A 121,896-nucleotide genomic window follows, 5' to 3' on the forward strand; every position below is an offset into this window, starting at 1 on the left:
ATCCTGTCTTTCCCTTTTCCTCCTTACTTCATCTCAACATATCCCACAACTCTCAAGCCACTCCATACATCAAATGATGTGAGTTACAGCTCATGAATGTTTAAATAAAATGTCTAGTTTCAAAAGCTGTTACTGGAATATTTCTGGATTTGAGCTCCCTGCAGTGAGACCCTAGGTCAGTGTTTTTCAAACTTGACAACTTTAAGATGTGTGGACTTCATCTCCCAAAATTCCCCAGCCAGCATGAGAAACACTGCACTAGGTCAAGTCTGGTACTCCAAGAAAGACTTCCTGGGGTCCACAGGTGGTAGACATAGATGGGAAATTACATATATTGTGTGATGATGTCATGACATGCATGACATCACATTCCCCTTTATTCTTCTCCCCATGGACAGTCATGCACCCACTTTACAGGATACGCATGTCCCAAAATCTTTGTTGGCTCTTAGAGTGATACTCTCTAATGGAGAAGAAGAAAAGGGGGAAACGGTAGAGAATTTATTATTTGGAATCTTACAAATGATATCTTTATAACCCCCAAAATATCCCACTTTTTTTTCTGTGGAGGACTTACCTGTCTTTTTGAGCCCTGTCTGCCCTGTAAGAAAAGCACATACATGTAAATTCTCTGTTACTTTTCCCTTCTTGTAAATAATAAGCAGATCATCTCACGGTTTGGAAGAGGGTCACACAAAAGCCAGCTTCGCACAACACACTTAACCAGGTCAGTAATAATTCCAGCAGCTGCATTTTTACTCTGTGCTACACTTAGCTAACCAACATTCACTTTGGTTGGGTCTTTGTAGTTTAGTGTGCTGTGCAATCTAGCCCATTTAGTTAATGTATGGCTCAGTATACAGTGTAAACACAGAAAATGAGCTCATTCACTAACTAAGGAAGCACGCTATGGGTACAAGGCAGCGATAAATGTTCCTGTGCTTGGCAATTGCTGCTTAGCAAATCTGGCCAATCAAATGATTATATACAGGGTTTATTTTTAAGGTCTACTCAGTTTTCTGACAAGGTGGTTGGAGTGGCTTACAAAATGTGAGATCACCAGAGAACAGGTGGGCAACTGGTGGCATTCCAGATATGGAACTATGGCTGTCATCACCCTCTAACACATGGCCAGTAATGAGGATAATGAGAGATTGTATCTAAGATACTTTGGGAAGTATTTTTATTACAGTGATGGGTGCATTATTGGAAAACGAGAAAGGCCAGGTTGGGGAACAATCATCCTGGAGAAGGTCTATGTGGTTGCTAAGAGTCGATACCAATTTTAATGGCACATAATCAGTCAATCAGTCAATCAATCAATCAATCAATCAATCAATCAATCAATCAATCAATCAATGTGCTTATATTTAGTGGTAGTACAACATCTATTGTATTCATTTTTCAGGTACTGTATACCATGAATAGGCTTATGCTTAAATGACATATTTGAATGCCATTCTATTTAGTCCTGCTCAGATGTTCAGGTCCCAAAAGAATTTACTATGAAAGTGCTCACGGTTACTTCTGTCTCTTGCCTTTCGCCCCCAAATTCAGGATGACTGCATCGACAGCTTGGATGAATACATGAGAAAAACCTTCATGCACACCACTGTAAGTGTGGGGGCTTCTACATAAGCAAACCCCTGCCCTAATTTTTTCTCATAAAGAAGTTGTATTGAATCTATACTTGGAAGCTTTACAGCTATTCCACACAGCTAAATTTCACATGATTTTTATGCCAATACTTCCACGCTAAAAGAAAATAATCACAAATGATTAATTGGCTTGGAAGAAAAATAGAAACACTGCTTTTGTCATACACCATATCAGCATCAAACCACTTAGTCCCTGCTTTTTCTGACACCAAAAGCACCGTAGCCCAACCCTGCCAAAAGAAATTAATTTCTTATGAAGTAGCGCAACTTCAGCTTTGTCGTTTAAGCAGCAGACAAAGGATATTGGTGATGAGTGATGGGTGTGGTGAGCAAAATATGACCTCATGGTTGTCACATTGGGAAGACTTTGATGCATCTCCCCCCCCCCCCCCAAAAAAAGTTCTCAGTTAGCTCTTTGCCTAGAGAAGTATCTCAAATCTACAGTCTGGGCCAGTCTGAAGGAGCCGTTTCTTGGGAGTGTCTTACCTTTCCCTCAGCTCTTTGTTGCCCACCCTATGATGAAGTGTAAAGAAAAGAATTGGGAGGGGGAAAGAAAGAAAGGGAAAAAGATAGGGATGGGGGGAGAGAAAGATAGGTCTGGAGCATCTTGGGTGGTGATTGTTGCTGTTGTTATTGTTTCCTTTTCACTATCTACACTAAGTCAGTAGTAGCTCGATGGAGCACCATGGGACTATGAAGATACAGTGGTACCTCGGGATACGAACGCCTCTACTAACGAACATTTCGGGTTACGACCAGCTTCAGCAGGAAAAATTTACCTCGGGTTACGAACTCATCTCAACTTATGAACCAGATCTGTGGCCATTTTCCCTGCTGCCACGCGGTCGTGGCTTCCTGTGGGTGAGGTCGCGGTAGCAAGGAGACGTTCGGTGAGGCTTGTGGTGTGTTTTGCGGTGTTTTGCGAAGGTTTTTGGTGTGCGTGTTAGCATGGCTCCAAAGAAAATGCAGAGCAGGCTTGGCGGGAGTAAGGCTCTGAAGACAAAATTGCCTCGGGTTGCGACCAAATTCGGGCGGAGGGCGGCACGGATTAACCGTATTTACATTGAACCCTATGGGGAAATTTGCCTCGGGTTGCGACCAAATTCGGAGGGCGGAACGGATTAACCGTATTTACATTGAACCTTATGGGAAACTTTACCTCGAGACTAACTCGAGTTGTAACCAGAGTCACAGAACGGATTAAGTTTGTATCCCGAGGTACCACTGTACTTCTTTTCCATGTGGTTTTTTGTGTTGAGACCTTTGGATAATCAGACAAGGGTTGCCTTCAAAGGGGGATGGGATCATTATAACAAATTGCAGCTAATAGGGCTCAGGAATAGACCAAATCATTAAAAAAAAAAACAAACAGGGCTAGCCCTGCTATTAAACAGAGTGAAAAATCTGCCATCAGAAGATACAGTTGCTTGTAAAAAGAAGTGCTTGTTTGGGATACGCCTAGGATACTGCAGTTTATTAAAATAAAACAATGGGCCCTTGAGAGCCATACATACTGATAACAGGAATACCATGACATTACCAGATTAGTTAAAGCCATAAGGCACGCTGAATGAAAATGGCTTCCTTTTTACCATTTAATCCTCAATTTGAGGTGGAACAAGTTTTTTTAAAAAAATCTCTTTTCACTTAACAATTATAAGGCTCCATTCCCCAGATTCTACATTTTCTCTGGCTGACCATTAAAACTAATCTTTTTTCTTTCCAGTGTTCTTTGACATTCACACACCCATAATATGCAAAGAGAAACCTGAAGATTAGAGCTTGTACTAAATTCCTGCATGAACTGATAAGGACGTTGCTCAGAAAAGACAATCTTTAAGAGACGTGTCAGTTGAGGATAAAGCTCTTTGGGAAATACAGTGGTACCTCGGTTCACGAACTTAATTTGTTCCGCGACTCTGGTCGCGACCCAAATTGGTCGCGACCCAAATCAAATTTTCCCATAAGGTTCAATGTAATTACGGTTAATCCGTTCTGAACCATATGTATTTTTTTTTTTAAACCACAAAAATATGACACAAAGTACAGTACGAAGAGAGAGAACGCTAACCTTGCTCGACGCAACTTCTGGCGTGGAGGACAGGAAGGCGGGTGGGGAGGCGGTTATTGTTTGGAGGGAGAGTCCCCCTCCCTACAGGAAGCCGCTACCACGTGTCACGGGAGGGAAAATGGCCGCGGATCCTGTTCGTCACCCGATCCGGCGTTCGCGAACGGAAGCAAAATTTTGCGAACGGTGCTGTTCGTGACCTGAATTGGTCGTGAACAGAAGCGTTCGTGACCCGAGGTACCATTGTATTGTCCTACATGATTTTCATATGTGAATGTGAATTTCACATGTGAAACTAGGCTCACATTATTTATCTAACCAAATCAATGAAAAACCTGCCAGCATCACTGGTGGAAAACCACCAAGCTGGATAGTTTCCATCTTGTTTAGATCATTATCTAAACAATTTTGATTAGATTAAAATCAATTTGATTAGATTTTTTTTCAGTTTGATTAGATTTTTTGATTAGATCAAGATTAATCATGAGCGTATCTCAGTGCTGTGTACATAACTTCTAACCAGTGGATGTTTTAGCCTGCTGTGTTTACTGTGAGTCAATCCCTAAACTGGAAACAAAAAGGAACAGTTCTACTTTGACATGATAACACCCATGACTTCTCAAACCATGCCATCAATACCATCTTATTATTATATCCTATACATTATTCATTATATATTATTATATTGTATTATTATAAAAAAAGAGGGTGGCTATAGTTACATATACAAAAAATAACAGAGAAGACATAAAGGAAATGAGAAAGATCAAATGCATATTGACTCACCCCCTGGCCACCACCTCTTCTGCCACCACCGAAGTTCTGCAAGGAGGAGGAAAAAAGTCATCCTGGATTATGGATTCCTTTGTAACTATGTTGTGGCAGTTCATGTTTTTGGCATACGTGTGGGCCATCTCTAGCCCACTGTAGATTGTACAAATCAAATGAGGGGCCACAGAGGGTATTATTTCATTTTATTTTATTTTAATGTAATTTGATTTATTCAATTTAGATACCACCCAACTCCAACAATGAAACTGACAACATAAAACAGAGTACAATAATTACAAGAGAATAAAAGATGTGAAAGGCATGACATGACCCCAGTAGGTAAAGCCATGCCAAGCATAGAAGCAGAGGGCATCAAAGAATTGGTACATCAAATCTATTATTTAAAGAAACAGCTACTTTCAAATAATCCAACACCTCCAGCACACCCCAACCTACTCTAAAGAAGAAATAGAAGAAATCAGTTCTACTCTAACTATACCGACACTGACATCTTCGATATCATATATCAATTTCACACACACACAAACACACACACGTATATATATTTCGTTCCCCAGAGAGGAACATGCCTTTATTTGACAAAATGGAGTGATGAGGCAAAAAAGACACACATGAATTAATATCATGTGTATCAACTGGCAGCTATGGTTAGGAGGGTCTTGCTATAAATTCATCTTCTGTGCCGATTGTGCCCTTTCCTCAACCACAAACTCCTTCAGACAGTCACTCACAGCCTGGTCACCTCAGAATAGAAGTATTGCAATGTGCTCTGCTTGCGGCTACCCTTGAAGATGACCTGGAAGCTGAAGCTGCGTCAAAATGAAGTGGCATAAGCAGTAATGGGAACATCTAATTATGGCCATGTCTCATCGTTAATCAACATGCATTGACTGCCAGTTGGCTTCCAGGTGCAATTCAAGGTGCTCATTCTCACCTATAAAGTCCATTTGTCGAATGGCCTAATTACCATGGGACTGACTGTCCCCAGTTGCTTTCAGGTAGTCCAGACAAGAAGCCGGTACAAGATCAGTAACTCTATTTTTATTAGAAGGTTATGTTACCAGAATCTTGCATGTCTGAAAATATTCCTCCCATCCCTTACTTTTACTCTTCTGAAAACTACAGTAGGTCCCTCCTGAGACGCTTTCTCCACCACCACCAGCCCACCTTCAGGCTCAGATTTCATTCATCAGACTGTTGTTTAGATTGTGCCTCTTCCTCCTCTGTCCAAAGGTCAATCTCCCATACCATTATAGGAAGGCCCTTCTACAGGTTCATCTTGTGTGCCAACTGTGCCCTTTCCTCAACTGCCAAGTCCTTCAGACACTCACTCACAGCCTGGTCACCTCAGAATACAAGTATTGCAACGGGCTCTACATGGGACTGTCCTCGAACAGCATCTAGAAGCTACTGCTGGTTAAAATGCAGTGGCATAAACAGTACCAGGAACGTCTAATTATGGCCGTGTGTCATCACTGCTACACAACCTGCAATGACTGCCAGTTGGCTTCCAGGTGCAATTCAAGCTGCTGGTCATCACCTATGAAGCCCGTACATTTTATGGCCTCCTTATCAATGGGACTGACTGACCCAGTTGTTTGGGCAGAGTGGGCACGCACCAGGTCCCCTCAATTAAATAATGTCATCTTCTCGAAATGAGGAACCATGGCTTCTCTATCGCCGCGCCCGCTCTCTAGAGATACATACGGCGCCCATTGTGCTGGGGTTAGTGTGTCTGTGGACACACTGTTGTGTTTGTTTTGTTATTGTCATGATTTGTTTCATGTCTTTAGCTCTCTTAATTGTACCATTGGATAATGTAAATGATCCTTTTTGGAATGGGTGTCCATAACCCACCTCAGTAATACCATATATCGTTGTGGATAAGCTGGGAATTTTAGGCTTCAGAATAGACCAAAAGAATTGAGTTCAGCTTATCTTTCAATGGACTTATTCACCAGTGTATATGGTAATACTTTTTTAACCTACCTGTATACGCTCCTGGATAATTCCATCTGCAGATAAGCTGACTCTCAATTTTTAATGCAAATCCAATGAAAAATACGCCACCTTCAGTTAACCCAACTGTGAAATTTAAAATATACAAAAATGTTGGCTTATCTATACGGGGCCCAGTTTTCATGGTATTTTGCTTAAGAATTGAAGGTCAGCTTATCTGGGGATGGGCTTATCTGCAAGTATATAAAGCAATAATAATAACAAGAACAACAACTTAATGCTACTGGATTCTACCAGAAAATACTGGGAAGGTCCCTGAGAAATACAGTCTATTATAAAAAAAATAGGGGTCTTGAAATCCACAAGAGATAGGATTGCAAAGGGTATGACGTACGAAAATGACCCAAGAAACCTATGCTCGCCCGAGTCAAGAAGGCGCATCTGCCAGTCCTGAGGATGCAAAACCGACGACGCACAGGCCATGGGATCCCCCATAAAACCTGCAATGCCCTACTTGTTGACACAACTCACCATGACTCAGATGACATCATCAGGTGCATGTCACCCCGTCCCCCTGGGACATCCATGGCTGAGATCCAAATCCACCCCCCTGGTTGCTCAGTCCCCAGGGAGAATCTTCACCCTGTTTGGTTGCTGGATCTATTTTGAAGGGGTCAGCTACTTCAAAGGAATGGTAAAACAGCCCAAATGTTTTGGCCCTCCCTGCTGTGATTATGCTCTGGGGCCCCTGGAGATGATCTTGCAGTAGGAGGAAGAAAGGTAAAAGGGATGCTTCTTTAGATGCAAGAAGAATATTAAAGAAAGAATTGGCAGAAGTTATGCAAACATACTAACCATCATTCCAGCACCGCCACCGCCACTGCCAGTCAAGCCCTAAAAGGGAAACAAAAATTAAAAGTTCAACTCTGACGTGATCACATCCATGATGTCCCCAACTATGCCATCACTATCATCTTCTGTATCTCCTATAGGAATTTCTTCATTGTCCAGAGGGGAAACGAGCTCTTTCACACAACACAGAGTGATAGGGGACAAAAAGGTGCAGTTGTGTTAAGCTGTTCTGAGAGGTTTCTTTCCCTTTCTCTTTTCAATATCCTTCCACATTCACACAACCACAATGTGCATAGAGAAATACACTTGCACTGAATTTATGCCTTAATGCATATGTCGGTTCCTGAGAAGAGAGGACCTTTCACAGCCATCGCTCTTGGGTTAAAGCTCTTTTAAGAACCTTGCATGATGTGATCACATTTCATAAGTGAACTTGGGTTCACTTTAGTTGTCTAGCCAAGTCAAGGAAAAGCTTACAAATGCATGTACACAACCTCCTCAACTTGGAGAGTTTTCATTTTGATTGCTTTTTCTTTAATTGTTCTATGGATTACTGTGTTGGGTGAATGCGAGCTATTTGATCTACTCAGCATTTATTATATTATGGAAACCGCAGGAAGGCGGCTAAACTAACAGTCAGAACAAGTGTGCTGCACGCGCTCTATAAAACTGAGTAGGTGACTAAGTTACTAAGATAAAGACTGTTACTTTATTTAATATTTTGGAAAATGTCCAGGTGAAATGAACCTTGGAAAAGGAGGTGAGGAAATCCATCTTAACAGCAAACTTGCATCTGATGGGAAGGCCATGCGAACCATCAAGAACAGTCCCAAACATTCAAGACACAAACAACCAGCAGAGAAAAAACTGTCCACAGGCCCCCTCCTCTATACCACAAGTCCCCTCCTCATTATGGGAGAATTGAGAAAAGGTCTTCCTCATGCATATACAAAAGGAAGTGGGATTGTGTTAGGGGTCAGTTTCTCTGAACACAGCAACAGCATTTTGTTTGGTATGGGACTTAGCAAGCCGTGAGAATCCAGCAGTGAGCAAGGACTTCCTTCCCACGTTATACCTGGGAGATCCCCGTCATGGAAAGCTGCTTTCTGATTCAGTTTCACTTAGACTCTCTCTCTCTCCTCTGACTCCTCTGCCTCTACCTCTACCTCCTTCTACTCCAAGTAATTGAGATCATGAAAAAAGAGTTATGCCTGTAGATACAGGTTTGTCTGCCCATCAAGATCTGCTCCACATGATTTTCTGTGCAGCTATATGAAGCCACCTGGCCTCCGAAATCCCCGGCAGGAATCTCATACCCTCTTCTAGTTTCTAACAGAATTTCAGCTCAAATTCAGATCCTTTCCCTAGTCAGAAAAAGATCCCAAAGGGACTTGGACCATCCTGAGTCCTAATGCCTGTCTTCATACAGACCTCAGGCTATGGCAATAGTGGAATTCCCATGGGGGAAAGGAGGAAATAATAATGATCTGAAGATCCCCAGGGGATATGACTGCAAATCGAATGACGGGAGAAAGTGAGGTGCAACACTTTGCTACACCAAGTATCTTGAAAGCCTGACTGGGGGTTCCCCTCCCTCCGATTTACTCTCTGGTGACTTAGGGAGGAATCAGTCTTAGCTTCTTTCTCAAGTTTTCTCTGTTTCCTGGGCTTAAAGCACATTGGCCCAACCAGCCTCTCTGCCTAGCTTCTCAATGGTCATGTCCATGGCGTCTACAGAGTCCTCATTGAAACATTGAAACATTGAAAACATCCAAACTCCTGCTGGAATTGCTCCTGGAATAGGTGGAGATGCCCTGGGAAGTGAGTCTGAAGAGCGTGGCTGTGGATACATATACAAGCAATAGGAGAGAAGACATGAAGCAAGAGAGAGACGTGAAATGCATATTGACTTACCCCCAACATGCCCAACATTCCACCGCCTAAGTTCTGCAAGAAAGGGGAAAAAAAGTCAACCTGGATTATGGATTCCTTTCACATTATGCTGTGGCAGTTCATGCTTTCAGCACATGCACGGGCCACACCTGGGCCACTGAAGGTTATAAAAATCAATAGGGGGTCTTTGAGGGCCACAAGGGATATTATTTTATTTTAATTTATTCAATTCAGACATCAGCAAACTCCAACAATGAAACCAGCAACATAAAACAGAGCACAATAATTACAAGAGAGTAAAAGATGGGAAAGGCAAGGAATGACCACAGTAGGTAAAGCCATGCCAACCACTGGAAATAGAGGACCTCAAGGATCTGATATGGCAAGTCTGTTATTTAAAGAAACAGCTAATTTGAATAATCTAGCACCTCCCAACCTACTCTAAAAGGGGAAGAGAAGGAATCACTTCTGCTTTGTTACGATAACCATCACTAACTGTAACTATACCACCACTGCCATCTTCAACCCCATATACCAATTTCTGCTAAATCTTTCATTCCCCAGGAAGGAAATGTCCCTTTCTTTTGACAACATGGAGAGATAAGGCTAAAAACATACCCTTGAATTAATGTGATGCATATCAGGTGGCCGCTATAGCCAAGATCTGTTGAACCTTTGAGGTAGTCCAGACAAGAAGCCGATACAGCAATACTAACTCTATCTTTATTACAAGTTTATGTTACCAGAATCTTGCAAGTCTGAAAATGTTCCTCCCATCCCTTACTTTTACTGTTCTGAAAACTAGGGTGAGTCCCTCCTGAGATGCTTTCTCCACCACCACCACCACCACCCCACCTTGAGGCTCAGATTTCATTCATCAGAGAGTTGTCTAGATTGTGCCTCGCCCTCCTCTGACCCAAGGTCAATCTCCCATACCATTATGGGAAGGCCCTTCTACAGGTTCATCTTGTGTGCCAACTGTGCCCTTTCCTCAACTGCCAAGTCCTTCAGACACTCACTCACAGCCTGGTCACCTCAGAATACAAGTATTGCAACGGGCTCTACATGGGGCTGTCTTTGAACACCATCTAGAAGCTACTGCTAGTTAAAATGCAGTGGCATAAACAGTATCAGGAACGTCTAATTATGGCCGTATGTCATCACTCCTACACAACGTGCACTGACTGCCAGTTGGCTTCCAGGTGCAATTCAAGCTGCTGGTCATCACCTATGAAGCCCGGACATTTTATGGCCTCCTTATCAATGGGACTGCCTGACCCAGTTGTTTGGGCAGAGTGGGTGCGCTCCAGGTCCCCTCAATTAAATGATGTCATCTTCTCAGAATGAGGAACCATGGCTTCTCTGTCGCCGCCCCCGCCCTCTAGAGATACATACGGCGCCCACTGTGCTGGGGTTGGTGTGTCTGTGGAGACACTGTCGTGTTTCTTTTGTTATTGTCATGATTTGTTTCATGTCTTTAGCTCTCTTAATTGTATCTTTGGACATTGTAAATGATCCTTTTTGGAATGGGTGTTCATAACCCATTTCAATAACACCATATATCGTTGTGGATAAGCTGGGAATTTCAGGCTTCAGAATAGACCAAAAGAATTTAGTTCAGCTTATCTTTAGATGGACTTATTCACAAGTGTATACGGTAATACTTTTTTAACCTACCTGTATACGCTCCTGGATAAATCCATCTGCAGATAAGCTGACTCTCAAATTTTTAATCCAAATCCAATGAAAAATACGCCACCTTCAGTTAACCCAATTGTGAAATTTAAAATATACAAATATCTGCTTATCTGTGGGGAGCCCAGTTTTCATGGTATTTTGCTTAAGAATTCAAGGGTCACCTTATCTGGGGATGGGCTTATTCGCAAGTATATAAAGCAGTAATAATAACAAGAACAACAACTTAATGCTACTGGATTCTACCAGAAAATACTGGGAAGGTCCCTGTGAAATACAGACTATTATAAAAGAATAGGGGTCTAGAAATCCACAAGAGATAGGATTGCAAATGGTACGACATATGAAAATGACCCAAGAAACCTATGCTCGCCCGAGTCAAGAAGGCGCATGTGCAAGTACTGAGGATGGAAAACCGACGACGCATAGGCCATGGGATCCTCCATAAAGCCTGCAATGCCCTACTTGTTGACGCAACTCACCATAACTCAGATGACGTCATCATGCGCATGTCATCCCTTCCCCACAGGGATATCCATGGCTGAGATCCAAATCCACCCCCCTTGTTGCTCTGTCCCCAGGGAGAATCTTCACCCTATTTGCCTGCTGGATCTATTTTGAAGGAGTCAGCTACTTCAAAGGAATGGAAAAACAGCCCAAATGTTTTGCCCCTGCCTGCTGTGATTATGCTCTGGGGCCCCTGGAGATGATCTTGCATTAGGAGGAAGAAAGGTAAAATGGGTGCTTCTTTAGATGCAAGAAGAATATTACAGAAAGAATTGGCAGATGTTATACAAAAGTACTAACCATCATTCCAGCACCGCCACCGCCACCGCCGCCGCCACCAGCACCGCCAAACAAGCCCTAAAAGGGAAACAAAAATTAAAAGTTCTACTCTGACGTGATCACACCCATGATGTCCCCAACCATGCCATCACTATCATCTTCAATATCTCCTATAGGAATTCCTTCATCGTCCAGAGGGGAAACGAGCTCTTTCACACAACACGGAGTGATAGGGGACAAAAAGGCACAGTTGGGTTAAGCTGTTCTGAGAGGTTTCTTTCCCTTTCTCTTTTCAATATCCTTCCACATTCACACTACCACAATGTGCATAGAGAAATACGTTTGCACTGAATTTACGCCTTAATGCATATGTCGGTTCCTGAAAAGAGAGGACCTTTAACAGACATAGCTCTTGGGTTAAAGCTCTTTCAAGAACCTTGCATGATGTGATCACATTTCATAAGTGAACGTGGGTTCACTTTAGTTATCTAGCCAAGTCAAGGAAAAGCTTACCAAATGTATGTACACAACGTCCTCAACTTCGAGAGTTTTCATCTGATTGCTTTTTCCTTAATTGTTCTATGGATTACTGTGTTGGGTGAATGCGAGCTATTTGATCTGCTCAGCATTTATTATATTATGGAAACTGCAGGAAGGCGGCTAAACTAACAGCTAGAAGTGTGCTGCACGCGCTCTATAAAACTGAGTAGGTGACTAAGTTACTAAGATAAAGACTCTTACTTTATTTAATATTTTGGAAAATGTCCAGGTGAAATGAACCTTGGAAAAGGAGGTAAGGAAATCCATGGGAAGGCCATGAGAATCATGTAGAACAGTCCCAAACATTCAAGACACAAACAACCAACAGAGAAAAAATTGTCCACAGGCCTCCTCCTCTATAGCAAAAGGGTCCCTTGGGAGGATTCAGAAAAGGTCTTACTCACACATATACAAAATGAAGTGGGATTGTGTTAGGGGTCAGTTTCTCTGAACACAGCAACAGCATTTTGTTTGGTATGGGACTTAGCAAGCTGTGAGAATCCAGCAGTGAGCAAGGACTTCCTTCCCACGTTATACCTGGGAGATCCCCATCATGGAAAGCTGCTTTCTGATTCAGTTTCGCTTAGACTCTCTCTCTCTCCTCTGACTCGTCTGCCTCTACCTCCTTCTACTCCAAGTAATTGAGATCATGAAAAAAGAGTTATGCTTGTATATACAGGTTTGTCTGTTCATCAAGATCTCCACATGATTTTCTGTGCAGCTATATGAAGCCACCTGGCCTCTGAAATCCCCGGCAGGAATCTCATGCCCTCTTCTAGTTTCTAACAGAATTTCAGCTCAAATTCAGATCCTTTCCCTAGTCAGAAAAAGATCCCAAAGGGACTTGGACCATCCTGAGTCCTAATGCCTGTCTTCATACAGACCTCAGGCTATGGCAATAGTGGAATTCCCGTGGGGGAAAGGAGGAAATAATAATGATCTGAAGATCCCCAGGGGATATGACTGCAAATGGAATGATGGGAGAAAGTGAGGTGCAACGCTTTGCTACACCAAGTATCTTCAAAGCCTGACTGGGGGTTCCCCTCCCTCCGACTTACTCTCTAGTGACTTAGGGAGGAATCAGTCTTAGCTTCTTTCTCAGGTTTTCTCTGTTTCCTGGGCTTAAAGCACATTGGCCCAACCAGCCTCTCTGCCTAGCTTCTCAATGGTCATGTCCATGGTGCTCTACAGAGTCCTCATTGAAACATTGAAAGCATCCAAACTCCTGCTGGTATTGCTCCTGGAATCGGTGGAGATGCCTTGGGAAGTGAGTCTGAAGAGGGTGGCTGTGGATACATATACAAGGAATAGGAGAGAAGACATGAAGCAAATGAGAGATGTTAAATGCATATCGACTTACCCCCAACATTCCACCTGCTTTGCCACCGCCTAAGTTCTGCAAGAAGGGGGGGGAAAAAGTCAACTTGGATTATGGATTCCTTTCGAATTATGCTGTGGCAGTTCATGCTTTCAGCACATGCATGGGCCACACCTGGGCCACTGAAGATTATAAAAATCAATAGGAGGTCTTTGAGGGCCACAGAGGATATTATTTTATTTTAATTTATGCAATTCGGACATCAGCAAACTCCAACAATGAAACCAGCAACGTAAAACATAGCACAATAATTACAAGAGAGTAAAAGATGGGAAAGGCAAGGAATGACCACAGTAGGTAAAGCCATGCCAACCACTGGAAATAGAGGACCTCAAGGATCTGATATGGCAAGTCTATTATTTAAAGTAACAGCCACTTTTGAATAATCTAGCACCTCCCAACCTACTCTAAAAGGGAAAGAGAAGGAATCACTTCTGCTTTGTTACGATAACCATCACTAACTGTAACTATACCACCACTGCCATCTTCAAACCCATATACAAATTTCAGCTAAATCTTTCATTCCCCAGGTAGGAAATGTCCCTTTCTTTTGACAACATGGAGAGATAAGGCTAAAAACATACCCTTGAATTAATGTGATGCATATCAGGTGGCTGCTATAGCCAAGATCTGTTGGACCTTTGAGGTAGTCCAGACAAGAAGCCGATACAGCAATACTAACTCTATCTTTATTACAAGGTTATGTTACCAGAATCTTGCAAGTCTGAAAATGTTCCTCCCATCCCTTACTTTTACTGTTCTGAAAACTAGGGTGAGTCCCTCCTGAGATGCTTTCTCCACCCCCACCACCCCACCTTCAGGCTCAGATTTCATTCATCAGAGGATTGTCTAGATTGTGCCTCGCCCTCCTCTGTCCCAAGGTCAATCTCCCATACCATTATGGGAAGGCCCTTCTACAGGTTCATCTTGTGTGCCAACTGTGCCCTTTCCTCAACTGCCAAGTCCTTCAGACACTCACTCACAGCCTGGTCACCTCAGAATACAAGTATTGCAACGGGCTCTACATGGGACTGTCCTTGAACAGCATCTAGAAGCTACTGTTAGTTAAAATGCAGTGGCATAAACAGTACCAGGAACGTCTAATTATGGCCGTGTGTCATCACTGCTACACAACCTGCACTGACTGCCAGTTGGCTTCCAGGTGCAATTCAAGCTGCTGGTCATCACCTATGAAGCCTCTACGTTTTATGGCCTCCTTATCAATGGGACTGCCTGACCCAGTTGTTTGGGCAGAGTGGGTGCGCTCCAGGTCCCCTCAATTAAATGATGTCATCTTCTCAGAATGAGGAACCATGGCTTCTCTGTCGCCGCCCCCGCCCTCTAGAGATACATACGGCGCCCACTGTGCTGGGGTTGGTGTGTCTGTGGAGACACTGTCGTGTTTCTTTTGTTATTGTCATGATTTGTTTCATGTCTTTAGCTCTCTTAATTGTATCTTTGGATATTGTAAATGATCCTTTTTGGAATGGGTGTTCATAACCCATTTCAATAATACCATATATCGTTGTGGATAAGCTGGGAATTTCAGGCTTCAGAATAGACCAAAAGAATTTAGTTCAGCTTATCTTTGTTGTTGTTGTTTTTTAGTTGTTAAGTCGTGTCCGACTCTTCATGAGCCCATGAATAATATTGTGCCAGGCCTTCCTGTCCTTCAGTGCCTCCCTGAGTTTGCTCAGTTTCATGCTCATTGCTTCAGTGATGCTATCTAACCATCTCATCCTCTGCCGTCCTCTTCTCGTTTTGCCTTCAATCTTTCCCAGCATCAGGGTCTTCTCCAAAGACTCCTCTCTTCGCATTAGGTGACCAAAGTATCTGAGCTTGAGCTTCATTATCAATCCTTCCAATGAGCAATCAGGGTTGATTTCCTTTAAGATTGACTGGTTTGACCTCCTAGCAGTCCAGGGGACTCTCAAGAGTCTTCTCCAGCACCACAGTTCAAAGGCATCAATTCTTCGGCGCTCAGCCTTCTTTATGGTCCAGCTCTCACAGCCATACATTACTACCGGAAAAACCATAGCTTTGACTATGGGGATTTTTGTCGGGAAGGTGACGTCTCTGCTTTTTAATATGCTATCTAGGCTTGCCATAGCTTTCCTCCCAAGGAGCAAGCGTCTTTTAATTTCATGGCTGCAGTCTCCGTCTGCGGTGATCTTGGAGCCCAAATAAATGAAGTCTGTTACTGCTTCCATTTCTACCCCTTCTATTTGCCAGGAATTGATGGGTCCAGATGCCATGATCTTAGTTTTTTTAATGTTGAGTTTCAAGCCAGCTTTCGCACTCTCCTCTTTCACCCTCATCAAGAGGCTCTTTAGTTCTTCTTCACTTTCTGCCATTAGGGTGGTATCATCTGCATATCTGAGGTTGTTGATGATTCTCCCTGCAATCTTAATTCTGGCTTGTGATTCTTCCAGCCTGGCATTTCTCATGATGTACTCTGCATATAGGTTAAATAAGCAGGGTGACAGTATACAGATGGACTTATTCACAAGTGTATACGGTAATACTTTTTAACCTACCTGTATACGCTCCTGAATAATTCCATCTGCAGATAAGCTGACTCTCAAATTTTTAATGCAAATCCAATGAAAAATACACCACCTTCAGTTAAGCCAATTGTGAAATTTAAAATATACAAATATCAGCTTATCTGTGGGGGCCCCAGTTTTCATGGTATGTTGCTTAAGAATTCAAGGGTCAGCTTATCTGGGGATGGGCTGATCCGCAAGTATATAAAGCAGTAATAATAACAAGAACAACAACTTAATGCTACTGGAGTCTACCAGAAAATATTGGGAAGGACCCTGTGAAATACAGTCTATTATAAACAAAATAGGGGTCTTGAAATCCACAAGAAATAGGATTGCAAATGGTACGATGTATGAAATGACCCAAGAAACCTATGCTCTTCCAAGTCAAGAAGGCACATCTGCAAGTCCTGAGGATGCAAAACCGACAATGCACAGGACATGGGATCCTCCATAAAGCCTGCAATGCCCTACTTGTTGACACAACTTAACCCTTGTCACCCCTTCCCCCTGGGACATCCATGGCTGAGATCCAAATCCACCCCCCTTGTTCCTCAATCCCCAGGAAGAATCTTCACCCTGTTTGGCTGCTGGATCTATTTTGAAGGGGTCAGCTACTTTAAAGGAATGGGAAAACAGCCCAAATGTTTTGGCCCTGCCTGCTGTGATTATGCTCTGGGGACCCTGGAGATGATCTTGCATTAGGAGGAAGAAAGGTAAAAGGGGTTCTTCTTTAGATTCAATAAGAATATTAAAGAAAGAATTGGCAGGTGTTATACAAAAATACTAACCATCATTCCAGCACCGCCACCGCCACCGCCACCACCACCACGATTCATGGCCTAAATGGGAAACAAAAATTAAAAGTTCTACTCTGATGTGATCACACCCATGATGTCTCCAAACATGCGATCACTATCATCTTCAGTATCTCCTATAGGAATTTCTTCATTGTCCAGAGGGGAAAAGAGCTCTTTCACACAACACAGAGTGATAGGGGCCAAAAAGGCGCAGTTGGGTTAAGCTGTTCGGAGAGGTTTCTTTCCCTTTCTCTTTTCAATATCCTTCCACATTCACACAACCACAATGTGCATAGAGAAATACGCTTGCAGTGAATTTACACCTTAATGCATATGTCGGTTCCTGAAAAGAGAGGACCTTTAACAGACATAGCTCTTGGGTTAAAGCTCTTTTAAGAACCTTGCATGATGTGATCACATTTCATAAGTGAACTTGGGTTCACTTTAGTTATCTAGCCAAGTCAAGGAAAAGCTTACCAAATGCATGTACACAACGTCCTCAACTTGGAGAGTTTTCATCTGATTGCTTTTTCCTTAATTGTTCTATGGATTACTGTGTTGGGTGAATACGAGCTATTTGATCTGCTCAGCATTTATTATATTATGGAAACCGCAGGAAGGCGGCTAAACTAACAGTCAGAACAAGTGTGCTGCACGCGCTCTATAAAACTGAGTGGGTGACTAAGTTACTAAGATAAAGACTGTTACTTTATTTAATATTTTGGAAAATGTCCAGGTGAAATGAACCTTGGAAAAGGAGGTGAGGAAATCCATGGGAACGCCATGCGAATCATGTAGAACAGTCCCAAACATTCAAGACACAAACAACCAGCAGAGAAAAAACTGTCCACAGGCCCACTCCTCTATAGCAAAAGGGTCCCTTGGGAGGATTCAGAAAAGGTCCTCCTCACGCATATACAAAAGGAAGTGGGATTGTGTTAGGGGTCAGTTTCCTCTGAACACAGCAACAGCATTTTGTTTGGTATGGGACTGAGCAAGCTGTGAGAATCCAGCAGTGAGAAAGGACTTCCCTCCCAAATTATACCAGGGACATCCCCGTCATGGAAAGCTGCTTTCTGATTCAGTTTCGCTTAGACTCTCTCCCTCTCCTCTGACTCCTCTGCCTCTACCTCTACCTCCTTCTACTCCAAGTAATTGAGATCATGAAAAAAGAGTTATGCTTGTAGATACAGGTTTGTCTGCCCATCAAGATCTGCTCCACATGATTTTCTGTGCAGCTATATGAAGCCACCTGGCCTCCGAAATCCCCGGCAGGAATCTCATGCCCTCTTCTAGTTTCTAACAGAATTTCAGCTCAAATTCAGATCCTTTCCCTAGTCAGAAAAAGATCCCAAAGGGACTTGGATCATCCTGAGTCCTAATGCCTGTCTTCATACAGACCTCATGCTATGGCAATAGTGGAATTCCTGTGGAAGAAAGGAGGAAATAATAATGATCTGAAGATCCCCAGGGGATATGACTGCAAATGGAATGATGGGAGAAAGTGAGGTGCAATGCTTTGCTACACCAAGTATCTTGAAAGCCTGACTGGGGGTTCCCCTCCCTCCGACTTACTCTCTAGTGACTTAGGGAGGAATCAGTCTTAGCTTCTTTCTCAAGTTTTCTCTGTTTCCTGGGCTTAAAGCACGTTGGCCCAACCAGCCTCTCTGCCTAGCTTCTCAAAGGTCATGTCCATGGCGCTCTACAGAATCCTCATTGAAACATTGAAACATTGAAAGCATCCAAACTCCTGCTGGAATTGCTCCTGGAATAGGTGGAGATGCCCTGAGAAGTGCGTCTGAAGAGGGTGGCTGTGGTTAAATAGACAAGGAGTAAGAGAGAAGACATGAAGCAAATGAGAGACGTTAAATGCATGTCGACTTACCCCCAACGTGCCTGACTTTCCACCACCTGGTTTGCCACCACCGAAATTCTGCAAGAAGGGGGGGGGGAAACTCAGCCTCGATTATGGATTCCTTTCACATTATGCTGTGGCAGTTCATGCTTTCAGCACATGCATGGGCCACACATGGGCACTGAAGGTTATAAAAATCAATACGGGGTCTTTGAGGGGCACAAGGGATATCATTTTATTTTAATTTATTCAATTCAGACATCAGCAAACTCCAACAATGAAACCAGCAACATAAAACAGAGCACAATAATTACAAGAGAGTAAAAGATGGGAAAGGCATGGCATGACCACCGTAGGTAAAGCCATGCCAACCACTGGAAATAGAGGACCTCAAGGATCTGATATGGCAAGTCTGTTATTTAAAGAAACAGCTAATTTGAATAATCTAGCACCTCCCAACCTAATCTAAAAGGGAAAGAGAAGGAATCACTTCTGCTTTGTTACGATAACCATCACTAACTGTAACTATACCACCACTTCCAACTTCGACCCCATATACCAATTTCAGCTAAATCTTTCATTCCCCAGGAAGGAAATGTCCCTTTCTTTTGACAACATGGAGAGATAAGGCTAAAAACATACCCTTGAATTAATATGATGCATATCAGGTGGACGCTATAGCCAAGATCTGTTGGACCTTTGAGGTAGTCCAGAAAAGAAGCTGATACAGCAATACTAACTCTATCTTTATTACAAGGTTATGTTACCAGAATCTTGCAAGTCTGAAAATGTTCCTCCCATCCCTTACTTTTACACTTCTCAAAATTAGGGTGGGTGCCTCCTGAGACGCTTTCTCCACCACCACCACCCCACCTTCAGGCTCAGATTTCATTCATCAGATGGTTGTCTAGATTGTGCCTCGCCCTCCTCTGTCCCAAGGTCAATCTCCCATACCATTATAGGAAGGCCCTTCTACAGGTTCATCTTGTGTGCCAACTGTGCCCTTTCCTCAACTGCCAAGTCCTTCAGACACTCACTCACAGCCTGGTCACCTCAGAATACAAGTATTGCAACAGGCTCTACATGGGGCTGTCTTTGAACACCATCTAGAAGCTAGTGCTAGTTAAAATGCAGTGGCATAAACAGTACCAGGAACGTCTAATTATGGCCGTGTGTCATCACTGCTACACAACTTGCACTGACTGCCAGTTGGCTTCCAGGTGCAATTCAAGCTGCTGGTCATCACCTATGAAGCCCCGACATTTTATGGCCTCCTTATCAATGGGACTGACTGACCCAGTTGTTTGGGCAGAGTGGGCACGCACCAGGTCCCCTCAATTAAATAATGTCATCTTCTCAGAATGAGGAACCATGGCTTCTCTATCGCCGCGCCCGCCCTCTAGAGATACATACAGCGCCCATTGTGCTGGAGTTAGTGTGTCTGTGGAGACACTGTCGTGTTTCTTTTGTTATTGTCATGATTTGTTTCATGTCTTTAGCTCTCTTAATTGTACCATTGGATAATGTAAATGATCCTTTTTGGAATAGGTGTCCATAACCCATTTCAATAATAACATATATCATTGTGGATAAGTTGGGAATTTCAGGCTTCAAAATAGACCAAAAGAATTGAGCTGAGCTTATCTTTAGATGGACTTATTCACAAGTGTATACGCTAATAATTTTTAACCTACCTGTATAGACTCCTGAATATTTCCAGCTGCAGATAAGCTGACTCTCAAATTTTTAATGCAAATACAATGAACAATACGCCACCTTCAGTTAACCCAATTGTGAAATTTAAAATATACAAAAATGTTGGCTTATCTGTAGGGGGCCCAGTTTTCATGGTATTTTGCTTAAGAATTTAAGGGTCAGCTTATCTGGGGATGGGCTTATCCGCAAGTACATACAGCAATATAATAACAAGAACAACAACTTAATGCTACTGGATTCTACCGGAAAATACTGGGAAGGTCCCTGTGAAATACAGCCTATTATACAAAAATAGGAGTCTTGAAATCCACAAGAGATAGGATTGCAAAGGGTATGACATATGAAAATGACCCAAGAAACCTATGCTCGCCCGAGTCAAGAAGGTGCATCTGCCAGTCCTCAGGATGCAAAACCGACGACGCATAGGCCATGGGATCCTCCATAAAGCTGGCAATGCCCTACTTGTTGATGCAACTCACCTTAACTCAGATGACGTCATTATGCGCATGTCATCCCTTCCCCACAGGGACATCCATGGCTGAGATCCAAATCCACCCCCCTTGTTGCTCTGTCCCCAGGGAGAATCTTCACCCTATTTGGCTGCTGGATCTATTTTGAAGGGGTCAGCTACTTCAAAGGAATGTGAAAACAGCAAAATGTTTTGGCCCTGCCTGCTGTCTTTATGTTCTGGGGCCTCTGGAGATGATCTTGCAGTAGGAGGAAGAAAGGTGAAAGGGGTGCTTCTTTAGATGCAAGAAGAATATTAAAGAAAGAATTGGCAGACGTTATCCAAATATACTAACCATCGTTCCAGTACCGCCACCGCCATCGCCACCACCAGCGCCAGTCAAGCCCTAAAAGGGAAACAAAAATTAAAAGTTCTACTCTGACGTGATCACATCCATGATGTCTCCAAATATGCCATCACTATCATCTTCAGTATCTCCTATAGGAATTTCTTCATTGTCCAGAGGGGAAACGAGCTCTTTCACACAACACGGAGTGATAGGGGCCAAAAAGGCGCAGTTGGGTTAAGCTGTTCGGAGAGGTTTCTTTCCCTTTCTCTTTTCAATATCCTTCCACATTCACACAACCACAATGTGCATAGAGAAATACACTTGCACTGAATTTATGCCTTAATGCATATGTCGGTTCCTGAGAAGAGAGGACCTTTCACAGCCATCGCTCTTGGGTTAAAGCTCTTTCAAGAACCTCGCATGATGTGATCACATTTCATAAGTGAACTTGGGTTCACTTTAGTTATCTAGCCAAGTCAAGGAAAAGCTTACAAATGCATGTACACAACCTCCTAAACTTGGAGAGTTTTCATTTTGATTGCTTTTTCTTTAATTGTTCTATGGATTACTGTGTTGGGTGAATGCGAGCTATTTGATCTGCTCAGCATTTATTACATTATGGAAACTTCAGGAAGGCGGCTAAACTAACAGCTAGAAGAAGTGTCCTGCACGCGCTCTAAAAAACTGAGTAGGTGAATAAGTTACTAAGATAAAGACTCTTACTTTATTTAATATTTTGGAAAATGTCCAGGTGAAATGAACCTTGGAAAAGGAGGTGAGGAAATCCATCTTACCAGCAAAATTGCATCTGATGAGAAGGCCATGCGAACCATGAAGAACAGTCCCAAACATTCAAGACACAAACAACCAGTAGAGAAAAAACTGTCCACAGGCCTCCTCCTCTATAGCAAAAGGGTCCCTTGGGAGGATTCAGAAAAGGTCTTCCTCACATATATACAAAAGGAAGTGGGATTGTGTTAGGGGTCAGTTTCCTCTGAACACAGCAACAGCATTTTGTTTGGTATGGGACTTAGCAAGCCGTGAGAATCCAGCAGTGAGCAAGGACTTCCTTCCCACGTGATACTTGCGACATCCCCGTCATGGAAAGCTGCTTTCTGACTCAGTTTCGCTTAGACTCTCTCTCTCCTCTGACTCCTCTGCTTCTACCTCCTTCTACTCCAAGTAACTGAGATCATGAAAAAAGAGTTATGCTTGTATATACAGGTTTGTTTGTCCATCAAGATCTCCTCCACATGATTTTCTCTGCAGCTGTATGAAGCGACCTCGCCTCCGAAATCCCTGGCAGGAATCTCATGCCCTCTTCTAGTTTCTAACAGAATTTCAGCTCAAATTCAGATCATTTCCCTAGTCAGAAGAAGATCCCAAAGGGACTTGGACCATCCTGAGTCCTAATGCCTGTCTTCATACAGACCTCAGGCTATGGCAATAGTGGAATTCCCATGGGGGAAAGAAGGAAATAATAATGATCTGAAGATCCCCAGGGGATATGACTGCAAATGGAATGATGGGAGAAAGTGAGGTGCAACACTTTGCTACACCAAGTATCTTGAAAGCCTGACTGGGGGTTCCCCTCCCTCCGACTTACTCTCTAGTGACTTAGGGAGGAATCAGTCTTAGCTTCTTTCTCAAGTTTTCTCTGTTTCCTGGGCTTAAAGCACATTGGCCCAACCAGCCTCTCTGCCTAGCTTCTCAATGGTCATGTCCATGGTGCTCTACAGAGTCCTCATTGAAACATGGAAACATTGAAAACATCCAAACTCCTGCTGGAATTGCTTCTGGAATAGGTGGAGATGCCCTGGGAAGTGAGTCTGAAGAGCGTGGCTGTGGATATATATACAAGGAATAGGAGAGAAGACATGAAGCAAGAGAGAGACGTGAAATGCATATTGACTTACCCCCAACATGCCCAACATTCCACCGCCTAAGTTCTGCAAGAAAGGGGAAAAAAAGTCAACCTGGATTATGGATTCCTTTCACATTATGCTGTGGCAGTTCATGCTTTCAGCACATGCACGGGCCACACCTGGGGCCCTGAAAGTTATAAAAATCAATAGGGAGTCTTTGAGGGGCACAAGGGATATTATTTTATTTTAATTTATTCAATTCAGACATCAGCCAACTCCAACAATGAAATCAGCAACATAAAACAGAGCACAATAATTACAAGAGAATAAAAGATGGGAAAGGCATGGCATGACCACAGTAGGTAAAGCCATGCCAACCATTGGAAATAGAGGACTTCAAGGAAATGATATGGCAAGTCTATTATTTAAAGAAACAGCCACTTTTGAATAATCTAGCACCTCCCAACCTACTCTAAAAGGGAAAGAGAAGGAATCACTTCTGCTTTGTTACGATAACCATCACTAACTGTAACTATACCACCACTGCCATCTTCAACCCCATATACCAATTTCAGCTAAATCTTTCATTCCCCAGGAAGGAAATGTCCCTTTCTTTTGACAACATGGAGAGATAGGGCTAAAAACATACCCTTGAATTAATGTGATGCATATCAGGTAGCCGCTATAGCCAAGATCTGTTGGACTGTTGAGGTAGTCCAGACGAGAAGCCGATACAGGAATACTAACTCTATATTTATTACAAGGTTATGTTACCAGAATCTTGCAAGTCTGAAAATGTTCCTCCCATCCCTTACTTTTACTCTTCTCAAAATTAGGGTGGGTGCCTCCTGAGACGCTTTCTCCACCACCACCACCCCACCTTCAGGCTCAGATTTCATTCATCAGATGGTTGTCTAGATTGTGCCTCGCCCTCCTCTGTCCCAAGGTCAATCTCCCATACCATTATAGGAAGGCCCTTCTACAGGTTCATCTTGTGTGCCAACTGTGCCCTTTCCTCAACTGCCAAGTCCTTCAGACACTCACTCACAGCCTGGTCACCTCAGAATACAAGTATTGCAACGGGCTCTACATGGGGCTGTCTTTGAACACCATCTAGAAGCTACTGCTAGTTAAAATGCAGTGGCATAAACAGTACCAGGAACGTCTAATTATGGCCGTGTGTCATCACTGCTACACAACCTGCACTGACTGCCAGTTGGCTTCCAGGTGCAATTCAAGCTGCTGGTCATCACCTATGAAGCCCCGACATTTTATGACCTCCTTATCAATGGGACTGCCTGACCCAGTTGTTTGGGCAGAGTGGGTGCGCTCCAGGTCCCCTCAATTAAATGATGTCATCTGCTCAGACTGAGGAACCATGACTTCTCTATCGCCGCGCCCGCCCTCTAGAGATACATACGGCGCCCACTGTGCTGGGGTTGGTGTGTCTGTGGAGACACTGTCGTGTTTCTTTTGTTATTGTCATGATTTGTTTCATGTCTTTAGCTCTCTTAATTGTATCTTTGGATATTGTAAATGATCCTTTTTGGAATGGGTGTCCATAACCCATTTCAATAACACCATATATCGTTGTGGATAAGCTGGGAATTTCAGGCTTCAGAATAGACCAAAAGAATTTAGTTCAGCTTATCTTTAGATGGACTTATTCACAAGTGTATACGGTAATACTTTTTAACCTACCTGTATACATGCCTGGATAATTCCATCTGCAGATAAGCTGACTCTCAAATTTTTAATGCAAATCCAATGAAAAATACACCACCTTCAGTTAAGCCAATTGTGAAATTTAAAATAAAGAAAAATGTTGGCTTATCTGTAGGGGCCCAGTTTTCATGGTATTTTGCTTAAGAATTCAAGGGTCAGCTTATCTGGGGATGGCCTTAGCCGCAAGTATATAAAGCAGTAATAATAACAAGAACAACAACTTAATGCTACTGGATTCTACCAGAAAATACTGGGAAGGTCCCTGTGAAATACAGTCTATTATATAAAAAAAAGGAGTCTTGAAATCCACAAGAGATAGGATTGCAAATGGTACGACGTATGAAAACGACTGTAGGGGTCCCCTACAAGAAACCTATGCTCTCCCGAGTCAAGAAGGCGCATGTGCAAGTACTGAGGATGCAAAACCGACAACGCACAGGCCATGGGATCCTCCATAGAGCCTGCAATGCCCTACTTGTTGACACAACTCACCATGACTCAGATGACATCATTATCCGCATGTCATCCCTTCCCCACAGGAATATCCATGGCTGAGATCCAAATCCACCCCCCTTGTTGCTCTGTCCCCAGGGAGAATCTTCACCCTATTTGGCTGCTGGATCTATTTTGAAGGGGTCAGCTACTTCAACGGAATGGAAAAACAGCCCAAATGTTTTGGTCCTGCCTGCTGTCTTTATGTCTGGGGCCCCTGGAGATGATCTTGCAGTAGGAGGAAGAAAGGTAAAAGGGGTGCTTCTTTATATGCAAGAAGAATATTAAAGAAAGAATTGGCAGGTGTTGTACAAAAATACTAACCATCAGTCCAGCACCGCCACCGCCACCGCCACCGCCACCGCCACCGCCACCGCGATTCATGGCCTAAATGGGAAACAAAAATTAAAAGTTCTACTCTGACGTGATCACATCCATGATGTCCCCAACCATGCCATCACTATCATCTTCAATATCTCCTATAGGAATTCCTTCATCGTCCAGAGGGGAAACGAGCTCTTTCACACAACACGGAGTGATAGGGGACAAAAAGGCGCAGTTGGGTTAAGGTGTTCTGAGAGGTTTCTTTCCTTTTCTCTTTTCAGTATCCTTCCACATTCACACAACCACAATGTGCATAGAGAAATATGCTTGCACTGAATTTACGCCTTAATGCATATGTCGGTTCCTGAGAAGGGAGGACCTTTCACAGCCATCGCTCTTGGGGTTAAAGCTCTTTCAAGAACCTCGCATGATGTGATCACATTTCATAAATGAACTTGGGTTTACTTTAGTTATCTAGCCAAGTCAAGGAAAAGCTTACCAAATGCATGTATACAACGTCCTCAACTTGGAGAGTTTTCATCTGATTGCTTTTTCCTTAATTGGATTACTATGAATTACTATGTTGCATGAATGCGAGCTATTTGATCTGCTCAGCATTTATTATATTATGGAAACTGCAGGAAGGCGGCTAAACTAACAGTCAGAACAAGTGTGCTGCACGCGCTCTATAAAGCTGAGTAGGTGACTAAGTTGCTACGATAAAGACTGTTACTTTATTTAATATTTTGGAAAATGTCCAGGTGAAATGAACCTTGGAAAAGGAGGTGAGGAAATCCATCTTACCAGCAAAATTGCATCTGATGGGAAGGCCATGCAAACCATGTAGAATCGTCACAAACATTCAAGACACAAACAACCAGCAGAGAAAAAACTGTCCACAGGCCCACTCCTCTATACCACAGGTCCCCTCCTCATTATGGGAAAATTGAGAAAAGGTCGTCCTCACGCATATACAAAAGGAAGTGGGATTGTGTTAGGGGTCAGTTTCCTCTGAACACAGCAACAGCATTTTGTTTGGTATGGGACTTAGCAAGCCGTGAGAATCCAGCAGTGAGCAAGGACTTCCTTCCCACGTGATACTTGCGACATCCCCGTCATGGAAAGCTGCTTTCTGATTCAGTTTCGCTTAGACTCTCTCCCTCTCCTCTGACTCCTCTGCCTCTACCTCCTTCTACTCCAAGTAATTGAGATCATGAAAAAAGAGTTATGCTTGTAGATACAGGTTTGTCTGCCCATCAAGATCTGCTCCACATGATTTTCTGTGCAGCTATATGAAGCCACCTGGCCTCCGAAATCCCCGGCAGGAATCTCATGCCCTCTTCTAGTTTCTAACAGAATTTCAGCTCAAATTCAGATCATTTCCCTAGTCAGAAGAAGATCCCAAAGGGACTTGGACCATCCTGAGTCCTAATGCCTGTCTTCATACAGACCTCAGGCTATGGCAATAGTGGAATTCCCATGGGGGAAAGGAGGAAATAATAATGATCTGAAGATCCCCAGGGGATATGACTGCAAATGGAATGATGGGAGAAAGTGAGGTGCAACACTTTGCTACACCAAGTATCTTGAAAGCCTGACTGGGGGTTCCCCTCCCTCCGACTTACTCTCTAGTGACTTAGGGAGGAATCAGTCTTAGCTTCTTTCTCAAGTTTTCTCTGTTTCCTGGGCTTAAAGCACGTTGGCCCAACCAGCCTCTCTGCCTAGCTTCTCAAAGGTCATGTCCATGGCGCTCTACAGAGTCCTCATTGAAACATTGAAAGCATCCAAACTCCTGCTGGTATTGCTCCTGGAATAGGTGGAGATGCCTTGGGAAGTTTGTCTGAATAGGGTGGCTGTGGTTACATATACATGGAGTAAGAGAGAAGACATGAAGCAACTGAGAGACGTGAAATGCATATCGACTTACCCCCAACATGCCCAACATTCCACCTGCTTTGGCACCACCTAATGTCTGCAAGAAGGGGCAAAGAAAGTCAGCCTGGATTATGGATTCCTTTCGAATTATGCTGTGGCAGTTCATGCTTTCAGCACATGCGCGGGGCACACCTGGGCCACTGAAGGTTATAAAAATCAATAGGGGGCCTTTGAGGGCCACAGAGGATATTATTTTATTTTAACTTATTCAATTCAGACATCACCTAACTCCAACATAAAAGAGAGTACAATAATTACTAGAGAATAAAAGATTTGAAAGCCATGACTTGACCAAAGCAGGTAAAGTCATGCTAACCTCTAGAAATAGAGAACATCAAGGAACTGATACAGCAAATCTATTATTTGAAGAAAGAGCTACTTTCAGATAATCCATCACCCCTACCATCCCCCAACCTATAAAGAAGAACCAGAAGAAATCAGTTCTCCTCTGATACAATATCCATCACTATTTATAATTATACCATTGCTGCAATGTTTAATATCGATTTCATCTATATCTTTCTTCCCTAGTTAGGAAACATCCCTTTCTTTTGACAACACAACTCATCATGACATCATCATGCACATGTCATCCCTTTCCCACAGGGACATCCAAATCTGCCCCCACTTGTTGCTCAGTCCCTAGGGGGAATCTTTACCCCTATTTGGCTGCTGGATCTATTTTGAAGGGGTCAGCTACTTCAAAGGAACAGAAAAACAGCCCAAATATTTTTGGGCTGCCTCCTGTCTTTATGCTCTGGGAACTCTGGAGATGCTTTTGCTGTAGGAGGAAGAAAGGTAAAAGGGGTGCTTGTTCAGATGCAAGGAGAACGTTCAAGAAAGAAATGGCAGAAGTTCTACAAAAGCTACATACCCCTTTTCCACCTCCACCGCTGAATATACTCTAAAAGGGAAACAAAAGATACCTTCATTACTACAGTCTGGCAGTGTATGCTGTCAGTGTTTGTGTGGGTCAGACCTGGACTACTGCAGTTTGTTCAAATCAAGAGTGGGCCCCTGAGGGCTACAGAGGGTATTAATATCAATGGCATGCCATGACCAGAGTAGGTAACGCCACAGCAGCTGCTACAAATAGGCAACGTCAAGGAACAGACGCAGCAAGCCTATGGGCAGTATCTAAATTTGAAATGTAAATAAAAAATAAAATAAAAATGGCTACTTTCCAATAATCCAGGAGCCCAACATTCCCCAGCCTATTCTACAAGGGAAACTGAAGGAATCAGTGCTACTCTGATATGATAACACACACAACTTCTGTGACAATGCCATCATTGCCATCCTCACTATTATATATTTATAGTTATAATTATATTTATATTTCATCCCTGAGATAGGAAACATGACTTTCTTATCACAACATGGAGTGATCAAGGCCCAAAAGATGTACATTAATTAAGATTGTTCTGCAATTTTTTGTTTGTTTTTATGAGCAAAGGGTTTGGGGGACTTTTCTTTCAAAAAGACACTTTATTAGGCAACTCTTGTAAAGAGTTGGTTTCTTTATATATTCTTTAGTTAATTAATTCCTTTAAAAGACTGATATGGCCAACCATCTTAAGGCACACGACTCTGGATGGCTCACAGTAGTGGCAAAAAACCAAAACACCAAAAAAGCAAGAAAAGCAAAAAGCAAGAAAAACTGGGGCCACCACTACCCAGACCACACCACCATCTTCAGGCTCCAACCTCACCCTATCCCAGTGCTCAGGGGAGAACAAGGTCTGCACAGCCTTCCAGAAGGTTAAAAAGGCAGATCCCAGGAGGCCTGCTGGATCCCGGGGGAAAGGTGTTCCACAGGGAAGGGGCTGCTACAGAAAAGGAACTAGGTCCCACTAGATAGGTGTTTTTCAAACCTGGCAACTTTAAAAAGTATGGACTTCAACTCCCAGAATTCCCCAGCCAGCCATTCTGGGAGTTGAAGTCCATAGATCTGGAGCTGAATTGAGAAATTCTGAGAGTTGAAGTCCACAGATCTTCCCCAGCCACAGATGCTGGCTGGGGAATTCAGGGAGTTGAAGTCCATACAGGTTAAAGTTGCTGAGGTTGAGAAACACTAGACTAGATGGCAACATTTAAGGGAAGGGACCTTAAAACATACTACTTTAGCCAATCTGGTGGAATGGGCAGATACCCTCAGGGAAAGAATAAACATTTATGGAGTTTCCTGACCTCCTCTTTTAAGTCTTCTAAGCCACAAGGAAGACCTGTGAAGCTAGAATCTTTTGAATTCTGACGATAGTTATAATTATGCCCTCCTTTAAATATTCCCAAGAGCATATAGTTTCCTGCAGGAATTGTTCCTGAAATGTCTGGAGATCCTTTGGGGGGAGTGAATCTCAAGAGGGCTCACATCTAAGAAGGATAACATAGAAGTCATAGAAGAAATGAGAGAAGGTAAGTGCATATTAACTTACCATCAGTTGACCCAATCCTTTGCCGCCAGAATATTTCATACAAATAGGCAATATCTTTTTTCCGAGTGGCTACAAGGAAGGAGAAAAACTATTATCCTCTTTTATGGATTCCTTCATAACCATGTTGTGCCAGTGCATGATATAAATAAACACTTGTGTGATCTTCCCTGGGCCACTGCACTCCATGAAAATAAAATGGTGGGCCCTTGAGAGCCATGGAGGACATTGATGTGAATGGCCTCACATCACCAGAGAAGGTAAAGCCACATCAACCCTCTGAGGTAGGCAAGGTCAAGGAAAGGCACAGCAGGGAATCCAGGAATACTACTATATTGTTGTTGGGTATATTAGCATAATCTTGAAAGCCCATCCAAAGCCTTCATTACTGCTTTCCAAGTACTACAAAGTCAAAGTCAGATTTCCAAAACACATCCTGATAAAATTAGTCCTGGGAATGGAAGTGAGGAAATACATGTTACCAGCAAAACTGCATCTGACAGAGAGACGATTTGAGCCTCATAGTTGAGTGAAAAAGAGAAAAGCCACAAGCAGGAAAAAGGAACTTTGTAGGGACCCTCCCCATGCAAAAGTGTTCCTTGGGGACAGTTCCAAAAACTAAGTTTCTCTCTTTGCTACTCAGTCCCCAGGGGTAGCATTGCTCCAATTTGGGAGTCAGTATTTTTTAAAAGGTAAAGTAGGTACTTTAATCTGCTTTATAAAGGAAAGTTGAAACAAATGAAATGTTTTGGCTGGTGTGGGTCTTCCGGGCTGTGTGGCCGTGGTCTTGAAGTTTTGTTTCCTAACATTTCGCCAGCACAGAGAGAACTGCTCCTGTCTGTGCTCCTGCACTCTGAAGATGCCGGTCACAGGTGCTGGCGAAACGTTAGGAAACAAAACTTCAAGACCACGGCCACACAGCCCGGAAGACCCACACCAGCCATCGTATGCCGGCTGGGAAAGCCTTCGAAATGTTTTGGCCCTGCCTGCTCTGTTTATGCTCTGGAGACTCTAGAGAAGCTTTCTGGGAGGGGTAGAATCACAAAAGGGATGTTTGATTGCATGTAAGAAGAGTATTACTCAAAGAAAGGACAGAATATGAACCAAAAACTACTTACTATTACGTCGGTAAGACTACATTGTCCCTTCATTATATTCTGCAAGGGAAACAAAAGGTATTACTTTTATTTGGAAAAGATATTGCACGTGATTTCTCTAACCAAGCTATCACTACCATCTTTGATCTCATGTATGTGAATTACTTCATTCTCCAGATGGGACACATGCATTTCTTATCAGAACAGAGACTGATAGGCCAAAAAGGCACACATGAATGACCGAAGTTCTGAAACACTTGGTTTCATTCTCTTTTCAATATTCTTCCACTTTCACACAAGCAAAATCTGCACAGAGAATCCAGCAGAAGAATGCTTGATTGAATTTCTGCATCAAAAGATAAGTTGCTTGCTGACAAAAGAGGTCCATTAATAGAAAGGGCAGTTGGGGTTCAAGCGGTTTGGGAACATGGCATTAAACCTCTACATTCCATATGTGATCCTAGGACAAGAGAATGACAAACCTAGCAAGCATTGGCACAACTTCCTAACCTTGGATAGTTTTAGATTTTTTTTTTCAGTTTACTGTATTGTGCAAATGCAGACTGTATGATCACCTTAGTATTAGATATATTATGCAAACTCCAGAAATGTCGTTATATTCATAGCCAGGATAAGAGGTTTGCATGAATTCTGTACCACACTAGGTGTAGACTAAGTAGCTGAGGGAAAGATTTAGGCTTCATTATACATTTTGGATCATTTGACAAATCCGTCTTTCTCACTTCCATAACCTTTCCTGTTAAAATAGACCCTGGAAAAGGAGATGAGGAAATATACCTTACCAACAAAACTGCATCTGATGAATAAACCATTTGGACCATGCAAATAGTCACACCAATAAGGAACAGAAATTACAAGGAGAGAGAAAAAATGTGCAGGGCCCTCTTCCCCAGTGCAAAGTTGTTCCTTGGGGACAGTTCTGAAAAGGCCTTCTACACGTACAACCAAATGAAGTGGTTTTGGGTTTGGGACCAGTGTTGTTGGATCACAGTAGTTGCATTGTATACATATATGATTTTGGAAGTTATGTGGACCCTGTAGTGAATAAGGAGTTTCTTTGCACAATAAGACAAAGACATCCCTATCATGCAACCAGAGTGAATTATTTAAAAAATGGGGGTCTTGATGATCCCCAGGGAATGCAATTGCAAATGGAATGATGTGACAAAATGTGATGCAGCTCTGTGTTACGCCAAATCAAGGTGGACTGTCAGCAACTCAGGATGAGGTAAAGGTGATGCACATCTTCTTATTTACTTCAGGCAACTGCATTTCAACAGTATCTGCTAAGATGCTACTGGGGGAACCAGAGTGTAAAAATGGGGGTCTTGATGATCCACAGAAGATATCATTTGCAAATGGTATGATGTGATAAAATGTAGTGTAGTGCTGTGGAAGGCTTGCCTTTATGAGCAGTCCCGTGGCAGAGACCTAGGGCCCTGCCTTTGCTATTCTGTCTCCAGGAAAACATCACCCCAATCTGGCAATGGGTGTTTCTTTAAGGGATAAAGTGGGTGCTTTAAATTGTTTCAAAAAGGAAAGCAACTCAGGATGAGGTAAAGGTGATGCACATCTTCTTATGATGAAGCAGGTGAAATGTTTTGGCCCTGCCTGCTCTGTTTATGCTCTGGGGAGTCTGGAGATGCTTTCGGGAGGGGTAGAATCACAAAAGGGGTGTTTCATTGCTTGCAAGAAGAATATTACTCAAAGAAAAGGCAGAAGATGAAGAAAGAGCTACTTACCGCCATTTTTTTAAAATCGTTTTCATCCAAAGCACACTACAAAGGAAACAAGCACGTCAACTTCTACTCTGACACAATGACACCCAGGACCTCTCTATCCGTGCCATCACTGCCATCTTAGATATCAAATACATGAGGTGTTGTTTTCCTCCAGTTAGGAAACACCTATTTCTTATCCCAACAGGGAGTACTAAGGCCAAAATACAAATCTGAATTAACAGTGTTCTGAGGCTTTTTTATTTTTCTTTCTCTTTTCAATGTTCTTCCACATTCACATAACCGCAATAGGCATTGAGAAACCTGAAGAATAACAGTTGTACCCGATGCATCAACCAATAAGATGACTGCTTAGAAAAGAGGAGCTGTAACAGACTTGGCACCTGGCGGTCAATGGTCTTTTGATACCTGAACCTAGATTCACATTAGTTATACACCTATTCACACAAGCCCTCCTTATGATGGAATGTTGTTTTTCTATTTCTCTTCACATAGCCCCCTCTGCCTCTTCCTCCTCCAAGTACACTCAAATGTGAAATATACTTGTTTTGGAATATGCAGATTTGCATCTCGACCCATTTGTGCTCTACTTGAGGAAAACAGGCTACTGAAAGCCCACAGTAGCATCTCATTTCCTCTTCCAACTGCTACAAGAACCTCAGCTCAGATTCAGAGTATTTGCTGCTCAGAAAAAAGGTCCAAAAAAGGTTTAGGCCATCCTGAGTCCGAAAGCCCTTATTTTACCACTCAACCCCCCCCCCCACCCTCTAAAGTTTGGGGATGGGTGGGGGTGTGCAATATTTTTTTTAAGAATGAGATGAGTATCACAGCTTTCATCATGCAACAAGATAACTATCCCCCTAAATATATAACCTGGGTGTGTCTCCGCTCTGTATATAGCTGCTAACTTAGGGTGGGGTAGGGTAGAATCACAAAAGGGCGGCTTGACTGCACGCAAGAAGAATATTTCACAAGGAAAGGGCAGAAGATGGGCAAGGAGCTACTTACCATTAGTTCTATTATTCCTTTCTCCCCCAACATATCCTACAATGGAAACAACGAATATCAGCTCTGTTCTCACATGAATACATGACTTCTCTAACTGTGCCATCACTGCCATCTCATATATCCTAAAAATGAATTCCTTCATTCTTCCGATAGGAAACACGCCTTTCTTATCCCAGCAGGGAGTGATTTGGGGCCAAAAAAGACAAATGTGAATTAATATTATTCAGAGAGGTTTTTTTTTCTTTCTCTTTCCCATATTCTTCCCCATTCACACAACCGCAATATGCACAGAGAAACCTGAATCAAAATGCTTGCATTGAATTTATGCAGGAACACAACAGAGGGTTTCAGAGAGAAGAGGTCCTTTAATACAGGGCTCCTCAACCTCAGCAACTTTAAGATGGGTGGACTTCAACTCCCAGAATTCCCCATGCTGGCTGGGGAATTCTGGGAGTTGAAGTTCACCCATCTTAAAGTTGCTGAAGTTCAGGAACTCTGCTTTAATAGACATGTCCCTTGGGGTTAAAGCTCTTCAGGGAATATAGCACTACCTGTCTCAATTTCATATGTGAACCTAGATTCACTCTAGTTATCTAACCAAGTCAATAAAAAACCTGGCAGCTGCATTGGCCCAACTTCCCAAACATGGATAGTTTTAATCTTGGTTAGATTTTTATAGTTTGTTGTGTGGTTTACTGAGTTGGGTGAAGGCAGGCTATTTCATCATTTTACCATTTAATGTGTTATGCAAACCACCGAAAGAGGGTTAAATCGGTAGCCAGGATATGTGCATTGCATGAGCTTGATAACACTAAGTACCTAACTAAATTACCTTGAGAAAGACTTTGACTTCATGAAATGTTTTAGATTGTTTGAAAAATCTCTCTTTTTGGGTTTGTAAACATGTCTCAATAAAATGAACCCTGGAAAAGGTGGTAAGGAAATCCATCTTACCAGCAAAATTGCATCTGACGCAGAGAATATTAGATGACTCACAACCATTAGGGACAGAAACTACCACTAAAACAGTGTTTCTCAACCTCAGCAACTTTAAGAGGTGTGGACTTCAATTCCCAGAATTCCCTTTGTTGGCTGGGGAATTCTAGGAGTTGAAGTCCACACCTCTTAAAGTTGCTGAGGTTGAGAAACACTGATCTAGAGGAAAATGCTCTCCATAGGCCCCCTCTTCTACACAAAAAGTGTCCCTTGGGAAAGTTCCAAAATGGCTTTGCTAACACATACAACAAAAGTGAGTGTGTTTAAGCTAGAACTCAGTGTAATCTGAACACAGCAGCTACATCTTGTTAATTGCAGGATTTGGCAAGTTCTGTGAACCAAGCAGTGTATAAGGACTTCCTTTGCCCAGTATGCCTAAGACACCTCTATTCAGCTTCACCTAGCCCCCCCCCCCACCGCCTTCTTCTTCTTCTCCTCCTTCTACTTCTTCTTCCTCCTCCTCCTCTATCTGAAATGAGGAGAGTCACTGATGAATATACAGACTTGAGTGTCTGCTGACATCTCCTCTATGTGATTTTCAGGACAGTTGTATGAAGCAAACTGGTCTCTGAAATCCCACCATAGAATCTTATTTCCTCCTCAAATTCCTACAAGAATGTCAGCCTTTTCTGATTAGCTATTTATCTGCTAGGCAGAAAAAGCTCCAAAAGTGATTTATGCCATCCTGAGCCTTAAGTCCTTTTTGTCCCATTCAACCCACCAATGGGGAAAAAACTCCCAACTGGGAGAGGACGGATGGAGGGCAAGATTATTTTAAGTGGTGGACTGGGTTTTGTAAACTTCAGTTTTAAACAAGACAACCACCTCATCCCAACTTTACCCCAAGTGTATGTTAGTGCTCTGCATGCAACTCCTAATTTGTGGGATGTGGGTAATAGGATGTTGGATTGCAAGGCAGTCTCTCAATTAGAGCAGTCTCTCTCCCTGTACAGCAAAGCATAGTTATGCTTCATGAAAATTGGGGCTTTGGTTGTACTTGTGGCATCCTGGCCAAGACATTCCCAGATATTCTGGAAGTATCCTTACAATTATCAGGGAATGCTGAATGTGTACCGTTGGACTAAGGCTGGCCCACCTCTTCCCTATCTTACTAAACGGCATATGACAGCTCTGATTGAGCAAAGCCATAGGGGCAGCAGAGTGGCATTGATCAATTGAGCAGGAAAGATGAAGGCATAGATTTAATGAAAAATGCAAGGACAAACACCTATGTCAGAATCAATGCACTGTTGTTTTGTGAGCATATATGGAATTAAGAATCCATAGGTGGGTGATAGTTCTTTGCTCTCTTCCAACAAATGGTGATCATGAAAGAACTAGATAAGGATCGGTGGAAAAATTAACATGATCCAGGGGGGAAAAACTTATTCTACCTGTTGATATGAATGGAGAAAACAGCATCAATCTTTCTTATGCGTGTCTTGATATTTATTTCATGCTACTGCATTATATCAGTCAATAGTAGGAAAAGCAGTCTATTATAAAAGATAGAGGACAAGATGGCAAATGGTATGATGTGAGAGAATGAGGTTCCATCCTGTGCTACATCAAGTCAAGCAGGGGCCTCCGCAACTCATGATGATGCAAAAATGATGACATGCATGCCTTGATATCATCACATAAAGGCCACAAGTACCTACTTGCTCACACCACTCACAACTGCAGCATGACATCATCTTGCACATGTGATCACTTGCCCCTTTTCCACACAGGGACATCTATGTCAGAGATCAAAATCTTTCTCTTTGGTACTCAGCCCCCAGAGGAAACTTCACTCCAATACTCCAATTTAGCTGGTGGGGGGGGGGGGTTGGTTTTTTTTGAAGGGGTTGGTTGCTTTAAGCTGCTTAAAAAACAAATGTACAAACAGGTCAAATGTTTTCATCCTATTTGCTGGGTTTATGCTCTCAGGACCCTGGAGATGCTTTTAGTGCTGAGTGAAGAAAAATAAAAGGGGTGCTTGTTCAGATGCAAGAAGAATAGTAAAGAAAGAAATGGAAGAAGATAAATCAAAGCTACTTACTATTAATCCACCAATAGGACCTTCACCGACAAATATTTTCTACAAAGGAAACGAAGGAGATCAGTTCTTTTCTGATAAGATAACCATCCCTATATCATCACAGCCATCTTCGATATCATATATCGATTTCATTTATATCTTTTATTCTCCAGATAAGAACTGTGCCTTTCTTATCACAAATGTAGTGATAGAGCCTAAAAGCCCACATGAATTAATAGCATCCTGAGACATTTTGTTGTGGTTATTATTGTGAGCAGAGTTTTTGTGACTTCTTCTTAAAAAGACGTGCAGCTCTTCTAAAAGTTTCCTGACCTCCTCTTCTAAGCCCCAGGGAAGACCCGTGAAGCCAGAATCTTTCGAATTCCAACAATAGTCAAAATGATGCCCTCCTTTAAATGTTCCCAAGAGCGTATAGTTTCCTGCAGGAATTGTTCCTGAAATGTCTGGAGATCCTTTGGGGGGGGTGAGTCTCAAGAGGGCTTACATCTAAGAAAGGTAACATAGGAGACATAGAAGAATTGAGAGAACAAGTGTGTATGTACTTACCATCAAATCATATAACGGTCTACCACCATTAACATTCTTAAGAACAGAAACCATCTTAGGCATGAGGCCCTACAAGGAAGGAGAAAAAACATTGTTCTTTTTTGTGGATTCCTTCATAACCACATTGTGTCAGTGCATGATATAAACACTTGTGTGAGTCTTGCCTGGGCCACTGCTCTCCATGAAAATAAAATGGTGGGCCCTTGAGGGCCATGGAGGATATTGATGTGAATGGCCTCACATCACCAGAGAAGGTAAAGCCACATCAACCCTTTGAGGTAGGCAAGGTCAAGGAAAGACACAGCAGGGAATCCAGGAATGTTACTATATTGTTGTTGGATATCTTACCGGAATCTTGAGAATCCATCCAAGCCTTCATTACTCCCTTTTAAGGACAACAAAGTCAAGCCGGGGCTAGTCTGACTCCCATTCTCATCTGTCCTACTTACCCAGGGCTGAACAATCATTTTCTTCTCCTTCCCCCTTTCCAAGCCCAGAGCTGAACTTCTCTACAAGCCATATGCCAAGCCAAATACGAAAACCCTCTCCAGTCCTTAACTGGAGGGGCAATTTGGACCTCACAGTTGAGCTAAAACCATTTGGCATTTGCAGAGAGAAAAACACAAGCAGAGAAAAGAAACTTTCTAGGGACCTTCCCCATGTCAAATGTTTCCCTTGGGGACAGTTCCAAAGGACCTTGACCACACATATAATAAGACGAAATGAGTTTGGGTTAGGAGTCAGGGTTATATGGTCATAACAGCTATAATTTATTAGTCCACCCAGAGGATTTAGTAAGCCATGCAAACCTAACAGTGAATAAGGACTCTCTTTGCTCAATATGCCTAAGACATCCCTGTCATGGCAAGCTGCTTTCTGATTCAGCTTCATGTAGCGCTCCTGCTCCTCCTCCAACTTTTCCTCCTCCTTCTCCTGCCCTACTAAGTTGTTCCAGGGACTCAAATGTAGGGAGAAAGAGAAAGTGGGCAATGACAAAAAATTGATCCTAGGGAAGAATGGACTGGAAGATGCAACCTGATCTCAACTCTGAAATCAGACAAAAAATGATGACCGCAACCAGAGTTAAGAAAGTTAACTGACAAAACTCTCCACTTGTGCTTGAGCCACAAACCTGGTGGTATATGAAATAGGAACTGAAGTTACACATGACAGGACGCAGCTGACATATAAGAAAGGTAAAGCTGTTCAGGATGTGATCAGAAGACTTCCATTTGGACATCTGCTGAGCACTCCTGCCTTCCCCAACCCCTGTACATCACCTGGCCAGTTTGATAGTGGTGCAAAGACAATAGAGACTCTCCATGTGTCCTCTGTTCCTTGAATATTTTCTTACTTCTTAAAATCCTGTACCCCTCTATCTCCATTAAAAGTGTATGAGTGTATCCTCTAATAAATTCCCGGTCCTACCAACCAAGGCACCTGCCAGAAAGATTCAGCCATGAGTGCAAGGGGAGTATAAGACACATGTACCTCAGCGGGGTACTGAAAGTGAAAGTGAATGAATGAATGAACTATAAGTGGAGGTGACATTCTAACAAATTAACTTCTAAAATGAAAAGAGAATTGTTGTTGAATGTACAGTTTGGTTTATCCACTTATACTTCCTCCATATGATTTCCTGTGTGGCTATATAAAGAAAACTGACATCTTATTTCCTCCTTTAACACCTGTAAGAATATCAGCTCAGATTCAGATCATTTACTAGTCAGAAAAAGATCCCAAAGGGACTTAAGTTATCCTCAGTCCGAAGGTCCTTGTTCTATCATTCAACCCATCAATGGAAAAAAAATCTTCCTAGTACAAGATGGGGGTGGGGTGAGAGGGGGGAGGTTTGGGCAAAATTTCTGTGAGAGGTGAAATGGGCATCTTAAACTTCACCTTAAATCAAGGTAACCCCTTCTCCATAAGTATCCTGGAGGAAAATAATAATAATAACAACAACACCATCAGCATTGACAAAATCACCATCAGTCAATTGCAAAAGGCAGCTTTACTTGGAACAGCTTATATCCTGCGATGATACCTTAAACACCATCAAGCAACATCTGCCTATCCCAGGTCCTTGGGAAGGACTCAATAGGTGGACAAAAATGCCAAATCCAGTCTAAACATCTGGCTGACTGTGTGACCAACAGTAATAATAATATATTAAACTTATGTGCTGCCTGACACCCAGAGTCTCTGGTGGTTAGTATGAATTCATTGGGTATCTCAGGGCTCTGTATGTCTGTCCCAGTTTATGGGGTGTGGGTAATAGGATGGTGGATTGCAAGATAGTCTCTAGATTAAAGATCCTGGGTTGTACATATACACCCTCTGGACTTCTTGGTGCTCTCTGAGCTTGGTTGTTTGCTTGCTGACATTTCATTACCCTACCAAGTAACATTATCAGTACAAGGCTGGACCGATACACAAATGTACACCCACTCTGTCACAATTTCAGCTGACCCACAGGAGATACAATTGCAAACAGCAGGATGTGACAAAAAGAGATGCTGCCTTGAGCTACACCAAATCAAGCAGAGTCGACAGCAAATCATGGTGAGGCAAAAATGATGACATGCATGACATGATCTCACAAAAAAGCTGAAATTACTTTCTTGCATCACAACAGCTGCAGGATGACATCGTGATTCATAAGTCCTTGCTTGCCCCCCGCCCTTCCCCACAGGGAATCACTTGGCAGAATTATAAAGCCCTTCCTTTGCTATTCAGTCACCCAGGAGACTCTTTATACCAGGTGTCCCCAAACTTTTCAGCTCATGGACACCTTCATGAAGTTTGAGATTGTTCACTGACCCCCAAACATTTATTAAATACAGTATATATAATTTAATAAGCACTACAGGTAGTCCTCAGGTTACAACCATTCATTCAGCAACCATTCAGTGCTGTTACAACAATGCTGAATAAGAGGAACTTACAATGGCTTCTCGGCCCTCACAGCGTCCCACAGTCACATGATTGTGATTTCCAGTATTCCTTCCTGGCTTCCCACAAGCAAAGTCAAGGTAGTCGGAAGTTGCAACCACGTGAGGTCCTCGCTTAACAACAGCAACCAGGACTGCCGGAACTGCTGTTGCTAAGTGACATGATCACGTGATCTCGTGCTTTATGACCATGTAGCTTAGCAGCAGAGTTCCCGGTCCCAATTGCCGTTGTAATCCGAGGACTAATTGTACTTTAAGTAATAGTACTACAAATAAAAACAACAACAACAGCAATAATGAATAGTCCCATCAACCCTTCCCCACTTTGGGGAGCCTGAGTGGTGAGGGTTTTCTTAAGGAGTAAAGCTCCTTTAAAAGGGAATGTCAAAACTGGCCCACTATTTTAGCTTTGCCTTCTTTCTGGATGACCTGGGGACAATGGAGAGGTTGCTGGGGGTGGATGAACAAAGAGATACTTACCATAAGAGCAGCAGGATCATTCTCCTCACCTAAACAATCCTGCAAGGGAAACAAAAGATGTTTTTTCAGTTCTGACATGACATCACGTATGACTTCTCGAATCCAGGTTCTGCTGCATAAGATGGGCAACTATATAAATCTTTTAAATAAATATTAAATAAATAAAATAAAATATAAATAAAATATAAATAAAATATAAATAAAATATAAATAAAATATAAATAAATAAATAAATAAATAAATAAATAAATAAATAAATAAATAAATAAAATAGCCATGCCATCATTACCATCTCTGATCTCACGTATGTGAATTACTTCATTCTCCAGATGGGACACATGCATTTCTTATCAGAACAGAGACTGATAGGCCAAAAAGGCACACATGAATGACCGAAGTTCTGAAACACTTAGTTTCATTCTCTTTTCAATATTCTTCCACTTTCACACAAGCAAAATCTGCACAGAGAATCCAGCAGAAGAATGCTTGATTGAATTTCTGCATCAAAAGATAAGTTGCTTGCTGACAAAAGAGGTCCATTAATAGAAAGGGCAGTTGGGGTTCAAGCGGTTTGGGAACATGGCATTAAACCTCCTCATTCCATATGTGATCCTAGGACAAGAGAATGACAAACCTAGCAAGCATTGGCACAACTTCCTAACCTTGGATAGTTTTAATCTCGGTTAGATTTTTTTTTTCAGTTTAATGTATTGTGGAAATGCAGACTGTATGATCACCTTAGTATTAGATATATTATGCAAACTCCAGAAATGTCGTTATATTCATAGCCAGGGTAAGAGGTTTGCACGAATTCTGTACCACACTAGGTGTAGACTAAGTAGCTGAGAGAAAGATGTAGGCTTCATTATACATTTTGGATCATTTGACAAATCCTTCTTTCTGGCTTCCACAACATTTCCTGTAAAAATAGACCCTGGAAAAGGCGATGAGGAAATACACCTTACCAACAAAACTGCATCTAATGAATAAACCATTTGGACCATGCAAATGAGTCACACCAATAAGGATCAGAAATTACAAGGAGAGAAAAAAATTGTGCAGGGCCCTCTTCCCCAGTGCAAAATTGTTCCTTGGGGACAGTTCTGAAAAGGCCTTCTACACGTACAACCAAATGAAGCAATTGGGGAACCAGAGTGTATGGGGGTCATACTGGGGGAACCAGAGTGTAAAAATGGGGGTCTTGATGATCCACAGAGGATACTATGGCATGATGTGATAAAATGTAGTGTAGTCCTGTGCTCCCACAAGTAAAGCTGGATCATCAGGGGCTTATGATGATGCAGAAATGATGATACACATGGCATGATATCACAAAAAAGCTGCAATGATCTACTTGCGTCTCAACAGGTGACACAAATCCCAATAAGTGTAGGATGACAACATCATGGACATGTCATGTCTTGGCTCTATTTCCCACAGGCCCGCCCGTGGCAGAGACCTAGGGCCCTGCCTTTGCTATTCTGTCCCCAAGGAAACATCACTCCAATCTGGCAATGGGTGTTTCTTTAAGGGACAAAGTGGGTGCTTTAAATTGTTTCAAAAAGGAAAGGTGAAGCAGGTGAAATGTTTTGGCCCTGCCTGCTCTGTTTATGCTCTGGGGAGTCTGGAGATGCTTTCGGGAGGGGTAGAATCACAAAAGGGGTGTTTCATTGCTTGCAAGAAGAATATTACTCAAAGAAAAGGCAGAAGATGAAGAAAGAGCTACATACCATTATTTGTTCAACATCACTTCCATCCAAGGAACCCTACAAAGGAAACAAGCACGTCAACTTCTACTCTGACACAATGACACCCAGGACCTCTCTATCCGTGCCATCACTGCCATCTTAGATATCAAATACATGAGGTGTTGTTTTCCTCCAGTTAGGAAACACCTATTTCTTATCCTAACAGGGAGTACTAAGGCCAAAATACAAATCTGAATTAACAGTGTTCTGAGGCTTGTGGTACCTCGGGATACGAACGCCTCTACTAACGAACATTTCGGGTTACGACCAGCTTCGGCAGGAAAATTTTACCTCAGGATCCGAACTTGCCTCTACTTACGAACCGGATCCACAGCCATTTTCCCTGCTGCCACGCGGTCGCGGCTTCCTGTGGGCGAGGTCGCGGTAGCAAGGAGACGTTCAGTGAGGCTTGTGGTGTGTTTTGCGGTGTTTTGCGAAGGTTTTTGGTGTGCATGTTAGCATGGCTCCAAAGAAAATGCAGAGCAGGTTTGGCAGGAGTCAGGCTCTGAAGAGAAAATTGCCTCGGGTTGCGACCAAATTCAGGCGGAGGGCGGAACGGATTAACCGGATTTACATTGAACCCTATGGGGAAATTCGCCTTGGGTTGCGACCAAATTCGGAGGGCGGAATGGATTAACCGGATTTACATTGAACCCTATGGGAAACTTTACCTCGACTTGAGACCAACTCGAGTTGCAACCAGAGTCACGGAATGGATTAAGTTCGTATCCCGAGGTACCATTGTACTTGAGGAAAACAGGCTACTGAAAGCCCACAGTAGCGTCTCATTTCCTCTTCCAACTGCTACAAGAACCTCAGCTCAGATTCAGAGTATTTGCTGCTCAGAAAAAAGGTCCAAAAAAGGTTTAGGCCATCCTGAGTCCGAAAGCCCTTATTTTACCACTCAACCCACCCCCACCCTCTAAAATTTGGGGATGGGCGGGGGTGTGCAATATTTTTTTTTAAGAATGAGATGAGTATCACAGCTTTCATCATGCAACAAGATAACTATCCCCCTAAATATATAACCTGGGTGTGTTTCCCCTCTGTATATAACTGCTAACTTAGGGTGGGGTAGGGTAGAATCACAAAAGGGTGGCTTGATTGCATGCAAGAAGAATATTTCACAAGGAAAGGGCAGAAGATGGGCAAAGAGTTACTTACCATTAGTTCCTCTACACCGTCTGGACCCAGTGCATTCTACAATGGAAACAGAGAATATCAGCTCTATTCCCACATGAGAACATACATGACTAGGGTTGAGGGGAAGATGGACTCTCAAAAGGATGCTTAATCGCGTCAGAAGACTATTACACAAGGACAGAGCAGAAGATAAACCAAGAGCTACTTACCATAATTTTGTCCATCATTCCATCACCATTTCCCTGCAAAGGAAATGAAGGGTATCAGTTCTGTCCTCACATGATAACATTTATGACTTCTCTAACTGTTCCATCACTAGATAGCACAAATATGAATAGCCGCATTCTCCAAATGAGAAACAGGTATTTCTTACCACAAGAGGGAGTGATAGGGCCAAAAAATCCCAAACATGAATAAATTGTGTTCTGAGATCTTTTTAGCTTTCCTTCCTCTTTTCTATATTCATTCCACATTTGCACAATCACAATATGCGTAGAGAAACCTGAGGGATTCAGGACACCCAGGACCTCTCTATATATGCCATCACTACCAACTTAGATATCATATACATGAATTGCTGCTTTCCTCCAGTTAGGAAACACATATTTATTATCACAACAGGGAGTGCTAAGGCCAAAAAACAAATCTGAATTAACAGTGTTCTGGGACTTCTTTCTCTTTTCTTTCTCTTTTCAATGTTCTTCCACATTTGCACCACCACAATATGCATTGAGAAACCTGAGGAATTCAAGACACTCAGGACCTCTCTACTCATGCTAATGTTCTTCCACATTCAAGTAACTACAATATGCATGGAGAAACCTGAGGAATAACAGTGGTACCCAATGCATCAACAGATAAGATGATTGCTTAGAAAAGAGGAGGTTTAATAGACATGGCACTTGAGGGTCAAAGGTTTTTTTTAGGAACATTACACTACATGTCCACATTTCATATGTGAACCTAGATTCACATTAGTTATCTAACCATGTCAACAAAAATCTGGCAGCTGCATTAGTACAGCATCTTAAATTTGGACAGTTTTAACCTTGATTAGATTTGTGTGTGTGTGTGTGTGGCGGCTTACTACATTGTGTGAATGTAGACTGTTTGGTCAGCTTAGCACTTAATATTATTCAAACCACAGAACATGTGTTAAACTGTAACTAAGCTAAGTGTGTTGCATGAATTCTTTAAAACACTAACTACTGTCTATGAAACTGAAATACTTTGCCTAGATTTGCCCAACGTATCCAACCAAGTCAATAAAAAACCTGCCACCTGTATTGTCATAACATCCCAAATTGGAGAGTTCAAATCTTGGTGATAGATAGATAGATAGATAGATAGATAGATAGATAGATAGATAGATAGATAGATAGATAGATAGATAGATAGATTAGTTTGTGGTTTTTCAATGCAGGGTACTTGGTCAACTTAGCAATTAATATATTATGCCAACTCCAAAAGACAGGTTAAATTAGTAACCAGGATAACTGTATTGCATGAACTTTGTACAACAATAACTAGTTTACTAAGTAACTGAAAGAAAGTCTTTGGCTTCATTAAATATTTTGGATCATTTGAAAAACCTGTTTCTGAGTTTCTACAATGTGTCTTGATAAGATATACCCTTGAAAAAGAGGTGAAAAATCAGTATAATTGTGCTTGATGGAGGAAACTTCTGTACCATGAGATGAATCATCCCCTTGCATGAAAATGCAAGGGCTAAAATTTATGGTAGAAACTATGAACTGGTGTTTTGTGAGTGTGTATGGAATTAGGAATCCATAGGTTGGGGATAGTTATTTGTTACTCTGCAGCAAATGGTGATCATGGAAGAACCAGATACTGAGTTTTAAAAGACTGGAAGTCTTATATGGAGTTTTTGCTGAAAGAAGAAAAGACTGAACTGATCATTTTTGAATTTGGGGATTAAAAAGGGATTTGGGGATTAGAAAAGAGGGAAGGGAAAGAGTAAGATGGCAATTACTTGATAGAAAGAAAGGCGGAAATAAAAATGTTTTCTTTCTTTTATTCACTTCTTTCTTCTTTTCCATCTTTTTTCTTTTTCTTATTTTTCTTTTCATTTTCTATGGTTTTATTGTGTTGTAAAATTCTAATAAAATATAATACATATTAGTTTTAAAAAGAGATATGAGTTATAGGAAAATAAATGTCATCCAGGAAAAAGAATTCTGCCTTTTGGCATGAATAGGGTTACAGTTAGGGTTACAATATTATTCTCTCCTATACCTTACATTTCTTATATCTTATCTTTCCTTCATGTAACCTGGAGAGATGCTGCTTAGGGAAACCCAATCTATTATAAAGTATAGGGGGTCTTGAGGTCCACGGAGGATACAACAGCAGGATGATGTTGTCATGCACATATCATCGTATGCCGGGAGGGGTCAAGAAAGTCAAAGATGGCAACAGAATCGAAGCCTCATGCGCTGTAGGACTTTTGAAAACTTAATAGGAAATGTTCCTGTTGCAGAATTACCAATGGAGTGACAAGATATGCTAAAATTTCAAAGACAACAATGATTTCAACAATGTTCTTGCAGTACTTTTTCCTGCCATAACTGAAAAATAATGAATAAGAGTTTAATGGGACTGAAGCAGTATTTGCCACCATGGAAGCACTCTTCCTAAACCAGAACCAAGAGAAGAAAAGTGAGGAGGGGTCCATATGATGGGAGAGAGCTCTCTAGTGCTGACAGTTATTTTATTTCTTTTTTATCTTGGCTCTAATCCAAACATTCCTGGGGTTGTTCCAGTTCTGGACACCAACCAGGGCCATGCTGAGATGACCTGTTCATTCTCCCTCAGCACCCTTGGTTGGAGAAGAGTTGCCCTGTCCTCCATCTCTCCTCCCCTTTCCTGATTTGGCAAACGGAATTGCATCCCACCAAGACTATTTCTGCATCTCAAAATTCTCAGGAAGATGCTATCTACATGTACCACCAGCTGAGGAACAAAACCATAGAGGAACCTCTTGCAGACTATTCTGAGTTGGGTGATTTATATCACCCAACGAGATACCACTGTGAGCTCTTTTTGCAGAAAAAGTGGCATATACCTTGCCCCAAAGGGGAAAACAATCAGAACATCCAGCATGACGTAACTTACTTACCATGGACTCGGTATCATCTTCAGCATCATCTTCGTTATCCTGAAAAGAAAAGAAAAAAAAACTTCCTTATGATTATACCGACTTTTCTGTCTGAAACGAGATACCGCTGTGAGCTCTTTTTGGAGAAAAAGTGGCATATACGTATCCCCAAATGGGAAAAAAGTTAGTACATTCAGCATGACTTAACTGACTTACCATGTAGTCACCAGCATTTTCATTGTTATTCTGAAAAGAAAAAAAGAAAAATTCCTTATTATTGCATCTTAGATATGCAGTTTCTGATTACTGGTTTTCCTGTAGCCATCTGTCCATTTGCAAAATAAAGAGAAAGTACACCATCAGCATGAGGAGGAGAAGGAAGAAGACACAAGAACTTTCACATACATATGCACATTTTAGAAATACAGTAATTATTTTCACTAAAAAGGAAAATGCAATAGATTTCCGCATAGGAAGAAAGTACATGATTTATGTGCTTGGTCTCTTTCAGATTGACTCAAGGGCAACTTCAAGGTTCCCTTCCTTCTTCTTAAAATATGCCAGGAATGGAAAACCCTTCTGACACAAGATCTTGCAAATAATGGATCTAAAGCAATGGAAACTATACCCAGCGACAAGGGAGATGCCTTCATTCAGACATGGCTTGGCCCAAAAATGCCTCTTCAGGCATAAGACATCTAATACTGCTGTGTTCCTTGTGATACCATGTTGATTAGAATGGACATTTCCATCTCTGCTTCAATCCACCAAGATTGATAAACACCTCAGGAACCTGGCACTGATTTGGATTTGGGTCTGGCCTTGGAAATAAGCCTGGTTGGCCAATCACTAATGCCCATGACCAAGCAGAGGGGTCATCCAGGGCTTCTGCACCTCACTCCTCCTTTTTCTTGTTTCCCCCCCATGTGGACTCTTCATCTCCTGTGACCAATGTCTACATGCATTGACATATTAATTATGCATGTGTCAAACAGATATCAAGACAAAGATGGACAGAATATCTCTCTCCTTCTCCACTAACTTGAGATTTCTCTTTTCCATGCAGGTGAAATGATCCGCATATTATGGGCCAGATATCAAGGAAAACTAAGGTAACTCTTTCCTTCCCTAAAGTCCCTTTCAGTTTCTTTGTTTTAAAAAAATGGGCCAAACCATTTAAATTCTTCTAGTAGAGTAGATGGATACTAACTACATCAAGCGCACTGGGGAAAGTGAATCTGGTAGCTACTGAGAAATTGCTGTGTCCTACTCCTACCACCGACTATGCCGATCAGAGTCCACTGCAGAATAGAAACCATAAGAAGGCATTTGGCCTCCCCCAATACTGCAGCCCTTCTTCTAATACAAGGTTTTTGTTGATGTAGCCAAGTGAATATATAAAGTTTTTTGGGTATCCAATAAGCCTTGACAGAATACATGAGTTAAAAGTCAAATATTAAATTTCCTTCAAGCTTGATGTTTACAGATAATATAACCGGCTTAGGTGCTGATGAACCTGTGAAGTTTGCTCTATCCCTTATTTTTATTCATCTGAAACTCTTCCCATAGCTTCCTAGTTACTAATATCTTTTGAACCAAAGAAATGTTCAGCCTTCTGTATTGGCCCAACTTCGTAGGTCCATCAAGAGGTTATCTCTGATTATCATGTTAAACTGAAAGCTGAGAAATCTAATGCAGAGAACAGGATGCCAACCTGAAACAGGTGAATTCCCAGTGATTCAAAGATAGATGTTGAGGTACTAAATACTCAAAGCCCTCTGCCTGATTTTTCAATCCTTCATGAAGAAATATGCTAATTAAAGCATGGGGACAAGCTCAACAAAACGCCTACTCATTTCATCTGCAGGCACCCCAGCTGAAAGGCTATTACAACCCACAAAATTTAGCCTTACCCACTGTGTAGAGACTGTACAAATCAAAGCAAAGATTAAAAGGAGATACATCTCCTCTGTTGCTCTTCAGCTCTTCGGGTCCTTGCTGGTCTTCTAAGTGACCTTATTCAGCTCTACTGCTACTTTTTAATATCTTAATCTGCAGGCCTCATTGCCCAAACCCAATGCCTCTATTGTTATTTCATTTACAAGGAAATGTTAGGCTTCCATTGCATCATGCACAATTATTCCATCATCCACAATCAAATTGAAGCTAAAAGGCAGAGGCTGTGTCTCTACACACAGTGAAGTTCTAACCTCATAGTACTCAAATCTCTAAGGACTACCAGAGCTGAGCTGCATAAATCTGGATGACCACTTAAATGGCAGCACAGAATTAGAATTGGCTCCAGGGATTGTCCAAGTTTGCAGCCAGATCTGGTACCCCTACAATTTATAGCAGGCATCTCTTTGGGACCTTCTTGGTGGTCACAACATAAGCAGGAAGTCATCTCCCATTTACTTTTAGGTGACAACTGAAAACATGCCTCTTCACTTGTCCATTTGCAGAGGAACATGTGCTCTAGGATCAGCTTGCCTTTTAGACTTCTTTTAAAAAACAAACTTCCTCTTAATTTTTGCATTTGTATTATTTGTTAGTTTGCTTGGAATGGTGGTCTATGTGTTGATTGTTTGATTTCTTAATTATTTTACCTGTTAGACTTATGTCTCACTTTTTCTTCAGGAGTTCAAGGTGGGGTATCTAACACATCCTCCTATAATTTTTCCGTACAAAATTGGGCTAAAAAAGAGTGATTGACCCAAAGTCACTCATAGAAACTACATGGCTGAAGGTGCCCCCTAACCTATATCTGCCTGATCCTAGTCCAACACTTAACACCTCGCCCTATTATTTTTATAAGATTATTGTTACTGTACTTTGAGTGCTGTTCTGGTTCTGGGCTCCTTTGGAAAGGAGAATGAGAAAGAAATAATTAATTAGCCCCGCATGGAATCACAGTTGATCATCTTGATTAGATGTTTTGTGCCACTGAAGATGACTCGCTCTGTCTGCAAAGCATCAGAGGAGGGCTCATCTTCCTCAAGTGGCAACTTTGGTGCAAAAAAAAAAAAAAAAAAAGCCATGCATATCTAGCCTCTCCACCTGTAACTTATGATTAGAATCAGAGGAAAATGTTCCTTCAGAGCTCTTTACAGGAAATAATAAGAGCAGGAATAGTTGCACTGACCACCAGCAGGCACTTCATGACCAGTTTCGTCCTATTTGGGACTCTTCAGACATATGGTAGCCAGATATTATTCTATGGGGTTTAAACCTCTCCCAGGAATTGAACCCATGCACTTTTGCATTTTAGACGACTATATATAGTACATTAGTTTTAGGAGCTATCCAGGTTCTGGTGCTCAGTAGTAGAGGGTGTGAACCCCTTTGAATAACATCTGGCTCCCTACATCTCAAAAGTCCCAAATAGGATAAAGCCAGTCACATAGTCCCTCCTAGTAGTTAAGGTAACTGAAAATACCATATAGGATATGCACTGCATAAAAATAGTGAAATCCTCCCCCCTCCCTCCAAGCGTGAGCATGAAAGTCATGTAAAACACATACACGGGGGCATGGCTTAATGTAATATTTGTATCTTTCTGCTCTGAGAGCTTAAGGGAAGGTGGACTGTATATACCATTCTGATAAAGAGTGAGAATAGAAGAGTTTCAACTACTTCAGCTCAACTCCTGGTGCCTTCAGGGACATATCATTTTTCATAGTGGAGAATACATGTCTAGCTCAGGGTTGAATTGCTGGGTTCTTGATCTTCTTTGAGCTTGCTTTTCTTCTTCCAGATGTTTCCTTACCAAGATAGGTAATGAAATGTCTGCAAGAAGAAAAGCAAGCAAGTTCACCCAGACCCCAACATATAGTTTTCTCAGCAACTGCATGGAAGTGGTTTGTCCTTGCCTTCTTCCAAACTGTGCACATCTATTATTAGCCCTGTGAGGTACTCCAGACAAGAAGCACAACCAGGAGTACTAGCTCTATCTTTCTTGTAAGATTACAGTAACAGCATCTTGCAAGACTGAAAGTATTTCTCCCTTCCTTTCCTTTTCCTCATTGGAAAACAAGGGAGAGTCCCTTCTGAAATGCTTCCCACACCTTCCCATCTTCTGTGGGCTGAGACATCTTTTACACTCTGGTTGTCCAGTCTGCGGCTCTCTCTCTTGTCTCCCAAGGCCCTTCCTACAGACCATTACAATTATCTATTTTCAGATTGCAACATAAGAAACAAGATGGATGCAGACCAGATATCCTTGGAAGAAAGGAAGACATTTTTTAAAAATGCAGTAAATACCTAGCAATTATTAATAAAATTATCCATTGTATTTATTAGTACAGTTTTTTTTTATGATAGACATTATTGAAGGAAGCAATCTTATGTGGTCCAATTAATCTCAGTTCATTTTAGGTAGTTTCTGGGACTTTTAAATGTTATTTTAACATATGACAGCATCCAGCAATTTAACCCACCACCTACCCTGTTCAGTCGCTGAAGGGGAACTCATAGTTCTGCCCCTTAGGATCCAGTACCTTGTTCCCACCTGGGGAAATAAAAAGCAACATAAAAGAAAGTTGTCATCAATTTCTTTCCTTGGAAAATTGACACAAAAGAAAAACAGAGACTGGATGCCAACGCTCAACTGCTTCTTTACCACTTGAAGATCTTTCCCCAAATATCCCATTTAACAGGGAAAGAAACCAAGAATGGTGGTCATATTCATTGACAGTAAAGGGGAGAGGACTTTCTCGGAGAAGCTGATATAAATGAGAGAAGTTGTGAAGAAAAGTAAAAAATGGGCAAGGCAGAAGGACATACAACCTATGCCAACTGATGAGCTACTGATTCAGAACCTTAAAACTTCTGTTACCTAGTATGATAAGGAAATCTCTGCAACCCAAAAATCTAGTTAGGTGAACTCCAGCAGCACAGCCTGCATCTTGAGCTTCACATATTTGTCACCATCAGCAAAGCCAGTTTGCTAGAAAGCTTTATGTACTTTTTTTTGGGGGGGGGGGACTGGATTGGAGGAAAAAGGATTGGAGGGAAAAATTAACATGAAATGCAATGTTAATTCTTAGAATATTAATTTGCTAATATGGACAGGTGCCTGGATCGCCACACCCTTAGTTCCCTAGCTCACCATTCTGCTCCCTACGGGGACAAGGTCTAATCTGTGCTCCCCTTGAGGAATATTTCTTCCACAAGGAGAGGAATTTCACAGTTCCCTAGTTCTATTTGTGCTCTGTTTCTTACACCAAAACCCTGATAGTTTTGATTCATCAGTCTTATCCCAATGGCTTTATGTAAGCATGATGCTCTTTCCATCAGATGCCCTTTTACAATTCCTTATCAGGGGTGTGCTCATTTTTGCAAACAGGAAGATAATCCATTCTGAAAGATTTCCAAGAGCAGCAAAGGTCCTTTTGATGGAAATCAGTGTAGTGGTCTTAATTGATTGGGTTGATAAAATGTAAGGAGGTATCACAAAAGAGTATCTAATACTGACATTACCCTCTAGATAAGGATGAGTCCCATGATGTTATTATAGCTGCTATAATCTTGGCCAGCAGAGCACATACAACCCCCAAAATGGCACTGAACCAGAACCTGAGAAAGTAACAAATACTGCATACAGGTGTGGAGAAAAAACTGGATAAATGGAAGGCAAAGAGCAGATTCAGATCTTTGTGTACCTCTTTAAAACTTATTATTGTAGAACTGACAAGATGTAGTTATTGGTACTCAACTTGCTTTTACTTGTGCCATCTCTTTCTGACACCAGCAAATCCAGGCCCATCAATGCCCAAAGCACCTACTGTCAGAGTCTGCACACTTATTCCCAAAATTCAGTAAATCCGCTGGAGACTAAACAGTTCCATCAAAGATTTCTTTATTGGGAGAAATGCACAGCAGCTATAGTTTGTTGAGTCTAATTCTACAAAGCAAAACCTTTTCCTGCTTGAAATTCTTCGTTCCTTGCTCCGGTTCTCACAGCGCTTGGCCTTGGAGATGCCTGTGTAAAGATAACAGCACCTGGCATCCTCTCCTTCAATGACAGGTCAAGCAAGCGGCCTGCAATTAGCATTTTTACTATTAACCATTTAATATACATTGTGAAACTAAATTAAAAGCAATCGAAGGTTCTAGCTTGCGTAGATCCTGACACCTACATCATTATCAGCAAAACCAACACCTTCTCACCCCCAGATTCCGTACTACTGTGTAATTCAGATAAGAGCAGTGTGCAAATTTTGGAGGTCTAGAAGCTTTCTTGATTGTTGAAAGGCTCCCTTATCTACTGGTGACCTGAACTGGCATGATAGTGAGGGTGACCATATCTGATGGCCTTTCCTTATCAAAAAAGTATTTTATTCAACCACTTCCTCTTTTGACAATAGGGGCATTGGTTTGGACTCACTGAAGCATGCCAGGTGAAGTATAAATGTCTTGACTTACAAAGTCAGTATCATCAAGAGAACTTCAGTATTTGGAAGAGCGAAGAGTAGAAGATAGACAAGATGTTCCATCCATTGCTTGCTTGTTTTTTTGTGGTGGCATTTGGACAACTTCTGGTAAGAGTGGTTCCATTTAGGGGTGTTGAACTCAGTTATTTAATAGGATTGTACAAAACCTTTAAGGACTGCTTGATTTTGAGGCAGGTTCATGTAAAGGAATCCTTCAAAGTTTCTTCACAGATCATGGGGACACCCTTCCCTGGCTCTGAGAAAATATTATGTATGTCTGGTACGTCCAACAGCCAAAAGAGGTTTCCTCATTGTTTTTGTTAAAATCATTGTGAATTTTGATTTGATTAATCGACAATTAGCAGTCTAGATCTGTTTTAACCACTGAAAGCAAATATTTATGCTTAAAAATGAAAATGAATACTTGTAGTCTTACTTTTTGAGATGTCTCCTTCCCTTGCTTTTTGTCCTCCTCCTCTTGCATCATTTTGCTAATTATCATGAAAACTTTCTCTTTCAGGAGGTCCAGTCCAAAAAGGTAAGCACTCTAGACTTCCAACATTTGCATGGCACATCTGAAATACACAAGACCAAGATCTATATTTGCAGAACCATGGCTTTGCTCATGCCCCTTTCTTTAATTAATCATGACAAGGATATAAACCCAATGAGGATGCTTGTCTATCCATATAATAATAGAACCAAGTTCCCAATATTCTAATCTATCATAAAAAAAACCAGAAGCAGCAGCTCATGATTCAGTAACAAAAAGGTAACAAAAGAAAACTTGTTCATAAGGACCACAATCATGACTATGTATGTTTTCCTCCCTCCCTCCCTTCTCTCATCTTCTTTCCTCCCTTCCTCCCTCCCTCCGTGTATTTATATATCTGCTGAATGGCTGTCATTTATTGCCATATGGAAAAATAAGCTTTAGGAGCATAGATATGTAGAATTTTTTCATTGAAGCCACTATGGCAAAGATATCTCCTGTGTGCCTATTAAAGCTAAGTGCATCTCTTCATCAAAGAACTGCAACCTACTTTTTAGCTGAATTTTCCAGTGGATCCATTGTTGAACTGTTCCTGCATTTATGAAGTTTTTTCCAACGTTTAATAGGAATCTGCCTTTCTGCCTTTTAGTTTCAGAATTTGGTTTCAGCCTGGCTTTTGGGAAGGAGAAAGGAATGAGTGAACCATTCAGGGGGAGCATTCAGAGAAGATTACCAAGTTCTGAGAAAGAGGAAAGTGTGAGAGAGACCTTCAGAATAACCCCACCTTCATCGTCTTTGATATAAGATGGGGCAGAGAGAACCTCTGACAGCCCTTCAAGATTCTCTTCTTCTTTGTTGTTTAGTCATTAAGTCGTGTCCGACTCTTCGTGACCCCATGAACTATATTGCGCCAGCCTTCCTGTCCTTCACTGCCTCCCTGAGTTTGCTCAGTTTCATGCTCATTGCTTCAGGGATGCTATCTAACCATCTCATCCTCTGCCGTCCTCTTCTCCTTTTGCCTTCAATCTTTCCCAGCATCAGGGTCTTCTCCAAAGAGATCTCTCTTCGCATTAGGTGACCAAAGTATCTGAGCTTGAGCTTCATTATCGATCCTTCCAATGAGCAATCAGGGTTGATTTCCTTTAAGATGGACTGGTTTGACCTCCTAGCAGTCCAGGGGACTCTCAAGAGTCTTCTCCAGCACCACAGTTCAAAGGCATCAATTCTTCGGCGCTCAGCCTTCTTTATGGTCCAGCTCTCACAGCCATACATTACTACTGGAAAAACCATAGCTTTGACTATGCGGATCTTTGTTGGCAAGGTGACGTCTCTGCTTTTTAATATGCTATCTAGGCTTGCCATAGCTTTCCTCCCAAGGAGCAAGCGTCTTTTAATTTCATGGCTGCAGTCTCCGTCTGCGGTGATCTTGGAGCCCAAATAAATGAAGTCTGTTACTGCTTCCATTTCTACCCCTTCTATTTGCCAGGAATTGATGGGTCCAGATGCCATGATCTTAGTTTTTTTAATGTTGAGTTTCAAGCCAGCTTTTGCATTCTCCTCTTTCACCCTCATCAAGAGGCTCTTTAGTTCTTCTTCACTTTCTGCCATTAGGGTGGTATCGTCTGCATATCTGAGGTTGTTGATGATTCTCCCTGCAATCTTAATTCCGGCTTGTGATTCTTCCAGCCTGGCATTTCTCATTATGTACTTTGCATATAGATTAAATAAGCAGGGTGACAGTATACAGCCTTGTCGTACACCTTTCCCTATTTTGAACCAATCGGTTGTTCCGTGACCAGTTCTAACTGTTGCTTCTTGGCCCGCATACAGATTTCTCAGGAGACAGGTAAGGTGGTCTGGTACTCCCATCTCTTTAAGAATTTGCCACAGTTTGTTGTGATCCACACAATCAAAGGCTTTTGCATAGTCAATGAAGCAGAAGTAGATATTTTTCTGGAACTCTCGTGCTTTCTCCGTGATCCAGCGAATGTTGGCGATTTGATCTCTAGTTCCTCTGCCTCTTCGAAACCCAGCTTGTACATCCAGTAGTTCTCGGTTCATGTATTGCTGAAGCCTAGCTTGTAGGATTTTGAGCATAACCTTGCTAGCATATGAAATGAGTGCAATTGTGCGATAGTTTGAGCATTCTTTGGCATTGCCCTTCTTTGGAATTGGAACATAAACTGACCTTTTCCAATCCCGTGGCCACTGTTGCGTTTTCCAAACTTGCTGGCATATTGAGTGCAGCACTTTAACACCATCATCTTTTAGTATTTTAAATAACTCAGCTGGAATACTGTCATCTCCACTAGCTTTGTTGTTAGCAATGCTTCCTAAGGCCCACTTGACTTCACTCTCTAGGATGTCTGGCTCAAGGTCAGTGATCACACCAGCGTGGACATCAGGGACATTAAGATCTTTCTTGTATAGTTCTTCTGTGTATTCTTGCCACCTCTTCTTAATCTCTTCTGCTTCTGTTAGGTCCCTGCCTTTTTTGACCTTTATCATGCCCATCTTTGCACTAAACGTTCCTTTCATATCTCCAATTTTCTTGTAGAGATCTCTAGTCTTCCCCATTCTATTGTTTTCCTCGATTTCTTTGCATTGTTCATTTAAGAAGGCCTTCTTATCTCTCCTTGCTATTCTCTGGAAATCTGCATTCAGTTGCTTATATCTTTCCCTTTCACCCTTGCTTTTCGCATTCCTTCTTTCCACAGCTATTTGTAAAGCCTCATCAGACAGCCATTTTGCTTTCTTGCATTTCTTTTTCTTTGGGATGGTTTTAGTTGCTGCCTCCTGTACAATGTTACGGACCTCCGTCCATAGTTCTTCAGGCACTCTGTCTACCAAATCTAATCCTCTAAATCTATTCATCACCTTCACTGTGTACTCACAAGGAATATGATCTAAGTCATATCTGAGTGGTCTAGTGGTTTTCCCTATATTCTTCAATTTAAGCCTAAATTTTGCAGTAAGAAGCTCATGATCTGAGCCACAGTCAGCTCCTGGTCTTGTTTTTGCTGTCTGTATAGAGCTTCTCCATCTTTGGCTGCAAAGTATATAATCAATCTGGTTTCGGTATTGACCATCTGGTGATGTCCATGTGTAGAGTCGTCTCTTGTGTTGTTGGAAAAGAGTGTTTGCTATGATTAGCTTGTTCTCTTGACAGAACTCTATTAGCCTTTGCCCTGCTTCATTTTGTACTCCAAGGCCAAACTTGCCTGTTATTCCGATTACTCCTTGACTTCCTACTTTAGCATTCCAATCCCCTATGATGAAAAGGACATCTTTTTTTGGTGCTAGTTCTATGAAGACCTACAACACCAAAGGTGCTACAACTTTGGTGTTGTAGGTCTTCATAGAAGCGGTCAACTTCAGCTTCTTCGGCATCAGTGGTTGGGGCATAGACTTGGATGACTGTGATATTGAATGGTTTGCCTTGGATACGCACTGAGATCGTTCTGTCGTTTTTGAGGTTGTACCCCATTACTGCCTTTCCCACTCTCTTATTGACTATGAGTGCAACTCCATTTCTTCTAAGGGTTTCTTGCCCACAGTAGTAGATATAATGGTCACCCGAATTAAATTCACCCATTCCCGTCCATTTCAGTTAGCTGATTCCCAAGATGTCGATGTTCAATCTTGTCGTCTCATGTTTGACCACATCCAGCTTGCCTTGGTTCATAGATCTTACATTCCAGGTACCTATACAATATTGTTCTTTACAGCATCGGACCTTCTTTTCACTTCCAGAGACATCCACAGCTGAACGTCCTTTCGGCTTTGGCCCAGCCGCTTCACTCTTTCTGGAGCTACTTGGAATTGCCCTCCGCTCTTCCCCAGTAGCATATTGGACACCTTCTGACCTGAGGGGCTCATCTTCCGGCATCATATCTTTTAGCCTTTTAACATTGTCCATGGGGTTTTCTTGGCAAGGATACTGGAGTGGGTTGCCATTTCCTTCTCCAGTGGACCACATTTTGTCAGAACTCTCTGTCATGACCTGTCCGTCTTGGGTGGCCCTGCATGGTATAGCTCATGGCTTCACTGAGTTACGCAAGCCCCTTCGCCACGACAAGGCAGTGATCCATGAAGGGGTCTCTTCTTCTACTTTACCACAATAAGGAGTATTCCTGGACTCTCTGCCATGCCTGTTTCTTGACCTGGCCTCCCTCAACGGGCTGACACTCCCTGAGGTTTGGAGTGGCAACTGTGGCTTTAACTGAGGAAGCCAGAAAAACATGCAGGCCAAACCTCCACTCTCCTAGGAATTTGCTAAATCTTTTGAAGGATTGTCTCCTGCCTATATCCATGATGGATTGCCTTCTTCCAGTGGTGCTACTGTACTTAATCTTTGTGCAGATGGTATAAATTGCCTAATATTCTTCTTTACTTCTTATCACAACTTTGATTCTTGCTCCCCATTTCCACAGCCAGTTGAGGTTGTTCAGGCTCAATTAAAACCTGGGCATGTTCCAGAAGCAAAAAAACCTCAGGTGAGTGTCAGAAAATAATAGACTAATATCCCTTTAATGGAAGTTCTCTTAATTGGGTACACAGCAAGGACTATTGTTCTAAGATAGCTTTGGTTTGGTCTGCAAGGCAACCCATCCACTTCCCAGAATGCCTGGGATGTAAGGTGCTGCATAGCATTGTGGCAGATTTAGGATGGCTGGCCAAAGTGCTTCCTTTGGTTGCCAACTGAACTCATCTACATAAGAAGGGGCCTTGGTGGTACTTGGATCACCTCTCTCTAGTGGTCTCTACCCACCCTACAAGATTGGGTTGGAGGGGCATGATTTGGGTCCCATCAAGTAAAGAATGCCATTTTCTGGGACCCAGAATGTGTGTCTTTCCTCTCATGGAACCTGCCATCTGCAACATCTTATCACCGGAGCTTACATTGAACCCACCCTGTTGGCCATCCAAAAGCACCAAAGACTTGCTTGTTTCCCCACTCCCAGGGGTCAGGAAGTCCAGGTCGTTGGTTATTATTGTTTTATTCTCATCTGCTGTTTCTTCTTCCTTTTCCCCCCTCTGATTATAGGTTATGTTTTATAGTTATTTATGTTGTTTTCATTTTAAATTTTCTTCTCTGCCCAGACTTATTTTGAAGAGAGGGGTGGCCATGTAAATTGAAACAAAGAGATAAATAAGTTTCCAGTTAATAATATCTCCAGTTTTGTCAGCAGTACAGAGGTGAAGCAATATGAGTACAAGAAAGGATTTTGATGGTCCCAGAACTAAACTCCTTGACAATTCTCATGGAACTTTTGAAGTTTTCTTCCCCTGTGAAAGGAACTTCTGTTTTTCTACTTTATTTTTAGGATGCTTGAGAATTTCTTTGACATTCCTATTCATGGGAGGTACTGCTACGTCTATGACCCATCTTTCCTAGGCTCTGAAGCCTTCCTGGCTAATCTTCCCTTCCTAGTCTAGCAAAAACCAATGGAAAATGCCTGGAGTATAATGAGAAGTCAGGGAGGCCCCCACAAAGATGATTGTTTAATGAAGGCAGAAAGTTAATACCCATCCTTTCATCACCTTTCATCTCTAAAGTAAATTCAAGACCTCACACAGCTCATGAGAATTTCTCCAGAAATCTCTTTTCCCTTGAAAGAACTTGGAAAAAGAAATGACTTTCCTTTGTACAGAACTGGTAGGGGAGGAAAAATAGGATAATTTTTCTGCAAAGCATTTTAAAAAATCTATTAACTCACAGCAACCAGCAGCAAAATTCTTCCCTGTTTCCATGATTAGTATAAAAACCAGAATTTATTTGCTCTTCTTTTATTATTCTTTCTTCAGGTTAAATCTGCACTTCTGGTGAAAAGAGCTGCTGTAAGTATGCTGGAAGCATTTTACATTGGCAAATGATATACAAGGCGAGCCCTATCATTAGGTAAAGTGAGACAACCATCCCAGCCAGGAGGAAGAAGAAAGATGGCAGAGCTCTGAGGTTCTTACCCACTAAGCCCTCTTTCTCCTACTTGATGCCTTCCAGCTGCGCTGAGAATACAAGTCTCCAAATGTCCACCTGGCATGGCTTATTCAGAGTCATTAAATAGTGAAAAACAGCCATTCCCAAATCAAACCAAATCAAATCTTTATTATGTTCAAAGACCAGCATAACGGGGGCTGGAGTATAGTCAATTAAAAAGCATAGAAAATACATCAGAGCCTAAAATAATTATAATTATAAAAAGCTAACAGATATAAAACAGAAAATATATAACTGAAAGGAATCTAAAAGGAGGGGTAGGAGCATTAGATGGGTGTAGGGGAGCAAAAAGGTTAGTATGTGGCAGACTGTATCTGTCAAATTATAGAGCACTCTAATATGATGAACTAGATGTTCATTAAGACTAGTTTATGGCAACGGTCATCATTTGATGAATTTTAAGCACTGCTGCGCAGAACCTAGCAATATTATACAGTATGTTGTAGCAGGGTTGGTATCTGAAAGCAGCAGAGAGGTGTAGAATTGTCCTGTGTACCCCGGGTATTTATACAGTAATGGAGAGATGAGGCTAGTACGAATCTCTCTGTAGTACAGGCACTGGAGAAGCACATGCTCTGTTGTTTCTGTGTGTCCAGTCACAGAAGCATTGTCTCTCCAGGTAAGGGATCTTCCAGTATCAGCCTTCAAGGAGAGCTGAGGGGAAGATATGACATTGTGCCAGATTGAGGGCCTTCCAGTGGTTAGGTACTTTGAGTTTACTTAAGTATGCCATAAGGGAGGCAGAGTACCTGTTGGATTCACTGGCAATAAAGGTTGGAGACCTGGCTAGATCCAGTTGGTGCTCTGTATCTGCTACATGCTGTTTAATTAATGCTTTGGCCTGATCACATCCTATGCTGAGTAGACAACCTGGAGAGAAGCCCAAGAATGAGATTTTAGTTGCTACTGCCTGTTTCCATGGGGATTGAAAATCATCCCTCACAGTTAATGGGGCAAGGCCAAGGGGGAAAAAGGAGAGTCTGAGCCAATAGTTGAGTATGGTCACTCACACTCTAGCCTCCACTTTCATGAGGCCTGTCTCTAGTCTCAGGGTGGCATTAGAGACACATTTTGGGACTTGAAGGGCTGATCTTAGAAATTTGGATTGTACAAGTTCTAATGGTACAAAATTGGAGAAGGGGCCCAGCTGGGCACCATAAAGAAATTGTGCTATTGGCTTGGCTTCAAATAATTTGAGTGCCACCTCTTGTCTTGAGGAATTTAAAAATGGCAGATAAGTTCCTCTGTGCATTTTCAGCAATGTAATCCCCATGGTCTTTCCTACTACTGGCAGAATGAAGGACTAATCCCAGGTAGTTGAAACAGGAGTCCTTATGGCCAGAATCTTATGGCCATCTATGCTCCAGGAGTGGCTCTTGGGACTTTTGGCAAATGCCATGATTTTAGTTTTCTGATAATTGAGTTCTAGCTGGTCTTCCTTGAAGTACTCTGTTACTGCTCTCAGTGCCCTTTTAAGGCCAATAGGTGTTCTTGAAAGTATTGCTGCATCGTCTGCTTAGAGTAGATGTGTCTTCCAGCAAGTTTCGGGGAGTGAAAGTTCATGTTGAGGAGGTGGCCCACCATGGAGTTGATATAGAAACTAAATAAGAGTGGGGCCAATATGCAGTCTTGCTTGACACCTTTTTCAGTTCCAGTGGCGCTGGTGAGATGGTCTTGGGGGTTATATCTTTCTTTGAGTGAGGTCCCTTCATGAAGCATACATATTAGATGAAGTAAACATTGGTCAATCGAGGAGGCCTCCAGTTTTTTCCATCGTTTAGCTCGAGATATAGAATCAAAAGCTGCTTTGAAGTCTATGAAAGCAACATAAAGAGAGGTTGTGTTATGGGAGGAGTATTTTTCAATGAGATGTTGGAGTACTAAGCATTGATCAATGGTGGATCGGCCTTCTCTAAAGCCAGCTTGCTCCTCTGCAAGTATGTTTTCTTGTTCCAGCCAGTCCTGGAATTTCCATTGTAGGTGTTTTGTGTAGAGTTTGCTGATTGTGTTGAGAGGGCTGACTGATCTATAATTAGCAGGATTGTCCTTTCCCTTTTTTATATATAGAGAGACAATGATCGTAAGCCCCCAGTGCCTGGGGACTTGGCCATAGGTGTCATTGCAGGTAAAGAGTAAGGCCAGAGTGGGGCCCAGAAGCCCAAGTTATTTTTAATGGCCTCTGAAGGGATTAGGTCTTCTCCTGGGGCCTTCCCAGGTCTTAGTTGAACAATAAGATTCTTGATCTCTGTCACTGTCACTGATGCTCACATTGGCAGATTTTCTATAGTTTGGCTAGGGTGTCCACTTCCAAAAGAGGTGTCCATGTAAAGTTCCTGAAAGTATGCCTTCTGTGTCCCTGGGGGGATGTGATAGCCCCATCTACCATGGATAGACCATTGCTTTGGGAGCTTGATGTGAAATGCCAGAAAGAAGCTGAGTCATTGGATTTGACTGCTTGAATGAGTCATGTCCAGTTGTTTTTCATGGCTTCCTTTTTCTTGCATGCCAACAGTTGTTTGTAGAATCTCTTCTACTGTGCAACTGTCAGTGTAGTATTGGATATAAAAGCCTGGTAAGTAATAGCAAGAGCTTTTTTGGCATTAACACAATCCTTGTCAAACCATGGCTTGGAGTGTTCCTATTGTTGCTTCAAGGGTGATCTGTTACTCTGAGATGCTGGTGGAGCTCTTGGGTAAGGGAGTCATAGTTCTCCAAGAGTGCATCAGGAGACTTAGCTGATGTCAGGGCAGACTGAAGGCTCTGTAGGTGATCTGAGACCAATAGCTCAGCTATCATTTGATTTAGACTGTACTTAATCTTTGAGAAGATGGGACAGATTGCCTAACATTGTTCTTTACTTCTTATCATAATTTGGGTTTTGATTCTTGCCCTCATTTCCATAGGACGTCCAGCAGGATGTTCAGGCTTACTTAGAATCACCAGGAGATTCTGTTTTGGTGAGTGTCAGAAAATAATAGACTAATTAATTAATATCCCTTTAATGGAAGTTCTCTTAATTGGGCATACAGGAAGGACTATTGTTCTAAGATAGCTTCTGGGGCCACAAATTCCAGACATATGAGACTAATATTTACCCTTTGGTCTGGTCTGCAAGGCAATTCATCCACTTCCCAGAATGCCTGGGTATAACATGCTGCATAGCATTGTGGGAGGATGGCTAATCAAAGTGCTTCCTTTGATTGCCGACTGAACTCATCTACATAAGAAGGGGCCTTGGTGGTCCTTGAAGGACCACCTCTCTCCAGTGGTCTCTATCCACTCTACAAGATTGGGCTGGAGGGGCATGATTTGGGTCCCATCAAGTAAAGAATGCCATTCTCCAAACTTCCACCTGGCACGGCTTATTCAGAGTCATTAGATAGTTAAAACCAGCCATTCCCAATCTGCTTATCTTCCAAATGTTGGATGGGCTGCGTCCACTGTGGAGGGCAATGGGACTTGTAGTTTAACACACCTGGAAAACAATAAGAACAACCCTTGCAGAAGGGTTCACAAGTCTATAAGGCAGAAGGGCATAATTGGAGACCCAATGCCACCCCAAAGAGTCTTGGAGATGGTGCCCAGAGTCCTCCAAAAGGATTGCCATATTTTGTCAATTTTAAAATAAAGGGGAAAGTGGTCAAATCCCCTGACAAGAGAGCAATCATATTGATTATCTTTATTTTTAATCACACTTAAGTGTCAATAAAATGATATCACATTCTGCTTTTACCTTGGCCCCACTATCCGCTTCTCTTTGGAATGCCCTCCTTGGTGCATCCTTGCAAGATCACGTGTGGCTCTCTGCCTGGGAAAAAGATGTGTCACATTTCAGACCAGCTCCACATCTCATTGCAAATGGAGAGTAATGCCTCTTTGCTTTTTAGCCTGATCTACTAGAAGAGGAATATGGATTTGGCCAAGCGAAGGCAGCTGAAAAAGGCAAAGGCAAAGGCAAAGGGAAAGGGAAAGGGAAAGGAAAAGGAAAAGAGAAAGGAAAAGGAAAAGGAAAAGGAAAAGGAAAAGGACAAGGACAAGGACAAGGACAAGGACAAGGACAAGGACAAGGACAAGGACAAGGACAAGGACAAGGACAAGGACAAGGACAAAGAAAAGGATCTCAGGTAAGAAAAGGGGCTAAGTCCAAAGATGGCCCATTTCACCTATCATTCCAGTATCTGCTTCTAGTTTGGATCCTCTGCATTTCCACCCAAAAAAAAAAATGTTTAATGAAAACCCCCAGATGTAGTCTATGCTGTGAATGCAGCCACTAGGCCTTTAGCTGACCTGGCTAAATATGTTGAGCAAAGCCAGTGGGGTAGTAAGTCACCGATGTGGTTTATTGCATTCCCCTTCCCCAGTTTGGCACTGTGCTGGTCTGCTGGCATTACAATTCCCAGCATGTTTACCCAGCATGACTGAACTGCTATGAAGCTTTATTGAAAGTCAGATTTGTCCGATCATAGGTAAGCATCAGGATAGACTAATGTCTGTATTTGTCTAGGACGAAGATGTGCTGGAGCATGACTACGATGAATAAGCACTACTGGTAAGTTTTCTAACATAATATCAGTTTCCAAACACTCATGTCCAATGACCTTCTGTCTTTTCTTGCTGAAGGTCAAGTTTGAATTGCAATCTCCAATTTCCATGGAGTTGGCTTGAATACCTGCAGGAGTGGGACAGCGTTGGGGGTAAATGATGTCACACGCATCATGACATCATCATCATCATCCTACAAATAATATGAATTGCATAAGCAATGAAATCATGAAACACCAGATATCAGTTTGATGTCATTGTTTCTTCCACCAGATGCCTATGAGTGTTGGTGCCTGGTTTAGAGGGATCCTTTGCTAAGATTCGGTTAGTGTTTTTTTCCCTGAGGGTTTTGCCTGTTATAAGCCTCTATTTCCACCAGGCTTTGGGCATAATTTCTTCCTTTTTTCCCCATTTGGGTGGGATTACTTCAAAGTACCAACGTTTTCAAGGCAAAAGCCATCTTGGCTAATCCGTGGCATATCAAGGACCGCACTCCCCAAAAAACAGACAAAACGTGAGCAGAAATATGAAGAAACTTACAAGGTGCCCCTCTCCAGGGTTCCCCCTGCCAAAATCACTCTGAAGCTTAACACTTTCATAGCATCGAAACTCTATGAATGTAGAAGATCATTAAAGCAGACTCAGATTTTAATGGGAGGCCAGCTACTGAATTCCTTTGATATCTGGGGTGGGTATTCTGGGGTTTCACAGAAACGTAGGCAGGGGCCATTTGTGGGGTGAGCTTACCCAACCTTCTTACCCCCTCGGTGTTTTAAAATCCAAACAGAACCTTTAGAAAACAAATAAATCAGCTGGGGAACATGTGGGCTCATGGAAAAGGGCCTTCAGCTCCATTGGGATCTTGAGCAACACGTGGCCTGAATTTGCCCCATTGCATTTGTTGCTGCCTCTCAGCTGATCTTTCTACTCTTCCAGGTGCTGCAGATGTTGGAAGAAAGACCTAGCTGCTAGACAAGATCCTCCTTTCCTTCTATTTAGAAGCAATCATTCACCTGATGAAATGCCCCAGAAAACAGTAGTGGTGGTGGGAGTAGCAACTGATCATTTCTGTCTGCTGGGTTTAGGAAGCTTTCAATGACAATAAAGTAAAAGAAACACCCATTCTTGTCCTTTCGTAACTTCAAGGCATTGAAAATGACAGTGCTCACAACCGCAACAAAAGCCTACATGACACCCCTCCCCTGTCTTGTAAGCCTGGCATCAGCCCTGAAGTATTTGAAGACTGCAGGGCCATCTACTGGTAGCAGGGCTAAGTTCTCGCTCTTTCTCACCTGAGCGCAGCAGTTGTGCTCTTGCCATTTCCAGCAGGATACAAAATTATACAAAGTTAGAAAGGTGCCTACACTGACTTGTGCCCAATATCTGCTCTACTCTTCGGCTTTGAAAAGCTTTGGAGCAGTTCTTCTAAGCAATTAGTTCAGAAAACAAGAGAGAGTTGTTAAGGCAGACTTCTAGCTTTGGAAAAGCCACATTATACAAAGGCTGATCTCCAGAATGATTGAAAAACACCTTCTAGTCAAAGAAGTCTGGACAGGGACATTGATGGCTTTCCCATATTCTCAATCACAGCCAAAGAAGAAACCAATCAATGCCCCAATCAGACACTTAAATAACTTTAGATAACTTAAATTTTGATGCCTAAAGATTCTGTTTTCCTCACTCAAATTGACATGCCTAATGGACCAACGGACATCTTTTCTTTCAGCCCAACCTTCTGGTTAGAGATTCAGTCGCATTACAGATGTCAAAAAAGTGAGCAAGATGTTGTGGCCTCAGAGTTGGATGAATTAAAAAATGAAAAGTTGGGAAAACGCCAGAGAAGAAGAGTCAAACTGAAGGTCTTGTGCTTGGTCCACTTCTAAATGCGTGTGGGACTGAGTTGCAAATTTGAATGGTTTCCTGAGAAATAACCAAGCTAATCTCCTGAGGGGAAAAAACATAACGAGGAGGAGCACCTGTGATGGAATGTATCGAGGAGGAGGAGGAGGGCGATGTGGGAGATCGAGGCTATCAGGAGGGAGGGGCTGCATTCCAGGAGGGGGGAGGAGGCAGGAGGCAACACAGTCCGCAGGGGGAGCGTGAGAAGACTAAGAGGTTCAGGATAGCCACTCCCTAGGATCTCCCAGGGTATTTCCACTAATTCCTGTAGTATAGATTTAGTTGGCAAGATTCTGTCTCTAAGGTGTGAGCAGATAAAGGACCTATACTCAACTGGACTGTTTCAGCATTGTTCTTGGGCTAGGCCTGACAGCCCCTTCAAATCCAAAAAAATGCCTACTCTTCGTTGGAGACAAAGTGGGCTGGGTGATCCATGAAAGCCTCCTTGGGAATACCTGTGTTAGCCTTTTGGATACTTGGATTTGAACTTCTTTGGCTACAGACAGCCAAACTGTGATGTGTGTGGTTCTGGCTCGGCCTAAGGTACAAAATCCAACTCAAGGGACTGGTAAGCCATGGTTTACTTTATTTTTTTTTTAATTTATTTAGCCAATTTATATAGCCGCCCATCTCACAGAACGTGACTCTGGGCAGTGGACAACCACAGGAACAATTAAAACAAAGTCATGGTCATTAAAACACAGTTCAACACAAATAAAACATAAAAAGCCAAGATTACAGGAGAATAACAATCACCTAACATAGTACAACCACCTCACAGGCTCTTTGTGGGATCCCCAAGGTGGCTGGAAAAACCAAGTTTTTAGGGCTTATGTTTATAATAAATAATATTAAATACATTATTATTATATTATTTATATTATATTATTATTATAATATTAAATATAAAAATATTATGTTTATCTTTCTGTAGAGAGTAAGGAAGCTGACCTTGATGGAATAATACAAAAAGCATTGCCTAGACAAAATCTACTATATTATGCAAATATAGCTAATGGTAGTTTATTCAACAAACCATGACTTAGCACTGTTTAGAGAACCAGGCTTTTGTTATATGAAGTTTAAGTAGCACATCCAGACCCCCACACACACACAAACCCCCAACTTAGCTCTAAAAGTCTTTTGCCCAGCCTTTCTTTATCCATCCCACCCCCTCACTTCTCCTAGGCCCTCCATCTATGTCATATTTAATTCCATAACACATTTCTCTTTTCTTCTCCTTGAATTCTCTACAGTGACCTGTTTTTTCTTATTGTGAATTATAATCCTTGAAGATAATGGACAGGTGCAGGATGAAAATCCTATTGTTGCAATTCCATGGAACATCTATTGGCCCAATTTAAATTTCAGAGCATTAGAACTTTGCAGCCATTTGTTCAATGCCATAACGTATATGCTTTAGCACAGGAGCGCATGATTTTCTTTCTCACTTAGGACCTCACATATCCTTTGAGTGACATGCCAAGCCATACTCCAAAAATCAGATAAAGACCAAAGGGGACATATGGACAGGGTCTGATTTAAGATGGAATAATCTGATTTTTGAAACACTGGAGTCTACTGGCCCTCTTCTTTACCAAAGGTTCCTTTGCAATGGTTTATTAAGGTTTGTTTTCTTATGTGTAGCTTCAGGGTGGCATGTAGCATTGTTGGAATTCTCCAAGTTTGGTTTTGGAGTTGCAGATGTTTCATTAATATATTTGGTAACACCATCAGGACAGGAGTTTTATAGAAGTGTAATGTGTTGGTTGCCGTGGGTTAATTATCCTTCTGCCTTGTTTGCTTTCCACATGCTTCTATGAGATGGTTCTTTATTTACCTAAGGTTCCCTTTATTTACTTAAGATGGCAGGGAAGTTGGTTTGCACATGCTGGCAAGCACCCACCAAGGATTTAAGGTACAGCACCTGAAGGTAAAGGCCAATGGGAGGCAGGGGGAAGAACCTTTCAGGAGGATATCTTGACCAATGTTAGTCTGAATGTCAACAAAATTAATTGATATCCTGGAAGGAGAGAAAGACCTTGCTGGAGTGCTAGAACAAAATAGCTCTTTCACGGTGTATTCTCTCTAGAATAATCATCCTATTTTTCTTGGCGCTGGGCCGTGGTTATATGGATTATCTTGATGTGTGCACCTGCGGTGTGTTTGTGTGTGTGCAACAGATCCTCTTGTGGAGTGGGAAAATGTGAGCAAAAAGGGATATTTTATTGTCATATTTGTAGGGTTGGTTAGGGATCAAATGCGATAGAACAGTTCTTCTGAACCAAGGTAAGATTTGACCTTTTTTTAATTAACACAAGGATAAATGAACATGTAATGTTTGGTTAGGGTTAGGGTTTTTTTTAGCATTATAAAACCAATTCTATATATACAAGTTTTAATGTTGTTGTTTAAAAACTAAGCCACTGTTATGCATCTATTACATTATGTATAGATGGGGGTGCTGTTTTTTTGAGATTTTTCTTTGCAGCCTTTTATCCTTTCCATTTTATTCACATATATTGCATTGCATTGCATTTTACCTTTAATTCATTTTTTCCAGTTTTTTCTACAGTATAGTAATCAAAACAAATTAACAAGGGATTTGGTGGATTCTGCATTCTAGGACTCCTTGTTTGGCCCCACCAAATATCATGTCATTGGAATCATATTAGGTGCATAGAGAGGTAAAAAATATATAGGCTGTTGTTTGGCTTACACAGGTAGTCCTTGACCATTGACCATTCAGAGTTACGATGGTGCTGAATGAGGAGACTCACGGCCAGTCCTTGCAGTGTCCTGTGGTTACGTGATTGTCATTTGCAACTTTCATTGCCAGCTTCTGACAAGCACAGCAGTGGGGAAGCTGGCAGGAGGTTGCAAATGGTGATCATGTGATGTTGCACCTAACGACCATGCAGGATTCGCCTAATAACCGCAACCAGAACTGCCAGAACTGGCATTGTAAGTTGGCATGATCACGTGATGTTACACTTTATAACCGTGTTGCTTAGCAATGGAGTTCCCAGTCCCAATTACTGTTGTTAACTGAGGACTATCTGTATTTAAATGTTCTTTGATGGTTTTCTGCTGGGTACTTTTTCCTCAAATGACCCATAATTAGGGGTAGAAAGCCTTTGGATCCCATAGCTCTAATATTTCAGGCCTTTTTTTCAATCAATCCCCACCCAAAGAATAACTGGGAGCACTGAGAACCAAAACAACCAGAGCGCTGAAATATCTCTAGAGACTCCATTTTTCCAGAACTACTTTAGAACTTGGACCTGCTCCCAGATGTCAGAACAGATAGTCAAACCTCAGGGAAACAATTTGAGTGAATTGTTGAAACAGATTGGGAGGAGTTAGTTTAACCTCAAACAAAATAGTCTATTTCACATCAAACCTAATCCTCTTGGGTAAATTGACTGGGTAAGTTGACACAGTTTTCTTCCCCCTCTAACCCAGTTAAGGCCTATGAGTTCCCCAAATCTTTGATGGGTGGCTTTTGGCCCAATTCTTTTGGGAAGAAAGGTATTGGTTTGGGTTGACCCATAGGACCCTTATAATCCACTGGGTTGTGGATGGATTAAGTAGGTAATAAAGTTCACTCTGAGGCACAACTGTTCTGCAAGCTCATTTGTGAAGTCATGTTTCTTTATTTGCAAGAAGAAGCTTTTGTACAGTCAGTAGCAGAGACAGGTTCAACACCAAATAAAAAGAATCATTTGAGTCAGCAATGATATCCTTGATGAAAAGTCTGAGCAGAGGGTATCTGGAACAGTAGTGGTTGGCTTTTAGTACTATAAAGAAGAAAATAAAACACTCTTAATAATTTAAATATCATGAGGCTGTCAATAAGTAATCATCACCATCATTATCACTAAGAAGATCTGTATACAGTGATTACTGGATTCATTTCTCATTTATGGAGAAGGAAGCACTTGGTAACATCTGGAGTATCTTATGGATAAAAATAAGAATATTGTGATTGTGCAGATTATATAGCTTGAAGCTGTTGATGTTGGGGACAAATGACCATATCTGGTTGAAAACTTCCCACTAGATGCAGAATTCTAAAACAAGTAGGCTCCTGATCTGTTTCAACAAGCAAGTTGTTATATTTCTCTATGTAGTTCCCTGCTCCCCCCACCCTGGTTTCATAATAAAAGGAACTTCATTTTTTGCAAAATCAGCTGTCTGTTATGATTGATCCCATATAAGCAGAAAGGGACTTTGTCCAGAGTTGGAGACTGGGATCTCAGCAGTAGGAAGCTGCTTAACAGAATTTAAAACACAGAGGTTCAGAATTATACAAGCTTACCCAGATTTCAGGTCCATTATAGGAATTCTGCAATACAAATAGAAAAACAATTAGAGAAACAAGGACTAACAAGTTGATAAAAAATCTTTTCTATACAAGCTGTAGTACCAACCCTCTTGGGAATGTTTAATTATGTCTCAAACACTTGAAGAGAAAGAGGGATAAAAGATAACTCATACTGAATTTACACAACGTGCTAGACCAGGCCAAACTGAGATGAACTATGATTTAATATGTTGACAGAAAGGTATCCATTGCCTTACCATGGTGTGTAAATGAGTCTATTGCCCTAACACAGGTAGTCCTTGTTGAACAACCACTTGTTCAGTGATTGTTCAAAGTTACAACAGTGCTGAATGAGGGGGACTTACAATTGTTCCTCATAGTTGCAGCCATCGCAGCATCCCTATGGTCATGTGATCACAATTTGGGTGCTTGGCAACTGGCTAACAATTACGATGTCACAGCATCCTGCGGTCGTGATCACCTTTTGCAGCCTTCATAGCCAGCTTCCAACAGGCAAAGTCAATGGGGAAGCTGGCAGGAGGTCACAAATGGCGATCATGTGATGTCACGCCTAACAACCATGCAGGGTTCACTTAATGATGGCAACCGGAACTGCTGCAACTGCCGTCATAACTTGGCATGGTCACATGATGTCACAGTTTATGACCACGTCGCTTAGCAATTGAGTTGCCAGTCCCAATTACCATTGGTAACTGAGGACTACCTGTAATATGGTTTATTCTTTGGGAAGAGTGTGTTCTGAGGACACGGTTATTGCTTTTTCTTAATCCAGATTTAACATGCTCTGTAAACCAAGCCATAGTTTTCTGTCTGAGGACAGTCTGGTGTGGGAAAGAAGAGGAAATAATGGTTAGTGAGTATTTGGAGAATAAAAGTTGTTCTAGAAGTAATAAAAGAAAGTTCGAAACAATTATGGGTATGTTACTATAGAGGGGATGATTTTGTGACCGGGGCAAGTTTTTCTTTAAAACATTGATCATCCAAAGACCTCTGGGGTGTGACAGTGGCCTAGTACATCACCAGAAGGGACAGGATTGAAAACAGATAGTTAATCAACATGCTAGCTGGTGATTATAGTGACTGAAGTCCAGTGTATGTGGAAGGCAACTGCTTGGGGAAGTTATTCTAAATATTTATTGTGGACTTTTGAAAGACTTAAGAGTCCAAAAATATGGCTCACAATCAGTTCTAGGACTACAGAAAAGTGCATAGTTTTCAGATCTCTGATACTTACTGTTGAAGCTGGGACTTCAGAACACTGTCTCTTAACCATTCACACTCTACTGACCACCAGGAGGAGCGGGATATAGAGACTCAGATCCCACTGAGTCCCCTGTTTATCTTTTACCCTGCCTAGTCTTCATGTATGTGATAGCCAATCTGAGAGTCTCTTCCTTCCTGCCTTTGTCTCCTAGCCAAGCGCACACAGGCATGCCTTCTTGAATCTGCTTGCTAGGATGTAGCTACAGATATTAGGCTTTTCTTCCTCCTTCCTATAAATAAACCTTCTTTCTATCAGAATTACAAAACCTGTTTTGGTGGTCTTTGATAGGTTGAATCCTACTCTCTCTCTCTAGGAAGACAAAACGGATCCTCCAACACTTACGCCATTGTCATTGAAGCTGTTGTCCCCAACCTTGTTGTTATCAAAGCTTCTGCTATTCTAAAAATAGAGCAAAAGAGGATGTTAGTGATTTGTGGTTCACAGGAGCCAGCTGTCTTTGAGAAACCACTGTAGACTGGCTTTGAGGAATATCCATTTCATTTACAGATACATTTCACCAGAGAGGAGCAAAGAGGGCCATCACTTGGCACCTTTGAGAACTACCAAAATATAGGCACTCAGCAGAACTCATTGTAGATGCTGATTCTGCCCTCCCTGCCCTGTTAAGTGTGGGCAGGTGAGATGCCATTTTAGCATGTTTAGCATGTTAACATTTAGCATGTTAACATTTTAGCATGTTTAGCATGTTAACATTTAGCATGTTAACATTTTAGCATGTTTAGCATGTTAACATTTAGCATGTTGCAAGTGAGCATCTTGCAACTTTGAACTCCATGTTGTCCTCTCTTGCAACCTTCTCGCCAAGGGAAGTTTCACTCGGGAGGAATACACATGTCATCTCCCATATTCTCAAAATGTTGAATGTTTTTGGAATCCTAGGAATGAATTTCGAGTTCTGCTCAAAACTGGTCAGAGCATCTATACATTTGCTAATACATACCCCTCCATAAGATCCAGAATCATAGCTGTTCTGAAATATAAAATGGAAACAACACAAATTGAAATTAAGAGCAATCCTAATGGCTCAATCTTATGTCAATGAACAGTTGTCCCAATGCCTCCCTAATCTTACAAAGCTACTAAGGCTGTATTCCTTGAATAAAGTTAGGTGAACACAACAGAAGTGGAAAATGCACATTGTAATTGTTAAAATAAAACCGAAACAACAATAGAGATTGGCTATTTGGGATTAAATCTAAACCTTTAGTGGTTAATTGAGTTGATTAATAGTTTTATTGTTCACATGACACAAATATCATTCCCCCCCCCCCCATAAGTCAGTTAAGCATGTCCTACAAATGAGTTCCTTCAATCTTTGATAGATGGCTTTTTACGTGGTCTTGTTGAGAAAAAAAAGGAACTGGCTTAGCTTTTGGATTAATCAAAAGTAAGAAAATATACTTAAGGGTTCTTACCCAGCTTTTTAAAAATGTTTTTACCTCCTACAGAGGAATTAATAGCACCAATTAGCTCCAAGCATATTATTCTGGGTACTTACTCCGTTGTCATTGAAACTGTTAGATCCTACATTGTTGTTGTCAAAGCTGCCTACATTCTGCAAAGTAGAACAAACAGAGCTTTTATTTTCTTTCCCGGACGAATTGGAAAAAGCACTAACAAGATCCTGATGTTTTGAGAATATCAGGAATTTGACAGACCATAAGAAATGACCGTAGAGGTTGAGCAGGATCCTGGCTGATTAATATTTGGAGAGGAGACCACCAGGGTTTATAGCCAAACTGGGGAGCTAAAATAAATCCCCCAAAAAGGCACTGGTGAATCATTTCTGTATCACATACATTTTAATATATATTTCTCCTAACTGTATTTGAATGCAGTTCTTCTAATAAGCTTACTTTTTTCACAATAAATTCCCCAAATGTTTGTGTGCATTGCAGACGCTCATTCTTACACATTTCAATGGAAAACTACAATGGCAAAGTTGAGAAAAAGGATAATAGAAGGGAGGTAAACTCCAGCTATATGTTCAGAACTTGTGAATTGGGTTAATTTTCATTAAAATTCTGTGTGATTTTTGTTCATCACCCCCCAGTTAAGAGTGTGATGTGCATAAGCGGAGAAACCCCACTATTTCTTGGCATTTCCAATGAAAAGGGTTTAATATCGAGAAAGGAGAATGAGCTGATCAGGAAAGGGGTTGCACAGCTAGGTGAACAAACGTCTAAGGCACAGCAAGGATCATTTGTTGTGTCCCTGTCAGATATCTTCCTGAGCACTATTTATTTATTTAAAATACTTGTATGATCGCCCAGAACTCTGGGCAGCTCACAACCATAATATAAAAACAATATCATAAAAAAAGAAAACAGAAAACAATAAAAACAGAAACAGAAAAACCAATGCTGACAGATGTGCTATTTGAATCACTCCAGGACCCCTGATCCTTCTCATCCTTCTTCTTTTCCCCTTTTTAGAGCAGTTGACTATCCTTCCCAAGCATGTCAACAAACCTAGAAAGATTAATAGGAATGTGGCTTATTGTCTTGGGCCACTGAGATAGACAGCCATGTATCATAAGGCACTTCAGGGCGAATATCTAGGGCTTCACTTAGTAGGATAAATAAGAGCACTTCAAAACCTGAAGTAGACTTTAGTCTCATCAAGTATGAGTGATCCTTCTATGATCATCTGTTACTTGCTGCAAACTTCTAGGAAAGGAACAATTTACCACTAGCCTATCTCTATGCTGCAAACTCTTAGAAACAGAGGAACTCAGTAGAGTTGGTTGTGAATGCAGGAATCTCACTCCTGGAATATTTAATGTTAGATCAATGAAGCTAGAGCTCCAAAGACCTGATTTCTTTAAAGTGGGTGTCAACACTGAGAAGACCACAGTTACAGAAAGAGCAGATGAGGTGATTCTTTCTAGGTTGTACTGTTTCTAAGTATTTGATTTCAAAGCTACCAGCGTGTCCAAAAATCCCCCTTGTTCTTGTGCCACATTCCACATACTAATCTCGGTGCTGTGAAACCCATTGCTCATGAATTTCTCCAAAAGCATCAACTAGTTCAGCCAGCTGACCAAGTCCCAGCTTTATGCAGATGGTAGATCGGAATCCCCATCAAGTTCTTACAGATGCCTTCCAACCTTCAATCAGCCAAGTCCCTCCTTACCCCAGGTGCAGCTCTGGTGCCTTCCAAGGTGAGCAGGCAGACAGCCAGGAAAATAGCCACAACTTTGACTTGCATCTTTGTGTTGCTTCTGTCTCCCTTTCCCTCTGAAGTAGGCTTGGGGATAGGGCCACCTGAAGCCTCTACTTATACTGCAAGTTATCAAGGGCAGTTCCCACTTTGATAAACAATCAGTTCCTGTTATCATGAACACTTTACTTTTGTGAGCCCAGCCTAATGATTAATCCGCAGAAGGACCAAGCCCTTTCTCCCTTTCTTTCCCATCCAAACACCAAAATCCACCAATACTTTTTACCTTATGGATGACCACCCTCCCCTCTCCCCTTCCTTCTTGACCCTGTATTTCTTCTGTAATCACATTTTTACCCTCAGATTATCCTCTGCTAAAGTCTGCCTAAGGGAGTGAAATTGTATTATTTTGTAATGTTTTCTCCTGTTCCTGAAACATTAAGACCGCATCAATTGATTTCAGGTTCATTCTGTATCTTCTTTTAATCTACCTTAAGTTTGTTTCTACCTCAATGGGGGAAGGGTATATTTGTTTTTGAGTGAGTGGGTATTTGTATTATTTATGTGCATTTTGGTACAGTACACTTCTCCCAATGTTTATATTTTAGATAAATGTAACTTTCATACAATCAGGAATTAGAAACAAATCAAATACCAAAGTACAATTTTAGAGACTGATATGAAATTGCCAAAGAGATCCATATGAGAATATTAATCATATGAACCCCAACTCAATTGCTTATTATTTCTCTATCTCTGCAGGGTTTTAAAAAAGAACTGGAGAGCCATGAACAGCTTAACTGGTTTTCCTGTAAGTTGCAGAGGGTTGAATTAGATGATCTTTGTCATCCCTTCTGATTCTACAGTCCTATGCATCTGTTTCTGTAACAATATGACCTGCTGCTGTGTGAAATTTTGCAGCATTAGATGTAACCAAAAAAAAAAGAAGATAAAAGAAAATGAACACAGAATTCATCAGCCAACTTGGCATGTGTGAAGATGTGAGAAAGACGAGGCTTCCTTGGCTGTTATAAATGGAGCAATATGATAGACAGATTCAACAGTGGCAGATCCTCAGAGGTGAGTTTGACAGGCTACAGGAACTTCATTAAATTTCCGTTACAGGAACTGCTGAAAGTGAGATATTAAACCTGGGTCTGAAGATCCTCCAAAGTAAGAATCTTTGTTGAAATGGTGAAATAAGTGATGGAACTCTTTACTAGCTAGTTGTCTTCTAACATGTTCTGTTCATTCTCTGATGGGATCTGTGGTCAGGCTCATCTCATTTCAATATTTGATGTCTAAAAATCTTTCTCTGATGGGTAAGTGGAAACTTGAATGAATTTTGATACACTTCTCCCAATGTCCATGCTGTGGTATTTAACTTGCACATTTTTTTAAGGCTGTGCAACATTTCAAACAGGTGCTTTGGAGCATTCAGGAATACAAGTATAGCACCTGTGCACCATACTTTAAAGCAGCTGTGTCTTTTCCAGGAATTCTGTATATGCCGTTTTGCAGCTGCCCTGTAATCCTGGGGAAAAGATGCGGCTGCTTTAAAAAATTTCAGACAGATGATAAGTTTTCGTTGCTGGATGTTCCTAGACTCTTCAGGTCATTTCTGCAACTGAATCGGCCCAGTCTTTATGCATTCTAATGCATATACAGTGGGGCAAAAAAGTATTTAGTCAGCCACCAATTGTGGAAGTTCTCCCACTTAAAAAGATGAGAGAGGCCTGTAATTTTCATCATAGGTATACCTCAACTATGAGAGACAAAATGGGGGGAAAAAAGCCAGAAAATCACATTGTCTGATTTTTAAAGAATTTATTTGCAAATCATGGTGGAAAATAAGTATTTGGTCAATATCAAAAGTTCATCTCAATACTTTGTTATATATCCTTTGTTGGCAATGACAGAGGTCAAACATTTTCTGTATGTCTTCACAAGGTTTTCACACACTGTTGCTGGTATTTTGGCCCATTCCTCCATGCAGATCTCTGCTAGAGCAGTGATGTTTTGGGGCTGTCGCTGGGCAACACGGACTTTCAACTCCCTCCAAAGGTTTTCCATGGGGTTGAGATCTGGAGACTGGCTAGGCCACTCCAGGACCTTGAAATGCTTCTTACAAAGCCACTCCTTCATTGCCCGGGTGGTGTGTTTGGAAACATTGTCATGCTGAAAGACCCAGCCACGTTTCATCTTCAATGCCCTTGCTGATGGAAGGAGGTGTTCACTCAAAATCTCACAATACATGGCCCCATTCATTCTTTCCTTTACACGGATCAGTCGTCCTGGTCCCTTTGCAGAAAAACAGCCCCAAAGCATGATGTTTCCACCCCCATGCTTCACAGTAGGTATGGTGTTCTTTGGATGCAACTCAGCATTCTCTCTCCTCCAAACACAACGAGTTGAGTTTAGACTAAAACGTTCTACTTTGGTTTCATCTGACCATATGACATTCTCCCAATCCTCTTCAGGATCATCCAAATGCTCTCTAGCAAACTTCAGACAGGCCCAGACATGTACTGGCTTAAGCAGGGGGACACGCCTGGCACTGCAGGATTTGAGTCCTTGGCGGCGTAGTGTGTTACTGATGGTAGCCTTTGTTACTCTGGTCCCAGCTCTCTGCAGGTCATTCACTAAGTCCCCCCATGTGGTTCTGGGATTTTTGCTCACCGTTCTTGTGATTATTTTGACCCCACAGGGTGAGATCTTGCGTGGAGCCCCAGATCGAGGGAGATTATCAGTGGTCTTGTATGTCTTCCATTTTCTAATTATTGCTCCCACAGTTGATTTCTTCGCACCAAGCTGCTTGCCTATTGCAGATTCAGTCTTCCCAGCCTGGTGCAGGTCTACAATTTTGTTTCTGGTGTCCTTTGACAGCTCTTTGGTCTTGACCATAATGGAGTTTGGAGTGTGACTGTTTGAGGTTGTGGACAGGGGTCTTTTATACTGACAACAAGGTCAAACAGGTGCCATTACTACAGGTAACGAATGGAGGACAGAGGAGCCTCTTAAAGAAGTAGTTACAGGTCTGTGAGAGCCAGACATCTTGCTTGTTTGTAGGTGACCAAATACTTATTTTCCACCATGATTTGCAAATAAATTCTTTAAAAATCAGACAATGTGATTTTCTGGATTTCCCCCCCATTTTGTCTCTCATAGTTGAGGTATACCTATGATGAAAATTACAGGCCTCTCTCATCTTTTTAAGTGGGAGAACTTGCACAATTGGTGGCTGACTAAATACTTTTTTGCCCCACTGTACATTTTGCATATGCTTGCTTTTTTTACCTTCCAGGCAAATGCATTATACAAGTAAGAAGCAAGCACATACTGTCTGTTGTTGGTAATAGCATGTCATCACTCTCTTTTTCTCTCTCTTATTGTTTTCCAAGTTGTTTAGAAGAAGGAAGGAAGGAATTCTGTCATATGCTGAGGGCCAGAAGATATACAGGTTCCTGCTACCAAACCTGTACAAAATTGTGATCAGTTTCATTTGGCTGATCCATCAAAATACAACCAATGCAATTCCAGATACTATCTGTAGGAAGGCAGTTGGAATGCCAATTTGTTATTATAAGTTAAAAGAATAGGCTTATTCTGGGAAGTTCTGATTTTAACTCTCTAGGACCAAAAAAATAAGAGCAAGGGCAGGGAAAGGCATTCTTTCAAGATGCTTCTACCTCTCCCCTCCTCCATCACAAATATATCCCTGGGATACCCTGATGTTCTCCCATACAAAGCCTAACCCCGCTTAGCTTTTTGAGATCATCTAAGACCTCAAGGAAAGGAAGCTGCATTTTTTAAAACCCATTGCCATTGAGTTTGTTTACTTAGCCAGCAACATCTACGCTGTTAATAGCCCATAAGAAATCACAGCAGGGTATGTCACTGGTTTCTAATCCTGGCAAATATACAATATTTTTCAAGGGAGGAGGCTAAAGACGATAAGAAGATATGGTCTGTTTGAGCTCTAACCTCACCCAAGATAAAGTTTCACACTGAGGTTTCTGAAAAAATAGATTTTAGTTCACATGGCTGAAGAATGATCAAGAGATACCAAGACAGGCAGAACTAGGTATAAAGGACAATCAAAACTGAGAAAGAAAGAAAAATCTGCCAAGTGTAGGAGAAAAATGTAATGTACAACCCAAAAATGAGGATACAAGCAGGCACCATTTTCCATAAAGTCTACACATATATGTATGGCTTTTTATTTATATTTTTTTATATAATTTTATTATTTTTTTTAAAAAAGGAAGATAAAAATAATACAAATTAATATAAAATAAGAAAAAGAAAAGAAAAAAGAAATCAAAGAGAAAGTAAAAGTGCAAGAAAGGAAAAAAAGTAATAGGAAAATAGGAAAAAAAAGATATAAAGAAGTGGCTTCCAATCTTCTTTACAGCGGCTATAAGTACAATTATAAATTTACCTCTTACTCTATGGTTACAACATAACTGTCTTCTTTCTATAATCAATCCTATCTATTCATCAAAACCATAAGTTTTTCTGTTTCACACAAAAAGTCCATAAGGGGTTTCTAGTCAGCAATAAACATAGATATTGCCTTTTCTCTGATCAAAGAAGTCAATTTAGCCATCTCAGCAAGTTCCATCATCTTCACCAACCATTTCTCCATTGTGGGTAATGCTGAATCTTTCCATCTTTGTGCACAGAATAATCTCACTGCAGTTATCATGTACAAAAACAAAGTCCCATGACTTTTTTTCCAATTGCTTGTCCATCAATCCCAAAAGAAAAACCTGTGGCCTCAGTTGCATATTAATCTTTAAAATCCTCTGAATCAGTGTATGTATTCGAATCCAAAATTTTGTAGCTTGTTTACACATCCACCAAGCATGATAAAATGTCCCTTCTTGTTGTTCACATTTCCAACATAAATTTGAAGTGCCTTTATACATTCTAGACAATTTCTCTGGTGACATATAGAAACAGTACATCATTTTATAAAAATTCTCTTTAAGATTATAACAGTGTAAATTTCAATCCTTTCAACCCATATTTTCCCATTGTTCCGTCTATATATTATAACCAAATTTTTACCCCCTTTATCATATATTCTTTCACTTGTTCTTCTGTTTCAAATTTCAGTAACAGTTTATATAATTGAGTAATTACATGTTCATCATTTGTACACAATACTATTTCAAGCTCAGTCTTTCAATGTTCAAAACCATAAACTCTTTTGTCTATTTTAAATCTTTCTAATAACTGCAGATAATAAAAAGGTTGACAACTATATCCCTCTGCCACCAGTTCTTCTCTTGATTTTATTTTATATTCCCTTTGACAAAATTCTAGTATCTCATGATAGGTTAGCCATTTTTGTTTGCCAATTATTTCTCATCTATAAAATGCTTCTTATGCTGAGAGCCACAAAGATGTTTTCGGGCACAACCTGGGTTTGTATCTATTCCATATTCTCAATATGGCACGTATAACATAATTATTTTAAAACCCACGTTAACCTTGACTTTATCCTACCACAATTATCCATGCCCCCCAAATATTCTAACCTCTAAGAGCCTTCTATTTCTCAGCAGCACCCACTTTCCTCCAAACCAAACAGCCAGCTGCAACATATATGTATGGCTTTTTAGAGGATTTAGAGGATTATGATCATGTAAATTAGGGTGGGCAACCAGAGGCCTCCTGTTAATTTTTATCACTGCAACATTTCAGTCTAGAGTTCTGGTTTGAGCAATCTGTGATTTTAGCATAAGAGGAGAAGCAAGTGAGGAACCATCTTAAGCTGGGGGATGTAGTTACAGCAACCGGGTGCTGCCCTACTGTAAGTGAAGAGGACAGTCCTGAATTCTCTCAAAGCAACAATGAGGCCAACATGTGTGAGGAGGGGGCACTAAACGAGCTGAAGAGCAGTCAGTTGTTAGATTTAGAAAAAAATATATAAATCAATTAAATAAATAAATACACATGTTTACCCCCAACTTGCCAGACCACTCACACACAGAGAAGCCCCATGGTGCAACTATTTGGGAATCAGAGAAAGGAGCAGCAAAAGAGAGAGACTGGATGTCCACCTCTACTTTGGCTTCATCCTGTCCACTGAAAGTATGGAATGAAAGGTTACCTTCTTAGCTATTCTTATCAGCTTCTCCTTTCAGCATCCTAGGAGAAAGATCAGGGTTACAGAGTCCAGTTCCTTTCCTGTTTAGTAGGTGCCTCTCTCTCCCAGCGAGAAGGGATGGTGAGCCATTCATTCATTCATTCATTCATTCATATTTATTTATTTATTTAAACTTATCCCCGCCCATCTCCCCCCAATGGGGGACTCTGAGTGGCTTACAACATATTAAAACAATAAATAAATATACAGTTAAAATTTATAAAAAAACACACACACAGAATAAAAGGAAGAGGAAAAATCCAGGAGGCTGATGGAAGCAACACCAGGCCTCTAGGGGGCTAGCCAACCCCATATCTGATGACCTCCCTCCCCACCCCAGGCCAGATGGCAGAGCCAGATCTTCAAGTCCCTCTGAAAGGCCGGGAGTGAGGGGGCCTGTCTCACCCCCGGGGGCCAGATGTTCCAAAGGGTGGGGGCTACAGCAGAGAATAGGGACAGAACCAATAAAAGTTGGGCAGTAAGTCAAATCACCAAGAATCTTTGAACTCTTGAACCTGATGGTGAGCATATGATCCTCCCAACACTGCTTACTTCATGCTCACCTCATGTGGCCCCCTAGAAATTGCTCCTGGGAGAATGTGGCCCCAAGCAGAAAAAAAGAGGTGGACCACCTTGGTGGACAACTTTTAATTGCTAACTTCCAACCCCTCTCCCTCTGTAGCACCCACACTGGGTGTTCCCCAAAGCAGGGGCTGACTGGCTCAGCTTCTGCCCTTCTAGGAAAGTACTGTACTTTAAACTATATGCAGTTGAGTCCCCCAGCACTATCTTTTACACTTTAATCCTGCAAAGCAAGATTTGGATGGCATGGCCAGGGCCATCCAAATCAGGGTGGAGTGGTTTGGTGGCTTCTGATTCTGACAGTCAACAGTAGCTGGTCTTCTAAAGCAGTGTTTCTCAAACTTGGCAACTTTAAGATGTATGGCCTTCAACTCCCAGAATTCCTCAGCTACCATGTGTGGACTTGAACTCCCAAGCCAGCATGCTGGCTGAGGAATTCTGGGAGTTGAAGTCCACACATCTTAAAGTTGCTGAGGTTGAGAAACTCTATTTTAAAGTATGTGCCTTGGCTAACCTGAAAGTCTTAGGGGAGTTGGCCACTGCCGGGGGAACCTGCTTTTCTGAGCCAGCCTAGGCTATATCATTTAAGATGGAAAAATTAGGGTGGGCAAATAAAATGGGGAGGGGATTTACAGTATATGAAACTGTCTTCCACAACCTCACCTTAGTAGCACAGTTTGGCTGTTCCTCACCCAGTTTTAAGCCTCCTACACAGCTGTTTCTGTTTCAGTTAATGACTATGAAATTGATGATCATTAGCACCTGCTTGGTATAATTGGTTAATCATACACCTGACTCTAATCCTACTAGATCCCTGACTTTGTGCAAGTGTAAGAACTGATGCTGGTTTGAAGCCAAAGGGTAGTCACACCAAATATTGATTTGATTTAGATTTTTCTTCTGTTTCCTCACTTAGCATTTTGTAAATTGATAAACAATTACAATATATATTTTTGAAAGCATTCTTACTTTACAGCCTTTTTTCACACCTGCCTAAAACTTTTGCACAGTACTGTAAATCTACACACACCCCAGGAATGGGTTTGGCTGGTCAAAAACCATGCTAACTGTAACTATCCTATATTATGGCTGCAAACAAGCTTTCTTCTTAGTGAGCTGTTTGGGGAGGATGAAATCATTTGTTGCTATTAAAGAACTGGGAGTTAGAATACAGAGTAATCTGATCTTCCTTTTTTTCACATCCCCTCTCTATTCTCTATGGCATTCCATAAGACCTCTCAATGTTCAAGCTTAATATTTGTCCTTTTTTATTGCATTGATATCCTTCTTTATCTATGAGAGCTCAACACAGCGGACACATGGAATTCCTCTCATTCTATCCTCATAACCACAACAACTTTTTGAAACAGGTTGTGTTGAGAGTATGACCACCCCAAACCTATCCAGTGAGCTTCCATGGTTGAAGGTAAGCCTGAACCTGGATTTACCCAGTTCAGGCTAAACACAGCTTGTATGAACCTGATTATTATGGGTACCTTTTCCTATCCACCCTTAGATGCATTTGTAGAAGGTTAATTCTCTGCCCCTGGGGTGCTAATGCCTTTTTCATTATTTTTTTTTTTAACATGCAGGAGAGAATTGTATATCCTTGATTGCATTACAATCTCATCTTACAGCAACAAGTGCTTTGCAAACATAAGATAATTATATTTCCTTAGTCTTCCCTGGAGCTCCCAATCGGCAAATTGCTTTTTTGATCTGCAATGTATGGCAAGCGAGAGGCACAGAAAGGGCGAGGTAAAGGAAAGGTTCTGAATCCCCACACTGGGCCTCATCTTGCTCTCACTCTTCAACCACTTCTTCCCATTTTAAGAAGAAGGGAAGAAAAAGAGGAGATAATCAGATGCTCAGCATCTTTCATGCTTTTTGCTCCAGCTTATCTAAATAGGTTGTTGTGCAGCAATGTGTCTTTTTTTTAAGAGGGAAGGGAAGGGAGACTATTATTCCCATTCCAGTATGATTTCTTATCTCTTGGAAAGCTGTTCGTTGTCATCAGGAAAATTTCACTGTCTCCAGGATAATAATATGCATCTCCAAGGCCATTGATCACCTCTTTCCATCAGATGTTTGACTCATGTCAAACATCTGATGGAGCATTATTAACAGAGTATCCACAGCTCACTGGAGATCTTGCTGTAATAGGAAGCAGGAATAATCTTGAGGAACAGGAGGAAGAGCCACAACCAAGGCAATGGTCAGACAAAAGAAATCTGAGTCCGAGGCAGAAATGTAATTGGAGAAAGTGTCTCAGACATGACCCTCCCTAGTTCTCATGAAGAGGGAGGGAGGGAGGGAGGGAGGGAGGGAGAGGCGCATTTAGACTTGCAAGATTATGTTACTGTAACCTTATAAAAAAGTAGTATTAGCATTCATAACTCTGGCATCCTAGTCTGGTCTACCTTAAAGGGCTGACATCATGAGAACTAGGGAGGGTCATGTCTGAGACACTTACTCAAATTGCATTTCTACCCCCGACCCAGATTTCTTTTCTCTGACCGTTGTCTTGGTTGCGGCTCTTCCTCCTCTTCCTCAAGGTTATTCCTACTGCCCATCTGCCAGCCCTCTCAGGTAAACCAGACAGGAAACATGATCAGATGAGCTAATTCTACTTTATTGTAAGGCTTCGTTAACAGAATCTTGCAAGTCTGAAAGTACAAATCTCCCACCATCACTTTTAACAGCCTGATGCATTGGGGTGGATCCTTTTTAAGTTTCTTTCTTTTTTCCGTTAGGCAACTGTGGGCTCCTCCCCCTTTTATCTGATCATTCCCTAGGCAGCATTTCTTCCCCTCATCCCTCAAAGTCATTCCCACATCCATTACTTCATCACTTGCTGGATGCAGGGAAAAGGGGTGGGTGGGAAAATACTCCAGGGCTGACCAAGTCATTCAAGCTCTTGAGTTCAGCAGTCTGAATCAGTAGCCATCTCTCTTTTGCTATAGCAAGTCTATCACCAGCATGTAAGTCTGTTGCATCCACAGTGGAGATCAATAAAGGTGAGAGGAAAGAAGTGGGACTCCAATGCAAGCTCTGCCCCTTTTGCACAAGTGCCCATCATAAGGCAGCTTCTGGCTCCTTGCCTTTTTTACCCCTTCCTCCGCAGAAACACCACTGTTGTGTGCCGTGTGCTGCAAGGGAGTGGTGCTGACACCTTCCAACATTTCACAAACCAAAATAAGAGTTGTCATTTGCAGGAGTGGCCCAGGTTTTGCGGATTGGGGGAAAAAAAATTGTGCCTGCCCTCCATTCTGCATATGGAAGTCAACCAGAGTTGCTTTTGTGTCTTTTTTCTTTTTTTATAGTAATTTTATTAAACATTACGATTAAAAATACAAAAACTAACACAAACTAAAAAAAATAAAAGAATTAAAAGAAAAAATAGAAAGGGAAGAAAAGAAAAAAAAGAAAAGTAGAAAAGATAGAAAAAAATAAGAATATAGTAAAGAAAAAGAAAAGTATATAAAGAAATTACTTCCCCCTAAGCAATTAGAAAAGGAAATATGTGAACCCAGTGTCCTTAAAGGCACTGACCATGGTTTGAGCAAGATGACTATCCCTTTGTCTCCCAAAGTTCTAGACCCACCAGAGACTGCTGTCTTCCTTGTGAGGAACAACTGTCTGGAGCACTTGTGGGTAATCTCAAGTTCTCTCCTTGTCTGGAGAAGAATTACAAAGAGCTGGTCTACTTGCCGGCTCTTCATTCTGCCATGGTCATCAGCTCTGCTTTTAGTGAAGCCATCTTCTGTTTGCCATTTCTTCCCCAGAAGTTTTTTTTATGTCTTTTTTCAACCCAGATGAAGAGACAGCACCTTCCACTCTACCTGAGAGCAACAGTGTAGTTGGGCAGGAGGCATAGGGCCATATTTCCAAAAGAAAGTAACAAGGGTGTTCAGAAGGCATGGCTGAAATATTTGCTTTGGTCTGATCACTTCCTCATGACTGCATTAACGTGCATTCTTCCCATCCATTGGTATATTGTCTAGAATGAATAAAGGCACTTCAAATTTATGTTGGAAATGTGAACAAGAAGGGACGTTTTATCATGCTTGGTGGACATGTAAAAAAAAAAAAAGCTAGAAAATTCTGGATTCAAATACTTACACTGATTCAGAGGATTTTAAAGATTAGTATACAATTGAGACCAGAGGTTTTTTCTTTTGGGATTGATGGACAAACAGTTGGGAAAAAGTCATGGAACTTTGTTTTTGTACATGGCAACTGCAGCGAGATTATTGCATACACAAAGATGGAAAAATTCAGCATTGCCCCCAGTGGAGGAATGGCTGGTGAAGGTGATGGAACTTGCTGAGATGGATAAATTGACGTCTTTGATCAGCAAAAAGACAAACCCCTTATAGACTCTTTGGGTGAAAACAGAAAACAATGAACTTATGATTTATGGTTTGATGCTTAGACAGGATAGATTATAGAAAGAAGAGAGCTATGTTGTAGCCATAGAGTAAGAGGTAAATTTATAATTGTACTTATAACTGCTGTAAAGAAAATCGGGACCTACTTCTTTGTATCTTTCTTTCTTTTCGATTTTTTTCCCCCTTTCTTGCATTTTTAGCTTTCTCTTTGATTTCTTTTTTCTTTTCTATTTCTTTATATTAGTTTGTATAAGTTTTTATCTTCCTTTTTAAAAAACCTTTAATAAAAATTATATATATATATATAAAAGCATACATTCCTCCCATGCTTGAATCAGCAGAAAAGCATGTGACAGAAATCATGCTGTTCCCACAGCTGATTTTTATTGTATTCCAGCAATGCATCTGACAGCATTAATGCAGGGCAGTTTCAAGACAGGGATTCTCCTCCCTCCCAGCATCATTTCCTGGCAGGGAAGACCACCACCCTCCAAAATATGTTGTGGGCATGGCTGGAGAGCAAGAAGACCCTCCTTCTGGAGCAGCCAAACAGCACTACTGGTGTCCTGGGAGAGTGATAATCCATGGAAACAAAAATGCAATTTGACCCCAATAAAAAGAGACCCGTCATTCCAACTGCACACCAGACAGCTCGCTCCCACTCCTCTCAAAAACTCCACTGAGCAGTCAGCCAGTGGGGAAAGAATAGCATGAGTATTTATTTCTGCTTTGTCCCTGCTCCCATCTAGCAAGTATGATCTACGATATGCTTTTTGCTGGAAAATTAATGTGAGAGTCCACTTGCTCCCTCAGATACTTTGCACTTTCCAAGCTACAGATCGGAACAGCCTTGGAGACATGGGGGAAAAGCATGGCTGGGGCTCCTGTTTTCTACTTCTGTCCTCCTCCAGTCTTATAAGGTGTTCTTTCCTTTTTGCTCAGCAAGGCCTCCAGCCTGCAAAGTTTGAAAAACCAACCCGGTCACAGTTTTCCCTATTGGTTTGTGAGGAAAACCTTCTCCCATTCATTAGCTGTGCTTCAAACCACATTGCACAACTTCCAGGCATGATGAGGTTAAACATGCGTTTACAGGGAAAGGAACTCAAAGCACGACACGTCCTCCCTCTATACACTGGTTAAGTAGGCATAACACTATTTGTATAATTAGCTGTTGTGCAAATGAGTGGGGAGGCAGAATATGGGAACCTCATATTCTGGTTGGGAGGGGTACCTTTTTTTCCTTTATTGTGGATTAAAGCTGCATTTTCCCCTCCCCTGTCCCTGGGAATTTTCACCGAGGAAAGCTTTCACTGGGGCAAACAGAATTTTTTCCTCTAATACAAAACATGGTGTATGGTTGTGGATCTGGATCTGGATCTGGATCTGGATCTGAGCTATAATAGCACAAACCCTGCCCTTACTCAGTGGCATGGAACTCCTGGTAGCCTCTATTTCTGAAATTTCTCAGAATTTTTAATTTATTTGTTCATTTCTAGTAATCCTTATATTATTGAGTTTACAGTCTCCCTTTTGTTTTTTCCAATGACAAACCATCTGAGATCATCCAAACAGCAAAACGACTTCAGAGAGTTTCTTAAATAGTCACAGAATTATATGACTTCTTCTGATGCAGACTTTTTTTTAAAAAATCAACTCTGTTAATGTGAATCTAAATAATTCAACATCTTATTTATATATAACAGCCTATTTTAATTGTTATTTCAAAAATGTTCTTTTCCTCTGACATTCTTGCCGCATACACCCTTTTGTTTTTCAAAAGTATCTACCAGCCACAGCAACTAGGACGTCTCATACAAGAACCTCCTCTAGTTCCTAGATGATGCTACTGTCTTGTGTAGTAACGTCCAGGCATCAGGGTCCATAGAAACTACATTTCCCAGGATTCTCAATTCGTTGGATACTGCCATGAGAATCACAACAATATCTCAGCCCAAATAAAAGCTCTTTTGCAAATTATATATATCTCCACTTAGATGAAGATGAAAAGGAGGGAAGGAAAATCTCCTGGATACCAGGAAGACCCAAATGACAGAATGAAACAACTCCAAAATTAAATTGGCCATTAGACTTGGGATACTTGAGTATGCACATTTGAAGCACTCAACATATTTCACCATTTTATTTTTTTTCTTTAATGAAACCCATTTTCAATCAGTCTATGGGGCAACATTTGCCCAATGCTGTTTCTAAGTGTCAAGAACCAACAGATGAGAAGGCTGGGTGAGATTCCTCAACCTATCCCAAGGCTGCCAAAATTAACAGTTAACAACATGCACAACATGGAAATTTCAAGTCTGGAGGCCTGGCTGGAAATGTCAGTAATCCCCAGAACAAATTTTGCATAGACCACTTGGCCTACAGAGAAGGATTTAAGAAGCTTCCAAGAAATGGGAGGTCATAGCCAGGAAGAGCATACCTGCTCCTGAGGGCCTGCTCTCCCTAGCTTCTCAGTCCCTCTGAAGAATAGCTTACGGATCAAAGAAGGCAACATGCAGATTCGTTCTATCCTGGTCAGGAAATTCCAGCATGAACGCTGCACAGCAGAAGAAGAAAAATAAAAGATAATGGGGTCCAGGCTGGCATTGAAGGTGCTGGGAAGTAAGGCTTTGCTCCGCCAGTCTGGACTCCTCCACTCAATAAAACCAACCACATGGGAGATGTTGTAGGGTGTAAAACAGATGATAAAGACAGCTAAAGTGGCTGCTACCAGCCCCACAGCTCGTTGTTTTTTGCTCCTGTGGATGTGGGGTGAAGAGATCACTATTCTCATAAAGCCAAAATAGCAGAAGCAGGTGATCAGGGATGGCACCAGGAAGAGAACGATGCTGAGCTCCAGGCGGACAGGGAGCAGGGTCTCGAGCTGCGCCTCAGTGAAATTGTCATAACAGATGTCAGTGGAGGGCTCATTTGGTATGGAATAATTGTCCCGCTTAAACTCAGTGACATACACAATGCTGCAGTGGCCAAAAGAACAGATCCAAAGGCCCAGGCTGGCAATTAGGGCATAGGTTGAATGGCGCCTCAGCTTGTAATGGATGGGATAAGCTACACCCAGATAGCGCTCCACACTCACCGCAGTGAGGAAGAGCGTGCTAGAATAGATGGTGCTGAAGTAGACAAGACCAGTAAAGGGGCACAGGAAAGTGGGAAAGACCCAGCGGCCAGCAATCTGCTCTGCAATCTTGAAGAGGAGGAAAACCAGGAAGCAGAGATCAGAAATGGTCAGATTGAGGAGAAGGACGGAGTTGGGTGTGGCCTTGTTCCTAATCTTCTGGATGAGAGCACAGAGAGCCAACAGGTTGGTGGGAAAGCCAATTAGGATGGTGAGCAGGTAGACCGAAATGTAGGTGTTCCGGTTTTCAAAGTTTTCAGTCATGCTGGAGGTTTTTCACCTGTGGGGAGAAAAGACACATAAAGAGGCATTCTGTGGTTCCAGGAAGAAGGGAGAAGAAACCTGCTCCCATATATTCCTCACAAACTTTTCTTTTGAAAACATAGGAAGACATGACATTATCGAAGATGGGTTAACCTGGGGCCTCTTGTTATTTGTCACCTCAAGCAAGACTTTGAACAAAATGCATTGCATGGACATTTTCCTCCTCAAGGGGGTGCAGGAGCACTGGTTAAACTGAAGATGGTAGAGCAGTGTTTCTCAACCTTAGCAACTTTAAGATATGTGGACTTCAATTCCCTGAATTCTCCAGCCAGCATGGCTGGCTAGGGAATTCTGGGAGTTGAAGTCCACACGTCTTAAAGTCACCAAGTTTGAGAAACACTGCTGTAGCAGCTCAGTGAATGAAGTGGAGCATCGGTTACTCTTCTTGTGCCTCCTTTAATCTACCAAATCTGCTATTCTCCTTCAATCTATTTTCTCTGTGTTATCCTTTGCAAGCAGGCAAGGTATGCAGAGCTTTTAATATTGGCTGACCCCTGAAGAGTGCACTGATTATATTATTGTTATTATCATCATTATCATCATCATTACTATTCTTGCAAAACACACAAGTTCTGTAAAGATGGAGACTGCAGCCTGAGCAAACATGGAGATGTTTATCCTTTGAACAAATATCCATACCAGTTTTTTCCATTCCCAGGGTCTATTGTGGACTCATGGAAAATTGCAAAACTCTGGACTGTTTCTCTCTTCTCTGGCTTTTCCGAACACATCTTTCTACCTTGTGTAGCTTTTGGTGTCCCTTAAATTGTTTCTTTCTTTATACTTCCACCTTTCTGGATTGGGATGTGGAGGCTAAAATGTTATTTATCTAGCTACTTTATATATATATTAGCTACCTCACTGTTGTCCAGCGCTGTAGCCTACAATGGTGTTGTGTGAAAAAAGCCCCTCCTCTGCAAAATTCATAATTCATAACAAGCAGAGTTTTTTCTGTAGTTTTGGGAAAAGACAGTTGAAAAACTGGGAAGCTTTCAAACAGAGAGAAAAAGTTTGAAATGATCTGGCAGAAGGTAGAGGCATTTTTGCCTTATTTTTACCCGCTTTTTTCCTTTTCATGTTGTAGATGACTCCCTTCAGATAATAGCTAGACATAGATGGCTGCTTCAAATTCCCTCCCAATTCTGAAGGCAAAGACAATGAATGGACTATTTCTGCACATTTCTCCAGAGGAAGGAGAAATTATATAACCACTTCTCAAGGCTGAGCACCATTACTGAAAAATAAAAGAGTTCAAGGCTTTGAATGAAAGCATGGGAAGGCAGCTGCGACTTCAGAAGAAAGGACAGCACAGTGAAAGACAGGACTTTCTCATGCAATCTTTGGCCCCCTCATCAGGAAAGAAGTCCAAGAACAACACTGTCCATGACCCACAAGAAATTATCCAAAATTATCTTCTTTCAAAGAATTTTGAAAGCAACTTCTCTTTCATCAAATTAAATGAGGACTAATAGGAGGGGGGGAAATTGTCCCATCATAATCAAACCTCCTCCAAAACCCCGCACATACATTTTTGGTACAATCTCATGTCATCGAAATGGGATTAAGTTTTAGTACATTTCCCTCCACTAAAGTTCAGACCCATTCCAGATTTGGGGTGACTTCATGCAAAGACTAATTTTTGCTGCCTCTTACACTCATAAGCCCTGCTCATTTATTAGGTTTATATCCTACTGTTATTTTATGTAGCTCAAGATATCATACACAATGCTCCCTTCCCTATTTTCACCACAGCAGAGAGAGAATGAATGGCCCACGGTCCCCCAGCTGGCTTTCATGCCCAAGGGAGGACCAGAACTCACCAGCTCCAGGTTTCTAGTCCAGCACCTTCACTGGCTTTGAATGGATACAGAATACAATTGTATTTTGAAGCTCAGTCCCCAAGTAAGACCATGGTACACCATGTAAGAAGGGGTGAACAGCACATGCCCCCCCCCGAAAAGCATCATGATCCCACATAACTCCTCAGGGATGACAACAGCTCTGAAGTCCCGCATTCTTGAAAATGGAGCTAAACTGAATAGAGGGCTTTGCAAGCCATGACAAGGAAACATCCTTATCATGAGAAAGTATTTTGTGGGCAATCCTTGCTTTTTCCCCTTCTCTTACCCAAGACCTTAGGGCTGAGGCAAAATGGTGGTCAGAACTGCTGTGCCACACACCCTTTTAGTGGTGGGATACAAAAATAGCAAAACCCTAAGGAAGTTGGTTTTCCATACAATAACCGTATGTGTGTATTATCAAATGCAGAGATTGACTTGGAATGTATCATCCATGGTGTCTAGCATTTCTTAACCCAATTGCCAGAAATTTTAGCTGTCTTTCTGATCAAGAGATCCAATCTTCCTTCTGCAAGACCCAGTTATAAAGGTGGTCAAGTTTCTAGCTGCAGAAATCAGGAGAGGCCTTCTTTTTGTTATGAATTGTTTCAGCTTTGGTTTTCCTGCATTTTAAATTTTGTTTTATTGGACTGGGAGTATAAATAAATAAAGACATGTTTCTACTGCTGATGGCAAGCCCCACCCGTGAGAGACACTTGGAGAATTTATCCTCCCTTTGAGGAACTTCAGTCAGATGGTTTAATCCACTTGCTCATGGAAGGCTGGAGAATTTTGAGAAGTCCTCCGCACACAGATTTAAGAGGGTGAGGTAGGATGGTTCGGGGGAGGCTTGCTAGAAAATATAAAGGATGCCTGCAAAGGGACAGTGAGCATTTTTAACATTGCATCCCATTCTCCACTGCTTGTTCTTCCCTTGCCCACGGGCATGATAGTAGGCTCATTTTAGAGAGATTTTATTATCTTCATCCATCTTTTCAAACTTGGCAATGTCCCCGGAAAAGATCGACGAGGGATTGCTGTTTACAAGGCATGCAGTAAAAGAACCATGTGTTTGGACAAAGTAATTTGACTGCTGGTTCTCTCACCACCATGTTGGCATAAACCATCTCAGCTCACTTAGCCTTAAGCCCTGGACAACTGTTAGATTCTCCCTTTCTTTCTTTTCTGTGCATTTTGCGGATTTCAGTTGCTGACAGGTGGCTATTACTAAGAAGCATCAAGACTGGATGGTTTAGGTGAAGAAGAAGGTAGCTCAGCCTTGCAAATATGGCCATAAAGTTACTAGCTCATATTAAACCCCATCTCCTTGCACATTACCAGGGTTAGCCTACAGAAATTATCCATGTGCATAAACACTGGCTTATCCTAAGCCCCAACTTCCATGAAGCTCACCAACTCTTTCAAAGAGCCCAACCGTGGCAGCTGAACGGCTAATCGTAAGGCTCCAGTCACCCAAGGTGCAGCACTGAATTTCTTACCCTTTCTTCAAAACCAGATCCAAGCCAAGGGTTCAGTTAGGCCAGCATTATTTTTCCCACTCGGACCCACTTGAGGCAATTTCCTTTTCTTGCAAAGCTGGCCCTAAAAATAGGTAGAGGCTGATGGGTCTTTCAGGAGGCAGAGGTTGGAAAGTAGGAGCAAAGCTTGGGAGGAAACAACTGTATGTGATGTGGTCTTCCCTGTATCTTCTAACCTATCTAAGTGAAGTGAAGGACAATGTCCCACCTCCACCCAGAGGAAAGATTCAACCACCAGCCAAATTGGTTTTGTACATGGAATAAGAGGAAGTGCCATCTTGTTCTTTCACTCAAAGAGCAAAATGTTTGGGCTCAGTTTGGATCCCTTTTGTTGTATTCCAACAGGAAAGATTGGGGAGACCTTGAGCATCACCATCCTATGAGGTAGATGGAAGAATAGTCATTAGCTCAGCGTTTCTCCACCTCGGCAACTTTAAGACGTGTGGACTCAACTCCCAGAATTCCCGAGCCAGCCTGGCTGACTGGGGAATTCTGGGAGTAGAAGTCCACACGACTTAAAGTTGCCAAGGTGGAGAAAGACTGCATTAGCCAAATGCAGCAATAAGTTTTCCTACAGAGCAGGGATTTGAGCTCATCCTACGGGCAGCAGCTTGACGTCCCAGCTAAGATGTGATGTTCAGACATAAACACAGGAGCACCCTCTAGAGAAGACTGAAATTCTGCCTGGTCACTTAGCAGAACCGCTGAATCAGACTGACTCACACCCTATGCCTGCAGTTCTGCTCAACTACTTTGATGGCACTGGAGAGAAAATGTACAAGGAAGGAAGGAAGGAAGGAAGGAAGGAAGGAAGGAAGGAAGGGGGGAGAGGGAATTATTCCTTTTAAAAAGGAAAAGGAGAACTGGAGGCCAAGCCAAGGGAACAAAGAATTATTTGCCATAACAGAGAATATGACTTGGTCAAAAGTCTCTCGGAGCATAGAAAACTGTTCATCTCAGAATTGTTGTTTGCTTTGGTAATAGGAGCTCAGTATCCTGCTGATTTGCTCATGCTATTTCTCTCTGTCTTTATCTATTTGCATTGTGATAACAGCACGGACGTTTGCCATTGAGGCTCTAAAGAGTGGAAAAGAACAACTGTATCTAGGAGTCTGCCTCTGCTAATCCAGACATCTAGTTCCTGTCGGCTTCCTTCTCTTTAGATCCTTTTCGGGATGACCTAAAATAATCCTCCTCCCAAAGATTCCAGAATGTTATTTATTATTTATTTATTCATTATTACATGGACATGCCGCCCATCTCCCCCAGAGGGTGACTCTGGGCGGCTTACAAATTGTAGCTCTGCTGGTGATAGCAATAAGCCATGTTTATTCTGGCATCAAACACATACACCCAGATAAAATCTGGGGTAGAGAAAGAGCAATAGATTAGGAAGATCTGAATCTGCCTCCCCGCCCCCCCCCCCCGAAGGGAACTGGATAGCACTGTGCAGGCCGCACACTCACAGCACAATTCTCCCTGTCTCCTCAAAAGTCAATCCTTGTATGACTGACTCCCGGGTGAATGGGTGCAGAATTTACATTTTCATCTAGTCATCTTCCCGCAGCTGCTGGGAGGGTAAATTGACATAAGCCAATTTTATATCCAAAATTCAGGGTATTTTGATCAAAACTTGTACTGGAAAGGCATGCAACTGATTTTTTTTCTCCACCACCACCACCATCATCCTTCCCCCCCCCCCTTGCTTTTGTTAATCTTTGTTTTTCTTAATGAGCTCCTTCTTTCAATATCAGGAGTTTATTAAAATGCAACACCTCATTGCTACTGGTATGTAAAATTCCCTCCAATGTCATCTCGTTGGCTTAGATCAGGACCAGAAAAATTGCATCTAGGTTACAGGTGATAGAACGCAATGATCTTTCTATTGATACAGGATATCAGGCAGACGCTCTTAATCACTGCCTAGCAAAGAAAAGTATCAGCAATAGGGATAATCACATGTTATCATATGCGGCTAATGAAATGGCTGGGATAGATGTTGATTAGGGAGTTGTTCCTGGTGTTTAGCTTTGTAAACAGCTGCTCGATTCTTGGAGCCTCAACATATGGGAGCAGACATAAGGGGGGAAATGCAATTTGCAATGAGGCTTTTGTCCCGTATCTGAAAATTTTAAAGAAAAATAGTGATATTTCATGGAATTTTTCTCCTACAGGTCACCTTTTCTGAAAAGAATTGCCCACTGATTTGGAATACATTCCTATTTAAGGAAGCATGCTTAGAACTGCCATGTAGTTGCTGGTCCAGTTATCATGTTAAGTTTTTATATCATGCATTCCTAGGATGTAGCATGTGTCCAGGGCAGGACGGTAGCAAGGAGGCAAATTACCAAAATGCAAATGCTTGCCCCCAATTACTACCAGAGCTGGCATTTGACTTTTGAATAGCACGTTTGGTGCTCGAAAAAAAAATAAAAATGGGCAGGACCAGTCCACCCAAGTAGATGGGGTCAGGACAGAAGAAAATTGGATTCTACTGAAATTAAATTGAATTCATTATACACAGTTAGTACAATCTCCTTCACATTTATTTAGAAACTTCCCACTAAACATTACAATTTTAGAAGTGCTCTGGTGTTCATTCTTACAGTTTAGAAAGAACGAAAACGTGATCTGAGATTTCCTGCGTGGAATCTCTTTCAAGAATGTTAGGGAATGTTTCATGCCTTCTTTGTATATCCAGTTATTCCCCCTGCTGGCTCTCTGTTATTCTTAACCTGAAAACATCTCTCTTTCTTCATGTCACTAAACGGCTTAATAAAACTCATTGCCATATTTCATCTCTCTGGTACATGGACTCTCTCTCTCTCTCTCTCTCGCTTTCTCACTCACACACACAGAGAATCAGGGGTAATATTAAAATCAATGAGACGATGCTTCTGGTCCCTTCTTTCCTTCTATCCTCACTTTCATTTCTTCTGGCAGTGGTAGAGCTCAACTTGTGCCTATTTGCCAGCTCTGCCCTGTCCTGGTTTTCAGGGACTAAAGTTCTCATGAACTTCTTTCATGGAGCAGGCAAACCATCCAGGAGAAACAGGCTAACAGATTTCTAAATTAGTCACTGAGCTAAATGTCAGATTTCCCCTTATAACTTTGCAGGGGGACTCCACCATGATATCAACCACAAAATTGCATCCTCCATTTGCATGCCACTTTGATCGATTAAACAGCAGCTAAAGAATGGAGACAGAATATTTGGGACTACACTGTACAGAAAGGTAGCAATTAATTAATCCTTTTCTATACACAACCACACTACACTTCTAGTCCATAAAGTTGCTATTAGCTCCAGGAGAGAAGCTTCAACAACTCAAGCTCCTAGTTATCAGAGGCAGGAAGCAAAAATCAGGGATTGGAGCATAGAGCCTCCCAATGCAAGAACATACTATCCTTGTTGTGAAATGGTTTACTATCTTCTATTTTTTTTTCTTTGCATGTGATATTGTAGCTACCTAGAACTTGATGTCTGACCTCAGAAGAACCTGGTGACAGCTATACCACAGCAATAAGTGGTTGGTTGTATAACATCTGCTATCTGGACAAATCATTTCCTTGGACACATTGTCACCCTTGGACACCAGCCCCAGAGCTTATTACTTGAAATGATCCTTCCGAGACAGATGACAGAAGGCCATTCATCCAACCGATGACAATGATGTCATTAGACTAATCAAATGGCAAACTGCTGCTAGCAATGGCAGTTGACCTCTGTTCTCAATAGTTCAGGAGAGGAAATTGCTTTGGATCTAATTCTATTGCATTTGTCTCTGATAAAGTAAATAATGAGTTTCTGGATGGTGCTGGTGCATGGTAAAATTGATTCACTTCTGAGATGGCACAGCATACCCTGGGATTGATGCAGTAATCCAACCTGATGCTCTCAAGGCATGTTGGACTACATCTCCCATTATCTGCAATCAGCATAGTGAATTACAACTGAATACTGCCTCAACTTTCTGAAGCAAAGAGCTAGAGTTGGATCTGATCATTACCCGGATGGACTATCCTGGTATGGCAGTTTTGAACAGCATCAGAATTTCACGAAAATTCTCCTTTAATTGTAATCTTTAGTTCCTTCTGGTTCCCTCTAGTGTTCAACCTTTAAAATCCGATCCTGTCATGTTTGACTTACTAATACAGAATGGAGCAAAATACTTTAGCATTGGATATATTGAAGGATATTTGTGAACAATGGACCCAGAAGTTAATTTTAAAAGTGTCTGCCTCTATAGATAGACTGTGTTTAAAAGATGTTATGGAAGAGTTGCACAAGTTGCACTGGACAAGACTGAGACTGATCTGAAAGTGGATTTTAAAATGACAGGCTATAAGAATGGTATTGAAAAATATGCTATGCTGGATATACAAATGAAGCTGGCTGATGTCTTAATAATTAAAAGGGATATGAAAATAACAAACCAAAAGAGTGACCTGAATAACTTTCCTATATTGGATTTACAAAAAAGACCTGTTTAAAGTTTTGAAGAATTTTGTGAGAAGAGACAAAGAAAAAATGAAAAGAAATCAAGTTTAGAACATTATTTGAAGGGATTAAAGATCAAGATTGTTAAAAGGAAGGAATACAAAGTTGGTTTATTTGATCAAGGTTAAAATAGATATGTTATCGCTATTAACCCTTAATGGACTTTTCTGATCAGGACTGAAATGACGAGGTTTTAAGGATTTGTTTATAGATGAGAGATGGGATATGGGAAGAAGAGATCATTTGTTGTATTTTAAGAGAAGGTGATAAGTTACTAAAATTGTTTATACTTGTGATGAAGGGGAAGTCATTTCTTTATACATTTCTTTTCTTTTTCTTTACTATATTCTTATTTTTTCTTTCTTTTCCATTTTTTCTTTCTATTTTTTATTTTCTGCACTTTCTAATTTTTCTCTTTATTCTTTTGTTTTTCTTAGTTTGTACTGGTTTTTATCTTTTTAAATGTAAAGTTTAATAAAATTACTATATATAAAAAAGAATTCCATGAAAATTAGGATGCTGGAGAGTGGTTGCATTTATAAAAAAGAGATGACCTCTGAGTATATACACAGCCTATTCCTCCTTACTGTGAAGAGTCTCCCTAGTTAAACATCTCAGCCAGGGTAAATTAGACAGGCCTGGATTGTGCCAATTCAGGTTCTGTCAAAGACGAGTTGTGTGTGACTAAATGTTACAATCTGTGAGTAAATAAATGTTATTCCAAGAAAGAAACTAGCCTTTCATAAAATAGGTTGGAACTTTGAATCCTGACACAGGGTTGTTCAGGGAATGAAGATCTTCTCTTTATAATATAGAGGAACAACATTAATGCAACATCCCATCTATGCCCTGAATTGGTAGAGTCCAAAATTATCATGTTTATACATGAGATACATCTCTAGAGCATAACACTTTCCAAATGTGCCAGGTTTATAACTCCCAGGGCTTCCAGTCCGATCTGCAGTGACACTGGTTGGAGAAGGAGGTCCTGGAGAGATGCTCTGAAAAACCCTTCCAGAATGGTTGTATCTTTCAACGCTGCATTTTAAAGTCAATATTTATTTTTTTTCCTGCAACCACCTTAGAAGGAATCCTGGGCAGTGGGAATATGGCATCTCTCCAACTCTTTCTGTTTCTTCTCCCCTTCTGTAGCAAGGCCAGCTCTGTCATTAGGCAGAGAAAGGGAGCCATCTTGGAAGGTGAGGAGATGTTGAGGGCCATGGCTGCCTAGACCAGTGTTTCTCAAGCCTGGGAAGCTTGCAGAAAAGTGGACTTCAATGCCCAGAATTCCCCAGCCAGCATGTTGGCTGAGGAATTCTGGGAGTTGAAGTCCATACCTCTTCAAGCTGCCAAGCTTGAGAAACCCTGGCCTAGCTCAAGCTACCTTCTTAAATTAGTCCTCTGTCCTCAGGAGGGCACTGTCCTTTTTTTAGTGCTGAAATAAGATTTAAATGCTCTTTCAACAAGTTCTATAGATGGGATAATAAAGGAAATGGAATTGCACCTTACCCTTACCCTCCGGCACTAAAATGTCAGTTCTTTGGAAGCCTTCTCATTAAATTTGTCAATGACAAGCGGTTTCCCAAGGCAAATTTTGTTTCCTGTCTAATGACCAGTGAGTAGGATTGTGCCCCGATGTTCCATGCATAATAGCAACCTCAGGCAATGAAAGCCAATGTCCTCTAGTGATTAAGATGCTGGGCATGAACCAAAGTAACCCAGGTTCAAGCCTATCCTCAGCTATGGGAGCTTGCTGGGTGACTCGGCCCACTCATTCTCCCTCAGCCCAATCTCTCACAGGGTTACTGTCAGCCCTATAAGATAGACCAAATTAAGAGACCAATGCCTTATAAGTCAGGACTACTTTTATGGGAACAGCTCTGATAACAGAACCTTGCAAGTCTGAGTGTCCTTCACCTTACCTTTGTGTGAACAAGGAAAGGGCTTGTCTGAGGTGTTTGTTATTTACTTATTTAAAACATTTGTATAGCCACCCATCTTAAAACCAAACTCCAGGCAGCTTACAATCCAAGCATCAAAGCAACATGAACAGCTAAAATCAAAAAGCAATAAAACCAAAAACAAGAACAACAGAAGAACCTGGTGCTGCAGCCGCACATTCCTGACGCAACCCTCATGTTCTCACCCTGCTCTGAACTCCCCCTATCCCAGTACCTCAGGGAAGAGCCAGGTCTTGAGGGCTCTCTGGAAGGCGAAAAGAGTGGGGGCCTGTTTTCTCAAGTTAGTTTCTTGGAATGGGCTCAAGCCACACTCATCTCATCTTTGCCTTGGAAGTGGTTCTCCCTTTTGTCCTTCAAAGCCATTCCCTATGCCCTCTACAATTATTGTGTCAGCCCTTCAAGGGAGATCAGACTAGGAAACCAATGCCATTGGAGGAGGAGGGGGGAGGGGGAGGAGCAGCAGCAGCAGCAGCAGCAGTTACCACATCAGGGAAAAACAAAAAAGAAACAATTTTGGCAGAAGTATTAAAAGCAACATTCCAAGGGAGACAACACTTTCAACCAAGTAAAGCTTCAATCTCCTGGATCAGATCATTTGATCTCTAATTACATCCAGGAACTTTCCTCAAGAAAAGACATGGACAATCCATAGCGGAAAAAGAAATAGACCCCAATTCTGCACAACAGCTGTTGGTTTGTTTCTGGCGGGACTATTGGAGTAGATTTGATTCTCTCTTCCCATAGGAAAGGACTCCCCAGAAGAGCTCACAGAAACCAGAGAATATTTCAAGAGCCACAATCAGGATTTTGACTGTACAAACGGAAGAGAAACTTGAGACAGCGGATTGTCTGCCTGCAGCTTTTTAGCTGAAAAGGATCCTGGAGCGCAGATGTTGGCAGAAACCCTAAGTTCTCCCACCACAATGCCCTATGACATTTAGTTGCTGTTTCCAAGGATGGAACCTCCACAAAAGAATTTGTATGCCTCGACACCGAGAGGCCTCCTTCCCTGGCTATTTTCTAATCCTTGGAAAATGACTGGAATTATATGCTGACTGTATGAGAGCAAAATTAATGGCATACTTAGAGTCCCTTGGAAGCTGTTGTGTTCTGGGTGCACATTCGTCTCCGAGAAACCAGCCAGCCAGGACTATGAATGATATCACCAGAGACGAGACAAGACAGATGGGAGTAACCTGGGTGCCAAGTTCATCCATTTTCTTAGTTTGCACAAGGCATTGAGCTTTATTATGGTCTTAGACCAGCGTGGAACCACAGACTAACCACATAGCCTGGATTTGCCCAACCAGTAAACTCCCAAAATCTACTTCTTTTTAACTAAGCACAGTTGGTAGTGCAATGTAGCTGATATGTTAGCAAACCATGAGGTGAAGCACGTTGCACAAACATTGTTTTCTCATGGATTTTGACCCAGTTTTCCAAGGGGTCACCCCCTACAGTTTCCCTCCCTACTCAGCTGCAAGAGCTTCTTAACTCTGACTCTTGCTCTTTGCAGTCACCTCTTGTGCATTATCTTCCTCTGGACATGCAACAATGAGATGATGGGGCATCTCCTATCTTATGTTGCATCCTCCGTTTAAGTGCCTTTGTGCAGGCTGGGGGCAAAAGAAGAGGGTGTGTAAATAAGTGGCAGTGGCAAGGATAAGGGGAGGCCTACTGAGACCAACTCACCTATGGGATCTCTTGGAATCTACAACCAGCTCTGCTCACCTTTCCTTTAGATCGTCTGGAGATTCTGGGGTTCTTTGGTTTCAGCTTGATTAAAGGGAGAATGAATGAAAGAAAAAGACACTTCTGTCTCCTTTGTTTTCTTTGACAATATCCTTCATTTGATTACCAAATGAGCCCTTTTTCTGGTTCCGCATATGTTGAACCATAAACTAATCACCCTGGCTGGGTTTGTCAAACACAACAGGTTAAAATGTGCTGGCTTGGCTTGTGGTTTCGGGTGTCTTCAAAACATCCCACAGCTGTTGTTGAAAAAGTATTTATTTGCCAACTCCACAAGTTTCACTACAAGGAATGAGGAGTGAGCCAAACCATGCCCACTCTCTCCTCAACCTGGTATCTTCCAACTGCTTTGGACTACAAGCCCCATCATCCCAAGACAGCATAGTCTGCCTGGCATATTCAAAGGCCACCAGGTTGGGGGGAAAGGCTTTTTCCTACAGAAATGATTATCCAAATGAAAGCATGCTATCCTACTTCTCATGGCATTTAGCTCTTGATAGTAATATTTCCCAGAACAAATTCATATTGTTGGATGATCACCAAGCCATATAGTTCTTTAATTGCCTACTTTTTTTTTGAGTTCCTAGACCATAGTGAGAATCATTAGAGCTAATGACTTGATTTCTCAACTTATGTTTTATTTTTTAAAATTAGGCAAAGACAATGGGTATAATTCACTGCAATCAGAGAAAACTACAATTATGATGCTTTTGATGAAAACAAGATAGAAGAGGGAGAAAATATAATGAATCATTTCCTAGTTTGATGGACTGATGGGGAAATCCAAATTGGTCCCCTCCCCATCCCAGAGCATTCATTTAAAAGGGGATCACAATTCACTCAAAAGTTTTCCTTGGAAAGATGTCAGTGGCAATTTACTGGACTCAGCTAAGAATTAGTAATGAGCTCAGGAGTGTTGGTTTGGTTTTGAAGAAGACAATGGAGACAATTGTCCCACACTGCATCGATGGAGTGGGGTGAGTTTCATACAAAGTAGAGTTCAGGATCTGAAGTGATTGGGTAGGTAAATACTTTACATTCAAAACAGTAAAACTAAACAAAGTAGGAGCCCAAGAGTTTGTTTAAAAGATTTACATGACTGCCCAACTTGTAGAACACAACTCACAATACTGATAAAACCAAAAACAAGAAAACTAGGCATCTGACCCACAATCACCAGTCCATCAGATCATACAGTCCTCGGGTGCCAACCTCACCCTATCCCAGCACCTGGGGGAAAAGCCAACCCTTTATAGCTTTCCAGAAGGGTGAGGACCTGCTGGATCCTGGAGGAAGGGTGTTCCACAGGGGCTGCTATGGAAAAGGCATGCAAATATTTTTGATATTTGAGATTTCTCTGCTTGCTCCCAATTCTCTGGGCATTGACTTCAATGATCAAAAAAACAATGGAAGGAAAATACTGCTTTTGCATGGGAGGCACGCATGGAGAACATCTATCTATGTGGTCGTTGAGAGTCAACACCAACTTGATGGCATATAATAATTTCAGTCAATAGGCACTGAGATTAGGGAATGGCGTCAAAAGAATATGCTGCCCCCAGATCTTAAAAAAAGCTTTAGATCAGCCCATCCATAGGAATCTGGCTTGTATCAGATCTTTCATCTAGTCAATCAACTTCTCTCCTTCAAGAGCTAAGGGCATAACACACCTTCTTCCCATCTTCCTTCACAAGCAATCGTATGAGCTAAGTTGGGTTGAGAGTGGCTAAGTCAAAATCTCTCTCTCTCTCTCTCTCTCTCTCTCTCACACACACACACACACACACACACACCAGGCTTTCATAACTGAGGATGGATGTGAATCTGGGTCTTCCTGCTCCAAGTCTGTCCCTTGACTCATCCTAGTTCAGAATGGTTTCCAGATGGTTCTTCAGCAGATCAACCTGGGAATGTTGTCATTCCTTCCAGAGGCAGCACTGACTGAACTTGGAGCAAGGGTGAGGAATAGTTGCTACAAAGATGTAAACTGATTGAATAGGCTTGAAAAATCAGGCTTGTGCCGTTTTTGTCTCCCAGGATCCATGCCAACATGCACTGTAAATTTCCAGGTGCTTAGCAGTCCTGGAAATGTACACGCTTTGTACATAGAAGATTCCATTTTCAGTCCCAAGGTTCTAGAGGTTGAGCTGGAAATCTTCCAGGGTATGGAATTCAACTCCCAGAATTCTCAGCAGTGATCCTGCCAGCTGGGGAATTCTGGGAGTTGAAGTAGGCACTTTGAAAAGTGTTCAGGTTGGGCAAAGCTGTGTCAAAGAATGAACGGACATGAACCTGAGACCAGAGCTAGCAATTTCCAAAAAATGGTGAGGAAATTTAGCTGACCCTGTCCCCGTCCTCAAGAGAGCCTTGAATAAAGGCATTACAAAACCAGGCTTCCAGGAAATTAGCGAAGGTAAAATTCATTAAGAGATTTAACTCCATGGCTAAACTCACACGACATGCTGAGTGAGATCTGTTAAATTTCTAGTGGCTGTGTTTGCACAACAGACTACGTTTGTTCATATAAACCTTTGGGGCTTTGAACATTTGGCCCTCTCCAGTTAATTTATAGTTCAATGTATATTGCCAAGAAAAGAACATGGGTGTAGTCACTAGAAGATGAGCTAAACTAGAGACTGACTTCACTCTTCATGCAAACCAAGACTATGGGTTAATAAAGTACCACGTTAAGTGTATTGTACAAATGCATTCACTTGTTTACATTTGCATTACATATATTATCCCAGCTCCCCAGTTCATAAACGCCTGCGTTAGACTACTGTTTTCCTAATGGCCACTTGGAAACTCTTTCTCCCTCCTTTTTTTTTTTAACCATCCCCCCTGCCTTTTCTTTTCCAACCACTGTGTATATATAAAGTTGCTTTTTCAGGATTGTACTCCATGCATCAAATAAAGTGGTCTGTGATGCCTGAACATTTATGCAACAGTAAGCCTGTTAGTCTTTAAGGTGCCAAAAGGCACTTAGTTATGTTTTCTAAGCTTCCTTTTCCAACTAACCCCTTCTGGGTGAGGATTTTCCGGAGTGGTGGATTAATTTAAATTCTTTCTCACTTATATGTTCCAGGATTGAGAACCATCCATCCAGTACTGGAAAAAGATGTCATACACTTTTTGGACTAAACCTGGAGCAGATCTGCATCCTTCGGTGGTAACCTTGGGTATCTGCTGGGACTTCAGCCAATTCAAGTCCTATACTGATACTTGCCATTGTCCGTGGTCACCTCTGGATGGCAAACCACTATCTAAATATCTTGCAATTGCCCCAACCTAGCATTCGTCCAGGCCATTATGGAAAATAGCTTGCCATCTATGGTTACCTCCATCACCCCTCTTCACATCACCAGGACCAGGTTTTTATATGTATTTCTTTTTTTAATTGTTGTATGCCACCCAGAGTCACCTGGTGTGAGATGGGCAGCTATATAAACAGGATGGATGGATGGATGGATGGATGGATGGATGGATGGATGGATGGATGGATGGATGGATGGATAAATAAATAAGTCCAGATCCCCAACATCCCCAAAACCCTCTGACAAGGGACTCATCTGTAGGCTGACAGAAGTTAAGAGCATCCAACTCACATCCATTTCAATGAAGTGCCGTTTTGCACAAAAAGCTGTTCATTAGAGCAAAACCAGTCTTAGAAGGCCTGAAAGAAGGCCAAGCGTATCACACCATAAAGGCATTTTTCCCAACTTTGCCACCTTCCCAGAGATGCAATGGAACAGTGATTTCCGGAATCCCCAACCAGCATGAACAAGAGTCCAGAATGATGGAAATCACTGCAGTCCAATGACATGTAGCAGCCAATTTGGGGAAAGACTAGATGTTATCTTTCATGGACCACAGCTTATATCACAGAAAGCCAAAGGCTGTTTTTCTCAACCTGATTCTTGCTGATGTTTTGGGACTGATGTTCCCAGAGTCCCCAGCCAATGCAGCCAATTTCTGGCCTGAAATTCTGGGCATTGTGCTCTCAGTGTATAGACTGGGAATGCTCACTTACATATTCTATAGGTCCTGGATACAGAATGGGAAAAATGGTAAACAGCCATTCACTGAACGATGTGTCTTGGTATTAGGCAGGAACAAAAAATACAGTTCATGTCAATCTGAACCACTTCCCTGGTGATTATTTGGCCCTGCAAGATCAACAGCAAGAATAAATACCCAATTTGTTTTCTATGGTGAGCTAGCCCCATCCAGGAATCATGAAGAACAAACTTCACTGTTTAACGTTTACCTATTTCACGGCATCGATGAATGCCCATCACGTGCATTCAGAAGGTATTTCCTACCCCCAAGGTTGAAAAATATGGGGAGACAAAGCGTGAGTTGCAGTACATGGGCAAGGAGAGGCTTCCCCGGGCGGTACACACCAGAACAAATGGATGTGTCAATCCACACTGGCAGCAAAGATAGCTGGTTAGCACCTGTCTGCAGTCCCTGGCACATATTTTTCCAACTTGTGTTCAACACTATTTTCAAAAAGTAGTGGGGTATTTTTTTTGGGGGGGGGGAGTCTGACAAAAATGGAAAGCCACAGTAAAGGGAGATTATGTCAGAAACATCCCAGATAAGTGAGATTCTGTTCTGATGACTCTCCTTAATAAGGAAGAGCATTTTAAATATAAAATGTGGACATTGATACGGGGCACCACTTCTGATTATTGGGCCCAGATTCAAAAATCTCCACAAAACCCCCACAATTCATTGCAAATCCCAAGGGGGGAGCAGCGTGGAGATGGATTTGCTTTGCCCAGCTGGGGAATCTGAGTTCAAATCTCCCCCAACCCTCAAAGCCTTGAGCTCCTTCTCCTCTCCTCAGCTCCCCCTTCCTCCCTTTCCTTCTGCCTAGCTCAGCCTAAACCTACCTGGCAGGGCTGTTGTGAAGATGGTTTCTCTGCCTCGTAAGCCTCTCGGAAATTCTTGGAAGATGCATAAACAGGATGAGCGAATGGATACCTAAATCAACAACTGAAGCGTCTCTTGCCGGTACATCTGTTTGTTCATAGGCTCTAAATCAAGACAGCCACCAAACAGCGCGCTCATAAACCAGGTAGCCCAATCTGGGAATCTCGAGCCTTTTTTTTCCCCTCGAGGGCCGGGGTCCTAGGACCCCAACCCTTGTTCTCAGCCCGACTGGTCGTGGCCAGGCTGAGCCTTCTCAACACGTGTGCACGAAGCTTAGCGGCGCGCTTACCTCCGGGGCTGGAGAGCGGGCTCCTGGGGAAGCAGGAGAAATGACAGCGGGCCCAGCGCACAGCCTCGCCCGGCTCCTTCGGCGAAAGTCACCGCTCTTCCCTGCCGCGGACCCCCTCGCGGCTCTGGGGGCCCTGCAGCCCCATCTTCCCCCAGTCTCCCGACGGCTCCGCACGGACAGCTCCAAAGCTGGCGGAGGCGATCGCCTGACAGGGCTCCGAGCCGCGGTCCCAGGGAGGGGCTACGAAAGGAGGGGCGGGGCCGGGAGGAGGCGACCGGGACGAGTTAGGGTTAGGGTTGCCCTCCGCTGGCTTCCTTCATCTCGCGGGGGCCCACGCGGCTCTCCCTGCCTCCGAGCCGGTGCCTGTTTACTCGGGAGTCACGTCGGAGGGACGCGGGCTAGTGCGAAGGGACGAGGTTGCAGCCTTTGGAGTGCCGCGCTTCTTGGGAACGGGGCGCCTCCTGGAAGGCAAGCGGGAGTTACCTGCGAGTCAGCAAACAAGCCGTCGGTATGCCGGGGGTTGGGGTAGGGTGGGGTGTCAGATGGAAAGAGAACGTGGGCAGGGAGGGAAGGGGCAGGGGACGAGCAAAATTGATCATCAGCGCAGAGGAGGATGGAAAGATCAGCACGTGAGAATTCAGAAGGGGAGGCTTTCCCCTTGCGGCCTTGGGGACAAACGATCCCTGTTGAATTCCTGCCTGTCATGCAGAGTACGTACAGTCTCCACCCTGCTTATCTTGGGAGCCCAGGGTCTGCTGTCTGTTGAGATGGCTCAGGCAACTTACCAGTGGGCAAATATGTGACCTTCCAGCCGCTGTTGCACTACAACTTCCAGCAGCCCCAGCTAGGATGGCCAATGATGAACGATGCTGCCTTCATATTGATGCTTTGGGGTCCAACAGTTGTGCAAAGCCTTATTTACCATTCTGGAATAAAGGATTGTGTCTGGCCACCCTCCCCATGCTAAAGTTCTTTTTTAAAAACATAATCCTTATTAAAACCTTTTAAAAGGAAGATAAAAGCTAATGCCAACTAATATAAAATAAAGAGAAAAAGAAAGCAAAGAGAAAGCAAAAAGTGCAAGGAAAGAAAAAAAGGGAAAGAAAAATGGAAAAGAAAGAAAAAAGATACAAAGCAGAGGCTTCCGATATTCTTCACAGCAGTTATAAGTACAATTATATTTTAACCCCCTCTCTAAAGTTACATCATAATACTCTTCTTTCTATAATCTATCCTCTCTAATCATCAAAACCATAAATTGCAAGTTCATTTTTTCATTTTTATGCAAAAGGTCCACAAGAGGTTTCCAGTCAGCAATAAATGTAGACAGTGTCTTTTCTCTGATCAAAGCAGCTCATTTATCTATCTCAGCGAGATCTGTCAATTTCACCAACCTTTCCTCTGTAATCAGTACCGTCGATTCCTTCCATCTCTGTACCTATAATTTCAATAATCATATATTGAAATAATCTTCCATGGCTTTTTTCTAACTGTTTATCCCTCAGTCCTAAAAAGACTTTGGCGTCAATTGAATATTAATCTTTAAAATCCTCTTTATCAAAGTATGTATTCACATGCTCAAGTTCTCAGCCACAGTGGACCAATGCTCACTTTGTGTGAGAGTTAGTTCTCACACAGCCAGTGAAAAACACGACAACAAAGTTGACCATTGCACAAACCAGGGACAGATGGCAATTGGACCTTCTTTGCAAAAAGGCTAGGATAGGGTGGGAAAGAGATAGAGAGGCAAAAGGGGTTGAATACTGATTCTGGAAATACAGTTTGCTCTCAAAACAGTGCAGCGGCTAGAATTCCTTCATGATGGCTACCTAACTTTCCTTCCACTAGGAATGAATTACGAGTTCTTGGACTCTTGTGAGTTGGCCTACGTGGGTACAGTCCTGCCTGCCAGGGAAAGCTAGGCATCCCGGAAAATGAGTTCCATTGAAGTTGGGCAGCTCTTAAATTCAAACAAATAAATAAATAAGGATGGATCAGAAGAGTGTGCACTGATTGACCTTGCAGACATTTGTGCATGGAGACCCAGCTTGGTATAGAATTAAGGGCACTGGAGTAGGAACAGGGAGGCCTGAGTTCTAGTCCTGCCTTAGGCATGAAAAATTAGCTAGGTAACTTTGGACCAGTCACTCTCAGCCCTAGGAAGAATGGATTTTGAAAATCCTGCCCAAAAACCTGCATGCACCTGCCCGTATAGGCACCGCAAGTCAAGATTTCCTCAAAGGACCATTACACACACATGTGTGCATGGGAGGCCTTAAGAACACACAATCAGAACTAGACTGTGAGTGAGCAACTTCTACTGGCTTGAGTGTTCTACCAGCTTTAGTACAGCAGTAGAGATGGAGAGCTAAGGCTGGCCATCAAATTGAAGGAGAACTTGTTGGAAGAAAAGGAGAACTTTTCTACATGACATGAGAGTCCTTGTTCTTATACTGTGCTCAGCCTCTTTTAGAAATCACCCTACCAACTTAAGCAACCATGCTATAGAAATTGCCCCCCCCTGCCGCATAAAACCTTTATGGGCTTGAGTGTGCCACTGGGTTCACCAAGTTAAATAATAGGGCAACCCTAACATTTGTCATCTTAAACTCTTGAACAAAACTTTCCATTAATCTGCCTGCTTGATTCTGGCCCTGCTTCGGTGTATTGGGTTAACTCCCATAATCCCCCTTGCTAGTATGCTTGTTGGCCAGTGCTGGCTAGAGATTCTAGGAGTTGCTGTGATCCCACCTGGGGTTCCCCAAATTGGAGAAGGCAGTGCTTCTGAAAATGTCACATCTTACAGGGAGGTGCTTTCTTAAACTTTCTTGTCTTTTCTCTGAAGCTTCTCAGGACTTATAAATAAAGAGATGATTGGCAGTCCTTTTTGACAACCTGACTGCTTCCTGAACTTGACCCCTGATGCATTGTGGGCTATCGAGCCAAGATAATCTTGCAAATAATTGGATTTTCTAGCAAACCTGCTGGAAAGGGGGGAAGACCACCGATAGCTAGGACAGAATGGCAACATAATTTAAGTACCAGATTAAGCCACTTCTGGATTTGCACAATTAATTGAATCTTAAACTTAGCCAAAGAGGCTGGGTTCACACAACAGACGAAGGCTGCCAAAACAAAACAAAACAAAAAAACCACACACACACACAAAGCAAGCCAAGAAATCAGGGCTGAAGCTAAGAAAGCTTAACATGATGTGAAAACTCACCCAACAGGTTTTTGTTTTGTTTGTAACTGACTTGGTTAAATTCATTGTACGAACCCAACAAGTTGCAAGGATGTTGAACGGAGGGATGGACTGATTGCATTGCATTGGGGGAAATCCTTTAATGTAACTGGAAGAGCGCAGAGGGGAAAGACACACAAATATTGACTAACGAGCAGCTGTCTGGGTGAAAGATCCAGGTCAGCTGGAGAAAGAATTTATGAGGCAGTTGCAGAAAGCAATGAATCTTCAGCAGTCTTCCAGGTGATGCTAATTTGGCTACAAAAGGCCATCTTCACTGCTGATGAGGTTGCTAGGCTGTCAACCTGGAGGTGGTGGTGATATCTTTAAATGCTCTCAGGTGTTGAAATTGCCAGTAATTTGGTATTTTACTGGACAGTAAAACCATGCGCTGTGAACTAAGTAGCAGACGTTTTCAGCTAGGAGGCCTTACGGTAGGGAATGAGAGAGCTAATGGAGAGAAAGATTTCTGCAATCATTACTCTCCCCCCCCATCAGTTCATTCAATTTAAGAAAGAGAAATTGCTTTCAAAATGTGCTTTCAAGTTCCTTTCAAAAGAAGAAGGGTTTGGGGTGAAGTTCTCCTGAAGAAATGGTGGTATGCATGAATATTCTGTCTTTCACTGCGTATTCCTCTCTGCAGTGGACTACAGCCTCTCTAGGTTTCCATGCTTCTGTTAAAGACCAACAGCAGATATGGAAGAGACCTCTTCTCACTGGGCTTTTTTACACTAAGAAAGGAGGCATGAAAAGGGAGGTGTCAGGGTTAGAAAAAAATATTACAGAAAAGCAGAAACATCAGCTGTAGAGTAGCAAGCTTTCCTCCTCCCCCAATAAGAAAGTCAGCTGAGAAACTCCAAGATAAATTTTCAAACACCTTGGAAATGGGGGGGGGGGGACAGAAGACTTCTTGACAGTGTTAGAAACTAGAGAAAGATTTTTAACAAGATAAAAACAATACAGTTTTTAGAAAGAAATAAAATAGAGAAAAATAGTGAACAGGTAAGAAAGAAAATAGGAGAAAGAAAAGATTGTAAAGAAGTGGCTTCCAATCTTCTTAAAAGCAGTTATAAATGCATTTATATTTTGCCTCCCTTAAGGTTAATTTTCTTCTTTCCATACTCTACCCTGTCTGATCATCAATCCTATAAATCACAAGTTCATTTTCTTCTTTTTTCAGCAAAAATCCATAAAGGGTTTCCAGTCACTAATAAATGTAGTTATTGTCCTTTCTCTAATCAAACAAGTCAATTTTGTCATCTCTGCTAATTCTGCATCTTGACCAGCCATTCCTCCATTGTGGGTATTTCAGAGTTTTTCCATTTTTGTACATATAATAATCTCGCAGCAGTTATCATATACAAAAACAATGTTCCATAACTCTTTTCTAATTATCTGTCCATTAGTCCCAACAAGAAAAATTCTGGTTTCAGTTGGATGTTGATCTTTAAAATTCTTTGTATCAGTGTGTGTATTTGAACCCAAAGACAGTGCTTTTGAAAAAAATGCAAGTTCCAAGTGATATCAGACCAACATTAAGCAAATAAACACACAACACACTTATTCTCTAGAAAATGTACCAAAAATAACCTTTCTCCACTGGAATTTGGACTCTATACCAGCAATACGTGTTTATTTACAACTAACCAACGATATACTGGAAAATTATAACCACAATATTTTTAAATCCCTCCGTTCATTTGTATTCTGGTTTTTTTTCATGTTTCTTTCTTATGCATGATAGAGTCATTCTTTCAAATGTTTAATGAAAAACAAAAAGAAAATAAGCATTAGGCCTATTTCAAGGAAAAAAAACACAATATTTTGGGATTTTAAAAAAAATACATGGAAGTGGCATTATTGATGATTGGGCCATAAATGTCAAGTGAATTTCCTGGGTTGCATACTATCTTTTTCTTAAAAAGTGGGGTGCACAATTGTAGCCCATGAGAACCTTGACTGGGGTGCCTGGATCTCTCCAAGCATCACCATCAAATTGCAGTTAATGTGATGGAAAGGAAGAACAATTCCATGAATGTAGAAGTAAAATCTCCTTCAAGTTAAACTCATCTGGCAGTGACTTCACAGACATCTCCATGTTGTTCTCTTAGCACAATTAAAGTGGCTGTTGCCTTCTGAGCTGTTCTATGGACATCCCTCCTCACTCAGCTTAGCTTAGCAAAGACAAAGCTTTAACTAGTAAAATAGGAGGAGTTTTAATCAGGTAACTTAGAGACTGCTAGGAACTTTCTTGCCAATAATTGTTCAGTTGCAACCATCTGTTTTTCTGCTGTTTTCATAGACTTCATTTCTATCATTGCTTTCCATCTATCATTCATATACCATCCTGTCACCTTTATTTCAGAGTGATTTTTAATCAACTTTCTAATATTTTAAAAAAGCAACTAGGGTTTAGTTCTTCAGTCTGTGCTACCGTCAGATGCAAGAACAGCAAGCTTAATAAACAACTAAATTTAGGCTACCTCTAGTAAGAAGAAGCTAGACCATTATTCCCCTGTTAGAAAGGAAGGGGCTCTCAAATGATTTCAAAGGAAAATCATGTATGTTCAACTTCTGGCACCCCCCTGTGCCCAAGAAGTACATTGCTGTTTAAAGACAGGACTTAGTCCTGTCATTTGTTCCTACTTCCAGATGAGGCTTTATTGTGGGTGAGCAATGGCTTGTTCAGGTTTTATGGGAGAATGGAGAACCTCAGTTAGCCTTAAGAAACCTGGGCTACTTTGCATTCTTGACAGACTCAGCATCTGTATTTAATGCTATTGAGTAATAAAGGCAAAGTATCCTGAAGATAAAGAATTTTTTGATGGGAAGACAGTGGAACCAAGTTCTAGAGGACTTCATGCCAAGGCTGAAAAGCCATCTGCTGGCTTCAGTTCTGCTTTTCCAGCATTCAGCAGGTGCCTAGGAGGTGCATCCCAAAAGATGAAAAAGAATATTTTTTGGAATGATGCATATATAAAAAAACATTTGTTTGGGGTAGTTATGTTTAAAAGTATCTCAGATCCATGCCCTTTTTGGTATGGAAGGAGGAAGAGGTGAAAGTGGAGAAAGAAGAATTTTTATACACATTCTGCATCCTAGGGAAAATTGCTTGTTAAACTCTGGTCAAGTTATAAATGACAGTAAAGGTGGATTTTCCTCCCTCCCTCTCTCTCTTTCTCTCTCTGTTTAATTTACAAAAAGAAAATTGAGGGCGCATTGCAACGTTGACAAAAAACAGATTTAGACTACTGTACAAACCAGAGCCATTACATAATAACTAAGGATATTCCAGTCACATTTTTTTAAATACAACACTGGAAAACAGGTTTATTGAAGCAGTTTTAATTTTATGGGTAACTGCTGACTAAAAAAATTATGCTTTGCAGAGAGTTATAACTGTGAAGTTTCCCCTGACATAGGCTTGAAGCCAACATAGTGCCCAAATGTAATTTAAGTGTAACAGAATTCTTTAATCAGCTTTGTTACCTGGAAGAACTAACCCACAAAATATGGACAAACAGCCCATAATAAAAGCATTCTATCTGTTGTCATAGACCATGCTCCGGAAATATGTGAAGTCCATAAATGTCACTGACAGCAGGTGGATATCATAATCTCCCTATGACAAATAAGCCATTAATCAAATTATAAGGCAGGCAGGATAAAGAAACCTCTATAAATGTTTCTGGGCTTAGGACAAGTAACCTGTCTTCGTAAACAGTATGATATCAAATATTTGTTTGTTAATGTATTGAAACCTTGCAATAAAATACTTTCTGTACTAATTCTGCAGGAAAAACAATGGGCTGTGTATTGTCTTGTTTTGCTATGAAAATCTATTATCACATTAATTGCCTGGAAGTCATATGTTTGTGCAATATATCTAAAAGATAATGAGCCAACATTCAATTACAGTAAATGCCATATTCTTCATTGGCTCAGAAAATGTCAGCCTTCCTAGGTAGACCGGACAGGAAACATGACCAGATGAGATAATTCTACTTTATTGAAGGGTACGTTAACAGAATCTTGCAAGTCTGAAAGTACAGATCTCCCGCCGTCTCTTTCTACCGCCCGATCAATTAGGGAAGGTTCCTTTCTGAGTTTCTTTCTCTGTCCATTATGCAGCTTTGGGCTATCCCCCTCTTATCTGCATCTCTTCTCCCCATCTCCCAAGGTCATTCCCACATACCATTACAGAAAATGAGTCTCTTGAGTTTTCCACTATATTCTAAAAGGGAAGTGCCCAGCATTGTTAGTAAAATGACTTGAGCCCTTCTCTGTGTGCTGCTGATGTGAGCCAATCAGCTGGGCTTTAGAATATCCTAGATATTTCTTGGGAACTGTCAGCTATGTTGCCATGATCACTAAAATCAATGAAAGCCAAGCTGTTGAGATGCCAGTGGTAAAACACAAGCCAATATTCCACTTCAAACCAATGGGACAGTTGGTGGCTGAAATGGTTCTCCCAAAATGGAAGATATTTCTCACCTGTTCTTTATCTGGCTGGTGGGAAAGGAAGTGCTTTGGACCATGTAAAGAGGATGACTTCCAAAGTCTGAACTGTACATCTTTGGCTCCAAGTAAGCCAAAATGCTTCATTTTCTGCACTTATGGCTAAAAATACAGTGTCCTCTCAGCTGTGAAAATAATCCATGCAGATCTTCCAGGTGAAGTAGGCTGAAATGTTGTTGAAACAATGAAGACCTCTGAAGCATAATCAGAAAAGAGCCTTCATTCCCCCACATGGACAACTTCATTAATCTCCAAACTTGAAATATGTTCAGAGACTAGAGAAATACCAACCCCTTCCAATCCTTTCAGTTGGTATCTCTGTCAAGTTAGAAACAAATGACCAGTCAACCCCACTGTTCTCTACTTCAGCCTCACAGCAGGGCAAACACATCTGATCACCACCTGGTATGAAGGCCTGAAGCTTGCAGCCAGTGCTAGGACAGCAATCAATAAAAGTCTGCCATATAGTGGAAGAGGAGAAATAGATGACTGGGACCAAGAGGCATTGAGGGTGCTCAGCAGCAAAGAAGGGATTCTCCAAGAAGGATTCTGGTTTTGAATGAAGCCCACAGTATGGGAGATGTTGAATGGAGCAAAGCAGATGGCAAAGTTAAGTAAGATTACCAAAGCCAGGCCCACGTCCTGTTGCTTCCTCTGGGTTTGGATGTTAGGTGAGAAAGCCAAGATATGGACCAGGTTGATGTAGTGGAAGAGGGTGACCAGGAAAGGGAGGATAAAAAGTGTTACAGAGAGTTCCAGCCAGACAAGGAAGAGTATGCGGAGCTGTTCAGGAGAGAACTTGTCATAGCATATGGAACTGTTAGGCTGGGCAAGCTCTGTTTTGTTCATGGGTATTGCATATTGGAAAACATACCCAGTGCTGCACTGGGAGCAAGCCATCAACCCAAAGAAGATGCTGGCAGCTATATCATAGGCTAGCCGACAGTTCAGCTTATACTTGATTGCATAGGCACCCCCAAGGTAGCACTCCACACTGATAGCCATCAGGAACTGAGTGCTGATGTAGATGCTGCTGAAATAGCAGAAGCCAGTGAGAGGGCAACGTTCATGCAGAAGAAGCCAGCTCATGTTGGAAGATGCCTCCAACATCTTCATAGGCAGAATGAGCAGAAGGATGACATCAGTTATAGTCAGGTAGAGCAGGAAGATGTTGATGGGAGCTGGCTTCTTGTGTACTTTGGCCAGGAATATGTAGAGGGCCAGAGGCTAGAGGGAAGACCACCACAAAGGTAAATATGTAGACAGCAAGGACAAAAGCATTGTATATTGAAAGGGTCATCATTTGAAACTCTAGAAAAGAAACAAAGGATTGGTCCATAGGCAAAATGGAAGGTTTGTTATAACTGTGGGGTACTCCCACACATACGCATTCACACACATTATATATTACAGTTTATTTGTATCAGGAAATAAATGAGGAAAGTTGTTAGTTTACCTGTAAGCAAAAGCACAGAAGAGGAGATTATGTTTTGCCAGCTCAAAGTTGAGATAAGGTTAACATCAGTGGGGTTCACACAGCCTATGAGTTAGGGTAGTACATGGTTCAGCGTGTGGTGGGAACTTAACCACCTTCACCACAACACCCCACTGACGTTTAGACCAGACCAAGTGAAACTGATGTGGTTTAAGTCAGTCGTGACTAATTCGCTTCATGATTTCACTGCCTGTACTTAACCAGACGACTGAATGGTCCCATTTTCAGGGCTTTCAGTATTCATTCAGCCATGATCTAATCAAATGGCCTGACTTCACACAACATGCTAACCATGAAAAAAAACCTAAGGATAGAATGTTGGACAAATATAGAAGCTAAGTCTTTAACTGTCCTAGTGAAACATGTTATGTGAAAACAGTCCATGGGTCTAGTCCAGTCTTTCATATGACTAAGCCTGGTTTTCATTTACTCTGAAAACATACACACAGACAGACCTCTTTTTTGTGAAAAATATGTCTGAAAAACAATATATGGTTTGTTTGCTTTTTAAATGTGAACAAAAGAAGAAAGTTACATTAAAATAGAGTGAGCACGGGAGTCTGCAGGAGGGGAACAGCATTACAACATCATGCTGCAACTACAAAAGGGTGTCACAGTGCACCCTTTATTACTTTTGTGTCATTTTGATCAGGGATTCATGTCTATGAGAGTGTATGAGTCCATATGGACCCAAGATACGTTGAAAAAGACTCGCGCTGGATAAATTCCATAACTAAATATAACATCAGGGGAATTTCCGTACAATTTCTCTGGAAACTGATGATAACATCTATGTATATTAGCTGACGTTCTATGCAGATCTCCCTCAGTTGTGATACATGACAACAGAGATACAGATGCCCCTGACCCTGTTGGCCTTCAAAAAAGCAGTGAAGACCTAGCTGGTGTGGGGTGAATGGTGGACAGATACTTATTTTCTTCACTGCCCAGAGTTCCTTCTGGTAGATAGGCAGCCCTATCAAGTGTGTTAAACAAATAAGTGAATACATAATTGTGTGCAATTTTTATCCCATGTTTAATCTGCTAAAAATAAGCAATTGAATACTGCTTTATTAATTTGGGTAGGAAGACAGTCTGGTAATGGAGGGATCCCAATGTCCACCACTGCCGTATCATCACAGACCCTGTCCCTGTTTCCCTTCTCCCACTGCCAGAAATAGAAAGCAAAGTGTAAGATTGACACAAAGGTAGGCCTTGATAAGGATAAGGTGGCTGGGGGGTGCAGGGGGTGCAGGTTGTATTGAAGGTCAACAGTTATCCAGCCTCTGCTTGAATAACCTCCTATGAAGGGGAAAAAACTACTCTAGGTGGTAACTTCCTGATATGTAATCTATATCCACATCCTTTAAGTTTCATCCCATTCCTCTGGAGCAAGTGAGAATACATCTGAGCCTTCTACAATGTGTCAGCCCTTCAGATATTTGAAGACAGCTATCATGTCCCCTCTCAACCTTCTCTTCTGCCAGCTAAACATATTTAGGTCACCATTCTTCATAGGATTTGGTTTCTACTTCTTTCACCATCTTGGTAGTTCTTCTCTAGACTTGCTCCACTGTATCAATTCCCTCAAAATTAATCAAACCAACCAGATCTCAATTCACTGTTCTGCTATACTATATTTATATATACTGTACACATGGCATGAGGCCAGGTTATTTGAGGGACCACCTCTTCCCAATCACATCTGGCCATCCCATCAGGTCCAGCAGGAAGGGCATGATTTTTTAATTATTTTGTTGTATTGTTTTGTTTTTGTAACTTTGTACACTGCTCAGAGTCACATATGTGAGATGGGCAGCTATATACATTTTGAGGGGAAGGAGGGTGCCTTCAAGTCCTCCTGGCAACTGCCTGGACAAGTCCCTGCAGTTTTCTTGGCAACATTTTCAGAAGTAGTTTGCCACTGTCCACTTCATAGGGCTGAGTGACTGGCCCAAAGTCACCCAGCTGGCTTTGTGCCTAAGGTGGGATTAGAACTCACAGTCTCCTGGTTTCTAGCCTGGTGCCTTCACCATGACATCAAACTGGCTATCATGCCAGTTTAACAAATAAATAAATAAAATTTTAATTTATATGCTATCAAATCCCTGGACATAACAACTAATATGGGGGGGGGGAGGAGGAAGAGATTCAGTTTATATTTGGAGAAATGCTACTGCTATGGATTTAATCCATAGGAACATCCTTTTTTGGTCCTGAGATAAGTTCACCATTTCTTCCATTTGAGAGAGTTGTGTCCCATGACTGATGAAGCCTTGGCTGGAATGTAGATAGCTGGCCTGTGTATTTATTCAGCTCTATTTATTCAGCTCTACTTCCTCATCAGTTATTGCTTATTGGAAGAAGAAGCAGGGGAAAAATAGAGAAGAGGAGGAAGATCTGTACTGCAATATGAAAATGAGGAGCTAATCGTGGGCCAAAAGACAAAGCAGAGCTATTAGCAGAACAGATGTAAAAGCAAGAACATTGGAAAATAGTAGTAAGGGAAGCCAAGCAACTAGTTAATTGTGGAGTCCTTGGGGTTCTCTGAGCTTGGTCCTTTTCTTGCAAATGTTTCATAACCTGGCTGAGCTACACATGTCCGCCTCTATTGGTACAACTAATTAATGGCCAGTTTCTAAGGAACTGTGAAGAAGGGACCATACAACTGGCTTTTGTCCCCTAGCAGTACCCTACACTTTTAAAACCCAGGGCTCCTCTCAAAGCACTTAGAAATGGGGGGATCTGCTATCCAGGCATGTTCTTATTTGGGATTTTGAACCACCTTTTCTATTTTGTATATACCACACATGCCCTTACGGTATCTTTTGGCAGCAGCGATATGGATAGAAATATAAGGATTTTCCATAAACCAAGTCCGATCCTGATCCATTTAATTCAGTGCTGTTTCAACTGATGGATAGTAATTGTGCAGGAGTTCAGCTCTTCCTAGAACTCTCAGGGACAGGTCCTTGAATCTTATGCCCACAAAGCAATTATTATTTCACACTGAGCTACAGTCTTGCTGTGATAGAAGTTCTATTATTCTCCTCCACCACTGCTACCATCTAAATGGCTGAAAGGATAGCTTTGATGGCTTTCAATTTATTTCTTCATTATGCCTTTCTATCTCACCTTTCCCCCACTCTGTATGGTTTTGCACACTCTTGTTTTATCCTTGTAAAAACTGTGGGAGTAAGCTTAGGTTGAGAGACACTAGTCCCAAAAGCAAATAGCACCTTTATGCCAATATCCTTACATGTAATAGAGTTGTGTTTTTGTCTAGAGAATTGGTGAGAAGAATCTTGCAATAGAGGCGAATATGTGTAGCTCAGGGTTGAACTGTGGCGTCCTTGGGGTTCTCTGAGCTTGGTTGTTTCCATGCAAACGTTTCATTACCCGGCTAGGTAACATCTTCAGTGCTGAAATGGGATGGGGTTTGCTTGCTATTTATGTGCTGTGGCCTGCCTTGCCAGTGCTGGTGGGGGTGGGGTGGGGGTTGTTTTGCTCCTCTGATAGCTCATTGATTAGCATATATTGACTGCTTGATTGTGTGCCTGGTGGTGACCTTTGCTTATCTGGGTGATGATTGCTGGTGAGGCGATCTTCTGGTCTTTTGTCTCTTTTGAATAGTACAGTAAAACCTTGGATTGTGAGTAACTTGTTCTGTGAGTGTTCCACAAGACAGCAAACATTTCTAATAAATGTTAACTTGATAAACGAGCGACGTCTTGCAATACGAGTAGTACGTGACCCCGAATGTCACATGATCACAATGGTTCTTCTCTCTCTCCCTGCAGGATTCTGGGTGATCGTCTCCCATGCTAGTGATAGTGAAAGTCATCCTACACAATAACCCTCCTCTCTCTTGTCTCCATCATGCCAGCCATGAAGGTTTTCAAAGGTAGTGCAGGTTAATTTGTTTTATTTTTCTTTATATTTTGTATTTTCTTTATCATTTTGTATTATATTACAGTATGGTAATCATTTTATATGAATATTTTTAGGTTGTGGAACAAATCATCTGAGTTTCCATTATTTCTTATGGGGAAATTCGCTTTGATATACAAGTGCTTTGGATTACAAGCATGTTTCCAGAACGAATTATGTTTGCAAACCAAGGTTTTACTGTATGTAGATGCTGTTTATCTCTGTGTGTCTGTTAATTGCTGCCTTGTCTTCCAAGAATTCTCTTGCATTTTTGGATTTAGCTTGGTCTAAAATGCTGACAGTTTCCCAGTTAAAACTATGGTTAGGTCTGTCCATGTGTGGTGAGATTAAGGAGTTTTCATTGTGTCTTCTGACTGCTAGTTGGTGCTCGTGGATGCGCTCTGCTAGTCTTCTGCCTGTCTGTCTATAACAAACGCTGTGTAGGACAGACAGGCAGAAGACTAGCAGAGCACATCCATGAGCACCAACTAGCAGTCAGAAGCTCAGAGAACCCCCAGGACTCCACAGAATCTTGCAAATCACCCTATGTATGCATTGCAGAAGATTTTTAAAAATCTTCATGAATTGCTACCATTGACCAGCATGCAGTACATCTTACTTCCTGGTGGAATGTCTAGGCCAAGTGCACAAAACAGGGAAGACAATGAAAATGTTATCTTCTTGTTGCTAGCGGCAAACTCATTAAGTAGCTTTCTTTACTTTAGAAAGAGCATGCAAGATTAGAATGGACTTCGTTGCACATCATGTGATTTAGTGTTATGGAGAGAACTCCTTTATCTTGTGGTCTATATAAGTCAGACAGTCTAGCTCTGCAGACAGATGCTCACAAGCGAGCTGTGGCTTGTTAAGCCAGCTTGGAGTCTATGTCTATGCAAGTATGTGAATCCTGAGAACAGTGGACAATATCCTGTTTGGACAACATGTTTGCATTCTTGGCATGAGTAGAAGAGAGAAATATTAAGATTGCATCTGTTGTCCTCTTCCTGACCTCTGTATTCAAATCATTGGTTTCAACTGGTTTGAAATCGAGGCAGTTACTTGAAGAAGAAAAAGGGTCTGGCATGGAAGAAGGGGACAGAGAAGACTCTTTGTTGGGAGGGGTGGCAATATACGATCAGACTATTAACCAATGCAAATATTTAGAAACATGCTAGGCAGCAAATATTACTGCAAAGAACCTGCTAGAGAAATGTCATCAGGCTGGGAGACTGCTTTCTAATGTGGAGGCTGCCAAGTTGTGTCCCACAGATTTGTGGATCCAAATGCTGTTCATTATTTAGAAAGAGACCGTGAGGGTAGGACTCTGCGCCAGATATCCAGGACCCCATTCAGCAGAATGAGCACAAGTGGACCCAAAACTGAGCAGAGCTGGCTTCTCACATTTTAAACAAGCAATGCCATACATGCAGATAGGCCTTGCTTAACAACCTCAATAGGGACCAGACCATTGGTCATTAAGATGAGTGGCCATTAAGCGAGGCATCATATAACTGCACCCAATTTTACAACATTTTTTGCAGTAGTTGTTAAGCAAATCACACAGTTCCCCATTGGTTTTGCTTGCCGTAAGCCAGTTGGGAAGGTTGCAAATGGTGACACAACCATGGGATACTGCAACTGTCATAAGTGCGAGCTGGTTGCCAAGCACCGGATTGTGATCACGTGACCACGAGGGTGTTGCAATGATCATAAGTGTGAGGACCGGTCATTAGTCATTTTTAGCACTGTTGTAACTTTCAATGGTCGCTAACCGAATGGTTGTTAAGTGAGGACTACCTATACTCCTTTTTAAAGAGAGACTTCCCTATACAACCAATGATAAGGAACTTCTCATTCTTCCCAGTATTCTGCTTTTTCCCTCCCCACCAAGAAGGAAGTAGTCAAAACGTCTTACAGTAGCCACAGACCATGTCAGCTGGAACTAGCGGGAACTGTAGTCCAAGCTATCAAGAGGGCACAGAACAGGCAACCAAGCTTAGTCCATGGAATTCAATGCCTAAATCAACTTTACACTTCACACAAAACTAATAATTAAGGCGGCTACAGTTCTCAATTCTGTTCTCTTATTGGCAGCGTGGTGCTCCCTGCCCTGTAGTTCTGCTCCCCCTAAGTTCATTTAATTGG

At 41.8% G+C, this 121,896-nt stretch overlaps 1 protein-coding gene, 1 long non-coding RNA gene and 1 pseudogene across 2 annotated transcripts; all 3 read right to left on the reverse strand.

The window, feature by feature from the left end:
- Positions 1 to 69,986: 69,986 nt before the first annotated feature.
- On the reverse strand, positions 69,987 to 75,257 carry LOC103068191 (uncharacterized). The gene is made up of 6 exons (XR_015795994.1): positions 75,134 to 75,257; positions 73,497 to 73,553; positions 72,939 to 72,968; positions 72,320 to 72,376; positions 70,687 to 70,713; positions 69,987 to 70,165 (listed from the first exon to the last, which is right to left on the reverse strand). It is a non-coding gene; the product is annotated as an uncharacterized LOC103068191 (long non-coding RNA).
- A 13,449-nt stretch (positions 75,258 to 88,706) lies between these two features.
- Positions 88,707 to 106,783, reverse strand: LOC112542251 (free fatty acid receptor 2-like). The gene is made up of 2 exons (XM_025174653.2): positions 106,565 to 106,783; positions 88,707 to 89,703 (listed from the first exon to the last, which is right to left on the reverse strand). Exon 2 carries the CDS (start codon positions 89,685 to 89,687, stop codon positions 88,707 to 88,709), a length of 981 nt encoding a protein of 326 aa, XP_025030421.1. The 5' UTR covers positions 89,688 to 89,703; positions 106,565 to 106,783.
- Positions 106,784 to 114,594: 7,811 nt separating this feature from the next.
- Positions 114,595 to 115,626, reverse strand: LOC112542252 (free fatty acid receptor 2-like; annotated as a pseudogene).
- Between the last annotated feature and the right edge of the window lie 6,270 nt (positions 115,627 to 121,896).

Source organism: Python bivittatus, unplaced genomic scaffold (genome assembly GCF_059951505.1).
Source record: "Python bivittatus isolate LINGU-HERP-01145 unplaced genomic scaffold, Pbiv_v1 ctg000310_np1212, whole genome shotgun sequence".
Lineage (NCBI taxonomy): Eukaryota > Metazoa > Chordata > Lepidosauria > Squamata > Pythonidae > Python > Python bivittatus.

Coding starts and splice junctions, on each gene's coding strand:
- LOC112542251 (XM_025174653.2), bottom strand. CDS start 89,687: ATGACTGAAAACTTTGAAAACCGGAACACCTACATTTCGGTCTACCTG.